This window comes from Sminthopsis crassicaudata, chromosome 3 (genome assembly GCF_048593235.1).
Source record: "Sminthopsis crassicaudata isolate SCR6 chromosome 3, ASM4859323v1, whole genome shotgun sequence".
NCBI lineage: Eukaryota > Metazoa > Chordata > Mammalia > Dasyuromorphia > Dasyuridae > Sminthopsis > Sminthopsis crassicaudata.
This window is the reverse complement of record NC_133619.1, coordinates 481720856-481833972: the sequence shown is the minus strand read 5'-3', so window position 1 is coordinate 481833972 and position 113117 is coordinate 481720856. Positions and strand designations below refer to the sequence as shown.

At 35.0% G+C, this 113117-nt stretch overlaps 2 protein-coding genes across 7 annotated transcripts in view; both read left to right on the top strand.

Moving 5' to 3' along the window:
- Nucleotides 1-4037: 4037 nt before the first annotated feature.
- Nucleotides 4038-67323, top strand: NUP58 (nucleoporin 58). Of its 6 annotated transcripts, none has more exons than XM_074303641.1 (16): nucleotides 4038-4392; nucleotides 12738-12886; nucleotides 15544-15579; nucleotides 20887-21039; nucleotides 21746-21880; nucleotides 23984-24097; nucleotides 24847-24871; nucleotides 27165-27230; nucleotides 28009-28183; nucleotides 36994-37073; nucleotides 39828-39946; nucleotides 40387-40469; nucleotides 46886-47087; nucleotides 52690-52791; nucleotides 54588-54683; nucleotides 67038-67323. In XM_074303641.1, the coding sequence occupies exons 1-16, from the start codon at nucleotides 4283-4285 to the stop codon at nucleotides 67118-67120; spliced, it is 1728 nt and encodes a 575-aa protein (XP_074159742.1). In that variant the 5' UTR covers nucleotides 4038-4282; the 3' UTR covers nucleotides 67121-67323. The 6 variants fall into 6 exon arrangements, with proteins under 6 accessions (XP_074159742.1, XP_074159740.1, XP_074159745.1 ...); XM_074303639.1 differs by lacking the exon at nucleotides 67038-67323 and adding an exon at nucleotides 56053-58021 and having other exon boundaries at nucleotides 4040-4392; XM_074303644.1 differs by lacking the exon at nucleotides 67038-67323 and adding an exon at nucleotides 56063-58021 and having other exon boundaries at nucleotides 4040-4392; nucleotides 54588-54691.
- A 44986-nt stretch (nucleotides 67324-112309) lies between these two features.
- SHISA2 (shisa family member 2) overlaps nucleotides 112310-113117 on the top strand; it is a 7213-nt gene continuing 6405 nt past the window's right edge. Inside the window, exon 1 of the mRNA XM_074303635.1 lies at nucleotides 112310-113117. This exon is cut by the window's right edge and continues 896 nt beyond it. The gene's annotated coding sequence lies outside the window, so the exon portion shown is untranslated.

The following is a 113117-nucleotide window of genomic DNA, read 5'->3' as shown; positions in this document are numbered from 1 at the left end:
TTTTAAAAATATAAATCATAATTTTAAAAATATATAGCTTGAACATTGTCTTTAAGTTTCAACTGATAACGTTCTGTTCTCTAAATTGTAATCCTTCTCTGGGAACAGGTTTCTTGGTGGGTTTCTGGAGGCAGCCTTCGTTTCAGTTCAGTTCAATAATCCCAAATGCAGTCAGGACTTAAAGTCCAGATCCTTTATTGTGTCCTTCAAAATCCTGAATCTTTTCCTGGGACCGCTTAGCTTTCTTGAAGGCCTTCCTCTCTCTTTGGTTCCCCAAAAGCTCTTGTTGAAGTGTCTCCAGCCAGCATAGAGGTTGAAGAGGGAATGGATCTGACTCTGAATCTCCAGAGAAGTTTTCCCAAAGTCCTCCCTAGCCCTGAAAACCTTTTGCTTATATGCTCCACACTGAGCACACATCAATCATTACAGCATGAGGAAACCATTATTTGTTGTAGGATTAAATCAATGCTAAACTAGATTTAACCACTGTCTCCTCAATTCCACTTAGTACCTTGTTTCAAGTTCTGATCCATAACATCCCCTTGTAGGGTCAGATCAATCATACTGAATTAGATAATTATTGTCTCTATTCATTCCAGTGACTTAGCACCTTGTAAGAATCCTAATAGATATTTTCACTGTGAAATAGAAAATTTGCATCTCTAATTTGACTTTAAATAGGGCCTTTTGAATTTTGTTTTGTATAAGTATACCATCATATCATCTGCAAAGAGTGCCAATTTGGTTTCCTCATTACCTACTCTAATTCCTTTAATCTCGAGATTCTCAACTCATTGCTGAAGCTAGCACTTCTAATATAATATTGAATAGTAACAGTGATAGTGGGCCACCTTGTTTTACCCCTGATCTTACTGGGAATGGTTCCAGTTTATCCCCATTACATATGATGCTTACTGATGGTTTTACATAGATGCTACTGACTATTATAAGGAAAAGCCCATGAAATTTACTTTTTAAAAAATACATTGTTTTATGAATCATATTAGGAAAGAAAAATCAGAATAAAAAAGACAAACCATGGGAGAGTAAAAAAAAAAAAAAAAAAAAAAAAAAGAAGTGAACACAGCAGGTGTTGATTTACCTTCAAACTCCATACTTATTTAAGAAAGACTTTTTGTAGAAGATGATGGAGCTGAATCTAAGGAAGGAAAGAAGGGATTCAGTGAGTCAGAGGACAACAGAAAAAGCATTTTAAGCAAGGGGGACAGCCAATGCTATCTTTCACACAGAAAGAGATGAATTCTCATGTATGAGATACAGTAGCTGTGTTATTTTTCAATCGTGTCAGAATCTTTGTGAAAATACTGGAATGTTTTGCATTTCTTTCTCTTGATCATTTTATAGATGAGGAAACTGAGGCAAAATAGGATTAAATGATTTAACCAGAGTCACACAACTAGTAACTGAGGCCAGATTTAAACTCAGGAAAACTTCCTGATCCAATGTCCAGTTCTCTATCCACTTTGGCATTTATGTGCTTAATGAAAAATAGAGGTCTTTTTTGGCTGTAAAGTACAGCAAAGGAAATAATGCATAATTAGGATAGAAAAATAGGTTGGGGTCAGATTGTGTGAAGAAATTTAAAACCAAAACAGAAAAGTTTATATTTTGTCCTAGAGACAATAGGTACGATGTAAGTTTTTTGAGTAGAGGAGTTACTATGATAATATGAACTTAAGAAAGATTGCTGACATCTGTGGGAAAGAGTAACTGGAAGGGAGAGATTTGAGGGAGGGAAAGCAATTAAACTTTTGTTGCAATCATTTGGCTTAGTGATGATGAGGCCCTGGACTAAAGTGATGATTATGAGAGGGGAAACAATAAATCAGATGTGAGAAATGTTGTAAAGGTAGAAATGGAAAGCTGAAGCAACTCCTTGGATTTGTATGATGGGGGAAAGTAAGAAGCACTCAAAACAAAAATGGTAAATTTTGGAAGAAAGGTTGATTGATTGAAGGGAGGGAATAAAATGACTGCTTTGGGGGATATGTTGAATTTGAGATGTCTACAATGATATGCAAGTTCAAAATGTCTTACAGATAGTAGGTGATGTGGGACATTCCCAAGTTGGCTAGGGCTGCATCAGGGAGTTACCTGCTATTAAGCTCACTTGAGCAAGAAACCCAATCTCCCAAATCTGGGCATTTTCAATGGCTGATCCCCAGGCATGTAATATTCTTCTCCTTGATGTCTTCTATTAGCTTGTAAACTTCAAGTCCCAGCTAAAATTCCATTTTTTAAAAATAGGATGTCATGCCTCTATTAATTATCTCCAATTTATCTTGTACATATTTTTTATATAGTTATTTGTAAGTTGTCTCCTCTATTAGACTTTGAGTACTAATAAATTAGAGAGTCTGATTTTGTCTTGCTCTTCTTTGTCCCAGCACTTAGAAAGGGTTTGTAGGTGCTTAATAATTTACTGACTGACTGAGCATTTTTTTTTTTTCTGGCTGTCCTCTAGGCACTGAGCTCTCTCCTTTGGCTCCTCCAAATGGCCTTTGTGACTTGCTAAGTGAAGACTAAAAGCTCATCTCTTGTGGGAAGTCTTTCCTAACTGAAGGAGATGGTGAGATCTTTCAAGAGAGTTGTAAAAATTGAGTAAGGCTTCATTACTTCAGAGTTTTGAGTAGGCCTGAAGGACTTTGAAGATTGAGTCAAGGGCATATTTAAGTCCCCTTCCTGCTATCCTCCTATGACATCATTTTCTCCCTATTTCAGTCAAATATGGGCCACTTTGTACTTATTGGTCAAGTTCAATTTCTTGGGTAGTTCCCTAGATTAGAATGTAAGATCCCACCAAGGAGGTTGAGGGTCAGTGGTGGGAGGGGGTATTCAAATTAGGGATTAAAAGTGTTAATCCTGCCCCAGAAGGTGCTTCCTCCCTTCCATTGTCTGCTTGAGGGGTAGGACGCCCTTCTCCAAATGTACAATAAACTTTGCTTTATTCTAGATCTCTCTCCAGTTTTTTTTTTTTTTTAATTAAATGGTGACTCCTCACCATTTCTGAACCACACATAACCCTTCTTAATCCTAGCACTTTCATTTTCTGTGCTTTTGATTAAGCACATTTCAATCATTTTAGGATTGTCAAAAGGCTGATTGCAGATCAATCAGATCAACAATGAAGCAACAGTGAGTCCAGATGCTATTGTTACAGACTACATTGAGAGTACTGACCTTATACTAGAAGGCGTGGTTAAAACTCAAGTATCCACATGTACCATAAAATACCATCAAGCCTTTTGTATCGTAGTTACTTTAGTCTACCATGGCTCTCCTCCTTAAGCTCACACATAGCAATTTTTGGCTCATTCTCATCCCTTTTTTGTTTCAATGGGGACAGTGCAGGAAAGACTCACTGATATGTCACTATGCTTTGTTTTATATATATATATATATATATATGTATATATATATATATATATATAGTTTTTATTTTTGTTTGCACTCACAAGGTGGTCAGAAAAATCTATGCAAGGACACTCAAGGTCTCTGGAGCAATTTGGAATTGATTATACGGCATGGGAGATAACTGGCACGGGACCACCCAGAACTGAATTAGCTCAGAAGAAAATCGCGATGTAACTGGACTCAACATAGTGATGTCATTCTGGTCCTCTTCCAGAGCGACGGACAAAACCCAACAACCAGCTTGTTTTATATATTTCTGTGCTAGCGGTCTCCCTCTTTAGAGAGCTGGTTCCTTTAGGGCAGGAACTGAATCTTGGCTCTTTTTGTACCCCTGCGTTTAGCACAACGTCTGGCCCGTAGGAGGCGCTTAACCTACTAAACCGCTCTGGCATACCGTTTTCTCAGGAGTAAAAAGAGATTTGAGTGGGTAACATATAAAGTCCCTTCTTGTCGCCAAATTTGTGATGCAATGATTCTAATCCATGAGCTCCATTCCCAAATTCGCCCATGAATTAATCAAATTAAGGCAGGGACCCAGGAACCTAATCAGAATGGCCTTTTGGAGAGAGCCTATCCCTTTAAGACGCGCACTGCTGACGTCCTTGCTCTCTTCCCGTGGTGCATCGCGGTGACTCAGCCGGCTCCCGCGCGGCGGCGTGCGCGGGCCCAGGGGTTGCGGCCGCTTCCTCGCTGCTCTTTCCCGCCCCCTTATTGAGGGTCTAGAGGCCGCCGGCCCTCTTCGAGATTCTCCCTGACCCGGCGGGCCACGGTGAGGGGGATGCTGCGGGTTTCCCAGCGACTCTGAGACGAGAGACGAGGCTCAAATCCCAGCCGGCCGGCTTCAACCATGTCCACGGGGTTCTCCTTCGGGACGGGGACGCTGGGCTCCACGGCCACCGCCACGGCGGGCACCGGGGCCCCAGGAGGAAGCTTCTCCTTCGGGACGGGCACTTCCAGGTAATCTCTGTCTTCTCCCGCAGCCGCGCGCCCGTTAATTCCGGGCGCTGCGGGGCTAGCTTTAGCTTCTGTCCTGCTCGGATGCTGGATCCCTCCCCGGACTGTGCCTCCTCATGCTCAGCCCTCTGGCCTGATACCGGGCCACGGTCTCGTACCTCTTCCGAGGGCGGAGCTGCCGCTGCTCTCCCCACCCCTGCTCCCTCCCCTACCCCCTTCCTCTCCCCGCCCCCCTCGCCCCCCACTTACTCTCCTCTCTCGGGTTCTCCGAGGATCTGTTGGGTTCGTCCTCTACCTTCCTTTTTTCCCTGCCGGAGCTTCGAGCCCTTTGCTCGTCCCTTTTCCTGTCGGGCCCTGGTGGGATACGAAGCTTCATGAGACAGCAGGGGTTTAACCAAGTAGCTTGCAAACTTGGCTTTTCGAGCCTGGCGGCAAAGGATGGGGGCCTGGTGATGGATACTGGGGACAGTGGGGAGAAAAGGAGCACCTGATGGTAACAGGGATGGGCAGGAGAAACTGATTAGAGTGGCAGCTCTCTTTGTAATCACCGAGTTCGGGGGACATTTCGCACGGTGCCTGGCGCAGAGTAAGCATTTATTAAGCACCAACTCTGACAGACACATACAGATACAAGGAAAGGAGGGGGATGGTCCCTAAGGACACATAAACGACGGGTAGGTACCATTGGTAACTTCTTTTTTTTTTTTCATTATATTTTACTTTTTATTTAATAGTTTTTATTTTCCAGATATTTGCATGGGTAATTTTACAACACTGACAATTGCCAAACCTTTTGTTCCAATTTTCCCTCTCCTCCCCTCCCCCCCCCCCATGGCAGGTTGACCAATACCTGTAACTTCATTTTGGGGGCTAGAGCAAGGATCCTTAATTTTTTTGTGCCTTTTGGCAATCTAATGAAACATACATATTGCATTCCAGAATGATTCTAGATGTATAAAATATACAGGAGTAATTTTTCTCCCACCATTCAAATTCACTTACACCCTGATATGTATCCTTACATCTCAGATTAAGAACCATTTCATCCTCAGATTTGATCCGGAGTAATAGGGTTTGAGGTTAGATTTTGGTTACTTCTCAGATAAGGAAATTCTTAATACGAATGCAACCATAGTCTTAGTGGGCTTTATCAATGACTTATAGGACCCTGGTGCTTAGGCTTTTTATTTGTATAGTAATAAATACATAAATATGTTTTTAATGGGATGCGGAGAAAGCAGTGAATAGTTAGCTTCAAGTATTGGAAACTTGAATACCTGAGTCTGAGACCTATTGCTGACACAAACCGTCTAACTGACTCTGGACTAGTCCTGTACCTCCCAACGCTCTCCAGGAGTATAAATGTAAGGGGAAGAACTGAATTTATATACTAATGAAATCATAGGTACTGGATCTTTTCCCTGCGATAGGCGTAAGACAAAAAGTACAAAGGTCTGATGATAATGATGATAACTTATATTTATGTAGCATCTTTTTGGGCTAAGCACTATGCTAACAACTCTCCAATTATTACCTGATTTCTAATTTTACAGATAAGGAAATAGGCTAAGTGATTTGCCCAGGATCTCACACCTATTAAGTTTCTGAGCACAGCTTTGAACTCAGGTATTCCTGACTGCAGGCTCAGAGCTCTATGTCCTGCATCACCCTGGCTGCCTCAGATGAATGAATTGTTAAATAGTTATCATTAATGTTTTGCATGCATAGATTAGTATTAATTGGTTTTAACAGCTTTTTGGTATTCATGATCATTTTTAATTTTTTGATGTTGTTTATAGCACCATTGTTCTCACACTACTGCTTAAATTTTGGACCTGTCTTTCACTCCTGATTCTTAAACATCCATTTCATGATTTTCTCCCTCCACACCCTTGGCCCTCATGCCTCTTGCAAATCACTGCTATTACATTTATTTAAGTGTCTTATATGTGGCCTATTGGGGAACAGAGACTTAATACCACTTATTCCATGATGCCCTGAAGTCATACTTGATCTACCAGCTTAAAGTCCTTTCCTTTCTGATCATTACTATGTACAGAAATTTCATAGTGTATTATAAAATGGGAGTTTAGTGATCTTCTAGTCTATTGTGATATAGTCACTCCTCTCCATAAGAAGACAAACTTAGTGAGGTTTAAGTGACTTTCCTAAGGAGGTCATATAGCCAGCGAGTACAGAACTGACTTCAAACCTAGGTATCCGTTGCTCTATGCATTTGGTCACTTTATTACATTGTAACCTATTTTAGATCAAAGATCAAAATCTCTTAAAGGGTATATACTCATTTTTTCCCCTTGTATTTCCAGCATTTACTACTAGTAGTATTCTGCACTTTGTTCACTTGTTTTCAATTGTTTGACTTTTCATGACCCCATTTGAAGTTTTCTTAGCAAAGATATTGGAGTGACGTGTCCTTTCTTTCTCTAGCTCATTTTACATTTGAGGAAACAGAGGCAAACAGAATTAAATAACTTACCCAAGATCATATAACTAATAATTGTCTCAGGCCAGATTTGAACTCCCAGAACTCCCATTCTCAGCACTCTTTCCACCTAACTGCCTTTTCTTCTATTCTGCACAACAAATGCTTACTAAGTGTTTTTGAATTATCCACCTTTATATTTCCCATAATTTGTTGACAGGTAGGTACTAAATAGATTGGTTGAATAAAAATATTAGACTTTTATTTATTTATATTGGAATAGATTGCATTATCTTTCATTAAGAATGCAAAATGTAAGTTATTAGTTTAACACCTATATTTGGAGTAGGATTAGACCTTTAATTTTTCTAGTACTCTCAAATAAAGAAATATGTTCCACTGTAGGTCAACATTTTCTTTGCAACTCATAGTCTTAAGAGAGTTAAGAACACTGAAAGGCCAAATTATTTATCACACAGCCTCTCAGAGTCAACAGATAAACTCAGATCTTCATGACTCCTAGGTTAACTTTCTGTCACTGTCTGTTAATGAGGAAAGTGATATACTTGATGGGGAAGCAATTGAAAATTGTCCTTAATTGTATCTTTTCTTGTGATATCACCCTTATCTTTTGATATATAATGTATAAATAGAGGAATACTGTAGCCATAAAGTACCACTGGAAGGAAACTGATTTAGTACTATGTTATTTTAGTAATGAGCTTATTGCAACTGAAGAAGATAGTGTATATTAAATAAAGTACATTAATGAATCTTCAATGTGAGTCTTCCATTAATGGGAATCATAACTTATCCCAAACATTATCATATATGATTCTTGTTCACACCCTCCCATAAATTCTTCATAGGTAGCTTGCTCAATTTGGAGCTTTCTTGACTTCAGATCACTTGACATTATGTAACTAAATAAAGCAGGAGGAGACTAATGGACAGTTTTTACTTAATATATTATTTAAGAAAATTTGGATGTACAAGATTGATGCTAGTTTTGTTCCCAAGGCCAAGAATATGCTGAAGAATCCTTTAAAAGATATTTGAAGATAGCAATCTTGTTCTCTCTGAAGCTCTTCTTCAAACTAACCTTCTTAACAAATGACATGATTTCAACTATGCTTACATACTTTTTTCCTCTGGTACTTTATATGATATACTTAGAGGCATCATATTCTCAATGTGTTCTGAGTAGAGAATGACAATTCTATAACCAGTACTCTTTCTTTCAAGACCTTCCATTTTGCCATGTCTGTGGTACCTCCTTGATAAAGGACTGATTATACCCTGAAGAAATACTTCAGAATCTTTTCACTGAGAAGATAAACATAGAGAAATACATTGGAAAGATGGCTAAATTTGGAAGTTGAGCCTTAATTCAAATTCTAGCTGTATGTAGCCTTGGACCTGTCAATCAGTAGCATTTTCTTTCTCATTTTTTTTTTCTTTTTATATGATTTTTCTTTTTCTTTTTCTTTTTTTTATTAATTTTATAATTATAACTTTTTTTTTGACAGTACATATGCATAGGTAATTTTTTTTTTTTTTACAACATTATCCCTTGTACTCCCTTCTGTTCCGAATTTTTCCCCTCCTTCCCTCCACCCCCTCCCCTAGATGGCAGGCATTCCCATACAGATTAAACATCTTATAGTATATCCTAGGTACAATATATTTGTGCAGAACCGAATTTTGTTGTTGCAAAGGAAGAATTGGTTTCGGAAGGTAAAAATAATCTGGGAAGAAAAACAAACAAAAAAAATGCTCACAATTTACACTCATTTCCCAGTGTTCCTTTTCTGGGTGTAGCTGATTCTGTCCATCATTGATCAATTGGAATTGGATTAGCTCTTCTCTATGTTGAAGATATCCACTTCCATCAGAATACATCCTCATACAGTATCATTATTGAAGTGTATAATGATCTCCTAGTTCTGCTCATTTCACTCAGTATCAGTTGATGTAAGTCTCTCCAAGCCTCTCTATTCCTCCTGTTGGTCATTTCTTACAGAACAATAATAATTCCATAACATTCATATACCATAATTTACCCAACCATTCTCCAATTGATGGACATCCATTCATCTTCCAGCTTCTAGCCACTATGAAAAGGGCTGCCACAAACATTTTGGCACATATAGGTTCCTTTCCCTTCTTTAGTATTTCCTTGGGATATAAGCCCAGTAGTAATATGGCTGGGTCAAAGGGTATGTACAGTTTGATAACTTTTTGGGCATAATTCCAGATTGCTCTCCAGAATGGTTGGATTCTTTCACAACTCCACCAACAATGCATCAGTGTCCCAGTTTTCCTACAGCCCCTCCAACATTCATCGTTATTTGTTCCTGTCATCTTAGCCAATCTGACAGGTGTGTAATGATATCTCAGAGTTGTCTTAATTTGCTGATCAACAGTGATTTGGAACACTCTTTCATATGAGTGGAAATAGTTTTAATTTCATCATCTGAAAATTGTCTGTTCATATCCTTTGACCATTTATCAATTGGAGAATGGCTTGATTTCTTATAAATTAAAGTCAATTCTCTGTATATTTTGGAGATGAGGCCTTTATCAGAACCTTTAACTGCAAAAATGTTTTCCCAATTTGTTACTTCCCTTCTAATCTTGTTTGCATTAGTTTTGCTTGTGCAAAAACTTTTTAATTTGATATAATCAAAATTTTCTATTTTGTGATCAATAATGATCTCTAGTTCTCCTTTGGACACAAATTCCTTCCTCCTCCACAAGTCTGAGAGGTAAACTATCCCATGTTCCTCTAATTTATTTTTGACAATCAGTAGCATTGAATAAATATCTACTATATGCCAAACACTGTGCTAAACCCTACTGATAATAAGAAAGGCAAAAGATAGTTCTAGCCATCAAGGAGTTTAGAATCTAATCATCTCTTCAGTTTGTTTCCCCATATGTAGAATAAAAGATTGAACTAAATATTCTTTAAGGTCCTTTCCAGCCTTTTATATGAGCTGAAGACATAGGAAACCTGATTCTGGGATTGCTACATTATAATAATAGTTCACTTTAAAAAATTTTTTTTAAATTAATTTTATAATTATAATTTTTTGACAGTATACATATGCATAATGTTTTTTACATTATCCCTTATATTCACTTCTTTTCCAAATTTTCCCCTCCCTCCCCTAGATGACAGGCAGTCCCATACATGTTAAATGTGTTACCGTATATCCTAGATACAATATATGTGTGTAAAACCAAATTTCTTGTTGCACGCTAAGAATTGGATTCCGAAGATAAAAGTAATCTGGGTAGAATGACAATAGTGCAAACAGTTTACACTCAATTCCCAGTGTCCCTTCTCTGGGTGTAGCTCTTTCTGTCCATCATTGATCAATTGGAACTGAATTAGATCTTTTCTATGTTGAAGATATACACTTCCATTAGAATACATCCTCATGCAGTATTGTTGTTGAACTGTATAATGATCTCCTTAGGAGCCAGATCTATTTATTTAATGCTATTCTATTTTTCCAAATTCATGCAAAGATAGTTTTCAACATTCACCTTCACAAAATGTTGTGTTCCAGATTTATCTCAAATGGGATAGTATATGTATTCTAATTTTTAAATAACTTTTGGAATTCCATCTTTTATTGCTTTCTTTTCCAACAACTTTGAAATGATTTGTATCCATTTCGTTGCCAAATTACCCATTAGAAACCCTCAGAGACAAATAAAATATCTAAAGGGAATCCTATGATCAAACTATTTGGGGGGAGGGAGTTCAAGAAAATGAGACTATCACTCAAATATGTAAGTTCTGATTCGTAAAAATCAAAAGGGGAAAGCTAATTATAAGCAACAAGGTCATCAGTAGAGGAAAAAATAAAATCACATTCTCAGTCATTTAAAAAATTTTCCAAGGAAATTTTGGCCCTTCACTTTTGCCCTATTCTTGTATTTAATGGAGAATTTTGACAGATCACAGTTGACTTGGAGACTGTTCAGTTGACTGCCAAATTTATTTTACTATTGCATAGCACTGATCATATCAGTACTCTTCTTTAAAACCTTTGATGACCCCATTGCTAATTGTATTAAGTTAAACTACATCCACCTAACATGGTATTTATTACTCGATGACAGTGGATACCAAAGGATGTTCTGTGGGAAAGTACGAATACTCTTGTCAGATATCTTCTTTTCCAGCCTTATCTTATGCTGTTTTTATCCTCATATGCACACATTTCTGTTTCAAGTTCTGTGCTTTTTGCTTATGTTGCCTGTGGCAGTGTTATACTGCTCTGTTCAACCCCAATCCTCAATCTCTTGAAATTTACCAATCTTTAAAGCTTGTCTCAGCTTCCCTAGCTGTTTTCTAGGCCTGAAATAATCTCTCCTTTTTGGATCATTTATGAAACTTTACCTTGCCTGCATATTGACTATCATTCCATTTGATCAGTGCAGAAAATTTCTGGTGAGGAAACTTCCTTTACATTTGCAGTTTGGCAAGTGTTTAATTTATAATCTCAGCGAGTTGTATTGAGTTCTTAAAGGTTAAGTGACTTGTATGGGCTTACCCAGATAATAAGGGAAAGAAATTAGACTTGAATTTATCTTTCAGGCCAGAACTCTATCCACCGGATACATTTATTGCCTGCATAACTGGAGTACAGCTGAACAATATTAAAATGTAATTGGAAAATGTTTAGCAGACTAAAAAATATATATAGTAGAACACAGTAATATGAATTTGTAGTTTTCTAAGTCAATATGCTGCCTGAATGTATCTGCTTTTATTTGTTTGACACTATTGGACTATACCATACTACTATGCTCCTATATTTTTGTCAGAGTCTAGTTTATATATTTTATTTTTATCATTTTCTTATGATCCCAACTAGATTGTGGGAGAAAAATTCGAATAGGTCTTGAAGGACTAGACAATGTCTTATTCATCTTTGTATCTCCCACCATTTAACAGTACTATGTATGTATTAGGTGCTAGATAAATTTTTTTTGTCAAATTGAATTGTTTATATGTTATCCTGAGAGCAAATTTGCATCATGGAGATGTACATGCATGTTTCTATCTCCATATATTTTAAAAGACAGAAGAGGTATATTTTTTTTAACTAGTTCATTAATACTGAATTTATTATTATGGAATGTTATTCTATAAGAAATGACCAACAGGATGATTTCAGAAAGCCCTGGAGGGACTTACATGAACTGATGCTGAGTGAAATGAGCAGGACCAGGAGATCATTATATACTTCAACAACAATACTATATGATGATCAATTCTGATGGATGTGGCCATCTTCAACAATGGACGAACCAAATCAGTTCCACTAGAGCAGTAATGAACTTAACCAGCTACACCCAGAGAAAAGAACTCTGGGAGCTGATTATGAACCACTACATAGAATTCTCAATCCCTCTATTTTTGTCTGCCTGCATTTTGGATTTCCTTCACAGGCTAATTGTACACTATTTCAAAGTCCGATTCTTTTTGTACAGCCAAACAACTGTTTGGACATGTATACATATATTGTATTTAATTTATACTTTAACATATTTAACATGTATTGGTCAGCCTGCCCTCTGTGGAGGGAAGGAAGGGAAAAATTAGAATAAAAAATTTGGCAATTATCAATGTTGTGAAATAACCCATGCATATATCTGGTATATAAAAACTATTAAAAATTTTTTAAAAATGAATTTATTGATAATTGGTTTTTAGGAAGTTGTATTAAGGTTATATATTATATATGATATACCAAAATAGAAGAACACATTGGAAATTATAAAATTCACTTTCTCTTTCATTTCTGATAGTCTTGTTATTCTATTCTATTATATTGACTAATCATCTTTGTTTTCTGTTTTTGTTTTGTCTTTTGTTATTAAGTAATAGCACCCCAACAGTAGGACTCAATTTTGGGTCTCTTGGAAGTACAACAAATCCAACAACTACAACTGCTCCTTCTGTGGGTTTTGGAACTGGACTTTTTGGTTCAAAATCTACAACAGGATTTACTTTAGGAGGCACTAATACAGGTAGGGAATATTTCTAACTACATGTTTAATACAAATTTGGAAATTAAATTTCTAGCTTTTATGCATGTTAATTCAGAACCGTTTTTCCCAGCTTTGTAGCATATTTTTGTTGACAGGTTTGTGGTTGATTAATGATTGCTCTTATATTCTCCAGAAAGAGATATATTGGGCGGGTGGGGAAGAGAGAGAAGATGATATTAATAGACTCTGAAGGTTGAGAGGGATAGAAATTAGAAAATGGAAGGAAAAAAAAATCTAGCTAGTCAACTTAGACCTGCTAAAAGACCCATGTGTACATGAATGTTGTAACAGTGAGTAGATTGCTAGAGTGAGTTAGACCAAGATTATATAATTTGAATTCTCATTTTTAAAATGAGGCACTCACTGCAGTAGAGTAGAGCTCATAGTCTCTAGGCATAGCTCATAGAAGTGAATGACCTACAATACATGTCTGTTCTTAGTTGGGTAGATAGTTATTAATTGGTGATGAAGCCTCAATAATATTGTAACTTATTATTGACACAGTTCTCAGTAATAGCACAAAAGAATGTCTGCTTGTACATTGGAAAATTTTTGCCTATCCAGTAGATCTAAAGTGGTGCTCTAGGTCCTGTTGTGCATGAGAGGTTTAACTTCTTCACATAAAAGTATCTTGTACTACTAATGCAGTTTGTAAGCAGTTTTTTTTTTCTTCTGTTATAGTGGTGTTGATGTGAAAATAATTGGAAATTCAGATACTATTTGGCTGGTTCAGGTGTTTAATGTTTAAATTTAATTTTATATTTCAGCTCAATAGTTTGGTGAGGGTTTGTGACTTAATCTAGGTTTAATCTCATATCATAATTTTTAAACAATTAGAATCTCAGGAAGTAGATATAGAATACAATACTGTAGTGAAAGATTACTTTCATTCACCTTTGGATTTAATATATTAAACTGTGAGCTCTTGATAGTGAAGACAAATGAAGATCTGAGATAAGTTACTTGTCTAGGGTCACAAGACAGGACTGGGCTTGGAACCATAGGACTCTGACTCCAACCCCAGTCTTTTTTCCAAGTTAAAGCTCTGCCCATCTCTACTAAAGCAAATGAGAATATATTATACCCCTTGTGCTTTGGATTATTGATTTGGAAGAAAATTTAATGTTGGATATTTGGAATGTATAGAAACATGAAGTTTGTTTCCACTGTGGATATACTCCAAGGCACTGCCTTAGGCCCTCTTAACTTCTCTTGCTGTACTTTCTTTTCCAGAAAAACATATTCCCATGTAGATGACTCCTATATTCATAAATCCAGCCCTAATCACATTCCTGAATCCTAAGCTTATATCACCAGCAATCTATTGGACATTTAAAATTAAATGTTTTTGTTAGCATCTCAAATTCAACATCTCAAACTTTTTCTTCCCTTCTTTTAAACTTCCTTATTTTTGTAAACTATCCTTGCAGTTTGAAACCCCACAGTCATCCTTGACATCTCTCTCCTACCTCCTATATTCATTAAATTGACAAAATCAAATTCTACCACTACAGTATCTCCCAAGTTCATCCCCTACCTTCCACTTTACATGGTCATACTTAGTTCAGGCCCTCAATCTGTTTGCTGGAGTTTTGCAATAAAATTCCTAGTTAGTTTCCTTGCCCCAAAGTCTCTCCTCTCTATTCTCTCCATACAATTACCAAAATAATATTAAAACATGATTTGATCACATTATTCTCTTAATCTGTGTACTCTAGGGGCTTTTATCTTTACGATAAATTACAACTCCTTTATATATCTAAATTCCTTTATAAGCCATGAGCCTTTCTTAACTTTTAGGGTTTACTAAACATTATTCTTCTCCTTTCACTTTGAATTTGCCAAATTTGCCTTCTTGCAGTTTCTTAAACACTTACAACATTACATTTCCTGTCTCTGTGCCTGGAGTGCCTCCTCTTAGACTCTCTAACTTCTTCAGAGCTCAGCTCAGTTACTATCTTCATGTAGTATCAGCTTCTAAAGTCTTCTTTTGAAAATTACATAGTATACAAATTAGATGTATATATGTTGTCTCCTCCAAATGAATATAAACCCTTGGAGAAGTAGGACTGTTTTTCTTCTGTCTTCATATTTTTATTGCTTAGCACAGTGCCTAACTTGTAATGTGTACTTCAGAAGTGCTTATTGATTGATATTGATTTTGAGCTCTGCTTAATGGTTACAGTAAAGAAGAGTTTTGTATGCTAATCCGTCACTATATATTTAAACCAAGCACTTAACTAGCTATTGGGAATACAAATTTTAGAAAATGTGAACAGTCTCTATTCTTAAAGAGCTTATTATTACTCCATTCCAGTAAGATGACATTAAGGTACTATGTTTTCTTGTAGATCATTCCAAATCTTACTGGAATGTTGTAAATAAAGTGTGAGACTTAATCTAGAATTCCTGAGTTCTTATCTTAGACTCTAAGCAGTGTGACTATGGTCAAGTCATTCCTAAGCTTTGGTTTTCTCATCATTAAAATGGGAATAGTAATAATATCTGTTGCACTGATACCAAGAATTGCCATGAGACTCAAATAGTAAATAAAATATTTTTCAAACTTTAAAGCAATATATAAAAGCCATTAATGATCATCATTATTAATAATTCTTAAATTCTCTTATTTTTAGGAACAGCAACGACTCTAGGTACAGGACTAACTCTGGGTAAGAGCATTTTGAAAAAAGATCTGAAACTAATGATTTTATTGAATTTAACCTTTTGGGCATGATATTCTTGCAACCCTGCTTAACTTTGCCCTCAAAGCTGTGGCTATATGAAATGAAGAAAACGCAGAAATAAATGAACATAATAAGTCTTTTGAAGACTTAAGAATCTAGAAATTGTTTTTTCCTGTCTTAAATGACTTTCATGGGTTTTTTAATAGTGAATTAAAAAAAAAAAAAACCTACTACTGCTTTTCATAATTTACTTCAGAGACCCACCTTTAATGGGAAAATCTTTATACCTAAAAATCACCAAACTTGGCATCAATAATTAATTAGGAATGGTCATTTGAAGTTTGTTTTCACATTTGTAAAATTTTGAACTCTAGTGCCTGATTTTTCTATACCCTTTCATAGCATATGCAGACCTGTACATTGATTCTGTGATAAATTAGGCCTGTAGTTCTATGCAGGAATCTTTCTAGTATGTCGACAAGGGTATTATTAGAGGATGACTGGCAGTGTTTATATATAAATTAATTATTATTAACTGAGATTTCACTCAATCAGTCAATATCATTCAAAAAACATTAAATACCTATTACATGCTACACACTGTGCTAAGCTAACATTGTTAGCATATAACTGCCTTTTCTGAAACCAGTAGAAGATTAGAGCTGGCCTTCTATGATGGTTTTGCCATTGAAATCAAGTGCCTTCTACACTTCCATTGACAAAATCCACTCTCCTAATATCACCAAGAAAGGTTTTTTGTTTTACCTCTGCCTGAAAGTGCTGGAGATTGTTGATCCTGATTATTGGTGCCTTTTTCTTATTTTGACCCTCAAGTTTAAGAACAGTAATTAATAATTGGGCTTAAGAAAAAAATAATTTTAAAATTATATTTGTTGTGTTGGCAACTTTTAAGAGAGCATACTTTTTAAATATAATAATAGCTTTTTTATTTTTCAAAATACATGCAAAGATAGTTTTCAACATTCATCCTTACAAAACCTTGTGCTCCAAATTTTTCTCCCTCCTTCCTCCCTTAGATAGCAAGCAATCCAATATAGGTTAAATATGTGCAATTCTTTTCAACATATTTCCACATTTATCAGAGCATACTTCTTTAAAAAAAAGGAAAAAATAACCAATTTTTACTTTTGATTGTCTGATTTGTTGCTCTTACTTAACCTGCCATCTGTTTGCTTAATAACCATTTGGTGATTTCAGTTATATCAATTTTTTGCTAAAATTTATTTTCATTATTTGGATCAGCAACTGTAGTTTTAAAATTAATTAGAATTTTTGATAACCAAATTATTTGGGATAAGTGAATTAAAAGGGGGGGGGGGAAGGAATGTCATAGAATCATTGTATTCTAAATCTGGTCAGACCATTCTGATCATACTTGGGAGTATTTGAATGAACTTCTGGGTGCCCAGAAGGGGCACCTTTAATGTTAGTGAAGGAACTCCAAACTATTGCCATACAAAGATCAGTGGTACAAAGAATACTGGATTTGTAATCTTAGCTTTGAAGTTTGAATCTTGGCTACATTATTTCTTACCTGCATCGTGTTGGATTACTCAATTAACCTTTCTTCATAAAATGAACAAGTTGGGCTTAGATGTCCTATGAGACTCTTTCCAGCTCTAAATGTTGTCTTATCCCAGAGAACTGAAGACCTGCTTTAATGGGAGGAGGGGTAATGTGATATGATATATCTTCGAATATTTGAAAGATTGTATGTCATCACCTTGGTCCTAGAAGTCAGGATTAGCTCTAAGAGAGAAAAACTCCAGGGAAATAGACTTTGATTTTTTTTGTATGGGAGAATTTCTTAATAATTAGTGCTGTCCAGATTGCTTTGGATAATTTGGATAACTTGAAGGACACTGAAAGACTTCAAACAGAGCCTGGATAACCACTTGATAGGGATCTTGTAGAGGATATTCATGTATTAGATAACAACATAACAACAACAATGGTAATAGCAACATTTAAACAAAGTTTTAGTATTTGAGAAATTCATGATACATTAATATGTATGCGTTAATACGCATCTGATTCTCACAACAATCCTGTTAAGTTATTAGGTAGAGGCTATTTTTAGCTTCACTTTTCAGGTGAAGAAAGGGTTACACAGTTAAATAAGTGTCTGTGACAGTTGAATTTGTATTTCCTGACCCTATTTTCCACAGTATATTCACTGTACCACATGATTTCTAAAGACTCTTTCAATTTTAGAATTTATTGTATAGGAAATAAATTTTGACCATGTTGTAGTACTGACTTCCAGGGGAAAATAGACCAAAAATGGAAACTAAATAATTTAATCTAAAGCAAAAGTGGGCAAAACAACAAATCATAGACATAATCAATAATTTCATCCAAGAGAATGACATTGATGAGTTAGCATATCAAAATTTAGGGGATAGCAGTTCTTGGGAAATTTTGTATCTGTAGACATTTATTTGAATACTATATAGAGATAGAGAAGATCAATGAATTGGGTGTACTAAAAAAAGCTAGAAAAAGAATAAATTAACTCCCCCCTCCCAATTAAATATCAAATTTGAAATTCTAAAAATGAGAGGAAATTAATAAAATTGAAAGTAATAAAACTTTTGAACAAATAAAACTAAGAGTTGGTTTTATGAAAAAAAAAAAAAAACCAAAATAGGTAAACCTTAAATCTGATTAGAAAAAGGAAAGAAGAAAATTAAAATTAAAATGCCAGTATCAAAAATAACCACCAGTGAAGAAATTAAAGCTATAATTAGGAGCTATTTTGCCCTACTCTTTGCCAGTAACTCTGATAATTAAGTAAAATGGATAAATACTTACAAAAATATAAATTGCCCAGATTAGCAGGGGAGGAAATAAATTAATTAAATTGTCCCGTTTTAGAAAAAGAAATTGAACAAGCAATTAATCAACCCCCTAAGGAAAAAAATTCCAGGGCAGATGGATTTCTAAGTGAATTCTATCAAACATTTAAAGAACAATTCCAATACTATGCAAACTATTTGGGAGAATGGGAAAGGAGGAGTCCTACCAAATTCCTTTTATGACATAGATATATTGCTTATATCTAAACCAGGTAGGGTCAAAACAGAGAAAGAAAATTATAGACCAATTTCCCTAATGAATATTGATACAAAAATCTTAAATAAAATATTGACAAAGAGATTACAGAAACTTATCACCAGGATAATACACTATGACCGAGTAAGATTTATACCAGGAATTCAGGGACAGTTCAGTATTAGGAAAACTATCATAATGAACTGTATCAATAACCAAACTAATAGAAATCATATGATTATCTCAGTAGATGGCAGAAAAAACATTTGACAAAATACAACATCCATTTCTGTTAAAAATATTAGCAAAGGACTAAATGGAGTTTTCCTTAATATAGTCAGTAGTATCTATCTAAAACCATCCACAAGCCTCATATGTAAATGGGGATAAACTAGATACAATCCCAGTAAAATCAGGGGTGAAATAAGGTTGCCCACTGTCACCATTACTATTCAATATTGTATTAGAAATGCTAGCTTTGGCAACAAGAGAAGAAAAAGAAATTAGAATAGGTAATGAGGAAACAAAATTATCACTTTTAGCAGATGATATAATGGTATATTTAGAGAATCAACTAAAAATATTAGAAACAATTAACAATTTTAACAAAATTGTAAAATACAAAATAAATCCATATAAATCATTGGCATTTCTGTATGTTACTAACATAATCCATCAGCAATAAAAAAAAAGAAGAGAGAAATTCCATTTAAAATAGCTATAGATAATATAAAATACTTGTGAGTCTGCCTGCCAATAGAAAGCCAGGAATACATTTTCACACAAAGTTAGATCTAAATAATTGGAAGAATATCAAATGCTCATGGGTAGGCCAACCTAATATAAAGCAGTGGCTTCTCTTAAATAAGTTGTCTTACTCAACACTATATATTAGCCCTTGTAGTTTTATTAATTGAAGTGAATAAACTGGCATTATAAAAAGAGTGCTAACTACAAATTAAAAGAGTTGTGGACCCTCATCTTGGTAATGCAGCTAATTGCCATTAAGAACTTAAGATGAATCATTTCACCTTTTTCAGTGAAAATTAGGAGATGAAATCAATGATTTCTAGTTTTGCTTGAAGAACCTTTAGGTTCTCAGATATGTTCACTTTTTAATTTAGTTTCATTAACAACATATGCTTTGGGAAGTAATGTGTACTCGATATATACTTTTTGAGCTTGATAATAATCTGAGTTCAAATCTTTGAAACATTACTCTTGGCCTTAGTTTTTCTAACTGTAAAATTATATAAATAATACCAGTGGTATTATAACCTTACAGGTTTGTTGAGAGGCTCAAATGAGATCAGATATGTAAAGTGCTTTGCAGAATTTAAAATATCACCAAAGAATTAGTTTTCATTTTCTCTGTTTTGCACTACAGTTTTTAGGTGTGAACATAAGCAGCCTAAAGCAATTATTATTTTGGATAATAATTCATGTGGACTTTTAGTAGCATAATATTATTCTCCCATTAAAATGGATCTTTTTTTCTTCTCTTGTCCATTTCTTAGGCTCTACAGTGTTAATTTTTCTTACTACAACATCAAGGACTAAAAAGGTTATCAAAACTTTTATCATATAGTCATATCTATTTTGATCAAGAAGAGAATTCACAAAGAACCTTCAAATAGCAAGTCCTTGGTTTTACTATTTTTCTGTATCTATTCATATTGACTTATTTTTCCATCCTCTCATGACAAAATACATTAGATCTTTTCTGACTGCTTATTAGTTTCCTTGCTGGTTTCACTGGTGTTTGCTGAAATTTTTAGATGACTGCTACTGAGGGAGTTTGATCTTCTAACAATAATTGCTTATTGATATGGGACTTAGTTTATAGAACATTTTATCTGGATAGATAGAAGAAGTATAATTTCTTCCATTTTGCAAATGAGAAAACAGAAATTTATAGAAATTAAATCATTTTCCTCGAGGTTATGTGGCAAAGCCAAGATTCAAACTCATATCTGGCTCCAAGATCAATGGTTTTTTGACTACTTTGTAGAGACAGTAACTGCAATAACTCAGATTTCTGCCCTGCTTTAAAGCTTGCAAAGTACTTCATATATGGCTCAAAGTGGCCATTTAATAAGTATCATATCAATCTATGAAGAAGGACTACAGGTGGTATTATTATATCCATTTTACAAATTAGAAAATTAACAGTTACAGGTATAGAATATATAACACCATGAAATATTTTTATTACAGGAACTCCTACCACTACATCAACAACAACAACAGGTTTCAGTTTAGGATTCAATAAACCTGCAGCATCTGCTACACCATTTGCTTTACCTATTACTTCTACCTCAAGTGGTCCTCTCTCTCTTTCATCTGCCCTTACATCAACTCCAGCAGCAGGTAAGGACCACTTCCGTTTCTAATAGCCTTTCTTTAAATTCATGGCAGAAACATATGTTGCATTAAATTGGAATGCTTTGTTTTTATTTGGTTGAAGATTATCAATACTACTCATTTTAAGAAAAGTATATGAAAATTAGATTTTGTGAAATTTGTAAAACAGGCAAATTTGGCCTTTCTTAATGTGTGTGTGCCTGTACATACATATTTTTGCATTTCTAAATTAACTTTTTGGGGAGGGGAAAAATCAACATTATTTAATTTTAAAAGTACAAGCTTGAAAGTTTTTATTTTGTTCTCAGGGACAAAGATAGTAATTGGTATTGGTGTATGTGTGTGTGTATGTAAATATGTATGTATGTGTATATATAATGAAAATTAACTGATAACAAGAATGTATTTATAATTGTTCTATTATAGAGCAATGCTGGATAAGTTTTCTGTATTTTGGATTTTAAGGGCAATTTGTTATTCTAAATATTTCAGTATATAAATACATAAATGCTAGTATCTAAACGTTGTCTATCAAGTAATGGATTTTTTTTTTTTTTTTTTTTTTAGCTTAACTTGAAAATTGCCCAGAGAAAAATTTGTGCCCCTTTTAATGTGATTTCATTTAGGAGTAAAGTTGCACTTTTATTCAAGAAAAAGCTATAGTCTATGAAATAGGATTTCTTATGCTTAGTCTTTCTTTTTTTCATTTCAGCTTCCACAGGCTTCTCTTTAAATTTGGGTGCAACACCTGCCACAACTACAACTTCATCAACTGGGCTTTCTCTAGGGGGAGCCTTAGCTGGTTTGGGAAGCTCTCTTTTCCAGAGTACAAACACAGCAACATCAGGTAATTGATTACTTTTGTTTCAAATTTATTTCCTTTTTAACTGTTAAAAATCCAGTACTAAACATAATTTGTTTTTCTCTTATCCTTAGTTGCTATTTTGAGCAGGTTTATTTTCTTAGAGGATGAAAGTCTCTATTTTTTCAGCATAAGCCTTTAAAATATTTTATTTGTAATTTGTGTATGGCATTTTTTATTATTTCAAATGCATTTTTTCTATTTCTTAGAATTTGTTGAACAGCTAGTGGTGTGCCAAACGACTGCTCTCATTTCACTTTAAATTGGGATGTTAAATTGTAATGTTTTATGGTTTTTGTAACCTCATTCCATGTTTTTTTATTATTATCATTTTTGGAGGGAGAGGAGACAATTGAGGTCAGATTTGAACTTGGTTCCTCTTGGACTTCAGAACTGCTGCCCTATATTCTTAAAGTCACTGTAGTATCAGAGAACAGAGTTTACTGGGGGTGGGGTAGGGTGGGCAGGTGTTTTCTGCAGGTCTATGCTAGGTATCAATAACTGATTGTTATTTTAAGTAGTTTTCTTTTATAGGTTGATTATAGTTTATTATAGGTTACTACATTCTATAGAAGAAACACTTTGAATTTATGGTGATGATGGCCAAATCATTTTTCCTTTGTTCATATTGATTTTATAACACTTAATACATTATCCTCACCAAATTTTCCGGGCTATCCTATTTATTTGTTTGTTTTTTTTGCTGAGGCAGTTAGGTTTAAGTGACTTACCTAGGGTCACACAGCTAGAAAGTATTTCGTGTCTGAGGCCATATTTGAACTCAGGTCCTCCTGACTTCAGGGCTTATGCTTTATCCACTGTGCCACTTAGTTGTTCCTGGGCTATTCTTAATAACCTAAAGTCTATATCATTAAGACACATGAATCTGTTTGGTAGTTATCCATTCTAAAGTTAATTTAGATACATTTGAAAAATTCCAGACAAAGCAGGAATAGAAGAGTTAAATAAATTATGCCAGAAATCTGTTTCCTGATTTTTTTCCCCCCTACTCTTTGAGTTTGTGGCTGTGACTATGCTAATCTAGAGCTACCACTTAAACCTTTCAGTAGAAGACTTGAAAGATATTTATGGTATTTGGTCAGAAAGAGGCAATAGCTTGTAACTTAGTAATATATCCTAGTACATACTATTTGTATATACATACATACACATGTACATACAACATAGGCTGATCTCAATGTTAAAACAAAAAAAATACCAATGGTAAGAATTTGGACTCAGAGGACTTGAGCTTGAATTAACCATCTATGTAACTTTGTCACTCAGTCTTGCTGGGTCTCAGTTTTCTTACCTATAAGTTGATTGAGTTAGATGACCTTTAACATTTCTTCAGGTTCTAAAGCTATAATTTTATGATAAAAAATGAATTAAATTTTTAGAAAATTTCTTTAGAAGGTCCAAAATGCTTTATAATATTTATAACATTGAAATGTAATTATCCATTATAAGAAAGTTAAGTGATTTTTTTTTTTTTTTTTTTTTTGTGAATAGTAAGTCAGATAGTTTTATACTCATGGATTTGTACTCTTATCAATATGGATATTACCTTCAACATTCAGCAGTGTATATTTTAAAGAAGTATCCAGCATTGAATTTGGGAAAACATGTTCAAATCCTGTTTCTGACACATACTTATGTTACTATGGGGCAAGTTGTTGCTTCTCATTGCTCCCAGGAAAAATTCTAAGAAAGTTATAGACAGTTGCTAATCTGCATATGTAGAGGAAGTTTCCAAAAATTCCAAAATATTGAAGAAATCAACAGTCTGAAATTTAAAAAAAAAAAAAAAGTTTCAAGTAACTTCAATTTCCACAAAAAGTTACTTCATTGCTTTTTGGGTAAAATTGCTGGATAATGTAGACGCATTTTGTTGAAATTTCAGTTTTCTTGAACATATATTATAAAATATCTATCTTATTCTGGATTTTAGTTGGTCTCCTTTCGTTTGTTTCTCCTAAAAGTGAAGTGCAGAAAGATCAAGCTTTGTTCAAGTTAATAATGTTTTTTACTCTGCAATATTCATATTATATTTTTAGGACATCTTTTCCTTTATATATCATTTTATAGGACTTGGGCAGAATGCTCTGGGCTTAACATTGGGGACTACTGCCGCCACTCCTGCAACCACTGGCAATGAAGGGCTTGGTGGTATAGATTTTAGTAGCTCTTCAGATAAAAAGAGTAAGTATTATCTTCATATCATTTGCATTTGTATTTAGGGAAAAGTAGAATGGGTATTGGAACCTAAACCACAAAACCAATCAGTGAAAATGCTTTATAAGTATAAACTAGATTATGAGTTACAGTTTTAGGCTGAGTTTTGCTCTTTTTATTTTAAATTTTCCTTCATTGTCATTGAAGTAGATGTCATAATTTTGGGTTTGAATGTACAATCAGAAAAAAAGAAGAAATCTCAAATATAAAGAAATAGTTTATTATACATTACAAATTTACTAATTAATGATAGAGCCTAGGACTTAGAAGTAAATAAAGACAGTGTCTGGCCAGTGTGTTCATGTAGAGGATTGTAGTGTGGGCTGTTTTTTAATAATACTTTCATAAATGGACATATGTTGACTGATTTAAAAAAAAAAAGAATTTTACTTTCTGTGATACAGATTTTGATTTTATGACTTTTGAGTCTTCACTAAGACACTTTCTTGGAGGGTGGGATCAAAACAAGGGCGGAAAAAGACTTTGCAAACCTTTCTTTGGATACTAAATGCCTTATCTCAGAAATATTCTAAGCAAATTATTTAAATTCATAAAATCTAATAATATTGGGCATTTACAAATTTGAAATGGGGCCAAGACTATTTTAGGTATATATAGTCATAGATTCAGATCACTAGCATTTTTTAAAAGTTCTAATACTTGTCTTTGAAAATTGCATATATATTTTTTCATATAGTACTTCTTTAATTTTTTAGGTGATAAAACAGGAACAAGACCAGAGTAAGTAGTTTTTATTTATTTATTTATTTATTTTTTGTTTTTTTGCTGAGGCATTTGGGGTTAGGTGACTTGCCCACGGTCACATAAATAAATTTTCATTTGCTTTTCTTTTGGCTTAAACTCCAAACTTCAATCTTTCATTCAGGGTCCTTCAGTCCTTCATACTCTTGTTTCCTATCTCTCCCTTTCTCTTTTCTTCTGCCCTCTCGTGTGTGTGTGTGTGTGTGTGTGTGTGTGTGTGTGTGTGTGTGTGTGTGTGTGTGTGTGTGTGTGTCTCTCTCTCTCTCTCTCTCTCTCTCTCTCTCTCTCTCTTTCTCTTTGTTTGGTTTTCTGTCTCTTTCTCTTTTTCTCTTTTCCTCGCTCCCTCTCCATTTCCTTTTCCTTCCTATCTTTTGTTTTTACATCACCTACATTTCCTTATTTCCACTTTTTTTCTACCACAAAAAAACTGTTATTAGTGGTTTGATGAATGGAGCACTTTTCTTTTGATTACTGACATCCTTGGAGCATGTGCTAATCATGGAATCACTGGGTCAAAGGGTATGGACACCTGAGTCACTTGGGGGAGGGGGTGTTTTAGTTTTTGAATATAATTCTCAAATTGCTTTCTAGAATAATTGCACTAAATCATAGCTCCACCATCAATGCCTGAATATGTTGACTTTTAACAATCTTTATAACATTGACTATTCTCATCTTTTTTCTTTTTGCCAGTTCTCTTGATATGAGTTGAGATCTCAGAATTGTTTTTCATTTTTCATTTTAGTAATTTGGAACATTCTTTCATGTGGTTGTTAATAGTTGAATTTTTTTTTTAAATTCTTTTTTTTTTTGAGAACTGTTAATCTCCTTTCTTTATTGGGGAGTTATTTAATTTTTTTATTGACTCCATATTCCATTTGTCTGATTTTGCCCAACAATACTACATATATTTGAAGAATGTAAATAAAACATTTATAATACAAAATATAAAGTAAATCCACACACAAAAAAAATCTATACTTAAATATTACAAATAACCAAAAAAGGAAAGTTAAGTTAGAAAAAAAAACATTTACAGTAACAATGTAGCATTAAATATTTGGGCTTTAATACATATTACAGTGGCTAAGACAAGGACACGAGTTCAAATTCTGACTGTCACTGAATGTAAAATGAGACAGAGCAAATAGCCTTTAAATCTCTTCTAAGTGTGAATGTGCAATCCTTTAAAATAATTTTAACTGAACACTTGGAGAGATTTTTTTTTTCCCTACAATGGTTATATCAAATGACTATTATATAAATGTTCATGCTTTTTAGTTAAACCACAGCTTTAATAAAAATATTTGACATACAAATAAACTAAAGAATTAGAGAAAAAGAAAACAAAATTCATATAGAAACTTAAATGGACAGATATATCCAGAGAAATTATGAAGGGGACAAAATCAATTGATACCTTGCTAAATTTCAAAATTGTTTTGAGTAGTAATAACATGTTATGTAGTACTGGATAAAAGCAGGATAAAAGTACTGGATACAGTACCATAGTACAAAAATGTTTGGAGTTTGATAATTTTAGAACTGAGGAAATTGAAACATTGGGGAGAAGAATAAAAATTGTTGGAAAAAAATCATGGTGTTGTAAAATAGGTTTGGATTCACATCTTGTGTTACAAAAAAATTAATACATATTTGTTGCCCAAATTAGATTTCAGATTTCTTCATTCTGGCATTCAAATAGCCCTCCAAAGCTGGATCTGCCTCATTTATTCAGTTTTATCTCCTTTAGTATTCTTAATAGATCTTTTACTCAAGTCTTGCTTGCATTTTTAGTAGCTCCCCTCATCTTCTCCTGACCCCAAACCCACCTCTAATGTTCATATCAGATTTATTTTTACTCATAAACTTTGAGTATGCCTCTACTTACCTAGTTCATATAACAGTAGCTTGTTTTTATTCTGAAGCTTTAAAAAGTGTTTCTCTTATAACCATTTTCATGACTTTTTTTGCTAAATAAAGTTAGAATAACTATTAGTATTCTATATGCATGCCGACAAGTAATTTATTGATGAATTGCTGATTTTATGGGTGTCTTAATAACTATAAAATAATAACTATATGGATGACTACTTAACTGTAAAGTTAAAAGTTCTTCCAGGAAAGGACTTATGTAAATGGAAAGTATTGTGATCGTGACCAATGAATAAATTGTTGTGCATGATTTTTGCCATTGTTTTACCTGTCTTTGAAGCAGTTTCAACTTTCCTTTATCTTTTTGGTTAAAATAAATGTATGATGTTTTTCTTAGGGATAGTAAAGCACTGAAGGATGAAAATCTACCTCCTGTGATTTGCCAAGATGTTGAAAATCTTCAGTAAGTTCTAATAAGATTAGAAATGTTAAACTTCAAAAATAAGCATTCAAGTTGAATATCTGTTTTTCTTGAAAACTGGGAGTTTGAACAAAAACTTAAGTATATAAAAGAAATTTAAGCATTAGAGGACAGGAAGCAAAATATGACTATTCTCCTTGGCATGTTATAGTTTAGTAACTTTATGTTCAGTTGTTCTAAATATAGGGTTTATTGATAATAGATAAGCCAACCTAATAGAAAAAGAATATTGAGATTTCAAGCTTACTGATTGCCTCACTGTTATCTGAACCTCCATATTAGTTCCTGATTTGAGAAATGAAATAGCTTAAACATTGCTCCTAAGCCTCTATCTTTGCCCCAAACTTTGCCAACCATTTAGTGGCTTGGATTGGTGAGAGTCTGCATTTTCTACTCTAGGATACAAAAGAGCAGTGTCAGACTTCTACAAATGCTCTAGTTTTGAGCAAGTAAATTCCAGTAACCTTGGGATACACTAGTAATAAGTAAATTAGATTAAGTTAGATGTTGGAGTTAGTTTTAAAAAAAATAAAATCCTGGTGCCAGGGGCTATATTTAATTAGTTATCCTATGTATTTGTCTCTTTCCCTCGACCTCCTTGGGGAATGGGCCTAGACTGTATTTCTGCAGTAGGATAATGTAGGTAGACCTTTTAAGTATATTGGCACTGAGATTTTTACACATTGGCCAGCTTATCACTAATTGTAGTTGGTTTAGAAAATTGATTTTTTTAAATTATATTTTCTTGAAACTTTTGCAGGAAATTTGTGAAAGAACAAAAACAGGTTCAAGAAGAAATTAGTCGAATGTCTTCTAAAGCAATGCTTAAAGTTCAAGAGGATATTAAAGCCCTAAAACAGCTTCTCTCATTGGCTGCCAGTGGATTACAAAGAAATACTCTCAATATTGACAAGTTGAAAATAGAAACTGCTCAGGTATTGTATAGTCATTTAAAAATAATTTTTAATTATTTTAATTATAATAATACCTAATTGAAACATTATGAAGACATCTATCTCCATTGATTGTAATAAGAACTATATAAAACATTGAATTCTAATAATGATGCTTAGTGGATAGCCATAGACATAATCTCTTAGTAGCCCATATCTTCCAGAATCATTTAATTCATAGTCAACAGGAGATACATTTTAACTCATGTATTTTCTATATATAGAATTGGATAAGACCTTAGAGGTCATCTTATCCAACATGTTCATTTTACAGATGAAGAAACTGAGGCCCAAAGAGGTGAAATAATTTATTTAAAATCACATCAACAAAAGAGGCAGATTTGGTACTTGGAACCAAGTTGTCTGCTCCAAAACTAGTATGATTGTTTTTTTAAAACTATGCCACGTTCCCTCACTTTACATGTTACAAAATAAAGATAGGATTTGTTTAAATATTCAAAAATAATACCTACCTGGTCCCTTTTTTATGTTGGCAGATTTCACACAAGTTGGAGAGAAATGATAGGTGATTGTTATTGGGTCCTTTAGTAATGTTTGACTTCTCACGATCCCATGGACCACTTCATCCATGGAGTTTTCTTGGCAAAGGTACTGGAATAATTTGCCATTTCTTTGTCTAGTGAATTCGGGCAAATGGGGTTGATATTTTTCCAAGGTTATATAGTTAGCAAGCATCTGAGACCAGATGACTCTAGATACAGTACTCTATCCACTGAGCTACCTAGCTGCCTCTTGGCAATAGGTAATTAGCTTTAGTTATTGATATATATTGAGTTATATCATAGTATTATAAAGTATATTTGTGTAGATTTATCAGTGACAATTTATAAATCTTTCCCAAAATCTTTTTTTGCTTAAGAAGTGTATTCAGTTTCATAAGGAAGCTATATGGTTTAGTAAATAGAATGCTGGAATTGAAGACATTAAGACTTGGTTTCAAGTCTTATCTTGGATTCTGAGCAAATCGCTGCACTCTTTGGGCTATTTTCTCCTCTAACAAATGAGAAAGCTAGATTTGATAATTTATTAAAAAGTCCCTTCCAGCTCTAAGTCTGTTATCCTATAAAATAATTATATCATATAAATGATATTTAATCTGTACCTTTAAATGTTCTGATTCATGTATGTCTTTAAACCAGATAATTATCAAGTACTATTAGTAATGAATATACTAAAAAAAATAAAATAAAATCCTATATTAGAAACAAACATTTGACTTCTAAAGTCTTAATATGCTTTCAGGGGATATGATGGCCACTTCTAGGTTTTACTGCCCACTTCAGCTTCTATGACAGCTTGCTAGTAAGCCACTTAGTACTACAAAAAAATCAGCTTTGCCTTCCTTCTGTTGTTCTTCTCTCAGGCATACCTTTTCTTATCTTCCACCAGATATTGACTACCTTAATTTACAACAAATGCTATTTATGCTGAAACTGAGAAGCCTGGGTATTTGAAAAAAATTATATGATGTCACTAGGAAAAGGACTTTGTGGGTGGGGGGTGGGAATAGTTATAAGGAAGAGAAATCTTAAAAAGAAAACTAGAAAGTTAGAGGTAAGTAATTTATCAGTAGTAAAGTCAGGCTTCTAATACAGTTTAAATCCTTTTAATTCTTCAAGTCTATGGGATAGCCATAATTTTGGGGGATGTTGGGATCAATTTGGGATCTGAGAAAATTAAGCATATGTCAGAATTGTGATGGCAGTCTAAAATAATTTCAACAAAATTTCATAGTCTTTCATTTTAAGTAACCTAGGAAGGATAGATTTATTATAAAACTGATCCATATTGGACCTATTGTAAGGAATTCTGGGTACTAAAGAGGCCTTATTAAATAGTTTTGGGTTTTTCCCCTGTAATGCATTTATATAGTATAAACTGCTGAGGCTAGTATTATATTATGAAACAGTAAAAGTGTGTGGATGCAGGGAGGGGATGCAACTAAGATTGTATCTTATGCAGAAAACTAGAAACTAGATGAGAAAGCATAGTAGCAGCAAACTTTAGGGTAAAGATCAATGAAGCCAGGGACATGGGTGATTGCCATTAGAGTATTTATATCACTTGGGCAGAGAAAGTGCACAAGGAGTTTGGGAAAGAGATCACAGGCTTATTAAGCACAGTACTCTTGTTGTAATGATATTAGACTTCAGTTATCTGAACATCCATAGCTAACTTTCTATGCCAAAACTAGCGGGACTAATTATTTCTTGACTTGAATTGATAGTTTCATCCTTCAAAAGATTGAACTAAGAATAGAAAATTTTATTCTGGATTCAATTTTTACCAAGGAATAACTAGTTGCTAGAGTGGAAATATTAGGAAACTTTGGAAGAAATGACTACATCATCTTAGCATTTTTGTAGGAGAGAAAAGCTGATAATAGTCTTACATACTTTGTAGATATGAAAAGAACATATTTTAAAAGTTCTAAAGACAAGGTAATATCCTGTGGAATATTGGGGAAATCACCCTACAAAAGGGAATTTCTCAAGAATTAAGTTATGAACAACAATTACTGTATGAGGATCAATTCTGATGGATGTGGCCCTCTCCAACAATGAGATGAACCAAATCAATTCCAATAGAGCAGTAATGAATTGAACCAGCTACACCCATCAAAAGAACTCTGGGAGATGACTATGAACTACTACATAGAATTTCCATTCCCTCTAATTTTGTCCGCCTGCATTTTGGATTTCCTTCACAGGCTAAATGTACACTATTTCAAAGTCCGATTCTTTTTGTTCAGCAAAACAACTGTTTGGTCATGTATACATATATGGTATTTAATTTATACTCTAACATATTTAACATGTATTGGTTGGCCTGCCATCTGGGGGGTGGGGAGGGGAAGGAGAGGAAAAATTGGAACAAAAGGTTTGGCAACTGTCAATGTTGTAAAATTACTCATGTGAATATCTGGTAATAAAAACTATTAGTTAAAAAAAAAATTAAGTTATAAAGAACAAAAAAAAAATGAATTTTCTAAAGACACTAATACACATGCAGAGAAAATTGTTAATTTATATATCCTGCCTTCAAGGAGTGTATATTCTGATTGGAAGAAACTATATATAAGAAGGTGTGTTTGTAGGGTAGATAACAAGACTTGGTGGTAGTATTTGTAGTAGTAGCTTTAGTAGTAGGGTAAATAATAACAAAGTGAAGTAGATATTATTTGAGGTCAGATGGTATTTTGCTTCTCTTTTCCTTGTTAGAGTGATTGTGGTATTGTGGGCAGAGTGTTTACTTAGATGTCAGAAAGATCTAGGTTCAAGTCCTGTCTCCGACACATACTTGGTCTGCTACCCCAGGCAAGTTATATGTTTTAGGCAACTCTTTGAAGACTGTAAATTGCAGAATAGTTCCTGACCTACATTATAGAGAGAGTTTACTTTATCTGGGAATTTTCTATACCAGTGAAATCGTAGGTTCAGGTCTTATTCCCTGTATTTGTTTTCTGCCATATAAAATAACACTTTGCTAGAAAGAACACAATAAAAATGCCTAAGAGAGAGTTGATACCTAAAATAAATAGGGAGATAGTAAGAAATGACTTATCTTTATACATTTGTCATTTGGAGCAAAGTAAGCACATTCTGGGTTGTCTGAAGAACTGGCAGAAGTTTTGACAGAGTTCTTGTTCACAAGTCACTGAGAGGGAATTGGAGAATGGGTTATATTTTGGTAGTCTCAAAAGTAGGAAGGAGAGACTGCAAATTATAGGCAAATTAACATAATTTGAACTCACAGCTAAATTCCAGAGTATATTATTAAGAGTTTCTAATGAACATCTAGATAAATGATCATTCACAGTAAGCATTTATAAAGTGCATGTTCTGTGTGAAGAGCATGCTTGACACATGCATGCAAAAGTAAATAGTCTCTCAAGATGCTTACTGTGGGTGTTAGAGGATATTTGGAAAGAGTTACTAGCAGAGCTTCATCAAAAGTAGATCTTCCTTGACTAATTTACTTTTTTTTGATAAGGTTATTAAACTAGATATATATTGGGATAGCCAGCAAAAAAAAAAATCAATTTAGAATATAAATTATTATGTGAAATTTTACAAAAATAAGGTTAAAAGAAACCTATGAACATCATCATGTCATAAAACAGAAGCATTAGAAGGTAAAACCAACTAGAAAAAATTGGGGTGATATCCAGATAAGCAAAACAATTCTGAGAGTATTGAATAACAGCAGTAAATGAAAGAAAAAGTGGGAAAGCTCTGTAAATATTAATAGTAAACTATTTCTAGTTTTGCAGAAAATAGATGGACTGCACTTGACATCTGACATCTCATTTCCACCTGTGCTTATTATGGGGGAGGTAAAAATTCTACTAGACAGAACAGAGATGGGAAATGCAGCTAGATTTAAAACAGGTATATCTCAAGGACTTCCCTGCTGCAAGTTACATACTTCTGAGAGTATTAAGGATAGTAGAGAGAAGAGAAGTGTTGCCTAAAACACTGGTATTCAAAGATGTAACAAAGAATCTCAGATTTTACTAATACTGACATAAGGCATGACAATCACCAGCCTGTATGTCTTCTTTGCTAGCTAGGTAAGATTTTTGGGAGAACTATCTCTTTGCAAAATGGAGGGTATTTGTAGAAGGCTGGAACTCTGAAAAGGTGTGCTTGAATCTAAGACAGTAGAGCACTTAAGGCTAAGTACCTACTCAATGTGAGATAATGGTTCTATAAATAGAACATATACTTAGATGATATGGTGATGTGATGGCTCTCCTCAAGATTGACTCCCTGCTGAATATGTTGTGGTGAGGTAGTCGCAGGCAAGGATTGGAGGGTTGAAGGAGAGAGTCAAGAGTCTCTCTGCTGCAGCGTGCTCACCAGGGAAGACTTCAGACTCTAGGCTCCATCTTTGACAAGCCACGTGGCAGCTTGCCTCCCTCCTTCACTTCTCCTCCTAAAGATTAACAACTTTGATCCTGACACTCTCCAGAGAGCTAGTCCGGACATTGTAGGGCATCATTGATAAAATTATTAGAAGGGAACAGTTAGGTGTTCACAAGTGAACCACATCTTTACCATCACATAATTGACTGAAAGATGCATTGAATACATGATCCTACTTTGTTTAGTATTCATTATAAAAATGTCGTGACTCTTCTGATAAGGGATTGGAAGTTTTGTGTTGTAATTCATTTGTAGCAATTTGTAAATCTTATCCAAAATTTAAATAGGTTCTTTTCCTTAAGAAATTCATGTGATTTCATCATCATCTGAGTTTAAAACCTGCTTCAGATGCTTAATTGTATGTTGTTGACCTCAGATATATCCCTTAACTTTTCTGTTATTCTTTTGTACATCATAGCCATGTAAGATGTCTTAGATGTCAATCAAAGGTTGTACAATATTGTACAGTGATCTCTTGATCATATATATGATGAGATATAAAATAGGAAGATGGATTCTCCACTGTAAAGGAGAAATCCTTCACAGAGCTTAAGCAGAAGAGGGATTCTCTGTGGATGCTCTGATTTGTGGATAACTCTGTTATAGTTGCATTAAGTCCCAGAGATGCAGTTTCCTGGATAAGATCCTTAACAGTTGAAAAAGGTTTGAATTACTCAGTCACCCAGGAAAATTGAATATTATCCTGCCTAGATTGTGACATATTAAATAAACAACCATTAAAGATTGTCCATCACTGTGTATAACTGAGATACGTACAAATGGACATAGACTTGGGTCCAAATAAGAAGAGAGAAATAGTTAGCATTGTCTTGAAGAAATTGCAAGGAACTTTAATGACCCCAAACTTTCTCCAGAAATAAAAGTGCTTTTTAATGCTGACATAATAGCTATCATATTGCATGACAAGATTCATAAACATCTTGATAAGCTAGTCTCTTTCCACAACTTCAGTACTTTATCATTAACTTATTAGAGATTTCAGTATGTCTAATAATATGACCCAGAGACATCTAAAACTCAAAATATGTAGAGGGCCATAAATAATGAGGGAACTCTGGGTGAGGTATAAGACCCTTCAGCCTTGAGGGAACCTGCTAACAATGTCTGGTTTGGCTCCCCATCTGCTCTAAGGGCTCTTGGCCTTCCTGAGAAGTCGGGGTGGTGACAACCTGTGTTGTGATTGAAGCAGAGTGATACCAGGTATAAGAGTAATACCAGGTGACAAACTATATATAATAGCAAGTTGCTTATGTGGTCTCACGTACAACATATATTTAGCATATGCCCAGTGTTGTTTTTGTTACATAAGGGTATTAGGGTATATAAAAGGAGAAAGTTCATGAAATAAATAGACTCCATTTTTCCACCATCCTCAGATGTCCCACCTCATCACTTCACCCCAGCATGGGGGCTCTAGAAAGCAATGATACATTCTGTCATCCCAACTTGGGGACTCTAGAGAGCAGGACACAACAAAAATATCCAAAACAGAACTTATGATTCCACTTTTCTTCTGAACTTATTTCTATCAAAGACACTACCATTATGCTTCAAGTCACCCATTTTTTCAGTTGTTTTTCCTGAATCTTCATGTCCCTTGTATCTGGTCAGTTGCCAGTTTTATTAATTCTCCACAATCTGTCTTTTATTCATCCCTTTTACTCTATTCTTGTGACTATTCCCTCAGTCAAGTATTTCATCATTTTTTATCTGGTCCATCCTATTTGCAGCAGCTGGTTCACTGGAGAGTTTTGACCTGAGAGTGAGGAAAACTTTGAATTCTGCCTCATACACTTACTAAGTCTGTCACCCTGGATAATTCCCTAAATTTCTCTGTTTCAGTTTCCTCATCTATAAAATGTGGATTTTGATAATAAATAGCATTTATTTCATAGGACTGTTGAGAAGATCAAATAAGATAACATGTTAAATGCTTTGCAAGCCTTAAAATACTATGTAAATACTATTTTGCCCCACTCTTATTTCATTGTCTTCATAGCTGACAAAATAGTTTTAGTCAAGTGCAGGTCTGAATATTACCCTTCTTTCAGTAAATTTCAGTGGCTATCTGTCACCTTTAAGCTCAAATATGTATTCTTCTGATTGACATTAAAAGCTATTTAAACCCTGACTCTTTTAACTGAATCTTTCCTACCTTATTACATTGCTCCCCTTTACATGCTCCAGTTTAGCCAAACTGGCCTTCTTTACATTCCTTATAAATGATGCTCCATCTCCTCTCTCTTTATCTTTGCATGGCTCTTTTGTATCTGGAGTGCTCATTCTCTTCATATCCCCCTCCAAAAGTGCCTTATTTCCTTCAAGACCCATTTCAGCAGAAGTAAATGTAGAAAATGAAAGAACCAAGACTTAATTGGCATTACTATATTAAATTTATTTTATACTCATAATAATGACTTATGGTTTCATATAAAATTCTCTTTTAATTCTTTGTAGAATTAAATTATTTTTTGTTAATGTCTGTTAAGTTCAGAATAAAAAAAAAAGTTTGTAAAGACTCAGCTGCCTTTTAAATAAAACTCTTACTGATCATTCCTGTTCCTAGTATCTCTTTCTCCATCTAAATAGGTGTGTATTTGTTTTGCATGTACCTATATGTTTGACTTACCTTTTAGTATGTAGAGCTTTTAAGGGTAGATAAACATTCACTTTTTGTCATTGGATCTTCAATAATTTGTCAGGGGCAGGAGCTTAATAAATGGCTTGTTGATTGATAGAACCTTGGGTTCTGTTAAGTAAAATGAAATTGAATAAGGATTGAGTATTAAGTTTTACAAGTAGATTCAGATTTCACAGATATGATATGGGGAAGGCTTAGGTAGCAGTCTATATGAAAACTCTTTTGGCTTTTTTTTTTTTTAATAAAAGATAAATTGTTATTGATATATTTTGTTTTTATATTGCCATTTCTCTAGAAACAAAAGTGCTTTTTAATGCTGACACAATAGCTATCACATTGCATGACAAGATTTACACCTTTGGACCTTCCACCTCGGCAAAGGAATAGGAGGAGGTATCTTCTCCTGTTTCTTGTCTGGGACCATACTTATAATTTTGCAGCACCCATTTTCACTTGTTTTGTGATGGTTCTTTCCAATTACATTATGGATAGTCCTTGTATAACTTGTTTTCTTGACTCTGTTTTCTTCACTTTATATCAAACACTAGAAGAAGAAAACTAGTGTTTTAGTAAGCATAAAGAAAACTATGGTGAAAATGACAAAACTTTGGTAGGGTTATATCATGTTGTTAGTGGTGTGATCTATTCCGATCTTTGTGCTTTCAGAATATTAATAGGGTGGAAAATTGTGTAAGGTAGTATGCCAAGGTTGCTTAAAGGCCTTAGGCTCATATTTTAGGAACTGAGGATTACCCTAGGGAAGAGAAAACTTGATAGGTTTTTCAAGTATTTGAAGGAATGTCACATTGAAAAAAGTTGAGATTTTTTTTTAAACCACAAAGAGCAGAACTAGTAATAAAAGTTGGGGAGCTATTAAGATGACAATAATTAGAAAAAGGGAGTGGGAACTGCAAAAAAGGCAATGTATATTTGACAAAGTATTTTCTAAGACTTGAAGACTTGCACTTATCTAAAATTGCGTGCTGCTTTGCAAGATCTTCAAGCAAACAATAGATGTCGTCTTTAATGGTATAATTTAGAGAGGATTCTCATTCACATAGCTTGGGCTTTTTGAGGTTCCTTCCAACTGTGAGATTCTATGGAATAATTGAAGGTCATCTATATTTTCTACAACAACAAATAACTAATGTATATTTTTCCCTCTTTCCCTGCATCTTTAGGAGTTAAAGAATGCAGAAATTGCCTTAAGAACACAGAAAACCCCACCTGGACTTCAACATGAAAATACAGCTCCTGCAGAGTAAGTGAATGAATTTGATACTAAATTAGCATCTCACTCTAAGCTAGTGTTATTTACTTACTTCAGACATTTTTGGTTACTTAAGTTCATTTGCCTTTTTATGTAACATACCAGATTTTTCACCAAAATGTATTTTCCAAAACATTGAAGCTTCTTCCTTCAGGTGGTAGTACTTTAAAAATCATTGCAACTTTTCTAGTATTACTTTATTTATACCATGTTCATAGAAAATCTTTCTCTATTGTTATACTTCATATACTTATTAGCCAGAACAGGAAAAATAATTTTCCTCTTCTTTTGTTGACTGGGATTCATAACTATGAATATCAGTCATATTGTGGTGTATTTGCCTGATAGTTACATGAGCCTGAGACTTCTCACCCTTCGAGTAAATGGATACACCTGCTCTTGGTTGGTTTTCATATTCCCGTCACTATCACTAGTTACCTTAGGAGCATTGTAATGCACTTTCATCATTAGCAGCCATTCACTTTCAACCTTTAAATTTGTTATCTCGTTATTTGCTGTGACTCTGAAGTCCTATGACCAAAGCTATAGGTGACTTTGTGTTCAGTAACTGGCTACAGATCATTGTCACTCAAAAAATTGTGCTTGCTTCTCTGTGTTTAGAGGATTGAGATACTTAGGATGCCGACACTTAGAGTTTGCTTTGTTAAGTAACCACCTAAGTACCAGTTTTTCTCATGCATTTAAATTAGGATTCAGTTGCCAAATTCTTCAGCAGCATCTCATATATTTCCTCTTTTCTATTCTACCTTAATGGGAATAGATAGAGCCTTTCTGCCACCTCACATAGCTAGGACCTAAGATGGCTTGGTCTTTGTGTTGTAGAGCAGGACATTAACAACTATATGAGCTTTTTATGGGAGGTGGCACTTGAGTTCAACCTTTGACAAAACCTAGAACTTCTATGACAAAGCTTAAGAGCACTTTATAGTTAGAAGAGGTAACTTGTGCAAAGACAGACAAAGATGAAACATTGCAGGATAAATGTAAGGAATAGCAAGAAAGCAATTTGTGTTGGCCTATAGTGTTTATGTAAATCCAGTTCAGTAAGTTAGCAAAGTTAAACTACAACCAGTTTATCAAGTGTCAAATAGAAATGTTTTGTTTTGTTTTGTTTTGTTTTTTGTTTTTTATTCTAGTGGTCTTAGGGTAACACAAAGGGCATAAGTGGAGTAGTTAGCCTTGGAAAGGTGAAGGATAATGTCTTCCATTATAATAGTGGGGAAAGAGGTTAATAGTCATTTGAACATGAAAAAGAGTGTCCATTTTTTAAAAATCTGTATGCAATTAAAAAAAAAAAAAAAAAAAAGCAGCATGTAGACCAGATAATTTAAATTACTAGTGGAATCAGTTGATCAGGTTTTATGACCAAGGTGACACTTGATACCCTAGAAACAGGAGTGATAAAACTGATTAGAAAGATATGGGGAAACAGTCAATGAAATGTATAACCAATCATAAGATGAAGGTTCAATAGGGAAAGAAATGAAGTAGATGTTTTTTGGAGGGAAGGTTTTAAGATTAGAGAGAATGATAGGGGCAAAGACTCAAGTTCAATAAGTTTGTTAATAAGAATGGGGTGGGGGAGAGAAGTAATAGATAAATGACTTAATTGGAGTGGACACTACTAACATGACAATTCCCTCCACTAATGTAGATCAGCACATCTATAACTTAAACTCTTAGAGAGTTGTGTGAGCTATACTGAGGGATTGAATGATTTGACAATGAGGTGGCCTAAAGGATGAGAGTTCTGGATTTGAACTTGTATTATAGACACTAGCTGTGTGGCTGAGCAAGTTATGAAACCTCTCAGTCTATTTTCTCATGTAAAATGTGGACAATAATATCTATTTTCCATTACTGTTGTGAAGATCAAATGAGATTTGGGAAAGGGAAAAAAAGCTACCATAATTAATTACATAATTACACACATAGTATGTATATGAGGTAGGACAAGTCTTTTTGATTCCAATACTAGTTAACTATTTGCTGGTGCTGCCTGGTCCTACAGGACTTCTATTTGATGTTTAATAATTGGATTATTGTTTTTAAAATAAACCAGTATGGGGTATCTAGATAAAGCATCAGTCCTGCAATTGGGAGGACTGGAGTTCATATTCAATCTCAGACACTTAACACTTACTAGCTTTGTGACCCTAGGCAAATCATGTACGCCCAGCCGCCTCACAAATAAATAAATAAATGCCAGCCAGCACTTGGATAATGGAATAAGACTACTTATGTTTCATGCTAATGCCTTTGTTTTTGAGATGGAAAGACACCTTAGAAATCAAGTAGTACAGTCCCTTTATTTTATTTTATTTTTATTTGTTTATTTATTTATTTTGCTGAGGCAAATCATCTAATTATGAGGTTAGTGCTTTCCTTAATGCACCATGAAGTTTTTCATTTACTTTGTGCTTCATTACTTAAGGTAGCATTTTTGTGTGAATCTTCATTGTAAAAAGCAAACTCCCTCTAACTAATGCAGATTGGCAACCTTTTGCAAATTACAGTCTTAAAAGAGCAGCTTGGGCTATAGAACATCAGTGTTGGGACTTGAATTCACATTTTTCTCTGGCTGGTTCTCTTTCCAGTATTCCATGAAGCCATATTATTATGATTAAATGTTTTCTCTTAACATACATAAAATGTCTCCTTTTCCCTTGCCCACTCCCCAATATGATGTCAGTGATCTGATAATATTTAAATGCATTCATATAGCTACTTCAGAATCTTGGTTGGACAGTTTGAGGTACAGCTACAACAGTACAGACAGCAGATTGAAGAATTGGAAAATCACCTTGCCACTCAAGCAAATAATTCACATATCACTCCACAAGGTAATATGCTCTCTAAAATCATTTTTCACTGCAGCACTTTTTCAAGATTGGAAGTTAAACTATACTATATAAATAAAACATTAGATGCCAAAATTGGTATTTTGGAAATGATATTTGGAAATTTGCTTTTGAGGTTTTTGTTTGATTTGATGACATTTTTCTTTGTTAAATACAAAATACAATAGATTGGAAAATTTGGTAATAATAAAAGGAAGCTCAGTGACAAATGTGTTATTCTACTAGTTTTACAAATTTAGCCTTTTCAGGCATTTCTTTGTACATATGTATGACATCTTCTCTATTTGTTTATAGAAATGTTAATGTGATTTTCTCTGTACTACTAGAATTCTGTTTTGAATAATAGAAGTAAACTGATCTTATTTCTTCTTATGTTTTTGCAATTAATAAATTTTTTGACTAATATAAATTTTATCTTATAGATTTGTCAATGGCTATGCAGAAAATTTATCAGACATTTGTAGCTTTAGCTGCACAACTTCAGTCTATCCATGAAAATGTAAAGGTATGTCTTAAGCTACAGTATGTATATATATATATTTAATAAATGTGGAATGCTATATATATATATATATATCAAGTTTTAATAGCCATATTTGTAATATTAAGAACTGTTTGACTTTTTCAGACTAGTTTGTCACATAGTACATTCTCATTTTTGTTTAGTTAAAAAGAATGGCTATTTGATGGCCAATTTTCAAGATGATTAAAAGAAAGACAGATTTCATTAAATGAAGAAAAATTATCAAGTACTTTAAAAAATATTTTCCAAATTTTTAATTTTTAATATTTTTTATATTGTTTAACAAAATTTGAGTTCCAAAATCTTTCTCTTTGTCCTGCCCCTCACTCTACCCATAAGAAGAGAAGCAATATATCAGTTATACATGTGAAATAATGCCAAAATATATTTCTGTATTAGCTATATCACAAGAAAAAATAAAAAGAGAAAATTAGACTTCACTTTGCACTCAGAGTACATTAATACTCTCTGGAGTTAGATAACATTTTTTCATCATGAATCCTTTGGAATTGTCTTGGATCATTGTATTGATCAGAATAGCCAAGTCTTTTTCAGTTATCCTTAAAATATTGCTTTTGCAGTATACAGTGATCTCGTTCTGCTCACTTTACTTTATATCACTTCCTATATGTATTCCTGAAACCATCCCCTTTGTCATTTCTTATACACAGTATTACTCTATCACAATCATATGCCATAACTTGATCAGCCATTTCCCAATTGATGAATATTCCCTCAGTGTCCAATTCCTTGCCACCACAAAAAAAAAAAAAGCTGCTATAAATATTTTTGTATATATAAGTTTTCCTTTTTCTTTGATGTCTTTGAGATACAGATCTAGTAGTAGCAGTATTACTGGGCCAAAATTTATAATGTCTTGAAATATGATGCCCAGGCTCTTTTCTTTTTTCTTCTTTTTTTTTTTTTAATTATGGCTTTTAGGTAGTCCAACAATTCTTAAATTGTCTTTTTTTGTTTGTTTTCCAAATATATTTTTCTGATGCAATATTTAACATTTTCTTCTATTTTTTTCATTCTTTGAGCTTTGTTTTACTTCTTGATGTTTCATGGAATCTTTGGTTTCCAATTCCAGTTTTCAAGTGAAAAAAGCCACCAAACACTTCCTAAAAGAGACCCCAAAATAAAATTTTTTTTGCCAAATTCCAGAACTCCCAGGTCAAGAAGAAAATACTGTAAATAGCCAGAAAGAAAAAATTCAGTTTGCAGAATCACCCAAAATGTCACATTAAAAGAGTAGAGAACTTGGAATTTCTTCAATGAGCTTTTGTATCTCCTTTTCCATTTATCCTATTCTGCTAAATTAAAAAAATTCAGGTACATTAACCATTTTTAATTATAAAAAATTAATGAAACAAAAAAAATTGGTGGCTTTTGATTTTATTGAAAATACACTTTTAGGAGGAATAATAATAAACTGACTTAGGTGGTTATTTTCTGCCTTATTCACATAAGAGATGAATTTATTGATGCAGCACTAGTCTTTCAGAATTTCAGCTACCCTAAACATTCATAAATAAGGAACTGGAGGAAAAGTAGCTTCAATGGACTCTACAATAAAGTTCACTTTGCCATTTCTAAGGTTCCATAGGTCATTTAGGGAAAACCAGAAATAATTATAAGCTTCACATGTCATGTCCAAATATTGAAGTGTGAAGTTTAGTCTTTTCTCTACTTATAAGTAGACTGTATATATAAATTATGAAGTAATTATGAGTAATTCTGTAATGTTTTTTAAATAAAGCATCTGAGGTTAGTTTAAAAAATCAGCTGCTGTTATGATAGTCTGAGCATATATATATCAGAAATTTCTTCTTTAGACTAACTTGAAAAGAACTTGAGTATTGATACACAAGTCATCTTTTTAGGCAGTCTAGTTCTTTAACCTTAACTCTACCTCTTCCTGTGACAGTCAGGTGGTTGTTTAGGGCAACATACCATTCACACAAAGCAGGAAGATCTTTCCCCACATTTGTGCAGTAAGTAGCCCTAGGAAATGTTGCTGTGGTGATGCTAGCAATCTTGTTACCATCCTCAAGCTACGTACAAGATAGGAAAAAAAGTGATTAACCAAAAAAAGCAGTAAAAGTAAGAGGGATTGGGAAAGGTTTCCTGTTAAAGAATTTTAGTTGGGACATTAAAAAAAATCCAGGGGGACCAGAAGTTGGGATGGAAGAAGGACAGGGATGAGGAGAAGCCAGAGCAAATGCTTGGAGCTGAGAAATAGAATGTGGTGTTCTTGGAATGGCCAGGAAGCCAGTGCCACTGGGTTGAAGAGTATATTTTAAGAAGTAAGGTATTTAAAGGGCTTTGCCAAAATGCAATTTGTTTTTGATCTCAGTGGTGATAGGGAACCAGTGGAGTTTATTGAGTAGAGAAGTGACATGGTTCATATTTTAGGAAAATCATTTTGGTGACTGAACGAGGCAGGCAAACCCACAAGTAGACAAAGGGACAGTTATCCATTTATGAGATAGTGTGTACCTGCGCTGTAATATAGTGACTGTGTTAGATGAGAGAACCGGTGCATAATTGAGATGTTTCAAAGGTAAAACCAATAGACTTTGGCCACAGCTTGGATATAGGGGATGAGAGATGGTGACAAGTTCTGAATGACCCCTAGGTTGAGCCTGGGCATTTGGGAGAATGGTGTTGCCCACTACATTATTAGGGAAGAGGGAGTGAGGAGAGGTAAGAATGCTAGTTGGACATGTGAAATTGGAAGTCAGCAGAGATTGGGGAAGGATAGGTAAAGATGAGAATCATCAGCATAGAGGTGGTAATTAAATAAATGGAAGTTGATGAGATCACTAAGTCAAGAAATATAGAGGGAGAAGAGAAGACCCAGGACAGAACCCAGAATCAGGCCCTTGCCACTCTTCTCTTTTCTTTCTCAATTTCCTGTCTTTGCTTACATTTCTTTTGGGTCCCCTTTTAAAATCTGACTTTTACACCAGGATTCTTTGTCCTAATGGCCTATAAGATAGACTTCCAGATCTAATTCTTCCACTCAGATTTCCTAAAACTCAAATCTGATCCTGTCACAATATTCATTCCCTATCCCACCTGAGTCTCTTTATTCAGTAAATTTCAGTGGCTCCATAACTTGTCCCCTTATTCCCATTTTTTCATATCTTCTTACACCTTATAACTGCTAAAATATAAGATTCTCCTTTCCAACTCTAGGTATTTACTCTGGCTGTTTCCCATGCTTGGAATTCACTCCTTCCTCATCTCTGCCTCCTGACTTTTCTTTTTTCAAGTCCTGGCTAAATTTCTACCTTCTACAGAAAGGCTTTTCTTATCCCTCTTAATCCTAGTTCTCTCCCTCTTTTGATTATCTTCATTTTATTTTACATGCTGTCTACCCCTTTAGACTATGAATTCTTTGATATCAGGAAGTTTCCTTTGCCTTTTTTTTTTTCCCCAGTGCTTACTTAGCATAGAACTTGGTAGGCACATAATAGGTGCTTAATAAATGTTTATTACCTGACTTTCTGGAAAAAGTGATACTTGAACTAGGTTTTTAATTTAGGTAGGATTTTATTTTTTATAGGAATATCAAAGTTGGAGGTTGTTTTTTTGTTTGGTTGGGTTTTTTTGGAGACTACAGCAGGCTTGCACATATTTTGACGGAAAAAGAGAGAACCAGAGACAAAAATAGATTGAATGGATAATTGAATGAAAAATGATCAAGACCACAGCTTGATGAGTTAGCTTTTGCAAAGAGAAGAATCGCCTTCTCTGAGACTAGAAAAGAGTAAGAAAATGCTGAAGATGTAGGAAAGTCTTACAATATAGAGGAGGGGCCAAAGGTCAGTGTTTGAACAAGAATGCCCTCTGGAACCAGAGGTGTCGGATATAAGACCTGGACACTCCAGTTCATGTAGGCTCCTGAGTGAGACCTGAACCACTTTACTGTAATCAAAAGACACCTAAGTTCAGAATTGGATGTTATGTTTTAGAAAAGACATTGTTAAGCTAAAGAGCAACCTGAGGAAAGTGATTAATCCAGTGAGATCAGGGTTAGTTGGAGGAATTGAGGATATTTAACATGAAGAAGAGGATACTTATCGGGGCTATCATAACCATCTTCAGTCAGTCATCAAGTAGTTATTAAATATTACTATGTGCTGACTGCCAGAGAAGACCATTAGTACCTATATGAATCAGGAAAGGCCTCCTGCAGATGATGAATTCAAACTGACTCACGGAAGAAACTAGGAAAAGGTAAGAAGATGAGAGAGCAGGAAATTCCAGGTGTAAGGTCAACCAAAGCAAAGTCACAGAACCAGGAAAAGTGTCATGGGTAAAGCCCTGCACATAGATAGATAATAGTTGGATCTTGAAGTATTTGAGGGCTTCATGTGGATGGTGTATCAGACTATACTTTGCCATAGGGAGATCTATTATGTTCTCAGATATCAGAGTGAGATTGGTGGTAGCATTGGAAGATAAAAAGGCCTGGCTTAGAAAAGAAATGGAAAGGGAAATGGGATTTTGGCCTGGTGCATTTAGTTGCTTTGTTGTATATGTACAAACTCTGTACAGAGTGGGGGAAACTGAGAAAATTTGTTGGTTTTTCAATAGTTGCTCTCAAATGACAACCAACTGAAATTTTCATAGGAAAATTCTTTAGATTTTTACAAAAATGGCAAAGGGGCATTCTGGTATTATGTTTGATAATTAGTTCAACAAGACATTTAGAATCCTTGAGTTTTGTGTGTATTTTTTAATTACATTATTTCCTTAAGAGTATCCTACAGAATATCTCATTTTGAAAAAAATCTAATTTATATAGATAATTTACAATAGTTGGATCAAGATTTGACTTTTAGTTATAAACATTAATACTGCATGTCAGGCACTCTGCTGAAGTTATACCTCTTTTCTCCTGGTACCTTGTTAATGTTGCACAAAGGATACATAATTGTTTGAAACAAACTCAGTTACCTTCTCTATTTGGGATTCACTAATATTGACAAAGTAAACAGTTTTCAAAGGGCTAATTTTTTTTTTTTTTATCAGCAATAGTATAATTTCCATGAATGTAGATTATCTCAGTCTAGTAGACATATCATTTAATTTATAAAGCCTTGAAGCAGTTATTTCTAAATAATGTTAATCCAAAGATGTTTCCAATTTTATTAACTCCTTTATATAAAAATTGGAGTTCTAAAATTTTGTTTTGTTTTTTTATTTTTATTTTTTTTTTGTTGTTGGTGGTGGTGGTATTGTTTTGTTTTGCTGAGGCATTTAGGATTAAATGATTTGCCAGGGTCACACAGCTAGGAGGTGTTAAGTGTCTGAGATTATATTTGAACTCAACTCCTCCTGACTTCAGGGCTGGTGCTCTAACCACTGTGCCACTTATCTACCCCAGTGGTTATTTTTTAGTGATTTCTACTGCACCAAAAATGGAAGTTTGTAAAAGATATGAATATCTAATTTTGTGCCTTAAGTCAGTGTCTAGATTGTTCTGTGCCTTCAGGCCCCTTTTATTTCCCCCCCCCCCCCCAATTGCCAGTTAGAAAAAATTCACTTGAGCTACTTTTACTAGCAGCAGAAAGTTGAAACTGTAGAGAATACATGATTTTCATTTCTATTCTTAAAGGTGATAAAATCCTACTTGATTATACATTTTATTTACTGATGTCCTTAAAGCAGAAGTCACACAATTATTTCTAGCAATATATTGGCACATAGAAGTATAATTTGATGGGACTTCTACATTTTTCTAGTACTTCTATTTTGTAGGTATGCATTCAAACTTATTTTTCATCTTTTTGATAAAAACCTTTTCATTCTCCTCCAAGGAGGAAATCAGGTTCTATCCATTTCTTTACCAGAAAAGTTGACCAGTTGGGATTGAGTTAGTTATCAAAAGGAGAAATAGGTTTGAAGTAGCTCTAAAAGTTTACTTGTACTTCCAAAACTTAGCTAGGTTTTCTTAGATTTTATTTGTATATCTTTTTTTTTTTTTTTTTTCTGAGGCAATCGGAGTTAAGTGACTTGCCCAGGGTCACACAGCTAGGAAGTGTTAAGTGTCTGAGATCAGATTTGAACTCAGGTCCTCCTGACTTCAAAGCTGGTGCTCTATTCATTGCACCACCTAGCTGCCCCATTATTTGTATAAATGTAACTATACTATGTCTACTCTCAATGTGGCAAACCTAGATAAGTAATGCATAAAATGAATAAAGAAATTTTTAAAATTCAGGAGAGAGCATACCCTTGCAAAAATTTGTCGGTTTAGGAGGAAGATGGTTAGTGGGGAGTAGCTATGGACTCTTGTTGGTAATGTATTTCACAATTTATATGACTATTAGATACAATATAAAGCCTTTTTGGAAATCTTTTCTTGTTATTTATCCTTTTAGATGCTCAAGGAACAGTATCTTGGTTATAGAAAAATGTTCCTGGGAGATCCCATGGATGTTTTTGAGGCAAGACGAGCAGAAGCCAAGAAATGGCAGAATGCTCCAAGAGTTACTACCGGCCCCACTCCTTTCAGCAACATACCAAATGCAGCAGCCGTTGCGATGGCTGCAACACTCACACAGCAGCAACAGCCTGCTACAGGTCTGAATGCATTCAAGTTATAGCTTATTAGTGTTACAACTACAGTCAATTTGTGTACATTTTTATATAAGGTCTTTGTGTTAGTATTTAAAGTTTCTATGAGTAGCTGTTATCTAGAGAAATCCGATCATTGTGACAAAATATATATGTTAGAAAATGCAGGGTAGACTTAGCAATAATAATAAATCAGTTAGGTATTTAATGTTGTCAGTATTCTTAATGGTATTTGCTGAATCACTCAGTACCTTATGGGACTTACTCTTTTGCTATTAAATTTCCCTAAAGAATATATTATTAAATTCTAAAATTGTAATTATGTAGTACATAACTTCAAAGTCAGAAATAAGCAATCCAGCTACACGTTACATTTTCTTATGTAAAGATTCATTTTCATCATTCACCATTGTATTTGGCAACCCACATGTACATATAAAATGAAGTTTACTTTTGCTGAAGGTATGTTAAAGGTAATGCAGGTGTTATGTGTGTGTTTGTGTTGACTGGAAGGCATTTGTACTCACTCACCAAACCAATTTCTGAAGAAGCTATATGTTAGACCAACTTTTGGTCTAGTGCCTTGAAAATGAACAGAAATGATGAGAGAAAAAACTATGTGCGTGTTGAAATTGCTTAGGTTAGGTTAAATATAAAAAAGATACTTGAATAGAGAAAAACTAAACTAATTATAAAATAATGATTGAGAAGAATATAATCAGATTATTTTAAAATCTATTTCTAGGCAGATCTGCATTTTAGGCTCAAATTAATTTTGGTTAGATTTACTCCAACTTTTTATCTCTAGTCTTATTGCTTGCCCACTTTCACAGACTTGTTTTAGCTGTGATTGGCTGTACTAGATTTTGGCATGTAGAAGACGTTCTTTATTTAGATGAAGATGATATTTCTCCTTTTCATGGAAATAGATTTTTACAAAATACAAAAAATTAAGTTTTCTTCCACAGCACCTTAGTTTGTTCTGGCATATATGTACCAAGAGGCTAGGTCTAACAGTAAGTTAAAATAATGAAAGATTTTAAAAAAAAATTATTTTTTTTTTTTTAATAAAATCTTGACTGTTCTATGGCCTTTCAATTTATATATAGCCTCCATGATAATAACATGGATTAAACATTTTAAACACCTGTCCTGTGTAAGGTATTATGAGGGGTATGAAGATAAATAATGTGATCCCTGCCTTCATTGAGCTTGCAATATTGTATGTTTTTTGATGTTTGCTGCTTGGTTAGATTATTATTCTCACTTAACTTCATAAATGAAAATGATACTGCTGACCCTCCATTATTAGAGCACCTTGAATTTTTTTTTTTATTAGTGGTGATGGATTTGCACTGATCCATAGACACTTTAATAATAATGATCTCTGTCATGAAACAGAAGAATGCTAATGGTTCCTACAAAAAGCAAATCCATAGTTAGGAAAGCATTAGCACTGGGCACTGAGTTAACTATAGAATTAGAATAGTACTAATTTCTTTCCTGCTTATAGAAATTTTTGTCAGTATCCACCCCAGGCAGAAAAAGTTGGGAAAAGTCTGAATTATTAAAGTGTCATGCCAAAAATAAATTCTATTGCAACAGACAACCAAGATAAATTACAATAAACTGTTCTATCAGAGGGAAAGTTAAAACATCCTAATGAGACATAATTTTATTTTGAAAATTCTTGGGTTTTTCCTCTAGTTTTGTTAATATATCTATTTAATTATTATGAGGCTAAAGTTAGAGTGCCTGTTAATTACCTGCAGAAACAATTTTCTTGTTTGCCCATATATTTTCATTTTAAGACGCTGTCCTTAGGCTTTGGGGAAAATTAATTATACCTTTTCATTACTGCAGAAATTTTGATGCTATGAGTTTTCTTTTATGAAGCCTGTGGCTTTTCAGTTTGAGACAGGAATACCCCCAGCTTTGTTAGCTTTGTCAGTATTAAAGATAAATGGAATGGAACTCTTCAGACCTGAGCAGCTGAGCAGTTTTGATAACCAGGCTGTATTATGTTAGAACCTTGCTGTGTCCCCTTCATTCTTTTCCTCCTTTTAGAGGTATTCTGTGCCTACGATGCAGCCATTCTGTTGGATTTTTGTCCAGTGGAAAGCTTAAGTGATCTTGGTGCAGTGATTGTCAGTATTAACATTTAACAGGAATGAGTGCATGTGTAAAGCAGTATTCTGATGAATTTCTTGACTGCTCAGCTGGAAACTAAGTTCAATACTAATTTATATGCTCTGTTCATACTGCAGAGAGGTAACTTAATTTTGTCCATGACTTTATGGGTCTGTTTTAAATAAGGGAAAACTCTTTCTCTAATACATGCTAGTAGAAATCATCTATGAGCAGGTAGGGTATTTTTTACTGTTTTCAGATGCTACTACTGACCTGTGAAAGATTTGAGCCATTTTTTAAGTTGTCAGGTGCTTTTTTGTTTTTTTAAGAATAGATCCAATCTTTGCCCATTGATAATGTAAATATATGGGTGCACAGCTGACTTTTTAGACAACTATTTCTTGTGGGTGGTCCATATGTCTTTCCCAAAGACAGAAATCAAATAGATGATCTGTTGAGGTCATTTCTTAGTCTTAGTTTTGATTTTTTTTTTTTTTTTTTTTTTTTTTAATGTAGATATAATTATTATTCTTAGGCAAGTGTGTTCTGTGGCTACTGTTTTTCTGGAGGCTGAGGAGTACTGGAGATGTGAGAGAGCTACTTGTAAGTTAGCATGTACATATGAGAAAAAAATGAGAATGAGTTCTTAGATAAGTTAAAGGACAATGGGAAAGAACTCTCAATTTGCTCTACAACAGTTTCCTTAGCCTTTTTATAAATTAATGTATAGTAATTTAAATGTAATATTTGCAATATAATTGTTAACTGAATAGAGATGAAGAAAATCCTAACTTATTGAGTTTTCATTTGCTTATTTTAAAAAGTATTTGATGTTTACATAATATGAGACTTTTTCTCATACTTGGCTGCTGTTCTTAAAGAGAGCTGAGACCATTTTGTTAGGAATTCACATTTTCTAGCTTTGGATATAGGTTTGGAAATCTTAGGTTTAGTGTTAACCTGGAAATCCTAAGTCTTCCATCCAGAAATTTTAGGGGTTTGTGATTTTATTATTATTTATTAACCAAAGGAACATTCCCCATTAAATCAGTAAGTATGAAAATTTTCAACTGTGGGGAGGGTTGTGCTTTGATTTTTTTTTTTTTTTTCTTTTTTTTTCAAATAGGATTTGGTAACTTTAAAGTAGCATCTTGAGGTGTTTGATCCTTGAACATCTTAAAGAAGTTTTAAGCACTTGCCTTTTTCTGTAAGCCAGATGTAGAAGGTAGAATTTATTGATAGAAAAATAGTAATTACAATGTTACACTTTGATTGAATTGTGTGTGAATGTTATGTGGTAACTTTGGTAAAATGTTACTGTGAGTGAAGGTTCACTTTGGGCAATCATGATGGCCTATACTACTTAAATGGTTTCTTAATGGAGAGTTTATTTATTAAATTAACAGTCCTTCAGGTATAACTATTTTGAAAGCATACTTTTTTTGAAGTATACTTTTAGACTTGTTAGAATAACTCTTTTCTGAAGGAGTTATCTCTCATCCTGGAAATGAAACCAATTTATGATAGTAGCCAAAGAGTGCATTATCTGCTAATACTTTGGCACAAGACAAAGTTTTCACTATTTGAAAATGATGTACATTTGCCTACTAGATTATAAATGATGTTGCCTTCAGAATTTTATGTTAAAGTACAAAAATCAACTGAAGTATATATCCTATTTCTGTTGTACAATGAAAAAGCCTGTCAGCTTTAGGGATGGGTTCTGATTTTTTTTTTCCTACAGCTTGACTGTTGGTATTTAGAATAACAATGTTCTGTTGGTCTTAAAATATACACACAAAACAACAAAAACAATGTTATATTTGATAAAATTCTTGATTCGGAGGGCTGAGAGATGTGGTGTTTTTATTCTTCTTCTTCTTGGTCTTCCACCAGCAGTGCCTCCTATTAATGTGTAACTTGAGGCCTTCCCTTAAACTTGAAGAAACTGGACATATGTTTTCTGCATATTTTGTTCAAATTATGAAATTGTCTTTAGTTTATTTGTACTGTCATAACAGTTTTTTAAAAGAGCTACTAACCAGATATAGAATCTCCAAAAAATGGATGTAAAAATCAATTTTTTAACTTATTTTTTAAAAATAGTAGTATAAGGACCTTGGCTGCTATCAATTATGTTACTTTTTGCTTTATGTTTACAATCTATTTGGAAAATCCAATTTATCTCATTATTTTAGACAGAACAAAATTTCTCAGCTGTGGTTACCCATAAATACTTTATAATTTAACACTAATTTTTGAATATACAAACCTTATTCTGCATTGGACAACTTGAAGACTTTGGTTTCTTTTAAAATTTAATTTTTTTTAATGTGTTTTACTTGAGTAATCTCCCACCCCTACACTTTCAGATGCACTGATCACTGTGTTTGAAAATGACAAGACAATGAAGATTGTACTGTGCAGAAAACCTGTCGAATCATTTTCATAAATCATTTATCAAAATGAGAGATTTTTAGACTTTTATATTCTGGGTCACTAACATTGTTCAAAGAAGAGGTTAGTTTGTTTCTGTCCTCACCACACTCAGCCTAAACTATAAACCAATAGATGGGAAAAGAGTTTCTAACGAATCTTGATCTGAGATATTCCAAAATTACGGAGAAAAGTTTCTGAATTGAAATCTTGAATGTATTTATTGAATTGGTCAAGGTACACAACTGTGCCTTTGTAAATGTTTATTAATCTATCATATTTATTAATCAGGTGATTTGAATAATTTAACTTTATGGAATGGTGTTATGTAGCAGAACTCAACAGAACTCGGATATCACTTTTTGTGAACAAGTTTGAATTGTCATGTTACTGTGTAATTGATTTACTTTAAAATGAACAATAAATTTAATAAAATAAAACACTGTCTTGTTTTTTATCCATTTATTGTACATATAAAATTTGATCTTTTCAAATGCAAAACCATATAGCAAGTTTTTAGTTTTCACTCTTAGTAACATGATAGTTTTACAATGTTAGCATCAGTCTTTTTAAGATCTGACACTAACAGGAATCAAAGTTTCTCTTTAAAGAACAAAAACCATGAAATTCTACATTGATTCACTATCTAGTTTTGCTTAAAAGGTGAGTAAGAGAGTTAAAATAATTTAAAAACTAAACCAAGAAGATTTGAATTGATAATACATTAAATATTTTTGTTATTTTGGTGTATAATTTGTTAGATTAGATGGTTTATATTTATATACTTTTTAAGTTCCTTTCCATGTGGTTATACTGTCTTAGTTTTCTAGTATAAAATCTTTATCTTAGATTTCTCAGGTGGAAAATATAAGTTAGTTTTGGGAAAATTTTTGAGACTCGGATTTTAAAATTTTTAACGAAATTTGTCTAAAATCACTTCATGTTCATTCTTAAAATAAAGAAACTTAAATCTTGAAAAGAGTAAGGCAAGCTTTTTTTTTTTTTCCCCATTTTCTTTTTTTTTTTTTTTTTTTTATACCAGGGCCACAGCCATCTCTGGGAGTTAGTTTTGGAACACCATTCGGCTCAGGTATTGGCACTGGCTTGCAATCAAGTGGCTTAGGTTCTACTTCAAATCTTGGAGGTACACTTTAACTTTTCTAATGTTTCCTTTAACCTTTATATATCTGAACTGGTAATTACAAAAATTCTAAATGAGGATCTTCTGATACTTCAGAAGTTAAAATTAGCTCTGACAGGAAAGATTCTCCTTATTTATTCCTTATAGTGAATGAAAGAAAATAGATGGTTATTGAGGCTATGAAAATTCAGTACCAAAAAAAGGTGAAGGAGATCAATATAAAAGTAACATTTAAAATTATATTAATTTAATTAGTCTATAGTGTTAATAACCCTTTGGAGGCCTTAACTATTTTCTCTTAATTAAGCTTAAAAAATTCTCATTTGTAAAAAAGGGAACATTTTAAGCAGTGAAACACATTATAATACAGAAAATAAAAATTGAACAATTTATATAAATTGAAAATTAGTTATTAGCTTATTTATGCTACACTTAGAGTAATTCCTGGTCACTAGCTTTGCATATCTATGGCTGTTTTTGCATTGTAACTTGACTTTTACCTATGAAGCACAGTTCTTTGTTGAATGCCTCGTTATGCACCTGCATGTTTAAACATTGCAATATACTGTTAATGTTTCCATAAGAAAATCCAGTGTTTAAAAAAAAAAAAAAAAAACAACCATAATGTATTTCAATACTTTTGTTTGGCATAGTGAGTTGAGAGAGTTGATCATACTGTGAATAAACTGTTTCTGTATAGCATAGTTCCCCCATGTTATAGTTCACAAAACAAGTTTTCCTCAGGAAATGAAGTTCTAAGTTTTGTAATGAATGAAAAAACAGAATTCTGAAATTTTATCTTGACCTTTAGTCATACAGATAACTGTAATGTTTAACACTAAAATGTCAGAATAGTATTTGAATAAACTCTGCTTCAGAAAGTTTTGTGAACTAATAAAAAGGTTTTTATACTGTAAAAAAAATTTTTCAAATTATTTGTCATATAACTTGTTAGGGTTGTTGAACAGCTGGTTTTCTTACATGTGGTCTTAAAGGAATTCTTTATAATTCCTTTTGCAATTTGTATGGTTGGGGAAAAAATACAATTTGTTTTTGTATTTGTGAAAATAGTTTTACTGTCTATATAAAAACATTTTCTATTTTGTATTAGGACTATTGAAACATGATAGTTAATTGGTTTTCCTGAAGAAATGGAAAGTATAGTACAGATTTAATTGAAATTTTTGAATATTAAAACCAAAATAAAATGAGCCTTTAATATGTAAAAAAAAATCTGTAAACATTGAATTCTCTAATAGTGATATGTGTCATGCTCATGAAATCTAGAGAATTATTTTTCATTAAATGAAGTAATTTAAAAGAGGGAAATACTTTTGTACCAAATGAGCTAGAATTAATTCAAGGCGTTCATTAAAACTGTCTAGCCCATTTGATAAAGAAGCTAATGATTATGTTTTTGTTCGTATTCTTGAACAGTTACCTGTTTTCTTATTTAAAATGTGAATTGTTATTATGGATTCTAAACAAGTGCAAATTTGTTTAATTCAAAATTAATATGATTGTTTCTTTATGACATCTCCTAATTAAAGGAAAGTTTATATGTCTGTGCAGTACCAATTTGAGCAAATGACTGCTGGATCAATCTTTTGTATGTAGTTATTTCAACAATTCCATAAATACAAATTGCCAAACAAGTTTTGAAATAAGTGTATATTTACATAGTTATGTATGCAAGATTGTATTTGTAAAACTTTGGGCTATTTTAGATTTTGTTTATTAGTAGCTTTTGACTTATCTTTTATGTGCCATTGTATGTTTCTCTACCACCCTTCCACTAGGATTTGGAACTAGCTCTGGTTTTGGAAGCAACACAACAGGGGCCTCCACATTTGGATTTGGAACAACAAATAAACCCTCAGGAAGTCTTAGTGCAGGTTTGTTTGTGTCTGAATTTTAGAAAAATTTGAAAGTGTAAATAATTTGATTTAAAGGTTTAAATATTGCTTTTATTCCACATATCCAAAAAAGATCATTTCACCCTATATTATAGTATACAAAAATATACTTATATAGATCTTAATCTTTGTCCTGCCTCTTCTAAACATGTCAGATTTTTCAGACTTCTTAATTTAATCCCCCAATTATTCTCATCCTTAATAATGATAGCTGTAATAAAAATACCTAGAATTTATGTAGTTACCACTTCAAAGCATTTTACATATTTTATCTTTTATCCCTATCAGCAAACTTGAGATGTAGATGTTTTTACAGAAGGAAATTGAAGATAAAAGAGAGCTGTCCAGGTTCCCCAAAACACCAAGCCTCATCCTTTATTCATTGTACCACCTACTTGCCTGCCTTATCCAAACAGCAGTTCTTTTGGACACTAGTGACCTATTTCATGATTCCAAATGCTCAAATGTTAGCTCAGCTTAACAAATTTTATCATGAAATTGCTGCCAAATATTTAATAAAATTCGCCCATGAACATTGTGGTGAAGGATTTCTGTTCCAAAGATAAGACATTTAGCAGTAAATGTTCCACTTGACCTTATTTCATGTGAAACCATAAGTCTGTGCCTAACAGAACATCTATTAACATTTAACTCTTTACTTTTAGAATATAAATTTTGACAACTATATTAAAGGCCTCAAGTGAAATATAATTTTGGAACAGTTTTGGATAATAACTAATAATTGATATTTTATGTTCTGATACGTGTTTATTTTGAAAGACATTAGTGTGTGATTGGCTAATGTTTCAAATGGACATGTCCAGCTAGCCTACTAAGCTAGTTGTAATGCTTTTCCCTTTTGAGGGCTATGAGGATTGCTGTTCTGAAGATGATAGTGGTGGTATGATTAACTCAACTAGAATGTCATGTCATCTTAATTACCCAAAGGTAATTTTATCAAACCAGGCTTGCAAAATTATTCATCTTTTCAGTTTGCCCCTTGAAACTAGACATTGTGTGTGGTGGTGGGCTGCTTGGTTGTACAAGGGAAGGTGTATGAGGCTTGAATTGTTAAGATAAGGCTCACTTCTTTCACACAGAGTTGAAGTGGTTGTGGTAGGCCTTCAAAAACAAGGCCCTTGGCCTAGCTGCATGCTTAATCTCTGGTACCAAAAAGATTTTTCTTCTTGCCTAATGCCACATGTTAAAAATTTAGTAGCTTGAGATTACTGAGCAAATTTAAATTTCTTTCAATTCTTTCAGATACAGATTGCTTTTTCCAAGAAATATATGAAATTGTTGTTGTGATTTAATTTCTGACATAAATATTTTTTCCCCTACACACAAGGCTTTGGCAGCTCAAGTACAACTGGGTTTAACTTCAGCAATCCCGGCATCACAGCATCAGCTGGCCTGACATTCGGGGTGTCCAATCCTGCCTCTGCAGGATTTGGAACAGGAGGACAACTCCTTCAGCTGAAGAAACCGCCAGCTGGAAACAAAAGAGGAAAAAGATAAACATTTGGGTGGGCGGGGCAGTAAATACTGCAACCGCTCCATTCTATAAATCTATTTTTCTAGGAACTGATGCAACAATTAAATTGCATCCCAAGAGATTTATAAGCTTTTGATATTTTTCCCTACTCTGAAATTTAAATTGTATCCACACCAGTCATGATGAACAGCTATTTTCTTGTTAATATTAACTCAATTGTGTATTTTTATTATTTTAGTTCCTAGCTTTAGAAATGTTTTGATGATATCACTGAGACAACTTGTAAAATCATTTATTTACCCTAATGTTAGCAGTGTTTTTGTTAATAAGGCCTATTCATAGAAATTGATGCATCTTTGATCCTTGTACATATATGAAGTATATTCTAGTATGGATATAAGAGTTCATAATTTCTGGTTTTTTTGTTTTTGAGAAGGCCTTTTGGAATCTACTGCAGGGCATTCTGTGAATATGTATGTAAATATATACAGCATAATGCACACATGTGTGTACATATTAAAATATATATTTACACACGTACAAATCTTGCCTCAATGTTATCTTTACCCCCTTTTGAATATTTCCTTTTCCGTGTTTTTGTCTTCAGAGCCTCATTGCTTATTAAGATATTATGTTGTAGTCCATTGTTAACCAACAGTCTCCTTCATTGCTCAGCTGCCTTTTCTCTCTCCATTTCAGCCTTCACCTTTCATAGCCACGTCAAAGAGAAGACTCATATCATCTAGTCCTGTGGCACATGCCAAGGGCTTTTAAAATCTTATCTGTTCCTATGTTGATCAGCATCCTGGATGATAATGAGGTTTTAAAAGCTTGCTTCCTCTTTTTTTCCCCCTAAGATTAGCTTTCAGGAGAATATTTACAATTATAGACCATTGGGTTAGGTGCAAAGAACTATGAAGCCAAAGTTCCCAATTCTATGCAGGTGATGGATGCACTGACTATTCCTCTAATGGCAACTTTTCTAGCCACTCCAATATGGAGTTTTTTCACATAGGACTACTGACATCAGCACCAAAAGAAATGGCTTATATCAGCCCTCAGTGTCTTAAGTAATGGAAATACTTAATATGGAAAAGAGAAATAGTATGTTTTGAGAGCAAAATATTCATTCTTGCCAGCATCTCTAAACTACCCCTAGTCTTTCTAACATAGGGAACTCCATGTTATAACAAGCTAATAATATCAAAGAATATCTGTGTAGTTAGTGTTTCTAAAGTAAAATTTTAAGTGGAGGTTGGAGGGGAATCCGTTTTAAGGAATGAACTGCCTTATATGAGACTTATCACAAAAATAATAACTTCCACCATCAATTAGTGAGTCATTTATCTTGCAAGTACAGGTATCAGATGGAGTATGAGCATGGAACTTCATTGACAGTAATATACTCTTTTATAGAGAAGGGTTTTGTATATAATGTGCATCAAATCAGATATTACAGGATCATTTTCATCAAGACAACTTTTTTTCTAAAACAAGTGTTGCATATACGTGTGTATCTATATATATATCTTACATATATATATTTTTTGGGGGGAGGGGTATGTCAGTTGCTTTTGATTGTAACAGTGTTGTCAAGTACCATTTTGTATGTTTGGAATGGTTCTACATTACATTCAGTGATTGGTCCTCATTGAAATGGGTTATCTCTTCCTTGATAAATTTTAAAAGGGGTATATTTGTTTTTTAGTACTAAAATTACTTTCATTTTTGTTAGCGAATCTGAGATTTAAGGGGGAGGGAGATATAGAAAAAGCATGTTTTTTGTCTTTTGAACATTGAACATTAAAACGTTGAATTCAAACCAAACTTTTCTTCAAAAGTTGTATTGCATTGGGCTGCAGAAAAAAACCAAAACAACAATCTGGGTATTTGCATTTCTTTGTTATTGCTTTGTTTATTTTTCTTTTCTTTCTTTTTTTTTTTTTAATGTTAAATTTTAAAATGTTGAACCACTGGAATTCTTGTACCATTTGTGAAATTTTTAAATGTGCTGCCATTGTCTACATTGTCTGCACTTTGTCTGCAACCTACCACTGTGTAAACAATAAAATTTATTGCATTAGTGCTCCAAACTCTTATAACTATCACTTGCCCATTAATCTGAACATTTACTAGTGGTTCTTAGAATTTTTAGCCTCTTTGTTGGATGGGTCATATTGATGTGTTTTGTTAATTGATCTGTATTCTTTTAAATCCTCCAACAATATCTTTTGTATCCTCCACATCTCTTTGTTTGCTCATCACAAAAATGAGTATCGTGTCAAAATTTTTTTTTTCTGAAAAAATGTTCCCCTTTTTTGAAACAAGCTAATAAGTTCCAGTAAATACTACAGTAATGGCTGGTGTTTTGCTATGTGGATATTCATTTTTAGAACAAGTTAAATTTGTTCATTTACATTTCTTAGTATGTACATCTAAGAATGGCATCCTTATATAGCATTCTGCAGTTCATACAAATGCAGAATTACTTGATCAAAAATGTCCCTGAGGGTTGAGAACTGCAAGTATACCTCTAAAAACTTACTTTCTCAGTGGCACATGCAGCTTTTCTTGGTTCAAAGAGACATTGATTTTGCCATTTCTTTTGGGAAGTGTAACTGGTAATTGATTTACTTTCTGTTGCTACTTTAAAACAAAAAATTTACTTCCCAGCCTTCATGCCCTGCTGTGTACTGTATTGGGGAAGTCTCTATCAAATTGGCTAATTGGTTGTTCTTGGCTTGTGTGCTTGGTTGATTGGGGGCTCTGTAATATGGTAAGCAGATAGAAGGTATACCATAATAGGTTGCTAAATTTTCCTTTTATCCTAAATGTCAAATGTTTTACTTCTCATATCAATAGAAAAGAAGCTAGCTAGCATTATATTTCCATAGGTGACTATTCCCCAGTGGAAGTAATATAACATTGAATGGGAGGGGAACAGACAGGTTTTAACATGGTTTGCTTGCCAGGAATTCTTTGTATTTTTAGCAATTACAAAACAAAACAAAAAAACTACTTAGACAATCATGTGACAACGTAATACTTCATCATGAACTGTGTGTATGATCTAGTTCATGGTTCCAATTTTGCTTAAACATTTTTCCATTTTGCCTTACCTAGAGACCAATGATATTATATTTGCAAAGAGTTTAAAAACCTTTGGTTGACTTTGAGGGTGCTATGATTAAGGACATGTAGATTCAGGGATGGTTTCATACTCTTAAACTATATATGGAAAGTACCTAGATCTATCATAGAAATACCCAGTTAACTTGTTACATATTAGAAGCCAGCTGGAAGCAAGCAAGGGATTATGACCAACCACTAGCCAAGAAAATGTATATTGAATTCAGTAAAAATAAAAACACTCCGTGCAAAGAACTGAGATACAGTGGTATACATTATGAAAAAAGCAGTGCTAGCCTCCCCAAGGCAGATAACATGTAGAGAAATAAATTAATATAAAGGCATGTGATAGGGTCAAATTAAATACCCTACACTTTAGGGCACAAAAGGGCCTTAGAAAATTATCTAATTTACTAAACTTTCTCATTTTATATAGATAAGCAAACCAGTTCACAGATTGTGATTGGGTCAAGTAGTAAATAGACAAACTGCAATTACATTTGGTATCTTCTGACTTCCAGTCCAAATGTATATATTGCTCTGTTGAAATAAGACTTTATGCTTTGTCAACTAAGGTGGGGAGGGGATCAGGAGATGCTGAAAGCGGTGGCACCTGAGTTGAAGCTTAAGCTTAAAGGATTTCAGCAGAAGTTGAGAGAAGTTTATAATAAAGATGAAGGAGTATCAGGTACTTGAGCATTGTTATTATCAAAGCCGGGTAGTAGTTCTGAAGCCAAGTACCAGTGTAATGTTCATCAGCTCATTTGGCATCAGGTTCCTTTTCTATAGGGTAAAAGAATTGGAAAATAGGAGACAAAATGAGAAGCAGCTACTAGTCCAGTTTGTCAATATTTCTACTTGAGCATACATGCCAAAGTAGTTTTATTATGCAGCTGAACACCATGGGAAAAAATAGACTATTATTAGAAGTAATAGAATGGTCCCAAAGGGTTTTAGGATTAGATCAGCAAATGATTTTCTTCAAAATTACATTGAAATTATTTTTTACTTTGGTAGTATATGTACTCACAATGACTTGCACATAATAAATATTTATTAGATTGGATTTTTTGAAGTTCTAAGAAAATTATAAATTTTAAATTGGTAGAAATTTAGTCTGTACATTGCAGTGGGAAAGTACTGTATCTGGACAGAAAAAGGGTTCAGATTCTGCTCTCCCTCTTACTGTATGACTAGGTAATCAAGCATTTCTGAATATCTTTGTTTCCTCACCTTTGAAAAAAAAAAGGGGGGGGGGAAGCTGGACTTGATGACTTCTATGTAAGGTCCTTCTTCTGACCCCATGATCTTTTATGACCCCTTTGTTTTAGATAAGGAACTTGAAGCTGTCACAGAGGTAGAATTGGTATTTATGCCCAGTTCTCTGACTCCAGTCTATATTGCTTCTATTTTGGCTGCTCAAATATTTCATATAAGCCTGAATGATTTATGATGATAGTAAAGGAAGTTGCATTTATAGATGTAACATTTAAAAAAATGAATGGTCCAATATTTTTAATCAGTAAAAGCTTTTTTACACTAATGATCTTTGGCCCTTTTGCATTGAATACTGCCAATGTGGAAAACATACCCAGATAATAAAAATAATTTGTAGGTACTAGTAAAAGTTAAATATTTATAGATTGGACTTATTCATTTTGATATGGTATCACAGTTATAAATGGAATAGAAGAATCTGATACTTGTTTAACACCTTTCCTTGCATTGTTATTTCTAACAGAGACTGGGGCCTAACAGGCAATTTTCAAGATAATTTTTTCCAAAATCATTTCTTGATATTTTTTATTTTTGGTTCTCAATCATTTAAACTGTTAATCCAAATCCCCAGAATCACAATTGTATAACAGAGATAGAGTAGGTACTAGGAGTTGAGATGGCAAATGACACCAGAAATCTCTTTCTTATACACAATTTGCCTTAAGATAGAAAACAAAATTCACAATTCAAAAGCTGGGGTATCTCAAAAGATGATATAGTCTATTCCATTTCTGAGAAGAATCCCCCTTGCAGCAATGCCTAAATGGTCATCCAGCTTTGCCTGAAGATTTCTAATGAAAGAAAGCCATGCTCTCTCTACTTCTCTCCCTAGGATGATTCTACTTTTTTTGTAATGGGCAGCACTAATTAGAAATGTTCTCTACTAAATTGTAGCTTCCATTTATTGTTCCTATTTCTGCCCTTTATGGTCAAGCAAAATAAGTCTAATCCATGTATGTGATCCATTTTCCAAATACTTAGAGAAAGTTATCTTGTCCTTCCTAAGTTTTTTATTCCCCATAGGCTAAATCATTTCTTTTCCTGAATAATACGAATTATACACTTTTAGGAGCAGGTGGGTGGCACAGTAGACAGTGGGCCAGACCTGGAATCAGGAAGACTCATCACCCCAAGTTCAAATGTGGTCTTAGAGACAACTAACTATGTGACACTGGATAAGTCACTTAACCCTGTTAGACTTATTTTCCTTATCTGTTAAATGAGCTAGAAGAGAAATGGCAGACAGTATATTTGCCAAAAAAAATAGGGTTATGGCAAGTCAGATACAACTGGGAAGAGAAATGCCAACACACTATTTCTAAAAAAATAAGTTTGATATATTTTGAGTTTATATCACAGTTCCAAGTGTTGAACAAACAGTTATAAAAATGAAGGGAGGGAAACAACTCGTCCTAGATAGCCAGTATATTAAAAATGATTAGAACTTGTGATTTCATTGATCTAGGGAGTTGGCACTTGCCAATTTCTAGTCTTAGAGCATTTCCTAGAGCACTGAGAGGTTAATTGATTTGCCAGTATACCTCAGAGGTAATACCTGAACCCAGGTTCCTGACTCTAAGCCTTGTTCTATGCTATAACAAGCTGCCTCAAAAAAAGACTGACATTCTGCAGTAGTCTATCCATAGTTCTCAACCCTTAGTTTTAAAAAAATATGGAGAGGGGAGATGGCTTCATATCTTTTCTTTGGGGGGTCAAGCTTATTCATTATGTTTTTATTTCATTGTTTCTATTTATGTGTTTTCTATTTACATTGTCATTTAGTGTATTTGTTTTTCTGGTTCTGTTCACTTTGCATCAATTCATGAGTATTCATTTCTGCATCTTCCATTCCTTTATTAATTTTACTAATTTTTACTAATAAGATTCAGCTAATCACCATACTTTGCTGATTCTTACCTCCATAAAATCTCTTCAACTTTTATTGATTCAATTTATCATCTAGCAAACCTTAATCTCCTGAGTTCCACAGGTTTGACTGCTAGCCATCTACATTTGAATCTCAAATTCATTATGTCTGAAATAGAACTCACTATCTTCACCCACAAACCCTCCCTTCTTTTTAAATTATTTCTGATAAAGACCATTCTTCCAGTCATCCAGGTTTGAAATCTCGGGGTCATCTTCAGCTCTTTGCTCTAATAAGACCTCCATCCTCCCATCCAATCAATTTGGTGTTTAGAGTCCTTCATAAATCACCCCTCCCTACACCTTATTTCCCTCCTGTACTCTTCAGTCCAGTTGCCCTGGACTACTAGCTATTCCATGAACAAGACACTATCCCCCTGACTGTTTCTTCTGGCTGTCCAACATGTCTGGAAACTTCATGTCTGTCTCCTGGCTTTGGTTAAGTCCCAACTAAAATTCTGTCTTCTAGAGAAAACCTTTCCCAACCTTTTTTAATTCTATGTTTTCCCTCTGTTAATTATTTCCCATCTACCTTGCATATAGTTTGTCCATCCTGTTTCTCCCACTTGATTATGAGCTTTTTGAGGGCAGCCACTGCCTTTTGCCTCTTTGTGTGAGTGCAAAGTCTGAGACACAATAGGTATTTAATAAATGTTAGATTGCCGGCCCCATCTTGCTGATTTTACCTCAGTAATTTATCTAGTGGATGTATCCTTCCCCTCCACTCACAGCTACTACTCCAAGTCTTTGTTGTGCTAGCCTCCTAATTGGACTTAACACCTTTGGCCTTAACTCTCTCCATCTTTCATGTAGCTTCCATATTGAAACTCTTACAACTCTGCTCTGATTGCTTTATTTTCCTCTTCAAAAAGCCGGTCAGAGTCTCACTGTTTACCTCTAGGATAAAACACAAACTCCCCTAATTGTCATTTATAGTCTCATAGTCTGGTTTCTGCTTGTCTGGGAAGCCATGCTAATTACAAATGAATTCTCATGCCCTCCGAATTCCAGCCAAATTGACCCATTTCTTCCCAGTCATGCCATTCCATCTTTCAGGTATGTCCTATATAAGATGCCTGTCCCTCATGAGTAGAACCTTTTCCCTCTATAACTTTTTTTCTTGGAACCTCTAGTGTCCTGCAAGTCTTGGCTCCAGGGCCACCTCCTATAAGACTAATTCTAATTCCCCCAGCATTAATTGCTTCCCTGAAACCTTGCCCAATTGTATTATATTTATTTTATACTTACCTGTGTACATGTTTTTCCTCTCAGTAGGGTGTAAGTAATTTGGGTACACTTTTCTTTTTTAATTTGTATCTCTAGGGCCCCATCTGGTACTTGATTTTTGTTACCTAACATATTAATGATACATTTCTTCCTCTCTCCTCTCAGCATATATATATATTGTATCATTTGCAAATACAATAAGTAAAAGTATCCATGTTCTTATCCAAATCATAGATAAAAGAAAATGTTGAGTGGGACCAATTTAAGGTTAGAGCCATATTCCATTTTACTAACTTTAACCTTCTTGAAACTTTGTATTCATAGGCAGAGATAAGGACTGTGTACTATGCAAAAAAGACAATGAATTCAATTGAAGCCAATGTTTCCACATAGAGATACCCTTTCTGGATACATAAATTCACATTTTAAGAAATAAAGCTAATCACCTTTTTCATGTGGAATGAAATCTTCCTAAAGGTGTCCACCTCAAGGCCTAAGGATGAAATGTAGCCTACAAAACTTCTGAATCAAAATGCATCAGGAAATGTTTAACAAAAATAAAAGTACAATAAAACATAGATAATGTTAATTTGTGGTTTTTTTAAGTCAATAGGGAATCTATTTTTGAGAGTAACATCACTCTTCTAGACTGACTGAGCACTGATTCCCAGTAGATAGAATGATTTCCTTATATGATTTCTATAGAGGTGCTACTGGTTACTGCATAGTATTGGATCTCTTAATATTACTGTAGGAAGGGCTGCATACCAAAGTGGTTTTCCTTGGAATCAGGGATACTTGAGAGTAAGTCCTCCCTACATACATTGTGTGATCTCGGTCAAATCAGCCTCTCAGCATCCCAGTAATTCTCAAAAGATTGTGTTACCTATCTGTTGCCAAGATATAGTCATGTGAATTGGAAATTTCTTAATTGAATGTTCTCTTTGCTGTTGAAATCACAAATCTGGACCAAAAAAAGTATTGATCTATTGTAATATTACTGATGTGTAATCTAATTTGTAGCCTAGCTCCCCTAGTTATAAACATGTTCTTAAAATGCTTATACAAGAATCATCTTAAGAAGCTTATACTTGTAAGTCACTTTGGATATGAAAAATAATAGAAATATTTATTGGGTTTTAAAGAGTATTTTGACAAATATTAGCTGAGTGAAATGTGTTATGTAGGCAACAGTAGTTAAAAGATAGCCTTACATATATGTTATGAAGAATCTTAATTCAAATAAATTTGGATTTACTGTCTCAATTATGCAAAAAAGGTTTTATTAAAATGGTCTAGATGTTAGAAATTAAATTTACTGTTTGTAATTTTAAAAAATTTCTGTTATTCTTGATGCATCACTAAAGAATTGAATTCCATTCATTTAGAAATAGTTTTAGAACTGCTAGCATTAAAGATAAGTGAGCATAAATACTGCTTTTATTCATTCTTTTACTTGGCTACATTTATTTCTTATTTCCCGGTAAATCAGGATTTCCTGTCTACTTAATTTCCTTGATTATTTCATTATTTTGCAGAAACATCTATTTTTATTAACTCTCATTTCTACAATGTTAATATGAGGTTGCCTATATAGTGTAGTGAATAGAGAACTATTCTTGACTCCTCAGACACACATCAACTGGGTGACACTGGGCAAGTCATTTAGCGCTTTAGTGTTCTAAGTGATAAGAGAATGGGCAGTTTCCCAACCCAGGAGTCCCTTATACAAGTGATAGATCTAGTCCCTGACGCTATGCTCATAAGACTTGAAATCTTGCTTATCTGGGTTTGCTTTCTAATGTTCCATAAAAATTTCATATTAGCTTTCTCATATTTTCATTTTTTCTACCTCCTTACTCGATTTTTCCTCCTTTTCTATGATTCCTATGAGTTATTGAGTCTACAGTTATAGTCTTTATAACTTCACATTTTTCTTCTTCTTTCCAATCTTTGTGTAATTGCTACAGAAGTTCTTTCTATCCCTTGATCTCTTAATATCTTTGTATAGAAAGGAGAGGGAGATGCTATTCCCAATGAACAGATGGAGAAAGATATGCAAAGAGATTTATTCAAGATCAGTAGGTGCTATACTAAGATTTCCTGACTCCCAGACTACCATGGCTCATCATTTATATAATTTTAGGGATTTATCAATGCCTTTTGTCTTTTCACATCACAGCTACTTTCAACATTTTCCTACTTCCCCTTGAAACTTTTCCTTGTCACAAAGAAAAAAAACAGTTAAGTCAAACTAACAAAATGAACTCATCTTACAGTGTATACAACACTTGATTTTTGTGGTCCTCCACTTCTCTATTGAAATTAAGGGAAGTTATTTCAGCATCTGTTCCCTGAGACCAGGACTGGTAACATTCATCGCCTATTTTCTCATATTTGGATATACATTTGAATTATTTATAAGTTAGTTGGAAAAGGTAAAAAGCAAAACAATACTCAGGTATGAGAATTAATTCATAATCATGCAAATTTGAATACTTTAAGGAAAAGCCAAGAATCGTCTCCATCTCCCTGAAATAGTGAATTATTTTATTCTAATATATTGCAATTCTGCTCAATTGACACCAGATGGCAGGAGAAACCATTCTTTCTGTGCTTTCTTCCTGGAAATCATTAGGAACACTCCATTTGTTGTATATTAATTTCTTTAAATGATGAGGTTTTTTTCCTTTACATTTTCTGTCTGTCTTCTCCTCCTGTAGACATGTGAATAGTCACAAAAAAAATAGTGAGGCAAGTACTCTGTAAACTTTAAAGCCTCTACTGGCATGAACCTATTATCATTTTTATGGTAAAGTAGATTGAGAGCTGGAGGCTTAGCTGAAGTGTATGTTTGCATCTTCTGCTGAAGTTGAAAATAGGGAACTGAATTTTAAGAGCAATACTATAGGAAAGGAATATTTGAGGATTTTCAAAGGATTTGTCAAAGAACAAAGATCAGATATGGGCTTGACTTGAGGAGGCATTCCTTACTCTGGCAGGATTTCTTCTAGTCCTAAGTTGTATGATCTTGGGGATAGAAAAATAGACAGGCAAAGATATGCACACAAGTATATTGTGCACATACATATATGGAACTTCTGATTCTAGTCTCAGATCAAGTTTCATACATGGCTTTTCAAGCACCTAAATAATCAACCAGTCTCTAATTTGCTTCTTAGGAGGTGTGGAGAGACTAATGTCCTGAAGAATTACTTAAATTTTATATGCTTGAAATAGAATGTTGTTTAAACTGGTATTTTTCCTCTTTCTCTTAGATAATCACCAACCAATATCAATTGAACTTCCTCAACCCAGTGTCATACAGAGTAATGAACTTGGAAGAAAAATTCAGTTCTGAACAGTCACTTGCACCCAGTTCTACTTTGCAAAGAAGTTCTGAGCCAATGTATTTCAAGCAAAATTTCTAGATGTGATTATTGTATTCTCTAGAGACTTTTCATCTTATCATGAAAACAATTGCACTGGAAAGTAGGCTAACTAGTTCAATGGTCTTTTTCTTAGTTTCATGATATCTCGAGTAAAAATAACTAATTTGATAAATTTGGTAGCTTTCTGCTGGCTTAAGGAAAAAATTGCTCTAAATTATGAAATAAAATAATGCCCTGTTTACTCATGAACATCTTCCCCCAGAATCCATCCTTTTCACCTATTTTGAGAATTTGAAGAAATGAAGAGAAATATTCTCTTAATAACAGCCACTCCCCACTCTTCTTCAATACAACATACATACCTTTTTTTTTTTTTTTCCTATCCTGAAATAGCAATTACAGCTGCCTGCTGAGACTCTTGGGGGTTTTAAGACCATTAATCAATTTCACAGCTGGAGGCAAAGCATTTTCCATGAGGAACACTTTTTACATGAAACATTAGCTGTTTTTACCTTTCCAGGGCAGATAGGGGGTTAAATTAAAGGAACAGTATATATTACCTGGCTATTTAACAATGACTGGGATTGAAGAGAAAGTAAATCAGCAGCTTCTACCTCAGCATAGTTGCTTCCTTTTTCCCTTCTTTTTCTATTTCTATTTCCCTACCAGGACCACATCATCTCCAGCCCTGTCAGAAGACATTGAATCTGTGAATTGGAGATGCAATAGCTACCTCGTCCTTCCCTTGACAAGTATTTAGACCTATACCTGAAATGAGAAAAGGAAATCTTAGATGGAAATGGCATATTCCATCATTTAAAAAATAGTTATGTTCAGATAAATCATTTCTTCCCTCTTTTTGTGTGCTCTTGTGAACCCATCAAATATACACATTAAAAACTTCAGATAGTTATATATGCATGTAAATATCAAATTATGCATATATTAAATACACACATAAATGATATGTATGAATTATTTATATATTATATATGCTATAATAAACAGGTAAACTGTCCTAGGTTGGAAATAAACTGGCCTAAACCAATCGCAGTGGTACCAGGCCCATAAGTTGCCCTTAGGAGAGTGGGAGGTCATCTTAATAACAACATTCTACAAACATGAAAGCAGCAGCAATAATGACCTTCCACAGTTTTAAATATTAAAAATATCCTTTTTTACCTATTTCACAGTAACAAAAAGTGCTTTACTGTCATATTGAATGTGTAAGGACACTGACTTCTTCATTTGATTTCTAGTTGGTAGAATTTGTCAATGATCTGATTCTAGTCACCAAAAGAACTATGCCCTGGGAAGTCTATGTTTTCCCCAGAGGTTTTGTACTTTGTCTCATTAGAGAGGTAATTCTTAGGAAATGCCAAGCTCTGGGGCCCCATCTGCCCCCCAATTCTGCCTGTGCCATCTTGCCAACCCAAGGCAGGAATTCTTAACTTTGTTTAGGGTCACGAACTCTTTGGAAATATGTTAGAGCCTGTAGACCTCTTCTTAGAATAAAAGTTTTAAATGAATAAGTCAGATTTCAAGGGAAATCAATTATATATAGTGCAATCATCATAAAAAGTAAAGCCCAAGTTCAAAGATCCCAGGTTAGTAACCTCAGATTGAAGAGTTGTAGTGAATGTAGATTCTCATCCACTGGAATCCTGCCTTTTCCATATGTCATATTTTTCAGAATCCTAGTGATAATGAACTTGCAATAAAGGAGTCAGAAGTCTCCTCCTCTGTGCAAACAGACATGCCCAATTATTCTATCTAATGTTTTATTCTTTTGACAATCAACAAAAGAATACACAAAATAACATGTACCATGCAATTCACAGGTTTGAGGAAAGACAAATTTGTTCAAATATTTTATACTCATCCTGGCTGGTGGAAGTAGGCAAAACAGAAGAAATATAATGCAGCTTCCCAAATAATAAACTCATGGACTCCACTGTCCCCTTAGCAGAGGATGAGATGGGGGGTAGGACAGGGACAGAGATCTTCAGAGGCTCTCATTCTCTCCCAAGGCAACAATCTCCAGTACTATCCTTCCTAGTTTGCGTGGCTGGGCTGCATAGGCCATGACTATCCTATCAGCTCACTAGAGAGCTTCATCATTAAGGAAGTTGCGGATGTAGGTAAGGGGAGACTCGACATATAGACTCTCCACTCCAGACACCTGATCACATCTGTGCTTCTGTATCCTAGAACTTGCTTTCCACCCAAAATGTATGTTACTGTCCTCTGAGTTTCTTCCAGTTGACACACTGAGGATTAATACTGCCAAAAGCAAAGACTAGCCATGAAAATGTTGGTGCAGGTCAGTGAACAAGATAAGTGTCTAAGGCCACATTTGTAATTCAGGTCATCTCGACTCCAGGTCCAATGCTCTATCCATTGCCCTACCTAGCTGTCCCTTTCAAAAATATAAAATATCCAAATTATCAGAAGATCAGATAGAAATTAAATAGCTCAATCTCACAAAAAAGAAATATATCTATCTGTAATTTCTGAAGGGAGAAAATAAATCCTGGTCCTGAAGGATTCTCACAAGAATTTACCTTACAAACTTTTTATAAAACAATTAGTACCCAAATTGTTCACCAAAATTAAGAAAAAGCAGACTTTTTTTATGAGACAAATATAGTCTCAAGACTATATAATTATATATATATATATGTATGTATATATATAGTTCTATATGCATGTAGACTATATTTACATATATATAGTCCCAAAAACTATACATCAATATATTAATGAATATTGATTCAAATAAAATACTAACAAACTATAGCAATTCATCAAGAAATCATTATGACCAAATTGAATTTATATTAGGGATACAGACTCAGCATTAGAAAAACAATTAACATAATCAGATTAAAAACAAAAACAGCCAAAAGCACATGATCATCTCAATAGGTGTGCAAAGAGTTTATGAAAAAGTACAACTAGGATTTACACCAAACTATCTAAAATAAGGGAAGCTTTTTAAAAAAAATCATTACTGTGTCTACTTAAAGCCAACAGCAAGCATAATATGCATTGGGAATACATTAGAAGCTTTTTCATTTCCCAATAAATTCAGTAGTAACATATATCTGCTCACTCTTCTCACTATTATTTCATATGATTCTAGAATTAACAAAAATAGTAAGATAAGAGGAGATTAAAGGTGTATATAGGTAAAGAGTAGATAAAACTGTCCATATTTATTGATGACATGATGGTTTACTTCTTTAAAAAATCCTAGGACATTAGTAGGAATACTAATTGAGACAATCACTTTGGCTAAATTGCAGGCTATAAAATATGCTCTTAAAATCAACAATATTTATATGTAATGACAAAATTCTAAGAGGAAACAATAGAAAGGGAAATATTCAAAATAACTACAAATGCATAAAATACTTGGGGATCAATCTAACAAAGCACACAAAATACTTTGATAGATTCAATTACAAAGTGCTCTTTTTAAAAAAATCTTTTTCTTAAGACCCATTTGTTTATATCTTTTGACCACTTATTATTGGGAAAAGATTTTTGGTGTTACATAGATACATGTTGTGAGTATGTATATATGTATATATGATACACATCTGTATATTTTTGAAGATTACATATATTGGCTATGAATTATTATCTGAGATATTTGATAACAAAGAACTGGAAACAAAGCAGATGCCCATGAATTGGGGAATAACTAAATAAATTGTAATATATGAATATGATAGAATATTATATCCTATAATATTCTATATTATTCTACATTCTATACATCTATAAGATATGATGAATATGATAAAAACAGACAGACATAAAAAGATTTATATGATCTAATACAGAATGAAGTAAGCAAAGCCAAGAAAGTCATCCAGTTACACTTTGAGCTTGATTTGTGAGTATCAAGCATTTATTAAGTACCTACTATGTGCTGGGTACTGTTAAGCTCTGATGACAAAGACAAAAATTCGTCTCTGCCCACAAAGTTCTTACATTTTAATGACAATCCATTTACTCAGGTCAAGTAATTTATTGCAAAGATAGACAAAACTTGTGTTAGTACTTGGAACAGCTGGATGGATCATTACCTCTAATCTGATGAATCTGCAACCTGAGGTTTTAATTTAAGGGCTGCTAGGTACCAGCCCTGCACTGGAGCATCTGAGTTCAAATGTGGCCTCAGACACTTGATGTTGTTTTTTGTTCTTCATTCTGGAAGAGCACCATGACATCAGGGAAAGGATGCCATGACATGCAAAGTGAATTGGATTTGTTGGGAGGGAGGGCTGGTCAAGGTCACCTATCTCACTTTCCCCTCCAGAACCATCTGGGTCCAGTGGCCAGATACAGTGGAAGAGCTTGTCCTTTTTAATCTAAGTCTTCAACTGGTCTCAGTTTGCCTGTGGTCATACCCATTCAGTGACTAAGGCTAGGTAGCAATTAAGGCAAAGAGTCTCCTTTTTCACCTAGCTTAAATACACATGTATATATACATAATAAATCTGGGAGGGAAGATCCTCAGGGTTTCTGGCCAAAGCAGAAATGATTGCTCTTTATATTTAATCTGAGTCAATCAGGACCCAAAAACCAAATGGAGTGTGGCCTATTGGTGGTCAATCAATTCACTTGATATGTACTAGCTAGGTGACCCTGGGCAAGCCACTTAACCTGATTGCCTCAGTTTCTAATTGTATCTGTATTGAAAAATTTGAATCAAGAGAGATGTGTTTTATTTTGACCATTGAATAAATGCCACAGTCTAGATTTTCTACTACTTTACAATGTATTAATATCATTAACATAAAATCAAAGAAAGCATGGTCAGTCCATTAAAATGTATCATTAACTTAATAATCACCAAAAAGAGTTTCCAGTTATTACTTCTAAGAGAAAAGGTTTTTGGGTGAGGAGAAGGAGAAGCTGGAGAAGCATATCAGCTGAAGAAAGAGACAAAAAAAAATGGAGGTAATTAGGGACGCTTTAGACTTGGGACAATGGCTAGAAGTTGGATTTGAGACTGGAACTTGGGAGAACTTGAGAAGAAATTGGTGCAGTAGGTGAAAGGATAAAACTGAAAAAGATAGAAAATCTAAAGCTTAGAGAAGAAAGAAGAGGAATCACTTCACGAAATGTCCTTTTAAAGAAAAACAATGAAAAATACCCCACTACCCTGCTTCATGTGCTTGCCTAGTCCCCTTGGCCCCCAAAGGATCTGTGAGCTCACTAATTTTGGAGTTCTCCCCAATGATGTAGATTACAAATGATCTATCCCTGTCTGTCCTGTATGGCTTTCTTCCCTGTCTTCCATAAATTCAATGCACGAAGCCTTTTTCTATATCTCTTTACATTAGCAACACATCAGTTACCAATGAAGCACTCTAGCTGTATATCTGTCATCCCGAACCCTCATCAAATAAATAATCGGCCATCTACTCTATCTATTATACAGCAACCTGATGGCATCTTTTACTCTTCTTCACTGAAGATCCTCATTGCTTCTATGGAAGCTGCTCAACCCACCTACCCTCCCCCTTTCCATTATTCTTTGGGTATTCCTCAACTTCAACTCTTCACACTTGAGTCATCCATCTTAAAACAAAATTAGTAGAATATTGACATTAAAAAGAGGAATCAGGGGCAGCTAGGTGGCGCAGTGGATAGAGCACCAGCCTTGAATTCAGGAGGACCCGAGTTCAAATCTGGTCTCAGACACTTAACACTTCTAGCTGTGTGACCCTGGGCAAGTCACTTAACCCCAGCCTAAGGGAAAAAAAAAAACAAAAACAAAACAAAAACAAAAAAAAAGAGGAATCATTGTTCCTACGGTAGGCTTGCAATCATTAAAGAAGTTTATTTTTTAATTTTCAGAAGTAGTCCAGCTTTTTTTCTTTCTGTTAAATTTTGGGATTAGTTTGCATAGGTCCATTTGTATGTATGTTCCAATATTTATGTATAAAAATATATGTATATATGCAACTGGATAATCTATGTACTTACATAGGTACATATATTTATATATATACACACATGTACATGTACATACACAAATTCTATATGTTAATCTTCAAAAAAACCAATGTAATTTGGACAACAGATATGTTTTATTTGACTTGGTCTTTCCTATACGGATAGCCAGGCCAAATTCTTTTGAGTAGTTAGAGATACCTTCCATGAAGATCTGCAGTGGTCTCAGCTTGATGCAACCAATGTGATGTCATCCACAAACAAGGACATGTGAAGGACTTCACCAGTCCCAAGACATCCCTCTTGAATTTGGTCTCTGTGCTAGAGAGAGCAGCTATCACAAATGAATGCCTTAGACCTGATAATCCCTTTTTAGCCTCAACCATATGAAAATAAACATTTAATTTCTTATTCTGTAACATTTATATCTGAAAGTATTTTTGTCTCTTTGGTCACTTTGCATTTTGAATATTAGTGTCCATTCTTTAATATTTTGACTCATGTTTGCAAGAGACAGTATTCTGGGATGTAAGATGATGTTCTTTACCAAAATATATTCCAATTTTTTCTTTTAATGTCTTATAACCACCTAATAATATGTGTTTAATGTTTACCCCTTGCAATTACTTGTTGTCTGAAAGATTTGTTTTTTTGATGCTGCAGTTGTGAAATTAGTTTACAATGTTACTTGATAATTGAACTTGGTGTTCTGTGGGTTTTCTCAATCTGAATCATACTATCTGTTTTTAGTATTTTTGGACAAATTTTCTAAAGGATTTCTTAGAGTTTAATACTCAGTTTTCTTTTTTGGTTATTCTTTTCTATAAGGCCTATAGTTCTTAGATTATCCCTGAAAGCCCCATATTCAAGATCACATATTGGTTTTGTAGATCTTTCTCTTTTTTTAATGATTTTCTGAAAGCTCATAATGTGTTCTTCCAATCTTTATTTTGCTCTGTTATTTTTTCTTTCTTTTCTGCATTTTCACATTCCAGTTCTATTGTTTTCTTTTTCAACAAATCTACTGAAATGAAGAATAGTTCTGCTCTTAATTTTACTTTCTCTAGTTGTTGGCTAGGGATAGTTAGTTTGCCAATTTGTTACTTAAGAATTCAATTTTCTTACCTTATTTTTATATTTTAAGTGAAAATTAGATGAATTAAATTTAATTTTTAATTAAAATCTAATTTTAATTTTATTTAAAATTAATTTAAAACAAAATTAAATCTTAATAATTAATTAATTAGTTCTTTGCTCTTAAATATTCTGGATATTCTTGGAGTTTTCCATTTTTGTTTCCAGGGACTTTGAAGAATCTGTTTCACTGTTCCCATCTTCCCTAGGAAATTTTGATTCTATTTCCTTATTCTGAGATACATATTTGCTGAGGACCAGCTAGATAATGCAATGGATAGAGCACTGGTCCCAGAGTCAGACATTTATTAGCTGTGTGATCCTGAACAAATCACTTAACCCTGTTTGCCTCCGTTTCCTCATCTATAAAATGAACTGGAGAAGGAAATGTCAAACTACTCCAGGATCTTTACCAAAAAACCCCAAATAGTGTCACAAAGGGTCAGACACTATTGAAAACTACTAAACAAACAGCAACTTATCTGTTGTGGTGGATCTTCGATTTGAGTGCTTTTTCATTTCTTTTTCTCACTCTTTGTCTTTATTAATCAGTCACTGAGTATTATTATTACTGCTGAAAATATACTTACTACTTGTTCTTTCCTTTCAGAATGTCTAACATTATTACATCTCTTTTCTAGCCTTTGTTTTGTGTTCTCCATTCTTTCAGACATCTGTTGTTGGATGAGGGATAAGGGTGGCCAATTTGGACCACTGTTTACTGCAGGGAGATACCCAGTACCTACTGAGATAGGACTCCTTTACCAGTCCCTTCTTTTGGGTTCTGGGTCCTCATTATGTAACTGGCCTTGTTCAGGTCCTGGGGCTGATTGTGAAATAGGGGGAGGGTCTCCTGGGACATTGCTGTGAAGGGTGCCACAATGCAGCCAGAACGCTTTACTTTTCTCTCTTTTCCTTTCGAGGCTGCATTAGAAAGATTCATTTTCATGAGCTCAAATCTAGCCTCAGACACTTGCCATCTGTGTGATACTGGACAAGCCACTTAACTCTGCCTGCCTCAGTTTTCTTATCTATGAAATAAGTTGGGGAAGAAATAGCAAACCACTCTAGTATTTTTGCCAAAAAAACTTCCAAATCAGGTCATGAATAGTAAGATATGACTGAAACCACTCAATAACAACAAAGATACAGCAAGACCAAGTCAAGAAAAGCTGATAAGACAAGGGAAGAAGTAAATAAGAGAAAGATGAGAATTTGGGTGTAATTGTTAGCCACTAAAAAGGGGATAAAGAGGGTGAAAAGGAGAGGAACAACTTCAGAGTTAAGTACCCTAACAAACACTTTGTAAGGGTTTGCACTGATTGTCCTAAGTATACAATATATTGATATTTTTGCAGCCATGTATGTTTAAATTTGGATTGTTGACCATCCTAAAAAAAAAGTCTTGGGGCAGCTAGAGGGTGTGTTGAGTAGAGTGCCAGCCCTGAAGTCAGGAGGACCTGAGTTCAAATTCAGCCTCAGACATATAATACTTCCTAGCTGTGTGACCCTGGGCAAGTCATTTAACCCCAATTGTCTCAGCAAAAAAAGAGAGGAAGGAAGGAAGAGAAGAGAAGAGAAGAGAAGAGAAGAGAAGAGAAGAGAAGAGAAGAGAAGAGAAGAGAAGAGAAGAGAAGAGAAGAGAAGAGAAGAGAAGAGAAGAGAAGAGAAGAGAAGAGAGGGAAGGAAGGGAAAAAGGAAGGGAGGGAGGGAGGGAGAAAGAAAATCTCTATGCTTCTAGAAATCAGGGAGAACTGATGTTCCTTTGAAAGTGGAAAGAAGGGTCACAGTGTTTAAAAAAAAAGTCATTCAATAAAAATTGATTAAGTGTCAGACACTGTTAATTTCTAGGGATCCAAACAGAGGTCCAGTCCTCATGAGTCCTTGATGAGCTTACAATCTAATGGTGGAGACAATAAGCAAACAAATATGTTTCAACAAGCTATATGTGGGATAAATAGGAAATAATGAACTGAGGGAAAAAAATTAAATTAAGAAGATTTGGCAAAACCTTCTTGCAAAAGATGGGATTTTAGTTGGGTGGTGAAGGAAACCAATAGATAGAGGTGAGTTAGAAGAACATTCCAGGCGAGGGAGATAGCCAGAGAAAATTCCTAGAGCACAGAGATGGAATATTCTGTTGGAGATCAATGACACTGGATTAAAAAGTTCATAGAATTTAACATGTATTGGTCAACCTGCCATCTGGGAAAGAAGAAGCAGGGGAAAAATTGGAACAAAAGGTTTGGCAATTGTCAATGCTGTAAAATTATCCATGAATATATCTGATAAATAAAAACTATACTTTTTTTTTAAATACATGGAGGAGGGGAGGAGGGATTTTTTATTTGATTCTGGAGGTGATGGAGAGCTACAGGAGTTTATTGAGTTTATTATTTTTCTGTGGTTCAGGAAAATTTCTTTGATGGCTGAATGGATTGGGAAGAGATTTGTGACAAGCAGACTTGCAGATTGCTACAATAATGTCAGAGGGGGACAAGGCAAGATTATACACAAGACTAAGATTATACACAAGTATACAGAAAGGTGAAAATCAATAGAATTGATTTTCCTACTGGAAAGTATTGGATAAGTAATTGGATTGGATAAGTAAGGTGGATACAATGAGGAATTGAGAGCGATACCTGGACTGATGCCCTGGGAATCTGAGACAATTGTGCTTGCCTCAACAGCAATAAGGAAGTTTGAAAAAGGGGATTGTTTAGGTGAAAAGATATGAGTTCAATTTTGGACATATTTAAGGCATCCACTAAACATCTAATTTTAAAAAAATTATTAATTTTATAATTATAACATTTTTTGACAGTACATATGCATAGGTAATTTTTTACAACATTATCCCTTGTACTCCCTTCTGTTCCGAATTTTCCCCTCCTTCCCTCCCCCCCCTCCCCTAGATGGCAGGCATTCCTATACATATTAAATATAAACATCTAATGTGAAATGTCTGAAAGGCACTTGGAAAAAAATAAGAAAAAGGATTATAAAAAAAATAGAAGATATGTAAGTTTTTTCCCCTCTTGATATGATTTTTCTTTTTTTTTTAAATTATAGTTTTTATTTACCAGATATATGCATAAGTAATTTTACAGCACTGACAATTGCCAAACCTTTTGTTTCAATTTTTCCCCTCCTTCTCCCCACCCCCCCAGATGGCAGGTTGACCAATACATGTTAAATATGTTAAAGTATAAATTAAATACAATATATGTATACATGTCCAAACAATTGTTTTGCTGTACAAAAAGAATTGGACTTCGAAATAGTGTGCAATTAACCTGTGAAGGAAATCCAAAATGCAGGCGGACAAAACTAGAGGGATTGGGAATTCTATGTAGTGGGTCATAGTCATCTCCCAGAGTTCTTTCGCTGGGTGTAGCTGGTTCAGTTCATTACTGCTCTCTTGGAACTGATTTGGTTCATCTCATTGTTAAAGAGGTCCTCGTCCATCAGAATTGATCATCATATAGTATTGTTGTCGAAGTATATAATGATCTAATTAATGGTCCTGCTCACTTCACTCAGTATCAGTTCATGTCAGTCTCTCCAGGCCTTTCTGAAATCATCCTGTTGGTCATTTCTTACAGAACAATAATATTTCATAATATTCATATACCATAATTTACCCAACCATTCTCCAATTGATGGGCTTCCACTCAGTTTCCATTTTCTGGCCACTACTAAGAGGGCTGCCACAAACATTCTTGCACATACGGGTCCCTTTCCCTCCTTTAAGATCTCTTTGGGATATAAGCCCAGTAATAACACTGCTGGATCAAAGGGCATGCACAGTTTGATAACTTTTTGAGCAAAGTTCCAAATCACTCTCCAGAATGGCTGGATGTATTCACAATTCCACCAACAATGTATCAGTGTCCCTGTTTTCCCTCATCCCTTCCAACATTGTGATTATCTTTCCCTGTCATTCTAGCCAATCTGACAGGTGTGTAGTGGTATCTCAGAGTTGTCTTAATTTGCATTTCTCTGTTTAATAATGACTTTGAGCATCTTTTCATATGGCTAGAAATAGTTTCAATTTCTTCATCTGAGAACTGTCTATTCATTGATATGATTTTTCTTCTGCAGCATAATGAATATGGAAATATCTTTAGAAGAATTGCACATGTTTAATATGTAGTGGATTGCTTGCTGTCTAATGAAGGAAGAGAGAAAAAATTGGAACATAAGGTTTTGCAAAAGTGAATGTTGAAAACCAGCTTTGCACTTATTTGGAAAAATAAAAATCTATTATAAAAAATAAAAAATAGAAGGTAATAGTAGCTTGAAAAGTAAAACAATGTCTCACAGAGGAGATAGATGGAAAAGATCTCTGAATGCTGAAGCTAAGAAACAAATATCAAGCTCTTCCCAAAGAATATAAAGCTATACATTCTAAAGAGGAAGTATCTAGTTTTCCTCTAATTAAAGATGTTTATGGATCTATGGATAACATCAAGTGAGAGATAATCAGCAAAAGAAGAAATAGGGCATAAATGATACTTCCTTAAAAAAAATATGGATCTTGGCATGGTGGAATAAATCTGTTCCCAGTGGAAGGGGAGGCTTAGGCTGGCTGATCTTTGGAGCTCAGATTTCTGTGCTGCACTGGACTGTCAATCAGGTGTCTGTACTACATTGAGCATTAAGATGGTGAGTCTTTGGGGACAGAGAGTCCCCAGCTTACCCAAAGAGTTAATAATCTAAGAGGTCAGAAACAGTAGGTCAAAGAATATACTTGCCTTGAATCTTGCAAATCTAATCAAAATAATGTGAAACTGAAAGTAAAGAGGAATAGAGGACATTGTGTAAAGTCAACAAACTAGACACCACATAGAGTGGCTATAAGAAATAAAAAATAAAAGCAATAAAGATACCTAAAAATTCTAATATTCTAATGGATTTGCAATCTCAATTATGTAGATATTACCCCAATAGTAATAATAATTAACATTTATATAGCACTTACTATGTGATACTGTGCTAAGCACTTTACCAATATTTTCTCATTTGACCCTCATAACAACTCTGAGATGTAGACACTATTATTATACCCATTTTATGGTTGAAGAAACCTATTTAAACAGCTGGCAAGTGTATGAAGACAGATTTGAAATCAGATTTTCATGATATTAGACCAATGTTCTTCCAGCTGCCTCAATGATACAAGTTGATAAACATATCCTCCCTTAATTTCTTTAAAGAGTCATGTGATATGATGTTTACTCTCCTTAAGTACTCTAGAGACTGCAGAGACCCTAAAAGAGCACATAGTGTCCATTACTCCTCCTCATTCTTACTATGTGACTAGCCCTAACCCTCTTTTTTATTATACATTTTCTGAGTGAAATCCTTTACAGTATATTGTTTAGTTGTGTATGACTTTTCATGACCATCTTTAGGGTTTTCTTGGCAAAGATAATAAAGTGATTTTCCATTTTCTTCTCCATTTTTTTTTACAGATGAGGAAACAGGGTTAAGTGACTTGTCTAGGGAAACACAACTGGTGAGTGTCTAAGGCAAGATTTGAATTCAGGAAGATGAGTCTTTGTAATTAACTTAGCTGCTCCCTTTATGCTGTGCCTCCTTTATTTCTCATTTGAAATGTTTTAAACTCACTGTGTTCATTTTCATTGACTTAGATAATTCTCAGTTTCAGTTCTTTATGGATTGCAGCTTTTAGTGACTGGTAGCCAACTTTCATTAGGAAAATATTGGCATTAAAAAGACAAGTGCATACCCTCTGATACAACAAGCATCTATATCCCAAAGAGGTCATAAAAAAGGGAAAGGACCTAACTGTACAAAAGTATTTATAGAAGCTCTTTTTGTGATGAGAAAGAATTAGAAATTGAGGAGATGCCCATCAATTGGGTAATGGATAAACAAATTGTGGCATATGAAAGTAATAAAGTACTATTGTGTTATAAAAAATGACAAGCAGACAGATTTCAGAAAAACCTGGAAAGACTTACATAAACTAATGCAAAATGAAGTGAGCAGAACACTGTTCACAGCAATAGCAACTTTTCGATATAATTCTCAGCAAGACAATGATCAGAGACAATTCCAAAAGACTTATTATAGAAAATATTGTGCACATCCAGAGAAAGAACTGATGGCATCTGAATGCAGATCAAAGTATATTATTTTAATTTTCTTTATTTTTGTATTTTTCCTTTTGCTAACTATAATTTTTTCTTTGCAAATTGCTACTTCTTTCACATGACTTATATGTAATCATGTTTTACAGGACTGCATATCTATGTACCTCTATCAAATTGGAGCAGTTAGATGGTGCAGTGGATAAGGTACCAGCCCTGAAATTAGGAGGACCTGAGGTCAAATTGCAACTAAGACATTTAATAGCCATATAACCCAAGGCAAGTCACTCAACCAGGACTCTCTTTTATAAAATGTTTTTGGTTTTGTTTTGTTTTTTTTTAAGACAGGTGTTTGTTTTTTAGGGAGAATCTTGAAATCATTAAGAGAACTTGGTAATTTCTCAAAAGCTTGATTTGAATTGATTGAATTGAAGATTGAATTTAATCTTCTATTAAATTTGTGGCCTAGATAATGGTTCATTTGCAATAGTAATAGGCACTCTATCCATTTAGTTTTTTATTTGTGGAAAGTTAGGACATTGTTTTGAATGATTGTGGATCTTATTTGGGACACTCTGCAGCGTTCCAAAGACTTAATGAAATCATCATGATGTCATCTGGTAATAGAAGTATAAGGAGGACCTCACCACCTATAAAAAATCCCTGTTCAACTGGGATCTGTGCTGGATAGCATCCATAACAATGTTAAGTACCTTTGGCAAGCATACATACCCCTGTTTTTTATCCAGAGAATTTTCAAATAAAATTATATCTGTTGTGTGTCCACCAAAGCAAACTGTATAATTTTGACATGTATATGGGGTAATACTTTTTTTGAAGAGCTCTTTTAATTGGACTTTCTATTTTACCAAGTTAAATGTTCTTATTGAAGCCAACAAATATTTAATATAGTAGGATTTTCTACTTTACTACTATAAATCACTTGTATAATAATAAATAGGTGGTTTATTATGGAATAACTCTTATGAGAGCCTTCTCATTCCCTCTCAGTATGGTCATCAAAGATGCTCTCAATACACATATAGATTTTTCTCATTACAATTTCATATAGATGGGAAAGCAGGCATATAGACAAGAAATTATTGATCCTCTCAACCAACATTTTTTTATAACAATAAGGTTAAAGACTTTTTTTTTTCTTTTTCTGAGACTGGGGTTAAGTGACTTGCCCAGGGTCACCCAGCTAGGAAGTGTTAAGTGTCTGAGACCAGATTTGAACTTGGGTCCTCCTGAATTCAGGGATGGTGCTCTATCTACTGCACCACTTAGTTGCCCCCAGGTTAAAGACTTTTTACTTGTGCTTTGGCATCCATCCTTTTTTCAGATACCTTGAGAATTTATCCTTCAATAGATCAACATTGTATAGCCTCCAGCACGGGATCTGGGTTTGAATATTGCTTCTACTGTTTACTATCTGTATACAAGTCACTTAACCTCTATCAGCCTCAGTTTCCTCATCTGTAAAATTAGAGTTCTATATAATGTCACACTTCAAGCTTGAACATTCTATGAAATAAACTTTTAAAGAAAAATTGAGATTGTAGAAAGAAGAAAACTTAGGTAGAAGACACTTTGGACCTTAAGATAGAAGACATCCCACTGAATGCTTGACAGGCACCTGTGGGTAAGAGTGGGGCAGGTCTAGGTCATAGATCTAGAGTACTATCTTCCAGAAGAGGATTTCTAACTAATTTAATCATAAAAAGTGGGTGCTAAATTTAGTTGCTTCTACTTGCTTTAAAAATACTGCCAGCAACTTCTAAAAACTTTGGAGCCCTGGGAAAAATCTCTAATTACTGTTGTGTCCTGCTTTCTGAGCCCCCAAGTTGGGGTCACAAAATGTACTGTGCTTTCTAGAGCTCCCATGTCAAGTTATTGTGTCCTTTCCACACCCTCCAAGTTGGGGTAGCAAAATGTACCATGCTTTCTAGAGCCCCAATGGTGGGATAATTAAAATATACTATCTAAGTGGAGAAGTGATGAGGCGAGACTCCCAAAGATGGTAAAAATATGGAGTCCATTTATTCCAAGTTTTTTTACCCTTATATACCCTCATACTCTTATATAACCAAAACAACACTGAGCATGCCTGAGTATATACTGAGCATGGGGAACTACATAAACAACTTGCAATTATATTTAGATGTCTCTTTGCTACTTGCTATCACTCTTCCACCCGGTATCACTCTGCTTCAATCACAACACAAGTTGTCGCTACCCCCTGACTTCTCAGGAAAGGTAAGAGCACCAAAGGGAGGTAGGGAGCCGAACCAGACATTGTTAGCAGGTTTTCTCTGGGCTGAAGGGTCTTATACCTCATCCAGAGCCCCCCCAGTGTCTATGGCCCTCTACACCTTTCCCTTTCTTTTGTTTTTAATTGAAGCAAGTATATATCAGTGGTTAAATCCATCTGCATGGGAGGAATCACACAGGCAAGTTGTAATATCATACAAACAAGTAGTAACATAAACAAAATACTATAAAATATATCCATAAGTCCCAGAAGGAAGGTGTAAAAAATAGCCATCAATTCACAACCACACATACACCTCCTTCAGCAGCCAAGAAATAATCCAAAAAAAATCTATTGTCTATCACTTCATGTGTTAGGGAATACAATTCCTGCAGGTTTTGGAGTCCTGCATCAGTCTCATTGACAATTATTTTTGATGTTTATGAGTCAGTTGCCATACACATAGAGTTAACTGCCAGGCTCTTTCAGTGGTGGGCACAACCAAGGATGGAACTATCTGTTGCTTCGTGGGTTTTCTCCTTTGTTTCAAGGATCTTCTCTTTTTTCCATCTTTGATAGACAAAGCCAATATGGCTTGTTGCCACCTATCAGGTTACTTCTCCATCTGTTGAAATACAAGCAAACCCTCTCCCCCAAGCAGTTAACCTATCTGGTCCCTTCCATTTACCACTTTCCAGATCTCTCCATATCACCTAGTGATTATCTAAATATAGTAGAGCTCCTCGCACTGGACACTGCCCTTTCAGTGGGTTATAAAACCTGTCTGCTGGAGCCACTGCATCTCCATAAAAAACTCAAAAAATTAATAACATATAGAGTTAAGTTTAGAAGTTCTTTAGGGTTACCTGTGGCTCCCCCTTTCTTTTGCTTTTGGAGGAGCATCTTGATGTCTCTGTTCCTCCTTTCTACTGTTGCCTATCCTTGAGGATTAAAAGTATGCCAGTGGTGTGTAAAATATGCAGGTTCATTATCTGATTTTATTGCTTGTGGCACACCCATAATTGCAAAAGCTTGTATAAGGAATTCAGTGACCACTTGGGCTGTCTCTTTTGCTGCTGGTATTGCAAAAGTAAATCCTGAAAATGTGTCTGCTACAACATGGTTTTTCCAGATTTCTTTTTTACACCAAATACAGAGAACTTCCAAGGACTTAGAAAAGATTGTAAATGTCCTTAGTCAAATTGCTCTTGTACTATATCCGAATTTTTTCACTCATTAAGGGCCACTGTTCTACCCACACTGGTGTATCAGTTTTCCATTGAATAGGAATAGGTGAGAGTGCTGGCAAGTCTTCAACAGCAGCCTTGCCTAAAAAGCTGAAGTACTGAATTGTAATCCTGTTATAAGATGTCTCTTCCCCATAGACTGATGGGGATTTTTTTAGCTACAAAAGGAGCAAAAACTCCTGTTTTATCTTTGAATTTCCATCTCAAAGGGGTAGCACTAAGTTCAGCTGCTATTGATTCTCCCATACCAGATATATGGGTATTTGTAGTAGTAGTCTTTGACCAATGACTGGAATATTATCTACACACTGTTTTGTAAGCACTCTTAGGAGTGAAATGGTCAAGCCTACTGTATGTGGAAGCAAGGGGTTTATAGGCTGGACAGGGACAGGTTTCAGCTCTCCAGGGATATCTCAGTAGTCCCAGCAGGATACCACTCTGTTCTCCTTGATTTCAATCCCTTTCCCTCCATGAGCTTGCTTAAAGACTCTCTGGGTTTCCATCATGCCCCAAGTGTTTTTTGCCTGTGGTCCTGGAGCCAAGCCATGGGGGTGAGCAAAGCTGCTTCATAGGAGGTGCCAATGGTGTCATTGCCCCTCCCACTTCCCATCTTCCCCTCCCATGAAGGTAAAGTAAGCAGAATTGAAAATGAGTTTTGAAGATGAAAAGCAAGGTCATCAGCAAGGTACTTAAGGTACTTAATTCCTTTTCTGCCCCACAGGTAATGGCACTTAAGATACTTAAGCATTTTCTTGCCCAACTGGCCTTGTCCTGTAAATCAGCACTAATAAGCATTATAAATCAGTAAAATACTAAAAAAAAGCTTCCTTAGCTCTGTCCCAGATGCTGTACCCCTCCACAGGCTACAAGCACCAACCCTCTGCTTGTTTTTCTCCTCATACTTCCTGGTTTGACCACCCAAGTTAAAATCTCTCCTCTTTTTAAAACTTGTGGGATTCCTTAAAACCAATTTTAGTTGTTCTCCCACTAACTTCCACATCTCTGGCTCCAAACATTCCTTCTTACAAAGCAATGGGAGACGTACTCTACAGCATCTGAAAACTCAGTGATCTCCTTCTGAGTTACCAACAAACCTTGCTTCTCTGTTAACCTAACTAAGCATGCTTCATACTTCCTTAGGGGGGAGACTCTTTTCTTAGTATTTGTCCCATTTTGTCTGAAAAACAAAAGTGAATAGTTTAGCCCTTACTGATTCTTTCTGCTTATCTATGTTTATACTTATCCTATTCCTGGGTCACAGGGATTTCTCCACTGAACTCCAACCAGCGTGTCAGTTGAGCTGATGTGTATAGGACCTCACCTAGAGTCCCATGTTTAGGCACCAAATATTGAGTCCTGTCTTCTAGAACCCCAAGCTGGGGTGATTTAAACATGCCATCTTAGTGGAAGCATGATGAGATGAGAATCCTAAGGATGGTTAAAATATGGAGTCCGTTTATTCTAAGGTCTTTCCCCTTTTTATATCCTCGTATCTGTTTAGAACCAAAACAACACTGGGCACACATTAAGTATATACTGTGCATGTGGGACCACATAAACAACTTGCTATTGTATGTAGTTTGCCACCTGGTATTACTCTGAGTCAATCACAACATAGGTTGTCATTCCCCTGACTTCTCAGGAAGGCAGAGAGCCCCCAGAGGAGCTGGGGAACCAGACATTGTCAGCAGGTTCCCTCTGGGTTGAAGGGTCTTATACCTCACCCAGAGTTCCCCCACTGTCTGTGACCCTCTACAAATTACCTCTACTCTAGTCATTTTACATTATTCTAGTTACTTTATATTGTAATGCTTTTCATGTTTCCTTGTACTCTTTATTTCTCATTTTGAGCAATTACTTAGTTAGCCCCTTTCTAATCTTTGTTCATTCCTAGTTTCTTGCTAATGCAAACAAAATAATATTTTTACAGAGCTATGAATATCAAAATTGTTTTTGTAATTTTGTAATTTTTTAGAAAAAAATCTTAATTTGGGGTCAATCCAATTTTTAAATTTATTTCATAGTAATCAACTATTATTTAATTCTGTAAGATACAACTTTGTCCTATTTTTAAAAATTACTCATTAGTCCTAAAGTACTAATATCATCTCTTCAACTTTCTTTCCTAGAGATCAATGAATTGAATTTCATAAAGTGCTTTGAGACCTACAAGAAAACAGGACAAAACATTAACTTTTTTGATTTGGTAGAAATATAAACCACATTTCCAAAACCTTGGGAGAGTTAATAGTGATTCTATAAAGTGAGCTGTTGCTAGAAGAATTTTCAAGGAAAACCTTTTCATTGGCATATAGTACTCTCTCATTAATCTATTCATGCCCAACTCTAAGTGACCCCATTTGGAGTTTTCTTGGCAGAGATATTGGAGTAATTTGCCATTTCCTTCATTTTACAGATGAAGAAACCAAGGCAAACAGTACCCAGGGTCACCCAGTTAGTAAATGTCTGAGACCATTTTTGAACCCACAAAGATGAATCTTCCTGACTAAAAAACAACTGAACCACAGCAACAGCAACACTAATCCAGAGGGCCTCGAGGGAAGGCCTTTCTAGACTTCTTTTCTCTCTGGGAAGGAATGAATCTTCTTGCTCCAGCTTCCCTGTGCCAGGATAGAATATTATACCTTATCAAAGCATGCAGCTCTTTTTCTGAATACTGAGCAATTGGAAGAGTGCCTTTTCTAAATTTGGTAAGATAAATCTCCAACACATTGACTTTAAATTAAGCCAGATCATTGCTCTCCAGTTCATTTCCCCAGATTACCAAAATCAGTCTCTCAAACGATGATGAAAACAGCAGTTAGCAGTACCTTGGAGCTGCCTGATCATCATGCATAACTTGGAATCCGGCTTAATCCTTCTCTTCCCATTAGACAACATCTGGATTATATTTTCTCAGAAATGAGTCTAGCTTCAGCAGCTCAAGTTAGACTCTTGGAAAATGCCTGAAGGAGTTCAAAAGGAAGTAGTTTGTTTCTCAGCACCTATTATCCATCCTCTACTGAGGGAATATTGAATATTTAAGCACATATGAAATAGTATTACAGAGGCTGGGAGTTCTTTTAAAACATATTCAGCTCTCTTTTTCCTGTGGTTTCAACACTCAGTAGTGTGACCACTGCACTCAGTCTCTCTGGCCAGACCTTTCCAAGTGGAGTGAGAAATATTGGCTTCATTACACCTCATAAATATAATCACTCATTGGCCCCAGCATATCGATGTAACCATTTATTCAGATTGTGCTTAAACTATCCATTTGGCTCGACTAAGACCATAAATGTAAATTGTCTAAATCTGAAACTGATGGGGCCCATAGGTTTTAGATGTAGAATCAAGGTCAGAACACCTCTAGAAAGAATTCCAGGTGTGTAAGAAGAGTTCCCAGGTGGCTCTCTACTCTCTACTCTCCCTCTTCCTTATTTAGGAAGGGATGGAGGGAGTCGGGGAGTGAGAGAAAACTTTATTTTCAAGTAAACTATAACTGTAAACACATAGGAAATGTGCTATCATGTACTCCTATCCCCATCCCACACTAGCTGGACTCAGAGTTCCTGTAGAATGTATGACCTGGGCTCCCTAGAAAGGGGAGAGAACAGGTGGGAGGAACTCTGATTCCTTTTCTCTGGGTTCAAAAGACACAATCTGAAAGACTCAAGGATAATCATCTTTATGTCTCCTTCTTGGCCAACTTAAAGACTCCCCCCACATGCTTCTAAGACTTTAAGTAATGGGGCAGACATGTAGAAAAATTGGAAGTTACAGATGTATAGGGGAAGCTGCTGGCTCCTGAAGATGTCTAGCTTGTCTCCAGAGACTTTCTTCTTGTGGAGCTCATTGCTTCTTCCTTAATTTGAGTTGAGATCTAATCTCACTCTCTGCAAAGAGATCATTCATTCTTGTATATTTTTTGCTATATTTTAATCTGTAAACTCCCATGTTTTTTGCACTTTTGATTGGATAAATGGTTCAACTAGTTATTCACTATTTATGATGGTCTTGTATAATTAGCATTTATTGGGAAATAGTTAATCTGACTAGTGTAAAGTAAGAGCTAACAGAGCAGGTCAGCATCTCTTATGGGCCAAACTTATACCCCAAGGCCATCAATATAGAAGGGAAGAAAATAGCCCATGTTTCCCTTGAAGGCTGGAGAAAAGCATGATCAGTTCTTGGTCCTCCTAAGAAGTGACTTTCTCCTTTTTCCCCAAAACAACCTCTCTTCTGCCATAGGTCCCACCATTAGGTGCAAGTTCTTTCCCAGGTATTTTTCCTTTCCTTAGAGACAGATGACACCTCAGATAAGCCCTTCAGTAGCTGCATCTACTCATTTAGATAAATCATGTGGAATATATATCTTATATGAGTACACACACTGGTGGTATTGGCTGGAATGGTTTGGAATTATTTATCTGATAGAAAAAAAGGGTGGGCTGGAATATCATTGGGAAATTGTGAGGCTATTTGATGAATTCCAGGCTCCCCCTGAAACAAAGAGCTGGTAGATAGACCCCCAAAATATTCCAGTGGTATCCTTAAGTAGTCAAGGAGAAAAACCCTTGAAAATATATTGAATAAATTCCCTAAGGTGAATTATGAGAAATTGTGGACTAGAGTTGTTCAAGAATGGCAGAGTTGTGGTTTGCATTGTTGGGGAAAATATCCACATTGATGTGAATATGAATATGGTATGAATTCATTAGCATATTGCTGTATCTGTTACATAATAATTGACAACAAGAGAGGAAATGTTACAGAGTGCATAGAAAACCTACTTTGTAATCAATACGACCTGGATTTAAGTTCCATCTTGACATGCACTGACTGTGTGACCTGGGATACCTTTCAGTATCCCAGGAAACTCTTTGAGACTTAATTTCTAGAGCAGATTCTCACCTGCATTGTCAAAGGGAGATTCCTTATTAGAAGTTTCCCAATATAAGGGGCGGAGCCAAGATGGCGGAGAGGAAACACACGACTCAGTGAACGTCCTCACTCCCTCACAACCAATTAGATAAATTAAGTCTCAAAATTAGCTCAGGACTGATAGATACCACAAGGACTGGAAGCACGACTTACCAGCTGAAGAGAATCTGGAGTTTCAACAGGAAAGGTCAGTTCTCAGGGGAGGAATAAGAAAGACCAGCACAGACGGTGGGGTAGGGGCACACTGCGCCCATTGCGCTGGGAGGGGCTCTGGGATCAGAGAAGCCACTGAGGTGAAGGAATCTGGCACAGGCTGTTAGCTCTTCTCTGCTAATTATTTAGCAGTTCAGAAGAGAAAGCCAAAATATTTTAAAACTCAGATTGGATTTTCCCCGGACCCTGGGGGTGACTCAGGCACAGATCGGGGTGTGGCCTCAGCTACCACCTGAGAATAGTTAAGAGACTGACAAGTGGGTGGATACGGCCCAAGGCAACACACACTGCCTAGCTTAGCTGGAGGGAGTGGAACTCAGCTCCAGGAAGTCCCAGAGAAGCGGAACCTTTGAACTAGGGACCGTGGTTTCTGGCAGACACTTCCACTTTGAGCACAGGGGCTTCTTAAGTCACCTGCTGCAGACACCCACTCCCCACCCGGACACATAGGCTGGGCTTGTGCTGTCTTCACTATTCTACGCCCTCGAAGCACAGCAGTGCTAATCACCTCTGAGGCACTTCCAGGGAGGGGGTGGGGAACTCTCTCCCAGAGCTCTCTCTTAGCTCCGGCGCAGGGGCCGCTGCATCCATCCGGTCTGGGAGGAAGCTGGTAAAGAAGTAAATAATTTCCTACCCCAGAGACAGACCCCAAAAGATTTTTTTTAAGTATGAGCAAAAAAGCTAGAAAAACCATAGATTCCTTCTATACAGAGAAAGAGCGGGTGTCCAACCCCGAGGAAGTTGACAGCAGAGAATCAGATAACAACCTAAAGGGGAACGATTCCTGCCCCCCATCACATAACTCTCTCCTAGAAGAAGCTCTTAAGAAATTGAGGGAGATCGAAGAAAAATGGGGAAAAGAAAGGGAAGTTATGATAGAGAATAACAATGTCCTGAAATTGGAGTTGGAAAAAATAAAGAATTCACAGGAGATGCAGGGAAACAAAATTAGTGAATTAGAAAAGGTTAAAAAAACACAGGAAAGTAGGATTTCTGAATTGGAAAAGATAAAAAAGTCTCAAGAAAATAGAATTTCTGAATTGGAAAAAGAAAATAATTCTCAAAAAAAAAAAATTAGGGAAATGGAAAAAAACTCAATAGAGCAAAATAATTCATTTAAAAATGAAATTGGGCATTTACAAAAAGAACTAAAAACTGTGAAAGAAGAAAATAACTCCTTAAAAGTCAGGATGGAACAAATAGAAATGAATGATTCACAGAGAACCCAAGAATCAGTCAAACAAAACAAAAAAAATGAGAAGCTGGAGAACAACGTCAAATACTTACTGGGAAAATCTATAGACCTGGAAAATAGATCTAGGAGAGATAATCTGCGGATTATTGGACTTCCAGAAAACTATGACCAAAAAAAGAGCCTAGATTCTATTTTACAGGAAATTATCAAAGAGAACTGTCCAGAGATAATAGAAACAGAAGGGAAAGTAGATGTGGAAAGAATTCATCGAACTCCTTCTGAAATAGACCCTAAAAAAAGAACACCACGGAATATTGTGGCTAAGCTGCAGAATTACCACACAAAGGAGAAAATCCTGCAAGCAGCTAGAAAAAAACAATTTAAATACAAAGGTGCCACAATAAGGGTCACCCAAGATCTGGCTGCCTCCACATTAAAAGATAGAAGGGCCTGGAACCTGATATTCCGAAAGGCAAAAGATCAAGGACTGCAACCAAGAATGAACTACCCAGCTAAGTTTAGCATCTTTTTCCATGGAAGAAGATGGTCATTCAATGAAACAGAGGAATTCTATATGTTTCTAAGAAAAAAACCAGACTTAAACAAAAAATTTGATCTACATCCACAAGACTGAAGAGAAACAGAAAAAGGTACACAAAACCCTTGAGAACTGTAACTTTGTTGTGGGTATATAAAAAATACTCAAGGATAATTGGATTTTACTGATATAAAAGAAAAAAAGGGGGGTGTGGTAAAGGGAAGGAGGTCGGTTCAGAAAAAGGGGAAGGAGTGATAAAAAGAGGGAAACTACATCCCAGGAAGAGACATAGAAAATACACAATATCTGAGGGAACTTAGTGAGGGGGAGAATCATTGTGTGAATCTTACTCTCATCAGAAGAGGCTCAAAGAGTAAATAATTAACATATTTGTTTTTCAGAGAATTTTCTCTCACCTCATTAAAAGGGGGGAGAGGAAAAGGGGAAAGGAAAAGGAGAATAAGTGAAGGGACTTGGAGGGAGGGGGGAGGGATCCTAAAAAAAAAAAAAAAAAAAAAGAGGGAGGGTTGCGCGTCACAAGGGGGGTCTGTAAATTAAATATCGGGGAGGGGGATCAGGGGGGTCAAGGGAAAAAAGTATAATCTGGGGATAATACGATGGCAGGAAATACAGAATTAGTAATTTTAACTGTAAATGTAAATGGGATGAACGATCCCATCAAACGGAGACGGATAGCAGATTGGATCAAAAAGCAGAACCCTACAATATGTTGTCTACAGGAAACACACTTAAAGCAGGGAGATACATACAGAGTAAAGGTAAAAGGTTGGAACAGAGCTTATTATGCTTCAGGTAAAGCCAAAAAAGCAGGGGTAGCTATCCTTATCTCAGATCAAGCAAAAGCAGAAGTAGATCTCGTTAAAAAAGATAAGGAAGGAAACTATATCCTGCTGAAAGGTAGCATAAATAATGAAGCCATATCAATACTAAACATATATGCACCAAGTGGTATAGCATCTAACTTTCTAAAGGAAAAGTTAAGAGAACTGCAAGAAGAAATAGACAGTAAAACTATAATAGTGGGAGATCTCAACCTTGCACTCTCAGATTTAGACAAATCAAACCACAAAACAAACAAGAAAGAAATTAAAAAAGTAAATAGAACATTAGAAAAACTAGGTATGATAGACCTTTGGAGAAAACTGAATGGCAATAGGAAGGAATATACTTTCTTCTCAGCAGTTCATGGATCCTATACAAAAATTGACCATATATTAGGACATAAAGATCTCAAAATTAAATGTAGGAAGGCAGAAATAATAAATGCCTTATTCTCAGATCACAATGCAATAAAAGCTACATTCAGTAAAAAGTTAGGGGTAAATAGACCAAAAAGTAATTGGAAACTGAATAATCTCATCTTAAAGAATGACTGGGTGAAAGAGCAAATTATAGAAACAATTAACAATTTCACCCAAGATAATGATAATGATGAGACATCATATCAAAATCTTTGGGATGCAGCTAAAGCAGTAATAAGGGGAAATTTTATATCTTTAGAGGCTTATTTGAAGAAAATTGAGAAAGAGAAGATTAACGAATTGGGCTTACAACTTAAAAGGCTAGAAAAAGACCAAATTATAAACCCCCAACCAAAAATTAAACTCGAAATACAAAAATTAAAAGGAGAAATCAATAAAATTGAAAGTAAAAAAACTATTGAATTAATAAATAAAACCAAGAGTTGGTTTTATGAAAAAGCCAATAAAATAGATAAACCTTTGGTAAATTTGATCAAAAAAAAGAAAGAGGAAAATCAAATTGATAGTCTTACAAATGAAAAGGGGGATCTTTCCACCAATGAAGAGGAAATTAGAGAAATAATAAGGAGTTACTTTGCCCAACTTTATGCCAATAAATTTGATAACTTAAGTGAAATGGATGACTTTCTCCAAAAATATAGGCTCCCTAGATTAACAGAGGAGGAGATAAATTGCTTAAATAGTCCCATTTCAGAAAAAGAAATAGAACAAGCTATTAATCAACTCCCCAGGAAAAAATCCCCAGGGCCAGATGGATTCACATGTGAATTCTACCAAACATTTAAAGAACAATTAGCCCCAATGTTATATAAATTATTTGAAAAAATAGGGGATGAAGGAGTCCTACCAAACTCCTTTTATGACACAGACATGGTACTGATACCTAAACCTGGTAGATCGAAAACTGAGAAAGAAAATTATAGACCAATCTCCTTAATGAATATTGATGCTAAAATCTTAAATAAGATATTAGCAAAAAGACTTCAGAAAATCATCTCCAAGATAATACACTATGATCAAGTAGGATTTATTCCAGGAATGCAGGGCTGGTTTAATATTAGGAAAACTATTAATATAATTGACCATATTAATAATCAAATTAATAAGAACCATATGATCATCTCAATAGATGCAGAAAAAGCATTTGACAAAATCCAACATCCATTCCTACTAAAAACTCTTGAGAGTATAGGAATAAATGGATTATTCCTTAGAATAATCAGGAGTATATATTTAAGACCGTCAGTAAGCATAATATGCAATAGAAATAAACTGCAACCTTTCCTAGTAAGATCAGGAGTGAAACAAGGTTGCCCACTATCACCATTACTATTCAATATAGTACTAGAAACGCTAGCCTCGGCAATAAGAGCCGAGAAAGAGATTCAAGGAATTAGAGTAGGAAATGAGGAAATCAAACTATCACTTTTTGCAGATGACATGATGGTATACTTAGAGAACCCCAAAGACTCTGCTAAAAAGCTACTAGAAATAATTCAAAATTTCAGCAAAGTGGCAGGATACAAAATAAATCCACATAAATCCTCGGCATTTTTATATATCACTAACAAAATGCAACAGCAAGAGATACAAAGAGAAATTCCATTCCAAACAAATGTTGAGAGTATAAAATATTTGGGAATCCATCTACCAAAGAAAAGTCAGGAATTATATGAGAAAAATTACAAAACACTTGCCACAAAAATAAAATCAGATTTAAATAATTGGAAAGACATTCAGTGCTCTTGGATAGGCCGAGCGAATATAATAAAGATGACAATACTCCCCAAACTAATCTATTTATTTAGTGCTATACCAATCAGACTCCCAAGAAACTATTTTAATGACCTAGAAAAAATAACAACAAAATTCATATGGAAGAATAAAAGGTCAAGAATTGCAAGGGAACTAATGAAAAAAAACTCAGAGGAAGGTGGTCTATGTGTACCTGATCTAAAGCTATATTATATAGCAGCAGTCACCAAAACCATTTGGTATTGGCTACGAAATAGACCGGTAGATCAGTGGAACAGATTAGATACAAAGGACAAAAAAGGGTACATCTATAGCAATCTAATCTTTGACAAACCCAAAGATTCCAACATTAGGGATAAAAATTCATTATTCGGAAAAAACTGTTGGGAAAACTGGAAATTAGTATGGCAGAAATTAGATATGGATCCACACTTAACACCATATACCAAGATAAGATCAAAATGGGTCCATGATTTAGGCATAAAGAATGAGATCATAAATAGATTAGAGGAACAGAGGATAGTCTACCTCTCAGACCTGTGGAGGAGGAAGGAATTTATGACCAGAGGAGAACTAGAGATCATTATTGATCACAAAATAGAAGATTTTGATTACATCAAACTAAAAAGTTTCTGTACAAATAATACTAATGCAAACAAGATTAGAAGGGAAGTAACAAATTGGGAAAATATTTTTAAAAACAAAGGTTCTGACAAAGGTCTCATTTCCAAAATATATAGAGAACTGACCCTAATTTATAAGAAACCGAACCATTCTCCAATTGATAAATGGTCAAAGGATATGAACAGACAATTCTCAGAGGAAGAAATTGAAACTATATCCACTCACATGAAAGAGTGTTCCAAATCACTACTGATCAGAGAAATGCAAATTAAGACCACTCTGAGATACCACTACACACCTGTCAGATTGGCTAAGATGACAGGAACAAATAATGACAAATGTTGGAGGGGATGTGGGGAAACTGGGACACTAATACATTGCTGGTGGAGTTGTGAAAGAATCCAACCATTCTGGAGAGCAATCTGGAATTATGCCCAAAAAGTTATCAAACTGTGCATACCCTTTGACCCAGCAGCGCTACTACTGGGATTATATCCCAAAGAAATACTAAAGAGCGGAAAGAGACATATATGTGCCAAAATGTTTGTGGCAGCTCTTTTTGTTGTAGCTAGAAACTGGAGGATGAATGGATGTCCATCAGTTGGAGAATGTTTGGGTAAATTGTGGTATATGAAAGTTATGGAATATTATTGCTCGGTAAGAAATGACCAGCAGGAGGAATACAGAGAGGATTGGAGAGACTTAAATCAACTGATGCTGAGTGAAATGAGCAGAACCAGAAGATCACTGTACACTTCAACAACAATACTGTATGAGGATGTATTCTGATGGAAGTGGAAATCTTCAACATAAAGAAGATCCAACTCACTTCCAGTTGATCAATGATGGACAGAGGTAGCTGCACCCAGAGAAGAAACAATGGGAGGGGAATGAAAATTGTTAGCACTAATATCTGTCTGCCCAGGTTGCATGTACCTTCGGATTCTAATGTTTATTGTGCAACAAGAAAATGATATTCGCACACATGTATTGTACCTAGACTATATTGTAACACATGTAAAATGTATGGTATTGCCTGTCGTCGGGGGGAGGGAATAGAGGGAGGGGGGGGGTAAATTGGAAAAATGAATACAAGGGATAATATTATAAAATATATATATATATATATATAATAAAAAAAAAAGAAAAAAAAATTGGACATAAATGAGATAATTGAACAACAACAGCAACATCCTTTAACATCTAACCCAAAATTATAGTTATTTTTATAATTTGTCTTTAAAACATTTAGAATATTGTTGAATTGATGTTATGCTGTGGTAGAATGTGTCCAATCAGGAAGCACACTTAATAAAAAAAAAGTACTACCTTGAATGTGGTTCTTTTCAACAATGATGTGATTCCCAAAGAGATTTTAAAGGGGGAAAGGGACCCACATGCACAAAAATGTTTGTGGCAGCTCTTTTTGTAGTGGCAAGAAACTGGAAACTGAGTGGATGCCCATCCGTTGGAGAATGGATGAATAAATTGTGGGATATGCATGTTATGGGATGTTATTGTTCTATAAGAAACTATCAGCAGAATGATTTCAGAAAAACCTGGAGAGACTCACAGGAATTGATGCTGAGTGAAATGAGCAGAACCAGGAGATCATTATACATGACAATAAGAAGATTATACAATAATCAATTCTAATGAATGTTACTCATTTCCAACAATGAGATGATTGATGCCAGTTCCAATGATCTTATGATGATGAGAGCCATGTGCTCCTAGAGAGAGGACTGTGGGAACTGAGTGTGGATCACAACATAACATTCTCACTCTTTTTGTTGTTGTTTGCTTGCATTTTTTGTTTTCCTACTCATTTCTTTTTTTTTTTTTATTTGATTTCTCTTTTGCAGCAAGATAATTGAATAAATATGTTTATGCATATTATATATAACATATATTTTAGCATGTTTAACATATATTGAATTGCTTGGCATCTAGGGGAGTGAGTGGGGGGAAGGAGGAAAAATCTGAAACACAAGGCTACGCAAGGGTCAATGTTATCAAATTATTGATGCATGTGTTTTTAAAATAAAAAGCTTAAAAAAAAAAAAAAAAAAAAAAAAAAAAAAAAGAAGTTTCCCAATACCAAGAAATCACAAGTCCTACAAAGTAAAAAGAAAAAAAAAGTAACAATGTTATTCAGTTTTAAAAATTTAAAAAAACAACCAACATCATTTAGGAAGCTTAGCCAATGTATACAGAACTAACATTAAATCTATTCTCAGTTTCCATTCAAGAATATTAACATGTCTATTTTGTTTGTCTATGGATAAGAAGATTGAAAGAGTACTAGAAAGGAATCTTCAGGGGTCAACTAGTCCAGATCTCTGCCTCCAGGCATTAATACACTTAAACTACCCAGAATTGGAGATTACCTGGACTGTTTTTAAAGGACTCTGGGGATGGGGATTTCATGACCCCTCTAAGTAACCTGTATTAATGCTTAATCATCCACACCATTCAGAAATTCTTCCTCATGTTGAGCTTAAGTCTCTTTGGCTACAACTTAAACTCATTTCCTCTAGATCTGTCCTCTGTGGAGCTGGACAGCCACTATCTAGTGTTCTTCATAAAATAACCCTTTAAAGAGTGGAAGCCAGTTATCAGAGAGTCTGTGATACTTAGCTCTGCAAACTAAGTGTTGTAACATCTTAATTGTTTCTTCAATGGCTGTCTTTTCTATTCCTGTTATTATTATTGTTTTTGGTCATCCCCCCTCCTCCCCAGTCTCCTGTTACAGGAATGAGATGATTCTGTGTTTGAAATCAGATTTTTTTTTAAGTATCACCACCTTACAAAATTAAACTCCTTTATCCATAAAAGTCATTAGGAGACTGAAGCTGGCATTCAACATGCCAATGAGTTATTTATATAATTTATTTTGGCAGGATGCCTGAAGTTATCTGCCCAGAATTATGAACCAGGATAATCATTAATCTAGAAGAAGAAAATAGGAAAACAATATTAATTGACTTCCTTTGATAACAGAGAGATCTGACAACCTACTGCTAGAAGTTTTTCTTACTTTATTAAGAAATGGGTGGAAAAAACACATTAATGTAACAAGTCATTACTCAGATTTAAATTGTATTTCTTTCAGTTTCATAACCCTTCAAGTCTATTTGAAAGTAAAAGAAAAACTTTTTCTTCTCATCAAGTTATAAAGGCAATATATACTAAAACTCTAAAAACAGTTATGTTGTAAAGGGCAAAAATTTACTCTAAACTTGAAAAATATCTGAACTTTTGAGCCAGGTAATTTTGTTAGTACTACAAATTTTCAGAGGAGAAAACTCCCTCTACCAATGCAGATATGCATCTGCTCTGAAACTTTTATTCTAAGAAAGTTACCTAAGACACTGAGATATTGGGTGATTTGCCCAGGGTCATACAACTTTAAGTAGGCAGGACTTGAACCCAGGACTTCCTAATCCTGAAGTTGATTTTCTATTCACATGTTTCCTCTGTCATCCCTGTTCTCTCCCTTATTTTTAATATCTGATTACTTCTCTCATGCCTACAAAATGCCTCTCTTCCCCATCCTGAAAAAAAAAATCCTGACTCAATCCATCCATCCTGCTAGAATTCCATCTCTCCTACCTTTGATGGCTAGATTCCTTGAGAAGGAATTGCTTCTAGAATCCTTTTTCTATCATTCTTCTGAAGTCTGTAATCTGGTTTCCAATCTTATTATTCAACCAAAACTGCCTTCTCCAAAATTAACATTGATTTCTTAATTGACAAATCTATTGGCCTTTTCTCAGTTCTCATCCTTCTTTACCTCTCTATAGTCTTTGACACTGTCCATCACCCTCATTTCTTTGATAATCTCATCTTTGAGACTTTGTGTCACTATTCCCTCCTGGCTTTTCTCCTCCCTCTCTGACAGCTTCTTCTCTGTCTCTTTTGCAGGATCCTCATCCACCTCATTCCTGATAATCTTGGATTTTCCCACAGGGCTTTGTTCTGGGCCATCTTCTCTTTTCTCTTTATACTATTTTACCTGGTTATCTTTCAATTTCAATTATCATCCCTATGCAGATCACTTTCAGAGCTACTTGGCCAGCTCTACCCTCTCCTTCTGATCTCATCTCTGCATCTCCTACCATCCATTATACATCTTAAACTGGAAAATCCCTTAGAAAGATTAAACACAGTATGTCCAAAATCAAGCTCATTATCTTCACCATCACCTCTACCCCTCTTCCTAATTTTCCTATTGTTGTTGACTATACCATTTTTCTATTCACCCAGGTTTGCAGCCTAGATATCCATTCTCCCTCTCTCCCTATCACCCCCCCCATATAAAATCTATAGTGAAGGCCTGTTGATTTTTCCTTTGCTAACATCGCTTGCATACAGCCCTTTCTCTACTCTGACACTACCATTATCCTGCTGCAAGCCCTTATTACCTCAAGTATGGATTATTGTAATAATCTGCTGGAGGGTTTGCTTGCCCCAACTCTCTTCCCACTCCAGTTTACCTTGTACTCAGCTGTCAAAGGGATCTTCCTATGATTGACTATGATACACTTGTCTCTTCTCAGCAATACAGTGATTCAAGACAATTCCAATAGATTTGGGATGGAAAATGCCATCTGTATCCAGAGAGGACTTAATGCAGATCAAAGCATACTATTTTCATCTTTTTTGTTGTTGTTGTTTGTAAGCTTTTTCTTTCATATGGTTTTTCCTTTTTCTGATTTTTATTTAGCAAAATGACTAACATGGAAAATGTTTATAAAGATTGTACATATATAACATATCAGATTGCTGCTAGGTTGTCTTTGTAAAGGAGGAGGTGAGAGAGAGGGGGAGACAAAAATGGAACTCAAAATCTTACAACAATGAATGTTGAAAATTATTTTTACATGTAATTGGAAAAATAAAATATTATTGAATTTTTAAAAAAGAAATGTAAAAAAAGTGATACATGTCTGATCATGTCACTTTTTACTCAAATAAACTCTAGTGATTTCCTATTGTCTCCAGGATCAAATCTAAGAGCCTCTGGTTGGTGTTTAAAGCAGTTTGTTATCACTCTCTCCTCCCCTCTTCAGTCTTTTTACACCTACTCTTCCCTTTCCCCCATGTGCTCTGTGAACCAGTAACTGGCCTCTTTGCTGTTCTTCACACAATAAACTCGTGCTTCCTAGCCAGTGAAGTTTCCTAGGCAGCCCACTAAGCCTAGAATGCTCTTCCTCCTCATCCTTGTGGCTTGGCTTTCCTGACTTCCTTTAAGTTCCAGCTAAAATTCCACCTTCTACAGGAAATCTTCCCCTTTATTCTAGTGCCTTCCCTCTGTGGATTCCTTGATTCATGCAGTTTGTATTTTGTTTTGCCACAGTTGTCTCCTCTATTATATTATGAGCTCCTTAAAGAAGCAATTCCCTTTTGTTTTAATTTGTTTTAATTTTGTTTAATTTAATGTTTCCCTTATTGCCTACCATATGGTAGGTGGTTGGTTAATAAATGTTTATTAACTGGATTTATCATTCTGTTTTTATATTATGAACATATGCTCTATCTATTATCTAACTATAAAACTGTATCTCCATCAGGTTGCATGATGAATCAGTCACTATTGATTACAATTCTTTTTTTATTTTGTTTTTTATTAATTTTTATAATTATAACATTTTCTTTGACAGTACATATGCATAGGTAATTTTTTTTACAACATGATCCCTTGTACTCCCTTCTGTTCCGAGTTTTTCCCCTCCTTCCCTCCACCCCCTCCCCTAGATGGCAGGCATTCCCACACATATTAAATATCTTATAGTATATCCTAGGTACAACATATATGTGCAAATTTTGTTGTTGTTGTTGCAAAGGAAGGATTATATTCGCAAGGTAAAAATAATCTGGGAAGAGAAGCAAAACAAAACAAAACAAAGCAAAACGATGCTCACTGTTTACACTCATTTCCCAGTGTTCCTTTTCTGGATGTAGCTGATTCTATCTATCATTGATCAATTGGAATTGGATCAGCTCTTCCCTATGTTGAAGATTTCCACTTCCATCAGAATACATCCTCATACAGTATTATTGTTGAAGTGTATAATGATCCCCTAGTTCTGCTCGTTTCACTCAGCATCAGTTGATGTAAGTCTCTCCAAGCCTCTCTGTATTCCTCCTGCTGGTCATTTCTTACAGAGCAATAATATTCCATAACATTCATATACCATAATTTACCCAACCATTCTCCAATTAATGGACATACATTCATTTTCCAGTTTCTAGCCACTATGAAAAGGGCTGCCACAAACATTTTGACACATACAGGTCCCTTCCCCTTCTTTAGTATTTCCTTGGGATATAAGCCCAGTAGTAGCACTGCTGGGTCAAAGGGTATGCACATTTTGATAACTTTTTGGGCATAATTCCAAATTGCTCTCCAGAATGGCTGGATTCTTTCACAACTCCACCAACAATGCATCAGTGTCCCTGTTTTCCCACATCCCCTCCAACATTCATCGTTATTTGTTCCTGTCATCTTAGCCATTGATTACAATTCATCTTTAAAAGATTTGGGGTTTTAGTGGACTGGAAACTTGAAACAAGCCAACATTGTGAAATCCCAAAATGGTCTCAAGATTACGTGAGATCAGGATTTCTGAAGTAAAGTAGAATAAAGTCAATCTGGTGTTCACACTAAGTCTGACATCATTAGGGTAAGGTTTCCAGTAGAAGGGGGCTGCCAGGCTTTTTAAGGATGGACAAACAAGTCCAGCTCGGAAATGAAGCAGATCAAAGCTTCTCTTTTGATCAGTTGTGGAGTCACACCCACTGGTAGATGCCTTAGTGGCTAAATATCTGGGTTTGGAGTTAGGAAGACCCAAGTTCAAAATTGGCCTCACATTTACTGTGTGACCCTGGGCAATTAACCCCCATCTGCCTGTTTTCTCAACCATAAAATGGGTTTATAATCCCATCTCTCATGGTAGTTGTGAACATCAAATGAGATAATACAAGTAAAGAGCTTAGTACATTGGAGGAATTTGTTCTCTTCTTTCCAATTTGGCACCTATGGCATGGGTGAAAAAAGGACATTCATTTTCCAAAAAGGGAAAAGAAAGAAATGGCAACCAAAAAAAGTTACCTATCCAGATAAACCTTGATTGTCTTGATTAATCTTGATATTGTCTGCCATGGTGAGACCACTTTGAGAGTATAATGTACACTTCTGGTCATCAAATTTTCAGAAGCTGCAGAATATACAATGACATTCTGGAGAATATTAGGAGAATGGCAGTGAATTTGATGAAAGATCTTGAGCTCTCCAGTCTCTGCATCTCCAAATAACCACCATGCAAAATGAGGACTAGTTGAAGAGATGGTTTAATAAGGATAAATAATTGGAGGTCTGTTGAATGAAAGAGGAATTACACCTTTATATTTGAGTTCAGAGGGCATATAATCAATGGAGAGAATATGTAGGGAGGCATCTTTAAAATGAAAGAAAAGAGAAAAAGATGTATTACTACTAAAGGATATCTAAAATTGAAAAGGTTATTTCAGGAGATCAAGAGCTCCCTCTTATTAGGGTTTTTATTCAAATGTTGGACAAGTACTGACTGGAGTCAGAGGACCTGAAGTCAGATCTCGCTTCTGATGTACAAACAAGAGACCAGAGTCACTGGATCATAGAACATATGAAGGGTGGGGGAGAGAAAAGTATAAAAAGGCTGAAAAGGAGAGGAGAGAGTGATAACAAAGTGCTTTAAACACCAGAGGGTTTTATTTTTGATCCTGGAGATGACAGCAACTGTGTAACCTCAGACAAGCTACTTATTCTGCTTATCTGTAAAATGGGTGATGGTTGTGGACTAAATGGTCTCCAAAATCCCTTTCATCTATAGAGCTATGGCCCTATGAATTCTTACTTTTGATGGGTGGGGGGTTCTGAATGATTGTGGGGTCTCTTTCAACTTGAAGACTGTGATTTACATTCCCAAATTTGGAGTTTCAGAAACAAGTTGCTTCTGCTTTACACTCCCTGGCCACTTTAAATATCCTTTATCTAGTCCATAGGTATAGTTACTTAAGTAAACTGAGAACATTTAAAGGAAAGACTCTACTAGGCACCTGACCGTGACATATATATGTGGGATGCTATAATTTTAATTTAAAAATGAGGGGATCAGTATAAAATTTGGTTAGCTTTACATCCAATACTAGCTAGCACTGGCTTTGATGCTGGTAGGACCTGGCTGCATTTCCGGACTTTCTAACTGATGATAGGTTTGTACTTCCTATATTGTTATTTACTGACTCTGAATGAGGGTCTAAGTGAGGAAATGAAAATCTGGGACAATCTCCTGTGGGGAAGTGGGGTTAGGGAGGGCAGGTGTGCACTGTATTGTTTGATCCTTTGGAGTGATATCTGGGTAGTGAAAAATAAATTCTGACTTGTAAACATTTATAACCTAATTAAATAATTTATTGATATGTGATATGTGAAAAGTCATGAGTCTTGTTTTGTATTGAGTCAAAGAAAAAAAGGGACATATTATCATTGCTGTTAGTTTCCAAAGTCATAGAATGCTAGACCACATACCCCACTCCCTTCTTTGTACAGATAAGAAAAATAAGGTACAGGAAGGTCACACAAATGGAAGAAAAGCCATGGTTGACTCTCATTCCTTCTTCTTCACCTTCATATATTCGTTATCCACTCAGAAACTGTATAGTTCATGCTGTAATTATGGAAACTCATGAAAAACTAGGGTAGTCTTGAAAGGCAGAGATATATCTCTGTCACTATGTCACTATCTGGTGGTGGGTCCTTTGGTTGTGGTGATGGACTCTCTGCTTTCTGCTAAGCTTATATTGGCCACATGGTGGCGTTCAATTTTTCAATCAAACCAACTCATAAAGACAGAGTAACAATTCCAATGATTAAATATCATACAATCTTGAAACGTTGACACACAAGTAGCAAGTATGTATTGTTCTTTCCAAAGCATTCTTATAAGGGTACCAAATAGCATCATGTACTCTGGGCTCGTGTTTAGAGATGAAGATGCAAGTTCCATAATAGGTAGAGGGAAATGGTCACTGTACTATCACTATTGTTTGAATATGAATTTCCACTTTCCAAAAAATTCCAAAAGCCTGGAGAGGAATCAAAAACTGTTAAGGTTCAAGCTGTTCCTTGGCAATTTTTTTTGCTCTGAAAGGGCCTCCTAGATCCTCATCTTTAGAGGAAGAGAGAAGTGATATCAATAAAGCCAAGAATTACAAGATCAATAATGATCAATCGTGATGGATGGGACCTTTCTAAGAATACCTACCTTCAGGGGAAGATCATATGCTTTGGTCCTTTGCCTTCCCAAAGTCCAATAGACATTGACCAGTTCATATCAAATATGGAGATATCCTGACATTATTGAGTCTACATAGCAAGAAAGGTATTGAGCAACATATACAAATATCATGGTCATCTATATGGCCTTCACTTCACAAACTATCAGTTTAACTTCAAGCATTAGGCTTTGTTGAGGCTACTCAGAATTTTTAAAAAGATTGATCTTTAAAGAAATTAATTTGTTTTAAATTTTTTTCATCCTATGTGGTAGGTAAAAGGAAATAAAACATAAATTGTGTAGAGATAGGAATAAAACCTATACTAAGCACTTACTATAGGCAAAGCACAATGCAAAATCCTGGGATAAAAATAGAAAACTGATGGGGCAGGCGATGGATAGGGAAATGTTCAGAGGTCTTAAATTTTATAATTTTATAATCAAAATCTAAATCACTTCACAAATTCAAGCAACAAATATGTATTGAGTTTTGGGGGGATCATATATTTAGAATTGGAAAACTAAGTTCAAATCCAGCCTCAGACACTTAGTAGCTGTGTGAGCCTGGACAAGTCACTTAACCCTATTTGCCTGAGTTTCCTCATCTATAAGTTGAGTTGGAGAAGAAAATGGCAAAGAACTCCAAGAAAACCCCAAATTTGGTCAGGAATAGTTGGATACAAGTAAACAACAAAAATATAAGTGATGGTCCCTGCCCCTAAGGACTTTATAATCTTGTTGGACAGACAAAGCTGACACAACTGGTCAGACTACATCTGGATTATTATGTTTAGTTTGGGATTGATTGAGTCAAATAACACTAATTAATTATGTACTAGACAACAGGTAATGTGTTAAATTCCAGGGAATCAGAGTAAATAAAATTAATCCCTGCTCTCAAGGAGCTCACTCAGTGTCTAATGAAGGGAAACAGCATGCAATCAACTGTGTACAAATAAGATAAAGATAGGATAAATCGGAAGTAATTGGCAGAGAGGAGGTAATAGCATTAAAAGGGCCTGGGTAAACCTTCTCCAAAAAAGTGGAATTTAGGCATAAATTTGAAGGAAGCCAGGAGGTGGAGAAGAGGAAAAGAACTTTGCAGATTTGGGAGACAAGCAGTGAAAAATTCCAGAAATGTGACAGTTTTGGAAGGACATTGACAATGACAGAGAATAAAGAAGATATGTAGGGTGGTAAGATGATTGGAGACTGACAAAAAGAAATGAGAATATTTAGCCTAGAGAAGAGAAGACTGGGGAGAACATGGTAAGCTGTCTTCAAGTGGAAAAAAAAATATCAGACTTGTTTTGTTTGAATCCAGGAAGGTGGAACTAGGAGCAGTGGGTCAATATTAGAGATTTTTTCTTATTATAAGGGAAAAAAAGTCTCCCAACAAATTAGAATTATGTCAAAGTATAATATGCTTCCTTGGCAGGTAATGGTTTCTCTTTTGCTGAACATTCTCAAGTGGATGTTATCCAGTCTCTTGGCAGTTATATTGCAAAGGGAATTTTTGTTCAGTTGTGGTTTACACAAGATGGTATCCGAGTTCTTTTTATCTCCGAGATTTTCTAATGTCTTTTTAATGGCAGGCAGTACCAACTTTCAGCTCTGCATCTCCAGTAAGCAAATATATAATCAACAGCGATCAAAACCAACATAGTCATGCTTCAGGAAGAGAGGCAGGTTGGTGCAGTGGGTAGAGAGTTAGGTTCAAATTCTATCTCTAACACATTCCTTGTGAACCTAGGCAAGTCATTCAATTTCTGGGTCTGCAGACAACTCCCTAAGACAGCAAATTGTAAAACTGTTATTGCCTCTCTGCTTAGGTAGAAGGAATGTCCTATCCAAATAAGTAAACAAAAAGCTTCAGTAAAAAATAGGAATGTGTGTGTATGTGTATATATGTGCATGTATATATATATATATATATATATATATATATATATATATATATATATATATATATATATATATATATATATGTATGTGTGTATATATATATATATATATATATGTATGTGTATATATGTATATGTGGATATGTGTTTGGAAGAATACACACAAACCCCATAAAGTCAAGGATTAGATCAAAGAACTGAATTTGAAAATAGAGAATGTAGGAGTAAATTACTTTCCTGGAAGTTGGAGCATAACTTCATTACAGGAATAAGAAATGAGGGAGAAAATTGAAAAACTCAAAAGAAACCAGAAAGATTTTTTTGAATTTTTATAACCAGTTTTATTCAGATGAGGTTTGGGAACTGCAAGACAAAATCAAAAGAAATGTAAATTAACACATTTGTTTGGGTTTGAAGTTTCATTTGGCACTGAAAACATTTTAACTTAAAAGAAGTCTTCCTGGTAAACAAAATGTAAATTTGCAATAACCAGCTTATTTTTAAAGGAGAGGGGAAAAAATGAATGAACAGTAAGGAAATTTGCTCTCTAACACACTAATGTCTGGTTTGGAGATGACAAGTACCATCTGAAATGTGCAGACGTACTACAGTCCCTGAAAACTTTCTGAAAACTGGATAAAATAGGATTACCACCATCTGATCTGGAAGAACAACCATTTAGCAAGCTCACAAATAATTGTTGAATTATTTATGTCTCTCATACTACTGAGGATCCATTAGGCATTTTGATTTTAATTTCACTAGTACTTTTAAAATTATCATCAGGCCCCAGAGAACAATTGGCACTGTGGATAGAAGAGGCATTTGAGACAGGAAGGCCTACATTCAGATCCTCCCTTTAATATAACCTACATAGATAAAGACAGTGTTGTTGTGGAAATTGTAATGGACTTGAAATAAGTGATACTGGGTTCAGATCTGAGCTCTGTTGTTCATTACCCATATGATCTTATATGTTATTTAATCTCATTAGCCTTCAGTGTTCATCTCGGTCAAATGAAGAGTTCTTCTAGCTCTAAATTCTGTGATTTTCCTAAATCATACACCTAATTCCTTTATACTTTGCTTCCTCCCACCCCTACCCTCCTCCCTGATATACACAATAAACAAAATAGTGAAAGGTAAAATGATACTAGAATCCTTGAACTTTCCTTCCAAATAATCTCTCTGGATTTTGTGATATTATTATGACCTGGTTCTCCTCTTTCCTTGTCTGTTCATTCCTTCCTTTTTTTCTTCAGGCAACTGGGGTCACACAGCTAGGAAGTGTTAAGTGTCTGAAACAAGATTTGAACTCAGAACCTACTAACTCCAGGCTGGTACTCTATCCACTACACCATCCAGCTATCCCCTGCTCATTCCTCCTCAATCTTTCTTGCTGGCTGATCTTTGATTTCATATCCCCTCACTGAAAATGTGCTAGGTTCAGTCCTGTATGTTCTTCACTTATCTCTCTTTCTAGTCTCTCTTTGGGTGACCCCATCAGTTAATCAGCTTTAATTAATTGGTTGTTGTTCTTAATTCTTGAAAAAGACTAAAATGACATCACTATGTTAGAGTTGAGTTACAGTGTGTCTAATTGTGGCTGATCAGATCAATACAAGCTCAGAATGCTCTACCACAGGTTAGATACAAATAGACCGTGTGACTATTTGGGGTGGATTTTCTAAATTTGCACATTCTTCAATTCTGCTTTGCTTATAGAATACCTCTCCTTCTCAGATGAGGGCACACCATGTTGGTCCATCCTGTGCTAGTGTCTCCCATGTCTCAAAGCATGTCTTCCTTGTCTTCCACAATCAATTCTAAAGTTCTTAAAAGAGACTTTGAGAGTGTCCTTGTTTTGCCTTTTCTGACCATCTTGTGAACTCTTGCCATGTGTGAATTCAAAAATAATATTTTTGGCAAGCATACATTGAGCATTCAAAAATGTGGCCAGCCACATTATTTGTTGTGCTCTCTGCAGTAGAATTTGAATCCTTGGCAGTTTAGTTCAAGAAAAGATCTCAGTGTCTGGTACCTTAGCCTGGTCATCTCTAAGCAGATGAGTCCCAGGTCTATATATCTAACTCCAGTCTCTTTCTTGAATTACAGACTTACATCATTAACTGCCTTTTAGACATGTCAAACTAGATGTTGTAGAGATATCTCAAACTCATCATGCCCAAAACAGAACTCAATACTTTTCCTCCTCAAACCTTTCCCTCTTCCAAACTTCCCTATTTCTGCTGAGGATGCCTCCATTCTTCCAGGTTCCTATGTAATCTTTGTACATACTATCACTTACTCCTCTGCCTCCCTACCTCCACCTATCTGACCAGTTACCAATTGTATTAGATTTATCATATTTGGCTTCTTTCTACCTATGCAGAGATCTTAGTACAAGCACCCATCATGTTGCCCACATTACTGCAATGACTACCTAAGGAGTCGCCTCTTCCCACCCAAGTCTGTCCCCCACTCAGCTGTCAAAGTAATTTTCCTTAAGGAAATCACAGATCTGAGCATGTCACTTCTTTACTTAATAAACTTCAATGGCCCCCTATTACCTCTAGAAAAAGCTTTTAAAATTCTTCACAGTCTGGCTCCAACCAATCTTTCCAGTCTCATTGTGCATTGATTCCTTCTGCCCTCTTTGACTCATTCAAATCAGTGTCCTTGTTTAAGCACTTGTGTGGCATCCTATCTCTGGTTTCCATGCCTTTGTACTGACTCTCTCTCCATTCCTGGAATGCATTTGCTTCTCACCTCTGCCTTATAGAATCCTTCTCTTCCTTCAAGACTCAATTTTTAAGCACCACCTTCTCTGAGAAATCTTTCCTGATCTTTTCCCCTTTACAGTAACTAATGTCAGTTTCCCCTGACTACATTTCATTTATCTATTTTGTATTTATTCTCCTTTTATTTATTCTGCATATATTCATTTTTGTCCTCCTTCTACAGACAACTACAAAGACAGAATGTTAGACCTGAAATCAGGAAGATCTGAATTCAAGTCCTATCTCAGATACATCCTAACCCTATGACCCTGAGTCAGTCCCTTAACCTCTGCCTGCCTCAGTTTCCTTAATTAAAAAAAATAATAATAATAAACACATAACTCCAAGGATTGTTGTGAGAATCATATGAGATAATAGCAAAGTGTTGACTCTTTTCAACAATGAGATGATCCAGGGCAATTCCAATAGACTTGTGATGGAGAAAGCATCTGCATCCAGAGAGAAAACTGTGGGGACTGAATGTGAATCACAACATAGTATTTTTCACCTTTGTTGTTGCTGTTTGTTTGTTTTTTCCTCTTTTTTCCCTTTTTGTTCTGATTTTTCTTGTGCAGTATGATAAAAATAGAAATATGTTTAGAAGAATTGCACAAGTTTTAACCTATATTGGATTACTTGCTGACTAGGGGAGGAGGAAAAGAAGAAGGGAGGGAGAAAAATATGGAACACAAACCATCTTTGCATGTATTTGAAAAATAAAAACAAAAAATAATTGCAAAGTGCTTGGCATAATATATGGCATATAATATTTTTTTTCCTTCCTTCTTGTATTCTCCCATTAGGATGTATGTTCCTTGAGAGGAAGGATTATTTCATTCTTTCATATTAATTGATTCTTGGATCTTGGAGATTTTGGAGGATCTTGGAGACTATCTAATGCCACCCAAACTTCAACAGGAGTTCATTTTCAAACTGAAAAGTGGTCATTCCAACTTGGCTTGAAGACATCCAGTGAGAGGAATCCATTAGGACTTGAGCTATTCCACTGACCTTTGGATTGACCTTTCCAACAATTAGAACAAATCTAAATCTGCCTCTTGTCAACTTTTTTTTTTCCATACCTCCTACCTCTTCCTTCCTCAAGGCTAATTTCTGTCTACATAATGGCCAGAAAATATTTGAAGATAACCATCATATCTAAATGCTAAGTGCTTATTAAATCATCTCCCAGTCCTCTCTCCTTAAAGCCCCCAGTCTTTTCTTCTTTAGATTGTTTAGTTGTTTTCAGCCATCTAGCCTCATTTGGAATTTATTGGTCAAAGACAGTGGAATAGTTTGTCATTTCCTTCTCCAGCTTATTTTACAGACCAGTAACTGAGGCAAACAGTCACTTAATTTGCTTAGATTCAGTAAGTATCTGAGGCTGGATTTGAACTCAGGAAGAGAAGTATTCATGACTCAAACCAAGCATTCTCTCTACTGCATTCACAATTTCTTTAACACATCCTCATATTATTTACTTATGGTTGACTTTCACTTCAAATTTAAAAAACACAACTGTTCATATGGTGTATTTAATTCAAGATGCATTTATTAAGTATGTACAAAGCACTATTACTAGGTACTGAGGGAGTCTCTGTTCTCAGGGAACTTACACTCTGAAGGAATAAGAAGACACAAAAATAAGATTGAATGCAGTAAATGCAAATGGAATTCTAAAGTCCTATGAAAAAATCTGAGGAGATTATGATCAGTGTCAGCTAGGGGTGAAAGAGAGGGCTTCAAGGAAGAGGTGGCCTAAAGTTCATGTAAATTGGACTTTCTCTGTTACCAAATTGTGAATATGGAAGTAAGAGGAGGAAATAGATTAAGTCTAGTTTGACAAAAACAGAAAGTACATGAAGAGAAACAATTTTGGGGCAGCTAGGTGGCACAGTGGATAGAGCACCAACCCTAAATTCAGGAGGACCTGAGTTCAAATCTGATCTCAGACACTTAACACTTCCTAGCTATGTGACCCTGGGAAAGTCACTTAACCCCAGCCTCAAAAAAAAAAAAAAAAAAAAAAGAGAGAGAAATAATTTAAGACTGACTGAAAAGGTAGATTACTAATACTGAACATTGGGTATTGGGGCATTGAATGCCCAGAATTAGCATTAATATTTTATTCAGTAGGAAATGGGGAGCCATGGCTTTTAAAAACATTTAAATATTGATTTTAAAAACAAGAATTCAATTTTGATTATAATAAATGTGTCAGTACATGGTGAAGTTAGTTCATTGTTCAATGCATCCAGTAATGTTATTTCTATTAAATCAGGAGTAATTCCAATTCTAACACTCACAAAGCATGTGAGTAGTCAATATATCTCAAATTTTTCATAAGGTTGTTGGATGTTAAGTATGAGATAGATGACTTAAAAACTGGTACAATCTTTGATTGATAGAATTATATAAGGTTGTATCAACAAAGGAATGACTGATTCCTCTGAACGGCTCTCCCTCTACTTCTCTGTCTCATCTTTCTTCCTGGCTTCCTTCAAGTGCCAGATAAAAATCCCATCTTTTAGCAATAGCCTCATTTTTAATTTTAGTGCCTTCCCTCTAAAATTATCCCCAATATATCATGTATGTTTGTATATATGTCTATATGTCCATATCTTACACGAACATAGTTATTTGCATATTGTTTCTATCATTAGACTGAGTTCCTTGAGAAACTGTTTTTACCCCCCTTTGTATGGATAGAATTTAGCACATAGCCTGGCATGGAATGTGTATTTAAGTGCTTCTTGATTTGACTTACTTGATAATAGCATCTACCTCACAGGGTTGTTTGAATATAAAATTATATATGTTTGTATATATGTATGTATGTATATATATATAATGCTTTGCAAACTTTAAAACTGAACGCAGACTGAAGTGTCTTTTTTTTTAATTCAAGTCTTGTACAAAATGACTAATATGGAAATGTTTTACATGATTGCACATGTATAAATTATATTGGATTTTTACCATTTGGAAGGGAGAGAGGCAGGGATAGGATTTGGAACTCATTTTTTTTTTAATGGTTTTAACATATATTGAGAAAAAAATAAAATATCTTTTCAAAATCCGCTACAACATCAATATGGCCTACTATTATTATTTATGGTGACTAGACTCAATTTCAAATTCTAGAAAGCAATCTGGACTTGCCAGTTCTGGAAAAGGAGTTTGTTTTACTGCTGAGTTATCTACTGTGGCTGTGATAATGGAGTATCTGAAGGTCTCATAAAAGAATGCCTTTTACCTACAAATAAAATAGCTTTGCTAAATAATATAAAATCAGGGAGCTAATAGGACGTTTGAATTTTACTTTAAGATTATTTAGTAGTCTCCTTATTTTACAGATGAGGAAAATGAGGCCCCTCAGAGAGGTCTCATATCAAAGGTGTGTCTACAGTCTGTCTAGTGTTTTTTCCACTAGACTTAACTTAAAAAAAAAAAAAAAAAAAAAAACTCTAACAATAAGTTTTTAAATCACCAACACCTGTTCCTTCAGTTTTATGGGGAAAAAAAAAAAAAAAAAAATGGATGAAGAAAGGCAGTGCAGATTGGTAAAGTTCCTTCAAGTTCATATGCTTTTGTCTTAATTCTTCCGTGAAAGCAAAGCCATAGTGTTTAAGAAAGAGGCTAAGTGGGGGGAATACAAGTCTTTTTCTACCATCTCTCTCCTAGAAGTTCCAGCTCATTTTCCTCAACTTCAAGGTTCTTCTAAGAGCTAAAGTCTAAGGAAGGGAGTCTCACTCTTTCTCTACGTGTGTGGGGATTTCTTGGAGCAAGGAGGGAGAGAGGAAGGGAAGGAGACTGAAACGCATGCGCGCCTGGGAGAGCCAAGTGCCTATAATAAGAGAGCAAGCGAAAGGGGTAGCAAGCGCGAGCGGAGTTGTGCTGCAGAAAGAAGCGGAGGGGAATGTGCGAGCAGCTGCCAGACGTCTCCCCAGCCTCCGCTGCCGCCGTCCGCTCCCTCTCTCCGCTGCGTGGCTTCTCCTAGTGCCCGGGAAAAGGACAGAGGGAAATAACGGGGGCAGTGCGGGGGATCGGGACGCCGCGAGCAGAAGGAGTGGTCCTGGTGGAGAGGTTGCCGCGCTGCGCAGCCCGGTGGGAGCTCCCATCGGCCTGCAGCTGGGAGAAGAGAGCAAGCCCTGGAGCTGCTCCCGGCGGCGGCGGGAGTGCCCCCTCCCCGCCAGCAGCACGGCACCGGCAGCGCACGAGGCGAAGAGGTTTAGCCGGACCAGTTAGCCGAGACTAGGACGGCGGGAGGCGGCCGGCGCCACTCTCCTCTCCCCGGAGCCAGGCACGAGCTGCTCCTGAAGCTGGCCTGGGGTCTCCGGCTTCTTTCGGCGGAGGGCTGTCGGTGCTGGTGGGGGAGGTGCTTTTTTCAGCGGGGTCCTCGGACTGAGTCTCCGGGCATTTCACATCTGCCCTCCATGGGACGCTGGGCTGCGCCCAGGAAGGGTTTCCTTGCACAGCGCGAGTTTTTCAGCGTGCACCACGCGGACAAAGTTTGGAAATGGGGAGGGAGAAATTGAGGAGCCGCCGCACTTGCGGTTGCACTTGCTTGTAACTAGCGCCCTCAACACCCCCAGCCCCCCACCTCCCCCCGGGGCGCTCTCCCCTTCCTTCCACCCCTGCGCTCTGTTGCCCAAGGGTATAAGGCGGGTCCCGCCC

What these genes read in the sequence shown, in the direction of transcription:
- NUP58 (XM_074303639.1), top strand. Translation starts at nt 4,283, where the DNA reads ATGTCCACGGGGTTCTCCTTCGGGACGGGGACGCTGGGCTCCACGGCC. An exon ending in TTCGGGACGGGCACTTCCAG is followed by an intron (nt 4,393 to 12,737) that starts GTAATCTCTGTC and finishes TTTGTTATTAAG; the next exon opens with TAATAGCACCCCAACAGTAG. An exon ending in TTCACATATCACTCCACAAG is followed by an intron (nt 39,947 to 40,386) that starts GTAATATGCTCT and finishes TTTATCTTATAG; the next exon opens with ATTTGTCAATGGCTATGCAG.